General features: G+C 33.1%; 1 pseudogene; it reads right to left on the reverse strand.

The window, feature by feature from the left end:
• Nucleotides 1-6,316: 6,316 nt before the first annotated feature.
• Nucleotides 6,317-119,224, reverse strand: LOC149577747 (putative sarcosine oxidase; annotated as a pseudogene).
• Nucleotides 119,225-135,756: the final 16,532 nt, after the last annotated feature.

Below are 135,756 nucleotides of genomic sequence, written 5' to 3' on the forward strand. Positions count from 1 at the left end.
ATTCCAAGCGAATAGCCTAAATTCCTCTAACAAGGCTCACTTCTAACAAGGTGATTGAAATCCTTTAACTAGGTCACACCTAACAGTGTGTATTGTAACCTTTAACATGATTGGCCTTTTACAGGGCATCGCTTCAGAAGAGTGAAAAAGACTGGCATGTTATTGGTGGTTTTTCCCAAACTAGGTTTCCATGTAAATCATTGTGTCAAGTGTGTGGTAATGAATTTGTTATGTTTCATGCTTTACATTTCTACAAGTTGATTTGATAGTAACCTACAAGTGTTAGGGATTGCATAATCTTAACGGATGCATGCATGGGTATGAATGTTTTATGGGTTCACTAAACTATGAAAAGTTTTATTTGTACATTTGGACCTTGAATAACATATTGACTCCCCCAGTTATTCTAAAGAATTCCAACACTTGGGCTATTGAAATATGCCCACATGTAGCTTTTGAATTGATTATGTGAACAATATTCATTTTATTTTATAGAGATATTAAATTCTTAGATGATTCTATTTTTTTTAGTTCTTGCTATAATTGTGTAAGGAATTTATATAGATGCCTAATTTGTACTATAAAAATTTGATTAAATTATTTTAACTTATTAGAAATTAAAATAATTTATAACTACTTGCATAATTAAAATTAGAAAATATAACTTAGTTTTACACTTTGGTTATAAGAAATATTATTATTATAATATTTATATTTTTCTATAATTAATAAAATCATATTTAATTAACTTAAGATAATGGTTTAAATGAACTTTTAAATAGTAATTGTTACTATTATAATTATAATTATAATTATGGTTGTCATTGTTATTTACATTACAATTTTAATTATCAAAATATTATTACTGATTATAAAAAATTATAATATTAATTATAGAGTTTCCAATCTACTCCATAGATTCTAAACTTATTTTTATTATCTTCAATACTAATATTATAATCTTTATTATATATATTTAGTCATTATACAGCACTTGTTAAAGATAATTTAATATTGAAATTATGATTAATTTTTAAGGAAATAGTTCACTAAATAAAAACTTTGTTAAGAATTTTCACCTTTAGACTTTAAATTTTCTTAGTTAAAGTCATAAGGCTTCATATTTGGATATTTTAAAATTTTGTTTCCTCTGAATTAAAAAATGACCATAATATTTCTTTCTTTATATTATAGTTTCTTTTAAACGATGTTTGAGTGCGAAATTAAAATCTTTTCTACTACTATGTTTTTTTGTGGTCAAAATGATAGAAAAATGGTTCTTTTATATCTTTAAAACCTTTTACTAAAAAGAAACCAAAATACAAAAAATAATTTGGAGATTTTTTTAGTAGAAAGTCAAATTTTGATAATGTTATTAGGAGATATTTTCCATAGAAGTCAAATTTTAGTAATGCTATTAGGATTCATCTGTGTAGTTTTTGAGTGAAGCTCGTTGACCCATGTTTCATGAAGAGCTCTTCACTAGAAGCCATCTCTCATGAGAATGATTTGAACTCTTATTATTCATTGACTATAGGTGATTCGTATGGATTGGAAGTACAAGGACTTTTGAGGAGGTCACCCATCTAGGTACTAGTACTTTAGCTTGAGCATTCATCCAAATACTGGTACTCTATCTTGAGCATGCTTAACTCCTCCATAGTTAATATTGCTCTACTTGCAACTTCATTTGGAAAACCTTTAAGAAGTTTTGTGTCTTATGAAAAAGGTAATGTTGGACTATAGTTGTGACTACAATTATTATTTTAACTTTTATTTTGTATCCATGTTTGTTGGTGTTGATTCTATTGTGATTTTGATTGCTACATGATAACATATATGACCATTTTGATTAAAACTAACTTTGATGCTAAATGTCTAAAAAGGATATGGGAAATGTGTTAAGAATAACACCAAACTTTCTTATTGTGATAATTCTAATTTGTGTTCCACAACCTTACTCTTAAAAGATGGTTGAAACTCAATGGTATTTTTTTAATTATCAATTCCTCCAAACCCATAAGCACCAATAGTATATATATCAGCATATTATTTCCCTTTTTGAAATAAGATTTTAAATACTATGTATTATAATACTACAAAAAAACAAAAAAAATCATATATCATAGTACAAATATAAATTTTATATATCATAAAAAAAATAGTAAATGCATTAATTCATAAAATATATACTTTAGAAATACCAAAATTTTAAATATAAATATAAAGAAAAAACAAAGCAAATTATAGGTCATCTATTTGCTTCATGGTGTGGATAAAAGGTATGCCTAGTCAAAAAGCCTCCACATTTAGAACATAACATCAATAAAATGAACTTCTATCACCCCCTTCTTGCCCAAATGTGGAATGTGATCCCCCCCATGTCTATTGGGGCATTTGGAAGGAAAGAAATAATAGAGTCTTCATACATGAAGAAAGAAGTGAGGAGATTGTTATTGGAATGATTGTCAAGTTGATTGTTGATAACATTGAGACTTGCAAGTGGTAGAGGTCATCATCTCCCCTTTCCCTAGGTGAATAAAGAATCACTAGGAGATAGAAGCTTGAAATTTGATTCTTGGAGATTGATAACTTTAAGCAAATAGCTAGAGCAAGGATGAGATGGAGACCTCCAAAGGATAGTTGGGTTAAACTAAACTTTGATGGTGTAGCAAGAAGAGAAGGGTCGACAGGGGGGGGTGTATTGTAAGGGATAGCAATGGTATAATGTTATTGGCTTATGCGGGTAATTTAGGAAAGGCATCCAATAACATTACAAAGGCTTGAAGCTAGCAATTGGGGTGGGCTCAAATAATGTAATGATTAAAGGAGACTTGAAGGTCATCATAGATATAGTGAAGGGAAATATTAAAGTGGGTTAGTGATCAGAAGGGTGATTGAAGAAGTTTGGCATTTATTAATGATTCTGAAGCAATATGGTCTACAACATATTTACCATGAGGGGAATGTAGTGGCAAACATGATGGTGGCTATGAGTCTGAGAATGCATGGGTTACATTGTTGGAGAGGGATTGGGGTGTTACCAAATTGGGTAGTACCTTTGTTGAATAAAGATAATAAATCATGACCAAGTCTATGTGGAATAGGTTTATTGATAAAGGTGACAACTCGGTGTTGAATCGACTGATGGGGCTAGGTCAAAATAGACAGATGATGAGAAATTATGAAAATGGTACTCCCAATTATAAAGACGTGAGGTTCACGAGGGAAAGAAAATCAAAGTACAATTTGGGTATTTTTTTTTTATTCTTTCTCTTATTATGAGATCGTACTGGATGCTAAATAATAATTCAAATTTCAAATGGCCTTGGTATTATGACGATGATGAGATAGAGTAGAAAAGAGGTAGTGGTAGTTAGCATGTACTAACTAGATTAAGAAAAGATACAGGTATTCATGACATTAAAGGCATTTATGAGTATCTTGTGCAACTTCTTTTTTTGCATAGTGTTTGTAATCTCAAAATTTGACCCTGGTCTAATATTTTGAATAATGTGAAAAATATTGAGAAGATGAGGGGTGATATTCTGCATATTGAACCATCAAAGATTGAGGATAGTGCTGAAAAACCCCTTACCTTTTACATGTTAAAGGAAGGTGGTCTGATTTTATTCATGGAGGTGATCAATGGGTATGACAAGAGTTGTTCACTTTAATTCATTAATTGTTGAGAGGATAGAAGGGTGATTGTCAATGGCATCTTGTTCCAGGTGTCTGAGGAAGTTATTTCTTTGGAAACGATTATTTTGTTGAAGGGAAGAAAATGGCAAAAATTGACAAGGGTTACAGATGAGGATAGTTTGTGTCACTTCTTCCAAGAAGGTGACGAACTCATTTTCCACCATGGTGGGTTTCTAAGGGAAAATCTCTCAGAGCCATGGAATGAGGTTATTTGGTGCTAATGAAATGCTTGAACGGAGGTACGAGGTTTTCAATTACTATCATTTTCCCCTTGTAAATTATTTTAGGCATCATGATAGCTTATTCATTCCTTTCTTTCTATTGCATGAATTGGTTGATATTGTTGTAGATGTGAGGGAAAAGATGAAAAAGGTGCTAATTTCACTATCCTTCACCAGGGGTTAATATTTTTCCTTTACCATTTTCACTTGGCCCTTTTACCTTCTAGAATTATGGAGTTTGATATTCCTACTATCCATAACCCCCATCCCCTTCAAGTCCCTCTGAGGATTATTGGACCTATGGCCCCTAGCCCCCAAACCTCACCTAGTGGGTGCCCTAAGAAGAGCAATAAAGCCTCAACTAGTAAAAAGGTGAATTTGGATAAAGGGAAAAAGAAGGAACTAGTGGAATCAAAGGAGGAATTCAAGGAGGGTAGAAGGAGGTTTAGGAAACTAGCAAAAATGAATGCCAAATGGAAAATGAGAACAACTACCTCTTAGGAGGAGGATCAGTCAAGATCTATTGATATGCCCCCCCTCCCCCAAAGCAGTGGATGAAATAGAAGACACTTAATTCTAGTGGGGTAAAGTATGAGGGTAGAGATAGGGAGGTGGAGGTTTTAGATTCATCTATGTTAGGCTCGAGAGGGGAGTATAAGGAGGATAAGGAGGTGACCCATATTTTTGAGTCCCTCATAATAAATATAGTGGACCTCATGCAGGATCAATTCCCTAAGATGGAGGATAAGGCCCCCTCTACTATGATGGTGTCCTCCCTAAATAGGATGAATCCCATTGATAAAGTTGTTTCTGACTCCCCAATTTTTTAGGTTGATAGCATGGGTAGGGAGATGGATGAGTTGGGAGGAAAACTAGAGGAAATGACTAGAGATCTAAGAGATAAAGTGGAGGTGCTAGAGGATAGATTAAGTCTATTGTCTAAGTTCATTGTCAATGTGACTCATGTGACACCTACTACCCTACATCTATTGAAGGATAGCCAAGAAGATGCCAAGTTGTTATTTGGGTTCCTAGCTGAAGATTGGGTGAGCATCCTCCACAAAGGAAGAAAAGAGGGAAAGCCAAGTTGATGCCATGTTTCCTTATGGTTAGGTGTTCCTGGTTTTGCTAGTATTTGGACTTGGTTAGGTTTAAGGCTATGATGTCTTTGTTTAAAAAACTCTTCACTTTTAGTACTTTGGTTATAGGATATCTTAGATGGAATCCTATTAGTTACTTTACTTCTTTGTATGTTGTTACTTTGCAATTAGTTGTTGCATTTGGAGTATTAACATAGGTTGGGGGGTGTTCCTTTTTGTGGATGGTAATATGCTAGTAGTTTGTCAATTTTTTTGTATGGGCTAGTGCCCTTGTTTTGGCTGCTTAATATTTCAAAAAAAAAAAAAAAAATCCAATAATTTAGAAAGTTACTACCATTCTCAACCCATGTTATTGTTGAGGATAAATTTAGGGTAAATTATAAAGAGAGGACATTGACAATTGTTCCTTCCAAAAGAAAATAAGAAAAGAAGGGGAGAGATAATAAGTTGATTAGGCTTAGTAGGAATAGTAGGAATTTTTCATCAATCTAGATAAATTTACAAAATGGATTATAGTCAGAATCTTCATTAACATGATGGAAACATACGCTTTTTAAAGGTTTGGCTCAAAATAGTGTACATAGGGTAAACATGGATAGTGAGATCTCTAGTGAGCTTGTTGACATGCAACTCTTCACCCTTTTGCCATTTAAGATTTCTTTCTTTTCAAAGAGCTTGGGAATGCTATGATGATGTTCTATAAATATTGTAGCCATCACCATCGCTACCTTATAATGTTGCATTCTCCACCCCAATAGGCCCTAAAATATGCTGAGAACTGAAAATGATGAATCATTTTAGGGTTCAAAGTATTTAAATATTTTAGATCCTTCCTATGTGACCACAAAACTATATTCAAATTTTAGAAGCATAGACAACACATGCTATTTGTTTGACAAAATGCTAAAAATAAATGTAGTGTCATGAAATGACATTACTGTAAGATATTCATGTCATGATTTTTTTATTGTATAGACTTTCACTACAAAGGATTCTCTACCAAGAAAACATCATGGATAATATTGAACAAGATAAAACCAAATTCTAACTTGTAAGGTAAGCAACTAATTTATACAATCCTTATTATTGTGCTACATATCGCTCATGATTGGAATTGAAAGTTTGAAACCATATTTAAAAGAGAGGGATAAACAAGGGATAAAGCTTATTTTTGTAAAACCATTGGGAGCTTCTCAATGATTAGTGCTTCTTATAAGATGGCCAAATTTCTATCCAAGGGTTGAGGACAAATAGTTAACTTTATGTTTGAACTTTATACATGAAGATGCAACTTTATTCTCTTCTTGTTTTAGGTTTTATGAGATAGAAAAAGAGAGAGTTCCATACTTCAAGGGTGATTTCTAAAATTAGTGAAAACAATCCATTTATAATACAGTAATATGTATTATAGGAGAATCCATAAGCGATGAAGATAGGAAATTTTTCTCTTTGCAATGAAGAATTTTCCATTGAAAACAAATCAAGGATGAAATCTTCATCTAGAGGCATTGAATACATGCACCCCTCTGCTAAAATAGGGCTCTTTGATATAACATGCCCTCTAAAACCCTTAGCTAACCTAGGGCTTACCTTATTTTTAAGTAAATCCAAATCAGGGACCAAATCTCTCTTGTATGGGTTATATGGATAAACTCCATGTATTGAAACCTTGAGAAACCTAGAATATTGAAAAGAGAACATCCTATAAAAGTAAGGATCATTATAACAAGTGAATCTGGGGAACCCTTTCCAAACATAAAGTTGTCTAAACCCTACCTAATTTTCCAATATGTAATAGTGGTGTGAGTGGATTGAGAAAGAAGCTCAATGTCATCTATTTCTTTAGAAAATATTTGAGGTCATGCACTTGCAAAAATCAGACATTTCTTTCCAACTACAGAGCTCATATTTGTGCACACTACAACCTGATTTGACCCATGACTCAATTTCCACCCATTTCTAATTTTTATGACTCATGCATTGTCCCTTGGAGTGGATCCATTATTCACGGATAATGATTAAAACACCACAATTACCTTAGAGGCTCTTAGTATCTCTCCCCTTTTTCTAATAATGTTTATCCTATTCTGAGGAAAATTTAACACTTGGAGTCTTGAGAAAGCTTCTTCTACATTGAGAACTTTGTAAGGGGATCCCTATTTTCTATAGAAACCTATGAAAAAATAGAGGGTTTTATTTTCAATTGAACCCATGTCTAGCTACTTAGCTTTGATGAAAAATCTGTAGTTAGTTTCTTGTTGAGCTTCTTACCAGAGGGAAAAAGTCTCCTTCATTATTCTAGTATGTCATTCTTGACTTTTTGTATCTCATGACTGGTTTTTATGATAGTTTATAAGTAATGGTATATATAGAAATATGTTTTTCATCTTCTAAAAGAATTTGATTTAGAAAGAAACATAAATGACTAAAAAAATTATTAACATACACAATATAACTAATCAAAAGAAACTTTATTCTTCTATTAAAAGGATTTGATGAAGTATGCTTTGGAGATAATATAAAAATATTGAAATGCTCTACTCCTCAATATGTTTACTTTTTGAGTGGAAGCCATGATTTACAAAGAAACTATAGATATAATATGTTTTTTTTTTCTCAAACATAATTTTTACTCTAAATTGTGATAAGCTCCCTTTATTTTATAAATATGTAGACTCATTTTCTGGAAGAGGCATAGTTGAGTTGGTTGTCAGTTTATTAAAGCATGGCTACTAGTGACTTTCAAGAGGCAATAAAAGTAATAGAGCTTGGGAGGATATCAATATTGTTGTGTTTGAGAGTTCTAGATTTCATTTTCATTATTTTGTATGCATGTAAAGCATACACTAGGAAATGCTTTCTCCCTTCCTATTTTCTTTTGTTAATCCCTTTAAGCATTCAATGACTTGACTTACTGAGTGGAAAAAGTACATTGCTAGAGGGGTCATGGTACATAAAGCAAGGGAATGAAGATAATGAACTATGGCCAAGTTATCTTGAGCATGGTGATGGCCTACCTGGTACCAAGTATGGATGCTAGAAGTTCCCAAGAATTTTGTATAAATTTGGGTTCTTTGAGTATTAAAATCATTGGCCACATGAATTTTGAATTTTGCTCTCTCAATTTCAATGCTAAAAGCAAAATCTGCAACTGAGGAGTTGTTTGTCTTTGAAATATATGCTCAATATGTCAATATGTACTACCTACTGATGATGTCAATTATGAAGAACAAAAGAACTAATGCATTGCGATCCACTATACAAATTATGATTCTTGCATGTCATCACCTAATGGAAGTTTCTCAAAAATTAAGCATATGAATTTTATAGGTCATAATTGTTAGTTTTGCATCATTTCCACATTTTTGTAATTGCATCAATAGTCTTATTGGTATATTATTTGAAATGATGATAGTAAAACAAAGATAATCATTAAGGGAACTAACAAAGTTATGTATTATTTTGTGTATACCTATCGTTGATCACAATTGAGATCTACTATGCAAAATTATGTCAAGCATATTTAGGAATACATGTTTCTAGCAATCTTTCTTAGAATGATTTCTTGGTGCTATGTGGATTGAACATCTAAAATTCTTGTGTAGATATCACTATAATAATAGGGTTTAGTCCGCATTAAATAATTTTTTCTTTTCTCTTTTTTTAATCAAGGTTAATTTCCTTGACAATGTCATTTTTTGATGCACAATTATCTTTGCATTAATTATATCATGTCCTTAAGACCTACATATTGTTGATTCTTTTCCATTTTTTTCTTCATGATGTAGTAGTTTCTCTTCTCTTATGTCTCTATGAAGGGGTTGTTCAAGGGTTGAGCTAGAGGAAGAGGTGGCTGCAAACTATGTGAAAAGTTGCAGCAGTATGAGGTGCTCCATCATGAAATTTCTCAAAGGAATCATGAAGTTCTTGGTAAGTGAAAACCAAATGTGATATTTGTGGACACATTTTATTTTGAAAACATTGTAATTAATACAAGTTATAACTTTTACATAGGAAATGATATGTGTTTCAAGGTATAATATAGAATCTTAAGTGTTAACTGCATGATTCCTCAGAATATGAACTTGTCAAACACAAACATTAGAATCTATTAAGATCCATACAAACAAGATTGAGGATTATTTTTTTCCAAAACTTTGCAGTGTTTCACTATCCATTGCTCCAGTACTAAGTTATGCCCCTCTTCAATTTTTCCATTCTATGATTCCCCATTTTTTCAAGTCCCCTCTCTTTCTTCTTTCTTTCTCACCATCTAAAAATGAGGAACCTTGAAAAATTTTCTTCTTTTTCAAACTAGTTAAACCAAGAAACTAAATGTAGATATACAATATGGTGGAGTGCCACATATTAGGTCAAGCACTAGTTATTAATGAGATAAAGAAAAAAAATTCCATTTGAAAATGACCAAAATATGTTAAAGTTAAAGTAGGAGGCTCTGTTTGGTAATGGCTCAATAGATAATGTTCAACTCTTTTACATTGATTTTTAAAAAATTGGTATGTATTATGCTTTTAATTGCTTAAGAAAATAGTTATATTCTATTTCTTGCAATTATTTGGTAGGAAATCATTTATAGAACTATTATATTCTAATTTTTTACAGTGATAAACTTCACAAGACCTTACTAAGGACACTATCCAAAAGTTGAGAATCAAAGTATGGTTTTAAGTTCTTCTTTTGTAGTGGCTACATATTTTTGTAGATGTTTTATCAGGCTTGCTATGTGCCTTTAGAAGAAATTGTATGTTGTATATGGATAGGATTAAACTCATCTACTTCCAACATATTTTGGGAACCTCTTATCTATTGGTATTGTATAGATAATAACCAACATGCTCCTCCATGTTGAAAAAGGCTTCTATACTGAATAGGGAAATGTCTAGACACAAAAGTTGACAAAAACCACAACTTTTTTTGAAAAGTATAATTATTTATGTATAGCTATTTTTCTAGATGATTTTATTTTACTTGCATGGATATTTTCTAACAAACGGATTTGAGACTTTTTATAGTTAGTCATTTGTTTTTATTCTAAATACATGAATTGTCAATATTTGAAGCCTACAACTAAAAAGATTGATGCAATCACACCAACAACCCTTTCCTTCTTCAATGAGAAATAATTTAATTTCAAATTTCACTCCACCTGGGCTAGGGGCTTCTAGTAAGCCATAGATGAGATGGACACTAGATCTCCATGAGAAGTTTGTGGAAGAAACTAAAGTGGGTACCCTACAACTTAAACATGTCTTTGGTTTAGTTTTTATGCATGTAGAATAATTTCAAGCATGATGCTAACAAGTAATGTGGAGATAATGGAAAAGTAGATTCATTAATTTTTCATTTTTCTATTCTAGCAAGCTTTATAGGGTGTTTTGATAATGATAGTGTAATGGCCATGTAGGAGCAACTCTGGAAGGTATTTCAAAGTTGAGGAAAGTGAACATGGATCTATAATCTATAATTATTGTTATTAAGGTCACCTTCAATTTCTAAACTCTCAAGGATAAGAAAATTCTTATTATTCAAATAAGGGGCTCATTCTATATATTTTTGTTCATTGATAGTTTCCAATCAAGTTTTTCACCTCATTATCTAAGATTGAGTTATTCACTTTAATATTGACAATAGATTATTGTTTAGTTGAAGACTTTTCTTCTCCATGACTATTATGTATTTCAATAGTGTAGTTTAATGATATCTCCTTATTATCTACTACATTTCCAGTTCATGAAGAGTCTGATGAAGATTTTTCAATTCTTTGCCTTACCTTATTTAATTTTTAAAGCTTATCTTGAACCACTTCTTGTGTATTCTTCCTCATATTATTCAATCTATTTTTTTTTAAAACAACATCAATCTTTTTAGTACTTTTATCCTTGCCAACAATGGGCTCTATTGGTCTCTTCATCTTCAGATACTAAAATCCTTTGCAAATCAGCAACCTCTGTATGGTCAACTATTTTACAATTTATTTTCCAACATTTTTTGGATGTACCTAATGTTGTTTTAGTATGAATAATCTGCTCTAGTTCATAAACAATTATTGTAGGTGCATTGAATTCACTTCTTGTCTCAGAGAGTGATTATGCATCTAGTTATGAATCCATGGTAGAAAGTAGTGCTATAGAAGCTCTTTTATAACTTCTTAGGTGCCATGACTGCGAGGAGTCACCATCAAGACTACTATAAGATCTATTGAACAATATGAGAATAAGAGACTAAAAATTTTCCAAGTAAGAAATGTCTCCATTTTCTTAGTATTTGTGTGCTCCTCAAACTCAAAATCAAGAAATAAGACTATCATCTAATCTTGCATTCGGGTGTAATGTCCCCTCTTTGGAGAAACATCCATTTGGAATAATTACTTTGATTCTTCAAGAATACCCATCTAATTTTGTATTAACTTCTTTTGACAAAAGTATAAGTGAATATATCAAATGATTTATAAATGTTTATATTTTGTATTAGCTTCTTTTGACAAGAGTATAAGGGAATATATCAAATAATTTATGGATTTTTATATTTTGTAACCCCCTTGCTTTATAAATAATATGTCCTCTCATTGTGCTTTCTATCTCTACATTGTTACCTTTTTTAAATTGATAGACCTTATTTCCCTTGTCTTTTCTTAGTTTCTTATTAAGAATCATCTATGAGTTAACTCATGTTAGTGACACAATTATATAATATAATCATTATGTTTCTTCATTCCAAAATGCATACATATAAGTATTTTTTGTCTTCTAGAGGTAAGTACATCCGTGTTATATATTGAATGAAGCTACAAATAAACCAAATTCTCTCAATAAAATAAAAATAAAGAACTTGGAATAGCAGTAAATTGTCATCCAAAAAATTTAGACTTAATTTTCTCCCTTGTTTGCACAAATAAAGGTCTTTCTATTTTCGTTTCGCAAGTTTATTATAATAAGGGGAACAAACCACATGCAATGAGTTTGATATTGAAAACATTCTTGTAATCTTTATATGATGCACTTAATAACATCGCTATTCTTAAAGGGTACTAGCTCAATGGAAGAGCACCTACTTTGCAAGTAGGAGGATGGTGGTCTGATTCTATTGTTCCCTAATATGATTAAATTAGTGATTATATAAACTACCAAATAAACTACTAAGTATGCTACCAAATATACTACCAATCATACTACCAACTATAATACCAAATAAACTACCAAATCAACTATCAAATATACTACCAAATATACCATCAAATATAGCACTAAATATACTACCAAAAAAACTACTAGGAAATAATAATAAATGACCAAATCAATGATCAAATCAATAACCAAATTAATGATTAAAATAGTCTAGTCATAAATTTGGTTGTTAAATTAATGACCAAAAATAAACTACCAATGATCACATGACCAAAATTGGACATATATCTACATTTTATAGTGGTTTATTTAATCATATATTGTTATTTTTGTACTAGTGTTCCTTAATCTTCTACTTTAACTCCTTCATTGATTGAACAATACTAATACTCAGTCAAGATTATCCTTATGACATGTTTGAACTCTAAGCTTCATTCAAGTCTCTTCTTTACTACATGTATTGATTGAACAACACATTATCTAGTCAAGAACTAACTTATCAAGTCCCCATTGTATTCCCATGATACTTAATACATCTCAACTTAACCTTTCACTAGGTCATCTCATGATCCCTTATTTTCAAATCCTCTTTATTAGTCAAATGATATGTCACTCTACACTATTAGTAAATGTCTCTTTAGTAGGTTTGACACTTTTTCTTACCAATAGGTTTGACATCAATGATAATATAATAATTTCTCCAATTATAGTTTCCAACAATAACCATGACACATGGGGATCACAAAAATTCAATAAAAACATGAGGAATAAACTCTAACATTTAGCATTCCTTGCTCAAAGTTACAAGCTAGACATTGATTAAAGAAAAAAATAGACAACACAAGGCTAGATGCAACATATTTGTAGGTGTAATTATCAAACTTCACATATATAAAAATCAAAAACTGCTCAACTGTGAGGCCTTTTGAATTGTGGCCTTATACAAAATAAAAATTCTTCAATCTTAGAGTCTTAGCTTGTATCTTCTATCTTTCATTCTCTAAGAATGTTCTTTTCCTACATCTAACCAAGCTTCTTTTATATCCAACTAAACCACAAGTCATCTAGTCAAACATTTATTTATAATTTAGGTCCACACTTGAAGGATTAAACCAAAACCCATGCAAATGATCATATCAAGTAATGTTCACTAGAAGGTAGGTCCATGTGTGTTAGGAATTGACTCCTAACTACATAACATGTCATGTAATCAACCAAGATTGTGTCAATTAGATTAAAATGTTACACAAGGTGGAAACAATAGGAACACATGACCGCAAAGAATAACCCAAAACTTGAGAAATATAGAACATAAGAATTCACTCACTTAGGATAAGGATCTAGGAAATATCCTTAATATGATGACAATTGAGCATAACATAAAAATAAAAGCAACAATGGCTACTTTGTGAACAATAGACTGGTACAAAAAATTGAAAATGTTTTTGGTTGATGTAAGGTTTCTAAAAGACCCAAGATGCTCCTGCATTAGACACTTGCAGTGAATAAAGAATTGATGTCCACATCAAGCATGACTGATATTCTAACCTGAATCGTAAAGATCCAACTCATCTTTTTTAATCCATGAACTATCTCTAATTGGTTTGTCTTTCCATTGAACTAGGTATTCAATGTAGTCCTTTCCTCTGGTGTTTTTACTTATTTAGCTACTCAATGTTTTCTAAATGCTATTTGTTTTCTTCTTAGGGAAATCCAAGTTACCTTTCAACTTATCATTTGATTCAAAATACTCAAACATATCTATAATGTTGAATATAGGCAAAATATCCACATCTTCTAGTAATTCAACTTCAAAGCCATTTCCACTATCAACATTTCTTAGAATCTTACAAAGATGAAACTTATTCATCTTTAACTTACTTAGGTACCAACAGGAAATTTGGTTTTCTTCAAGTGAATCATTACCTTATCACCAACTTCAAAATATATATGTCTCCTCCTCTCATCTACTCTTTGTTTGTATTCTAAATTATTGTCTTCCAAGTTCCTTTTCATTTCCTCATGTAAAGCTTTCATGAAATTTGTAAATTCTTTAGCTTCAACACTTCTCTTTGTCTCAAGCTTTAGATTTCTTAATCCAAAAGTTCCTTTAGGATTCATTCCAGTAAAAAATATTTCTTCTTAGTGCTCCTATTCACAAAATTATTGTGTGCAAATTCTTCTTGTGCCAAAATCAAGTCCCAATTAGTAAGCTTATCTCCAACCAAGCATCTCAATAGGTTACCCAAACTTTTTTTCACAAATTCAGTTTGTCCAATTATTTGTGGATGCAATGTATAACTAAACTTCAACTTTTTGCTCAACTTCTTCCAAAGTGTCCTCCAAAAATAACCAATGAATTCAGTATCTCTATTTCAAACAATAGTTTTAGGCAATCCATTCAATCTCACCACTTCCTTACAGAATAATTCAACTACATCTACAACAATAGATGTCTTCTTACAAGGTATGAAATGAACCATCTATGAAAATATGTCAACTACCACCAAAATAGAATCATTATCTCTCTAGGTTGTAGCAAAACCAAGAACAAAATCCATACTGATATCTTTCCAAGGCTTATTAGTTATAGGAAATGGTGAATATAATCCCAAATTTTGGCTAGTCCCCTTTATTGTTTGAAAAAATTTAAAACTTCTTACCATTTTCTACACATCCTTATATATTTGTGGCCAAAAGTACCTATTTGAAATCAACTTCACTATTTTATCAATCCCAAAATGTCAAGAAAGTCCACCACTATGTTTTTATTTAATAATGTTTTCTCTCATAGATCCTCTATGTATGCACAACTAAATTCCATTAAACAACATGTCTTCCCGAATGAAATAATTAATCCACTTATCCCTTACCATATGTTCCTTACAATTTTTCTAAGGTTCTACAAAATCAAGATCAGTTTCATACAAATACTTCAAGTAATTAAAACCAAGTACCTCAATTCTCATTTCTATCAACAAATTCCTCCTTCGTCTCAAAGCATCAACAACCATGCTTAATTGTCCACTATTATGTTTCAAAGAAAAGGAAAATTTATGCAAAATTCAACCCACTGCATATGTATTTGATTCAACTTATTTTAACTTCCCAAATGCTACAAGACTTTATGGTTAGTATACAACACAAAATCCCTATGTGTGAAGTAGTGTCTCCATTTTTGTAGATCTTGAACAATAGCATAGAATTATTGATCATAAATTGAATATTTTCTCTTAGAATCATTCAATTTCTCACTAAATAAAGCTATAGGTATTCCTTCTTGACTCAAAATAGCTCCAATAGAACTTCCACTAGCATCACATTCAACTTGAAAAACTTTACTAAAATCAAGCAAAGCAAGTGTGGGCAATTTTCCAATCTTTTGTTTCAATACTTCAAAACTCTTCTATGCTCCATGTGTCCACTTGAAATCCTTTTTATCTCCTCTCATAGTCTTGGTGATAGCATTACAAATGGAACTAAAAATTTTTATGAACTTTCTATAAAAACTTGTCAATCCATGAAATGATCTCACCTCTTCAACATTCTCAAGTGTAGGCCAATCAAAAATAACTTTCACATTATTAGGATCTATCTTCAAGCCATCATCTAAAATTTAATAAAAAAACCAAGATAGACAATATCTTCCTTCATAAATGACTATTTCTTAAGGTTAATCAGCAATTTCTCCTCTTTCAATCTCTGCAATACTTTTCTAACATGCTAAAGATTATCTTCTTTAGTCTTACTGAATATCAAAATGTCATCTACATATACAATCACAAATTTAACCAAGAATATTTTCAAAATATCATTCATCAACCACATAAAATTACTAGGTGCATTAGTTAAACCAAAAGGCATAACCAACCATTCATACAAATCTTCATTAGTCTTAAAAACAATTTTCCATTCATCCCCTTCCCTAATTCCAATATGATGATAGCCACTTTTCAAATCAATCTTGGTAAAATACTTCACTCCACTCAAACTATCCATTATGTCATCCATCCTAGGAAAAGGAGATCTATATTTCATTGTTACCTTGTTTACAGCTCTAGAATCAATGCACATTCTCCATTCCCTATTCTTATTAGGTACTAATACAAGTACTTTGATTTTCTCTAATCAAGCCCTTCTCAAGTAATTCATGCACTTGCCTATTCAATTCACTCTTTTCATCAAGTGTCAATCTATATGGTTCTTGAAAGAATTTTTCTTAGGGCAAAATTAACCCAAGATCTAGGAACTCAAGCACAAGCACAATAGTAGACCAACAAGCTATGATTAGAATAACAATATCCACAATTGATTTATTTCTATTCAATGTTCTATGTGCATATACACGAGGAGTGCTTGTATATAAAAGCCTCTAAGATGCATCTAGAATGGTTCTAGAAAGAGCTAGGAGATAAGATAAGAATCATAACAACTAAGCACATGTCTTATCTTTCATTGTAGATGAGAGGATAAGAATGACAAGGTGTATCTCAAGTGGAGATGTTGTAGACACAATGTTCTTAATTAGAGTGCTAACTTCTATGTTGTAGACACCATGTGCATAAATGAGGTGTGAACTCTTGTATTGTCAACATAAAAACTCACAAGAGTATGCATATTCCTAGGTGACTAAAAAATAAATAATAAAATAATGCATTTACTAAAGTAAATTTGAGCAAGTGTAAATAGTGAATACTTATTTACACCAACACCCCCCTTAAGTGCAACTTAGGGGAATGCACTTAAGCTCACAAAAGCTAGGATGAAATGCATAATGGGTCCTAGCTACTAGGCCATGTTAGGTACCCATGTACATAATGAAATGCAATCTCTCATAAAGTGGAGAAAGAGGGAAAACCTAATGGGAAAAACCCTCCCCCAAAAGAGAGATGAAACATGTATGTATGGATGGAGTAATCAAGACCCCCCCATTACGACATACATCAAGTATATATAAAGGAGAAAAAGGAGAAGGACAAAACCCCATAAGAGAAAAAGGTCGCCCCCCATAAAAGAGAAGAAGAAGAAGACAAGGTAGTCCCCCCCCCCACTAAATTTAGTGTTTCAATTAGTGAGAGATGCTCCAATGTAGAAGTTGATCCATGACCGCTAAATGATGTTCCTCTCCTTTGGAAGAAACAATGGTAGAGGTATAGGTGAGATGCTTTCCCTATGTGTAGAAAGAATCTCAAAGATGAAGGGTATCTCTAAAACCTTCTCAACTATCCATGTGTCGATACTAATGGTGGCTCCTTCCAAAACTACTAAGAAGGAGTGCAGATCTAGCAAGGATTGATGTAGAACCTATTTCAAAGAACATTGTCTCCTCAAATGATAAAGAGACCTCCTACAACTATTGTAGATAAGGATCCACAATCACATCAATCTATGAAGATTAATCATGTAGAGAATGGACATGAGGGTCAGAGTGAGCCCTCGCAACAACTAGAGAAGGATCATCTTTATCAAAGAGAAGATGAAGATCATCAAAGACATCTCCCAAATCTACTATGTGTGACTCCACAAATAAACCTTCAATGTCTACCAAGAATTCATCCACTGATGTTGGAGCTGGGAGACAAGGTATACCCTATTGTGCTAAAGTACATGAATCTATCACTATGGCAATAGATGAAGTACTCACCTCAACAAAGAGAAGATTAATATCATCGATGATGTCTCCCACATCTTCAATGTGAGACTCCACAAAAAAACCTACAATGTCTAGAAGGAAGGAAGTCGCATGAAGGTAAAGTAGGAAGACATGAAGTTCCTACTACATTAAATCTGAAGCATTTGTGGTTGGAACTAGATCAATAGTAGCAACTACAGCATCTAGAGGTGTAATCTCATCTAGAGAGGATGCAGTTGCAATTAGAGGTAAAAGATCTTGTGTGAATGGAGGAATGTACAGATCTCCATACAAAGCCCAAAGATGAATCCAAAAATCATATGGATCAATTGATTTTATGTCTTCAAGTGAATCCATAACCTCCATATCCATATATAGAATGAGATTTTGACAAATGAGGGAAAAAGTGTCACCATCGTATGAAATTCCTCTCACATATGGTAGTGCATTGTGTTGATTGAGATATGTGATAACCAATTGACTCCACTGTTGATAGTTGTCTAGTGTAAGATAATTAAATCTTTCTCTTCCACATTTTACTAATCAATGTACCCCCCAAAATGCAAAAAAAATCAAAGAACCCCCCCAAATGTATGATTTGGTGCTTTTGAGGTGGTTACAACTACCTTTTGAGGCCTAAATCTAGAACTAACCACTATAGCTCAGATTTACAACAATTTTGGAAAGTAATCATAACAATACAATGCAGAAAAGGCCCTAAGTCTAAAATTGATATTTCTTTGCACCTGACCCTATAATCTGAATGCAGTTTTGGAAAGTAGATGAAAAATAATGCACTTTCAAAAAAATGGAACCTATTTTTGAGTCCAAATGAGCCTGTACGGAGCATTTCAAGTTGCAAAATATAGGATTGGACAAGTATAGTCACCAAAAGACAATTTCTTACAAATTTGTGCACCAAAACTAGAAAGGAAAAACACCAATGAAGAGTTCAAAAAAACCTACCCAAAATCAAAAAAATCACACTTGATTTAGAGTCTAGATGACTGAGATATGGCCTCCCAAAGTCATACTATCAAATCAAAACTACATCTAGAGAGGGGTGTGGGTAGAAAATTATGAGCTTAAATTTGATGGTCAAACAACCATCATAGCAATTGAAAAATGCCAAGAAAAGATAGTAAGATGGCTTGCAATTTTAACACCATGGAATGCTGACATCAACAAAAAAGGTCATTTGGGTGATGTGGCAAATGACATTAGTGTATGGCTTGCTAACTGTGTAGGTTGGTACTGTACAGAATGTATGGAATATTTGTGTAGCAAAGTATGATAGCATGGTGATTGGGTGACATGTGTCTAGCTGAAATAGTGTATGGTTGTTAATTAGGCTATGCTAGGTAGTCTAACAGATTGCCACGTGGACTGTGTCTGTTGGGTCTACGAGCTGACTAGGTGTTAGAACATGTGTCTGGGCTTTTTTTTTTGTGCCGCATGGAGGGCTACTTTGGTTAACACATGACAAGACTATGGATTTAATGTGTGTGTCAGAGATGAGTTGTCATGTCGTAGCTAGGTTAGAAAGTCTTCACGACAAGAAGTTCTTAGTCAACAGCACCCAAAAAAGCTACAACCAAGCTAGAATAAAGGGCCACTGGGGGTTGTAGGTGAGAATTATGGGTGCATAATGAATATTCCCTACAAGGGCTAAGGTGTCACTACCTGATTTTGAACTTGTAAATCGAGCTTTTGGGTTCTGGTTTGCAACAAAAATTTGCCTCAATATTGACTTTTTCCTAGGATAGGAGAATTTATAGCCAATTTTCACTGAATTGACATTCTGGACACAATGGTGAGTTTCATTCTGGCTCTAGACACTCCCAATGACTATGATACTCTAGATTTGGGCTGAGGTGTTGAAGCAATAAGATGGTCTCAAAGGGTTATGTGAAGAGAAATTCTCTAGGTATTCTAATACCATGTAAGAATTTGCCTTAGGGCAAAATTCACCCAAGATCTAGGAACTCAAGCACAAGCACAATAGTAGACCAACAAGGTATGATCAAAATAACATTATTCATAATTGATTTATTGCTATTCAATGTTCTATGTACATACACACTAGGAGTGCCTATATATAAAGGCCTCTAAGATGCATCTACAATGGTTCTAGAAAGAGCTAGGAGATAAGATAAGCATCATGACAACTAAGCACATGTCTTATCCTTCATTGTAGATGAGAGGACTAGAATGATAAGGTGTATCTCAAGTGGAGATGTTGTAGACACCATGTACTTAATTAGAATGCCAACTCTTGTGTTGTAGACACAATGTGCATAAATGAGGTGTGAACTCCTATGTTGTCAACATGACAACTCACAAGAGTATGCATACTCCTTGGTGACTAACAAATAAATAATAAAATAATGCATTTACCTAAGTAAACTTAAGTAAGTGTAAATAGTGAATACTTATTTTTACCAACAATTTTTTATTAGGCAAACTAGATTCATGTGTTAAATCCATACAATGACTTATACTTCTCATAGGTGATAAACTATTAGGTACATTATCATAAATTATGTCTTGTAACTATTCTAACAAAGATGCAGTTTTAGGCACATGCTCTAAATCATCTTGTTTCTGAGTCTTTTTAGGAATCAAAGAAAAAATAAATTCTATTCCTTCATATCTTTATAAAATTAATTACCTTCAATTAAACACATTTTGACTATGGTACAGTGATTCTCCTTAGGTTTCTCTACCAAGGGTAACAATATTTATTTCTTTCCATCTACCCAAATAGCATAGTGATTTAATATACCATCATGCAAATATTGTCTATCATACTACCAAGATCTACCCAAAAGAATATGAAAACAATCCATAGGCATAATATTACACAAAACTTCATCATGTTAATTCCCTATTTTGAATTTAACAAGGTATTTCTCACTTAGAAGTAATTTATGCTCCTTCTAGATCCAAGCAACATGATAAGGCTTAGGATGTGTTAGTCTCTACAATTGTAACTTGTTAACTAGCTCCTTAGATGCCAAATTTCTATAACTTCCACTATCAATGATTACCTTGAAACATTTTCCATCCATTTTACATCTAGTTTTGAACATAATTCTTCTTAAAATAGGTTCTCTACCAATTTCATCATTGCACAAGATTCTTCTTAGCATCAGGTTCTCACCATTTTTAGGTTCATTGGGTATTTCAGCAACTTCTCACAAGCCAAAGTGCTTCTATTATTACCTCTAATCTTATTCCTAGAGTTAGTACATTCAAAATCTCTATGTCTTTCTTCTCTATATTTATAAAAAGTACCTTTAAACCAATACCCCTCTTCTATTTTTCTACCATTATTATTCATAGTGTAACCAATATAGCTACCTCTGGTCTAGTTACCTCTTCTACTAGCAGGTTCTTCCTTTCATTGTGATTTTCTTTTATCATGTATTCTACTATCAAAGCTACTACCTTCTCCATATGTCATGCCTCTGCTTCTCTGAAATCTACCACCTTTTCCTCTTTGTCTCTGGTCATGTTTATTCTTATTTTCATATCTTATTTTCATATTTTCTTATTTTCTTATTTTCATATTGTCTCTTTGTCTCTGGTCATATTTTCCAATATTTCTTTATCCTTCAAAGTGCATTGATATTCTTCTTCCACACTATCCATCTTAACATAGTTAATATCATCCTAAATTGATGTCCTTAAGCAATTTAGATATCCAACTAACTTCTCAACTTCATCATCTACATGCTCAGATCTAATATACAGTTTATAGACTTCTTTGGTATATTCCTTCACACTCATGTCCTTTTGTCTCAATTTTTACATCTTTCTCAACAAGTTTACTTGACAATCAAGAGGGAGAAACTTCTTCTTCATCTTTTTGATCATCTTTTCCCTTTTCTTGATCTTTTCTTTTTCCCTTTTGTGTTCCTAGTTTGCAAATGATCCCACCAAAGTGAAGCATGTCCCTTCAATTTTGTGATTGATATCTTAACCTTTTTATTATCAAGGGTACCATCATACTCAAAGTATTTATTCATCTTAGCAATCCAATCTAACATCAAATTAATCTCAAGTCTTCCATCATAGCAATAGTAAGTCTAGCATTTACCTTAGACAAAACTCTCCGAAGATTTTCCTCATCTTTTTCAACCTCAAGTTTAGGATTAGGATTTGGAGCTTCCTTTTCATCATCGCTAACATTTATAAGATGTACACCTCTTGTTTGTATTATCTCTATTACAGGCTAGGATTTTCATTATGTGAGGCCTCGACCCGACCCATCCTAGTACCGAGGATACATTATTATTTTGATACTCATGCTTTGTTATGTCAGAACATTGTTGGATACATTGAACATTGTTAAGCTATTTTACGATGTGTGATGCTTACTTCAGTTATTTAATTTTTTCATTTAATGCTTATAAATATGTATAACGATGAAGAAAATGTATGCAACACTAACACATTGGGTTATGCAAGTCAAAAGGTTAGAAATATGAGTAGAATTAGATAAACAACTATTTTGTTAAGAAATGGATGCTTTAATTTATATAATTCCTCTAATATGTAATTCACATTATGCATGTGGTTTTTGTACCTATTGATGTGTGCAATGAGTGTGTAGGAAAATTAGCCGAGACAACTCAATGATAAAGCGGAACTAAATTACTTGTTAATGTTGTGCTAACCTTATATTGTAATTCTTTAAAGGTTGTAGTTTGATCTTACTATTCTCCTAACTTTTAATTGTTCCTAATAAGTCTTTAAAGGCTTAGAAACATTAAATTTAAGTACCCCTATGGGTAAGGGTATGGGTGGGGGTACTTTCCAACCCTTTAGCCTCCTAGGTTGACTCTTAGGGTCACTCAAAAACCCTATTTTAGGTTGATTTCGAAAATGAGTTGTTTTTTACTTGGGTTAGTGAAACCAAACCCCCATCTTGAGTTACTTTTAGCCTAGTGGAGTTAAGGATAATACTTAGAGGCATTTTGGGAGGAGTTTTGTTTTTTGTCACCCATTCCTCTAGTTTTGGAGGAAGCCTTGACGATTGAAGGAAGAAAGGGAAGCTCTTCTCAAACCACCATTGTCATAACTCTTTTATGAAGGTAGGAGTTCTTCACTCCATGAATGGTTCTTTATGTGTGTTCATGTTTTGAATCTTGCTTGAATCATGTTGGAGACATTGTGTAGTTATGCATTTCTTGCTTGTGTGTTGGGGGTGGATTTGGGAGGGATTTTATCTTGTTTTCTTTTGATGTTATTCATATTCCTTCTTGATGTTTGATTGTTTTTGAGAGGTTTTCATGGGGATTTTTTTGGCAACACTCACCCTTGGATAGGGAAGAAGTGGCCATTCTTGGGGAAAGGGCCTTAGTTGGACCCCAATAGTGTAGAGTCTCCTCTCATGGTGAGAGGAGGGAGAAAGGGTAGGGTGTATGGGCCCCTACTTGTCATCCCATACCTTGTTGTTATTGAGAATTCTTGAATGTGGAAAAGAATGAAAATCCTTGTGGATATAGCCTCGAAAGGGCCTTGTGAAAGAATGGAAGTTCTTGAAGTTTTAGTCTCAAAAGGGCTAAGTGAAGGTATGGTGATAGACTTCTCCTATTGAGAAAATCCACCTTTCCCCTATATTGGTTCATTGTTGGACCTATTGTGCAACCGGGTGGGAATGCATGTCCAATTTGCTTATCTCCTTGTGTTGTTTATCTCAATGTTGGTTCTTGTCTCTTCCATGTTTACCCTTGATGCAATGAAGAAATTTGATAAAAGTCTCTTGTGGAAGCCTTGAAGAAAACCCAATGAATTTTAATATCATGTAAATTGTAATTGAAATTGATGTAGTGGCAAAGACATCGAGTTTTCTTACTGGTTCTTTCCCAATGGAGCCTTGAACTAGGATGAATAATAGAGAAAGAATTTGATCATGAATACCTCCTCATATTGATCTCATGTGATTTCAATTTTTGCATATGTTGTGAGAAAAAAAGATTGATGGATAATGTCATTTAAATTATAAATCTCCAAGTTTCCAATTATGTTATTAACATGCAAATTGATATGTTGAAGTTTTCAAATATATGGTTAAGTATTAGATGAATTAGAAATCCTACTTTCAATCACAAAGTTAACACCTTCATTGCTAAGTTTCATTTTGAATATAATTAATTGAGCTAGAGATCATGTTTTCCTTGAATTCAGAAAGGAAGAAAGACTTACCCTATGGTATAATGAACAAATAAATCATAAATTATAAGATGTAAGACACAAACATATCCCCTTTACATAACCTTGGAGCATGATACTTGTTAAGGAAATCCATGTTGTCATTAGATTAGAATGCACTATTGAGATACAGATAAGTATATGACAAAAAAAAACTATGTCATCACTTAGCCAGTTGGACTCACAATTAAAAATGCGCATCTCCAGATCAAATAAACCCTCTCTGGAAAATGTATGGGAAAGTTTTTATTTTCACATCCTTGTCACAGAGAATATTCTCTTGGATACTCCTTATTAATTATTGTTTTCTTTCAAATGCAATAACTTAATTTTCAAACCTTAATTAAATTGGATATGACATATATCCTATCTCAACTATAAAACTTTAGTAATAACTACCCTAAAAATGTCCTATCTCATTACTCTACTTTTCTCCATCTCTTAACCACGTCCTCCTAGGCGCCAGTTATATTGATTGGGAGTTGGAGTGTGAGTTAACCAAAAAATGGGGCAAGCAATATAACAACAATTAATAAAATCTTAGGGTGAATATCCCATGTCGCCACCTTTATCTCATGTCTCTACAATATCGAATTGAGAGACTCTTGGATTTCTCTTAAATCCCCAACCCTTATTCATAACCCATGTACCATGGATATCATTCTTGGACAGCGTGCTACGTGTGTGGGGAATGAAGAAGGCTTGGTTGGAAATCGATTTAAACCACCTAAACTTTATCCACCAACCCCCTAGCCACTTCCCGTCTCCATGCGTATTACTAAGCCTTGCCCTCACGCACGCAAGGGACAATGGAGACAGATCTATCAGTGCTAACAGACCTTAGTCAGCGTGATATTGATTGGGTAGCATGAAGGTAGGTGGGGTATGGTTTGGGGTTAAGTCTTGGGGGGGTGTGAGTTAGTAGTTTAGTTAGTGGTGGTGTGTTTTATAGTAATTATTAGTTATAGTGAAACATAAGTTTAGTTTTAGATTAGCGGTTTTATGATATAGGGTTAATAAAGTTTTGTTATGAATGGATAATATAGGATTGTGAGTTTAGTATTAGATAGTAGTATTGATGTCTAAGTTAGTTTTAGATATGTTATTAGATAAGTTAGTCTGAATTAGTGAGTTAAATTGTATGAATAGTTAGGATTTGTCAAGTAATGTGGCTTACTAGTTAGGTTTTTTTTAATTGATTAGTAATGTAATTATTTATTTCACGTATTAGTATATGTCACTCTATAATTGTTTTAATTATTTAAATTGATTTTAGTTAGTAATAATAGAGATCAAGTTGGTGTTGTTGATTCTATCATTCGATTAATGCTTTAATTGGTATTAGTTATTTCATGTTATTAGAATGTTTAATTAATGTTGTTAGTAGTCGTTTCTTTATTATTTGTAAGATTATTTCTTAGATTTAAGTAGATATCTTATGTCATTAATTAGTTTTTCCAAAATGGTGAGATAGTTAGTTTATCTCTAATGTTGGCATTATAAATGTGGAGTTGAATTTGTTCTAATTCTAAATAAAGTCTAGATTAGTATTAGTTTACATAGTTAAGATAATGTGTTAGAAATTGTGGATATGTAAGTAGTTAAGTTAAATTATTTTGTTGGATACTTTAATAATAAGAATCACTTAGTAGCTTTAAGATGTACTTTCAACTAGTGTAATTTGAGTCTAGTTAATACTCTAGTTAGCTACTAGATAGATTTAGTTCTAGTTATTATGTTATTAAGTTAGTGTATGGATGTTAGTATCTTTTGCTATTGACTTATAATCTAAGAAAGCTAATTTTCCATTATTAGTAGGATATTAGTGATCATAGTGTCTTTAATAATAGATAGCATTTTTGTATCTTGAATTTGACTTGGGTTAATGTCGGTTATAGGTTGAATTTGACCATTAGGTTCAACTTAAAGTATTGAAGACATATCATGAAAGTTGTTTGGCACTTCATGTTACTTTTCTCTAAGGATGTACGATCTCTTTTGGGTTAAGTCTGTATGAAGTTGTTAAGTATAAACTAGACTTAATTTTTTAAATAAAAAAATTTGTTGTGTGTGTTTTGTCCTAATATTTTGGGCATGACACATTACACCAAAAGATCAACCTATCAATGCCTAATACAACCACTAGACTTATAGAACACAAGAGGTAGTTAATTCATGTCAGAAATCTCAAAGGGAAACATCAAAAGCTATTCCAACAATCCCCCCCCCACCTTAGCACTACCCAAGGAGATTCAAACATGTGAGCAAGCTTTGATACCACTTGTTAGAGTAGGGATTGTTGTTGCACCAAAAGATCAACCTGTCAATGCCTGATACAAGCACTAGACTTATAGAACACATGAGGCAATGAAGCCATGTCAATAATTTCGAAGGATAACATTGGTGGTTAGTCCAACAATCTCTATAGCTTCAAGTCTCACTACAATATACCTCAACATTTCTTCTACCACAAACCATCTTGAGAATAGTTCCTGCAAGATCATAACCTTCTACAAGTTATAGGTCAGATTTTAGATCTACCACCCTACAACCAAATTTAACAAGATTATCCACAATCCAAGCCTCAAGAAATAACTCACTTCGATACCACTTGACATAATAAAATCACTAAAAACTCAATAACAACATAATGAATAAAATCAACTTAAACATTCAACATTAATTACTTAGAGTTACACACAGAAGCTACACATTGATTAAAGAAAACCATAGAAAACTAATGCAGGAGCATCCTACATGTAAGAGCAATCATGCATCACCCAAAAATATTTTATTTTCTATTTTAATAAGGACTATCAGAACTTGCTATTTTTAATAAGTTTTTCATATAAGCTTAGAATGTTCTCATTTTCTATAGGAAGGTTCATTTTAGAATTATTTCAAATATCTAAAACCTTCTCAGGTGGCATAAAATTTCCTATTAAAGAAAGGCTCAAAGATTGTATAGAACAGATCTGGGTGTAGTTCACATCTTAGTCTTGCATATTTCTATAATGAAGGCATTCATGCCAATTAGCATATTGTACTTGTGAATTCTGTAATTGCACATTTGCATTGCAAACAAGAAGTCCATATTTTGTTCTCACATTTGTTGTTGTTTATTTTTTATGTTATGAGTTTATGGTTTTAAGGGGAACACCCTTCATCAAAAATACAAGGCTAGATGCAACATATTTGTAGGTGTAATTATTTAAATTCACATATAGAGAAACCACAACATGCTTAACTGTAAGGCCTTTCGAGCTGCATCATTATACAAAATAAGAATTCTTCGGTCTCAGAGTCTTAGCTCATATCTTCTATCTTTTATTCTCTAAGAATGCTCCTTTCCTACAACTAACCAAGCTTCTTTTATAGCTAGCTAAGCCACAAGTCAACTAGTCAAACATTTATTTACAATTTAGTTCCATAGTTGGAAGAGTAAACCAAAACCCCTACAAATGGTCATATGAAGTGATGCACACTCAAAGGTAGACCCACATGTGTATTAGGAGTCATCTCCTAACTATGCAAGAAGACACATAATTAACCAAAATTGTGCCAATGGGAATAATACACTAGGCACGGTGAAAACAACTAGAAAACAAGACCACAAAGAATGACACAAAACTCAAGGAATATAGAACATAATAATTTGCACGATATGATGAAAACTATGCATAACATGAAAACAAAAATAACAATGGCTACTTCATGAATAATAGATTGGTATAGAAAATTGGAAATATTTTTGGTTGAACTAATATAGCTAAAAGAGCCAAGATGCTCCTACATCAAACTAAAAAGGTGAATAAATAGAACCTAAAGGGACATTTTAGAAGATAAGAGATTAACTATAAATTTGGGCAATATTGGGAATAAATGATAGACCAAACCATACTAAGGAGGGATAAAAGGTCTTATAATGAAGTGCTCCCATTTTAAGATAATATAGAATCTAACCTCACATTAATTTTAAAAAATCAATCAATTCAATAAACCCTGCCCAATTGAAATTAAAAAATAAATAAATAAATTCTTACTTGGTCAATGGTTTGGAATGCTTTCAAATTGATAAAAATGGCAACAAAATACAATAATAATGAGAACGTGCACTCAAGTTTTGATGTTTTCCCTTCCTCCTCTCTCCTTCAAGTGTATTTTTTCATGTGAAAAACTAACAATCAAAATGTGGGTTTGTAAACAAATGTTTATGATAGTGAAAATTTGATTGTGTTTTGTAAAACTTAAGTTTTTTAATTTTTTTTTTTGGCTTGGCCAAACCTAGTTTTTTTTCAAAATTTCAATAGCATGATCACATTATGAAAAAAAAAAAAATTAAGGAGGTGACAACTTGTTTGTACACCATCTTTGTGCACTTAACCATTACATAATTGTGGTCTTTCCCCATATTTGGGCATTGTATGTTTGGGTTGGTTTTGATATTAAATGTGAAGTATGGTCATCGACTTTTTATATGAGTCAATTCAATCAAGTTCCTTTCTTAATATTCTAGGTTGGAGCTTTAGGTTTAGATAGTGCTTACTAGACACTCAAGGTGTTTTGATATTTTAACTTTGTTTATTGTTATGATTAAATGTAATGATTTCACATGCTTTTTATTTCCTATATTTATTGATGCTTTCATGAAGAGTACTATTGTTGTACAATTTGGGCCTAATTGCATAATTGAGGTCGCACAAAGGTCCTAGTTATGTTTCATAGAACCTCATTATTTTGATTCTCATTGAAATTTTATGTTATTTGATCACCATGCCTTATTTTATAATGGTTTGCTAGTATATTTGGTGACCATGTTTTATTGTAAATGGTCTTCTGGAATATTGTTTCTTGTGCATTTGATATATCATGGAGATATTATGTGTCCAATTTTATTGTCACAAATCCAAAAGAGGACTTATACATGTGTTATGTTGTGTTTGGAATTATGACTATGTTTGGGAACCTAGAGAGTGCCTATGTGACAATTTTTATATGATGATGCTTATATGACTTGGGTGTCCTACTCCTCTTTGTTATTTTTGGCATCATGGATCCTATTGATGATTTTGAGTTTATGCTCTAAACTCTTGTTACTTGGAATTTTTAATCATGAGGATTTTATGAGACTACATTTAAGATTATTTTCTTTGTTCACTATTTTCAATTTAGCTTGGAGCATAGGAGGTCTTTCTTGGAGAATAGTGTGGAGGGTGGCTTGCAATGGTGGTTAGGACAACAAAATTCAACAAATTTTCCACAAGTTATAGGTCTACTAATACAAATGATTATTTATTGCAACAAAAAAATCAAACATGCTTATAAACTCTCATTTAAAAACTACAATCAAGAACAACAACTACTACTAATACCCTAATATATAAAATGAATCCACAAAACACAAAACACCAATCATCAAATTGGAATAAAAATAACAAACCCTCACTATGGAGACACGTCAAATATTCAATATTTTGCTACAAACTAAAATATAAAATATTTCATTCATGGAATTTTTTTCAACCTTCAATCGCATAACACAAATTTAGTAAATAATTTACAAAGTGATCGATATCCAAATATAAATCCTAAGTGAAATTGGTGATAATATACCAATGGTTTTTTGTCCACTATCTCTAATCCCAAATGAGTTTTCATCCAAAGAAGGTGATCTAAGATCTTTAGTTTGTATAATAATTTAAAGTGATCAAATGAATAGATGACAACTAAAATGCTTGCAAACCATATATTTATCATTTTCTTGGCAAAATTGAACATCCAAAAACTCAATGCCCCTTATTAGTGAGAAAATGAAAAATAGAAATCTATTTAAATTCTTAATACATATCTCATGTCAAAATGAACTATTATTTAAATACATTAGCTCTATATATGTAACTTCTTATAGGATCCATCAATTATTCCTATTAGTGATGTCATAAAAAACTTTAAAACGCTTCCAAGAATTATAAATCCAAAATCCACACCATCTCTCTCATGTTAATAATAACCATATTTAAATGTAATTATTTTCAATTGAATATCATGTCTAAATTGAAAATAGTAACAATGAAATATCTTTACTTAGAATCAAATATATTAGTTCATTGAAAATATTAATGGATAATATTCTTACTAAATTAATTTTTTTTATATAGAGGACAAGACAAGTGCGTTTCATTTAAACCTTGAAATAAAATTACTCCTACAATAATGATCCTTATGATATATGGATGAGAGTTGACAAAATTTTGAATTTAAATTTAAGATTGGTTTTGATATGGTGTGTTATCAATCTCACACTACAAGTTTGATATGATAGCAAAATCCAATGTCAAGGTGAAGAATGAAAAGCTAGAGACAAGGGACATAATTAATGTCATATGTATGAATATGGGGAAATATATGGAGGTGGTGGATACGTGATGAATGACCCTAACTTCATTCAAGGTTGTGTCTTTTTTAGTTCCTTTCATCATAGAGAACTATTGCCTAAGAAGTAGTCTTTGAATAGTGATTAATCTATCTGCATTCTACCAATTATAGATAATATCTTTAGGTAGTTCTATATTAATACTATGATAGTTTATAAACAATGCAATTTTTTTAATTTAAAAACATTTGAAAAAAAATTATTAGTGATTTCATTGGCTACAAGTTGGTGGAAACAAATTGTTAGAGAAAAATAAAACATATGAAGAATAAGAAGGCATGTTGTACGAGATTTGTTGTAGGAGCTAGTTTAGTGCATGCAATGACTACTGACCAAATTTTAAGAGTAGACATTTTTTTTCTATTTAATAATTGAATTTTCAATTATTTGGCAATGTTTTTTGCTTCTTCAATCAGTAAACAAATCCTAGTAATTGGAAATTTCGTCAACTAGTGTAAAGACTACCACGAGAAAACTAATGTCACATCAACATTCTTTGTAAAAGATAGAAAATTCAAGGAGATCAAGGTCCTTTGAATATTGACCTATCAATATTAATTCTCAATTATTATTAAATTTAAAAGAAATACATATATCAGATGCTAGATACTAGATACCAAATACCAGAATACCCAGATGGTATGAACATGATGATCAGCTTGAAAGGAGCTCCAGAATTTGCTCAAAAAACATAAGGGTGAGAATATTGTAGGATTGTTTTACTATCCTACCACGAAGCTATAATGCTTCCCCATAAGCTTTCCTTGCATGAAAGATACCCATACCAACAAGAAGATAGTCTAAAAAAGAAAAACAATGAATAGCAATAAAATGTGTCGTTAAATGAATCATGTTCTTATACCTTCATACTTAAAAATATTTGGCGAAAGTAAAATAAACAATATTTAACAAGCTTTCACAAAGCAAAAGAAAACATCAAGACAAGAATTCAGATTAACAACAAATACATCATTATGCACTACCACATATAGGCAAACACTCAATCAAAATTGCAATTATAAGAATGTAATACTTGTTAGACAAACTTAATGCTTTAATTTCATTTTACACTAATGAAGCATGCACTAAAGATGTATTACTCAAGAATAATTAAATAACACCCTCTTGTAAAATGAATTCAATAAGATTATATGTGGTACAGAAATAAAAAGTAAAATACCTTTTTAATTTGCACTATCATCATATAGGCTAAACAATAATTCATATAGTTCCTATAATTTATAAACATCTATTAAGTAAAATTTGCATTCACAACATGCTATCGAACGTAATTCATACTCTAATCTAGCGTATCAAGTAAAAACATAATAAGAAATAAGTTATTCAAATTATTCCATTTCAACTTGCATAGATAATACATGCTCAATATTTCCTACTACAATAGGATTCACTTCTAGAATGTGAATGAATTTGTGGATGGCATGCCAAACTTGGTTAGAATAAATGAACTCTAGTTTTTCTTTTTTATTATTATAGAAAGTTAGATGGTTTCACTCACAATCATGTCTTACTCTGTGTGATTCCTTCTTGAATTGTTTATAGTCATCGAGGATGTTTCAAATGTACAAGAAGGTTTCTTCTATCAATTTTAAGAAATTAACACAAAAGCCTTCTCTAACAAAGATTGGTTATTTTCTTTAGCATCCTCGTGAATTTGTGACAATATAAACAAAACCAAGTTGTATGATACTTAGTTGGGGTTGAATTTGAATCTAGGTGTTCTAACAGTTCTAGAGATCAATGTTAGGTCCATATCCATGTGTTTTTAGATAATCAAATTCTAACTTCAATCTAGAAGGTTGAAAGCTTAGACATGTGCAATGTTTGATATATTCCAACTACTAATAAACTATACAATTCATTTAGTCATAAATATGTTGGAAAGATCATTTTTTACCATCTAAAAAAAATTCTAATGTACTCTTCCTTATTAAGACACATCAAAAGTGACATGAAGGAACCGACTTAACCAAGAAATGGCACCAAAGGTTACTCTTCTTCCTAACATTTTATCCAAATCTTATCATTGAAAATTCTGTGGACAAAAAATTGTTTTTAATATTTCATGAATCAGTTAAGAAAGAGAGGTGTGGTTTTCCATGCCTATTCATTTACAAAACTTAATCATTTAGAGCTTGGTTATCCAAGAGCACCCTATAGTTAATCATCATTCCTATTGTCATATGTTATTATTCACATTAGCATTTAACATAAATGTCTCATTCTTCAACCACAATGTATTACTAATCATTACTCAGGGAGAAAAAAATTAAAAGGGAGTGCACCTGGTTTATAGTTTAATTGTCTTGATCTCTAAAGATACGTTATCACATTTTCCAATCTTCATCTTTTTGGTAGTGGTTCACCATTTTTTCTTTCTTTGGTGGCCCAACTGAGTCCTTTTAAAGTGATTCTCATAGAGAGTGCAACCACTCATGGAAGGGGCTCTACACCTCCACCCTTTACATAATTCTAAAAAATGGTTCTTAGAATTGCTAGAAATGTCCTTCCATCTCTGCTCATACGCCCTTAAAATATAAATGAAGATAGTGTGATGTTTCTTTTTTTGAGGCCACCCTAACATTTGAAGGGCATGATATTGTTGAATAAGCAAATTGATGACCCATTTTTAACCAAATAGCAGGCTGATAATATCCCTCAACCTTCATGGGTTGTGGAACATGATGAAGAAATGACAGCTTGTACTTACTAAAATAGATAAACCCATGTATGCCTTATTAAGTGTGAATGCATGCAGATAATTAAAATATTTTTTAAAAAAATTATAATAGTTTGTTTAAAACTCTTGTCATCGGTTGTAATGAACACTTTATTAATTTTATTTGATTCTAATTTAAGAAAATAATTTATTTATTCTAGTTTAGGTGGTAGTCTAATACCAAGTCATTTGGTATGTGATGGAGTGAGTTGTGACATCCTCCCCAACTCAGTGTGACATCCTCCCCCACTTAGAAAATGCATCATCCTATTGTAGATATGTTAATCATATCCATAGAATTTTAAAACTTCCACATTGTAATGATCAATAATATAACTTATATTTTTCATAACAATGATTGCATTTGCATTCAATTCTATCAACAATATTGACTTTCATAGATGCTCAAATAAAGTCAAATTTTTGTTTCCTTAAATGAACCTACATTTCATTAACACATTAGCTATCATGGAAGTATCTTGTCAAAGACAATGTTAACAAATAGTTGAAGTAACAAGTTTAGAGAAAGTAACACACATTTTATATAAGAACATGTATAAGTAATTCTTCAAGAATATTTTCTACATGTGAGTGTGTGAATTCAATTACCATTTTATAGTTTTACAAGGTTAGGATACCTCTCTTCGACAATATTCCCCCTTTCTTAGATGTTTCATTTCCTCTGTTGCATTACAAGAACAACACCAAAACATCATTCCATCATATATCATAAATGAAATCCAATACCAAATGAAATATCTAATCAATACTTCCTTATCTTAGTTATGTTCAACATTAAGTAACATCCTACCTTAAAATCACATGATATCACACACATTCCTATGCTTACTTATCACACCTTTCCATCACATGGATTTGGCCCCATTAGTAGGTACTTCCTTCCATACTCGTACATGTACACTCACAATACATTTAGCTCATTCTTAGTGTCAATAGCTAAAGAAGACAATTCTTTAGTTATAAATATCAAGAGTCAACATTTTCCTTTAACTCATCTTTAATCAAACCTTGATCATGAGTAACAAAAATAATCAACCATACATACCATCTACATGTTGTGCTCACTAAGGGAATACGTGTCTACATCAATAGGTCAGTATCCATAAAACATAATCATGTACTATAATCATATTTCACCATCATTTGATCCATCATGAAATATAATGACATACACATATAACATCATCAATGTACACAATAACATTTAATCATCATTATGCATCTAAATGTTTACAAAAGTTGACATTTTACATCAAAATGCATAATTTAGCTTAAAATTAGTGGCATATATTTAACCAATATAATAAGAAGATGAATGATAAAAAGCCACATAGTCAAATCTATCAAGTAACATTGACCCAAAGTTCTGCATCAATAGATAATAAAGAGAAATTTCAAACTACACATATTGACCAAAGGTCTAAGTCAAGTGCATAATAACTAAGTCTATGTCAAACAATATATCGACTAGGAGTCTCAATAGACAACTCAAAAATGATGAAGTCATTTATCAACGTTCATCGACGAGGTTGATTGAGTAAATTGTGTCAATGACTTTCTATAAAGTAGGAGTCACACAAGGTAGATCATGACATATGCATAGCACCAATGCAACATATTCTAAAAATTAGATGAAAAGGAATTATACAAACCCTTTTGCATTCTCATAGGAAGACTGCATTTCCATACACTTGCCACAAAGGCCAAAATTCAAGTCAAGTCAAAATCAAAAGTTGAATACTCATAGTTGAATCAAAAAGTAAATAAAATATCTTTCAATTAATTATGCAACTTCATTTAAGTTTTTTGACCAACATATCAAAATGATAGATGCAATAATAAGTACATTTCATAAGCCAATTATCGACCAACTGTCAAAAACAACATGTCATCACATGATTATGTCATAAATGAATATACTCAAGAAGTTGACCTACATGTCAAACTTTATTTCATAATATGTTTGTATCAAATATTAATCCAAAGTGTCATACCTCAATAAGCATCATAAAATGTCTACCTCAATGTCAGACATGGATCAATAAGTACATCATTCAAGTACAATATCATTTAAGGAATTATCTAGGAATACCCACCAAAAAACCTATAAGAATTAGTAGATCCACACTTTTCTCATTCCTATTACCTAGGCCCTCTGGTCCATCTCATCACCATAATATTTCAAGGAAATATAAAATGTTGTATCTTAACATTAATGTGCAATCATAGTTTCCTTTATGTAAGTGTGCTTAACCAACATATAAGAAAAAATTGTGATGTATGACCTTCTTGTCTTTCAATCATCACATAAAATATTAATTTAAGAAAATAATTTATTAATTTAAGAAAATAGATTATTAATTTATTTTAATTTTAATTTAAGAAAATAATTTAATTTTTGTAGTCTAGGTGGCATTCGAATACTGAGTTATTTGGTATGCGATGGAGTGGGTTGTGACAGCTAGTTATCCACTGGCATGCAGACATAGCTTGAATTGACAATGCATTTTTTATCCCATGACACATACACTAACAATTTATAATGCAAATACAATTTTTTATTTTTTATTTTAATTTCTTTTCATATCAAGAACACAAATTTCAAGGAACTACATGGGAGGCGACATACTTTAAACATAGGAAAATGATATTTTTTAATTATAATTTTTGGTCATCAGCTCCTACCATGGAACTACATGGGAGGCAACATACTTTATACGTATTAATCCCCATTCGTACAACCAATCTATTAGTATTTTGAATCCTAGCAATGATTATGTTATGGTACTTGGAAGTGAGTGACCCTAGTGTTAGATAATTGAGAGGGGATGAATCAGTTATGTCTAGTTATCACAAAGATACAATCTATATTAGGCCTTTCTACATGATATAATCTATTTCACAAAGATAAGGAATGAGAAGTTTTGATTTACAATGTTTTAATTCCTATAGTGTAATGCTTCAATTGTCTTACATGTTATTCCTATTTTTCCTCATCTCTAACGATGCTAAAATTCAAGGGCAACATGTGGTACATATCATAATTCTTCTTTTATGGCCCATTACCATTATAAAAATGTCACTTTTTAAAATTTCAAAAACAAAAAATAAATGTATTGATTTAGTCAGTATTGTTAGCATGTTAGAAATAGAAAAATTTAGTATTGTACCTCATAGTTCAGTCTCATCATTTTAATAGGAATTTGAACTTTGAAAGAAATTTGACATAGTTTTGTTTGTGCTTTGCAACTATCTATTATATGTTGTAATAATTACTTTACCATTTTGTTAATTTTCTTATTTTGTATTACTTCTTTGTATTAAGAATTATAGATTACTTAGAATGTGATCATTTGTCAATATGGCTGAGTGCTCTCTCTTGCTCACTAATTTGGCCATTTTTTTTGTTGTCCTCATATGATCTCTAGTTATCTCCTTGTTATGGTAAATTTCTTGGTTCCCATTTTTGGGAGTGATTGAAATTGTGTCTTATAATATAGAAAGTTTAGGAAGGATTTTTTCTTTATTTCTCATTCTCATTTTGAAAAATTCATTAAGTTTATACTTGGCAAGGAATGATTGGTAAAGTGTCATATTATTCTTGACACTAAAATTATTTCTCATTTCCTTTCAATGTATCTTGTTTTTTATTGGATTGTGATATGTTCTTGGCAATGTCTATGTCTTTTTTTACCCCTACATGTTTTCTCTCCCATTTCTTCATAGGACTCTAAATTGTACCCTTTTTTCTCTAGAAAATATCATTAGGTGGTTTGATAGATTTAATAGATCTTTTTTTTAATGGTGTTTATGTCAAGATCCTTTTTTAGATCAAAGAAGGGGTAATATTTTATACTTGTGTTGATATCAAGTTGGATTTTTATTGCTTTATAGATATTTTGTACACTAAGATACTTTCTACATGGAATGATTTAATGGTCTTCATCAACTCTTTGGTCATCTAGTACATGATGATGATTTTCCTCTTCAGGTTTCTTCTCTTAATGAATTTCCTTAAGAATCTAACCCAAGTAATTGGGAATTTTAATCCTATTTCCATCCAAACTTTTTACTTTGTCTTTCTTAATCATGAAAAGAAAAATCCTTTAAATTACATTACACTTGATGTTCTTATGCTAGGATCAAGCACTTCTTTCCTCTAGCTTTCTATGTGGACACATGCAACAATAATACATATAAGAACATATGGGTATGTCAAAACTCGAGCTTAGCTAAGCCACATACATGTTCTAAGGCTAAATCCAACATTAAATTTCATGATTATTTTTTCATTTTTAGATCTTCAACTAGCCATCAAATTAAAGAATATTTTGTTGTAAGATCCTTAAATCATATGGTTATTATTTTTCCTATTTGATATGATATTATCTATTGTATCAATTTATAGATCTTTTCTTTTAGCTAGTGGTAGATTGATGTCAATCATTCATTCACTAATTACCATTCTAAACTATTGATTGTTTGCTTCTCTGAGATATGTTGTTGTACCATTAATCAAAATGGTAGGAAATATGAAGAAAGGAAGCCCATTTGAGGCACTTCTTTTTTGATAGTTCAATATCATTTTATTACCAACTACTAAATACATGCATAGACAACATGAAATTAGGTAAGGAATTTTACACACTATCTATCAACATTGATGGTTGGTTTAGCAGTTGGATTTGTTTTGATATGGAGACTAGCTTTTCTGAATAATGTAGTTATATAAGGGATTGAACTTACTAGAGGACAACATGCTTACACACTTACATGATTGACATACAAGAGACATGAAGCATAAGAAAATGAAGACAACATTATAAAGTAGGGGAGTTGTGAGAATTGTAAATTTACCCTAAGGATGGATGCTCTCTAAACAAGAAAGTAGTACACATTTATTGCCTTAATATTTTCTAGTAATTAAGAAGAAATTATTACATGGTCACAATCTTATTCTTTGCAACATTGAAATTAGTCTAAGGTCATAGTTTAGAATCATAATTGTCTACTCTTTGGTGAGAGAGAATAGAAAGTTAAATTAATATTTTGAATCTTTACAAACCCCACAAAAGTTAGGTTACAGAGAAGGGATGACTGGACATAGAATGCATGTATGGAATATCATTTATATCTCAGGCATTACTTTTCTAGTATACAGGCTTAGATATAAGGTGATGGAGATGATCAAAAAATATTTCTCATGGAGAACTTTAATGGAGATCATCAAATAATGTCCCTCATAGAACACTTTTATGATCTACTGAAATTTAGTTATTCTAACAATTTTGTCACCAAATTCACTGTTAGATCAGATTATTATCTAAGAATTGTACTTTCATGGAAGACTAGAAAATTTGATATCATTTTCTTGAAGACAATGAAATAATTGATTATTTGCAAGACAAGATTATCTAGATGGTCTATTAATTCAAAACTTTGACACAACTATAGATTTATATATACTTTTGTCTGATTTTTTACTTTCTTTAACCATTTCAAAATATATTTATTATATTTTTAACATGTTTCAAACCACTTGCCTACAATTAGTAGGAAGTATGTTTCATTGTAACTCTTATTTTATAAGTAGTATGTACATTAAGTCATACTATCAAAATAAGTTAAAAATTAAATGAGTTTACAAAATTCAATATCACAAGAAAAATGAAAGTACTTATGTAGTTAAGAGTTCTTGGGTGATCTATTATGATTATGAATACATATATTTCTCAATATAGAAAAATATTTTTCAAAAATAAAAATACTAATGTCACCCATCCAATTGTATGGAAAAATAAACTTTTCTAAGGCTCAACCTTGGGAAATTCAATCAAATTCATATGATTACTTATATGCGTTAAGTTATATCAATAATTTGTAGGAGCCTAAACTAATATAAATTTTGATTATTTACAATCAATTAAATATTGATCTTAGATTGGTTTTGATAATTGAGTGTCAACACACTTAAGATATTTACTAATTTCATGATGAGCTAGTGATACATGCCAAGTATAATACGTATAGATCCTGATTTGCAATGAGTGTTGAGTCACTCATGTGTCAAGCAACTCAAGTGCTAAGCAAATAGACCATGCCAAGTGATTCAAGTTTCGAGCATATAGTTGATGCTGAGGAAGTTTAGGTGTTGAGCCAAAAATAGAATTATAGTAAGTGTCAAGCATCAGTATTATTAAGTGTCAAGTAACACAAATTGGACCTAGTTGTTTGTGATGGCACAAACAACTATGTAAACCATTTTTATGCCAACTTATGGATATATCTCAAAGCTTTAAAGATAAGGATGAATCTATTTGGATTCCCTATTCAATCATCATGCAACCAATTAGAAAATTGGAAAGATTAAGCAACAAAATGGATGAACCTCAGCTGTAGATTCATACCTAACCCTAAGCCACCAAAGTTTTTATAAGGAAGATGAAGCCCCATAATTCAAATGTAATGTAATGAATGCGAGTGAAGAGCAGAAGAAGGTAAAGGGGTGAATTGATTAGTGATCATTTTTAAGGTGACTTAGCATGGTTAAAGAATTGTAGAATCAGTTAGTAGAACAAAACAGAGGATTGAAGATACAACATTTACATATCACATCAAAAAGGATCAAGTAGGACAAAAATGAGATCTAAAATTAGCAAGACAAAGTTGTAAGTTATCAGATCAAACATTTTCTAACAACTATATCAATAGAGTGAAATCCTTTGGACTAAGGTTGACTGAATAGTCATTTTAAAATCCTTTAACATGGTGGCATTCTAAGTGAATGTTCTAAAATTCCTTTAATCAGGCACACTTCTAACAAGGTGTTAAAATCCTTTAACATGGTGGGACTTAATAGTCTCTTGTAAGCCTTTAATAGGGAAGATCATGTTTCATGGTCAACACTTTGTAACCTTAACAGGTGACACTTTATTGCTGCAATAGTGAAGAATTGTGGGTTTCATCCCCACCCTAGTTTTACCTTCTCATTGGAGCATTTTTGGGTAATCATATCAAGTGTCAAGTGTGTGTATGCTTACATGTTTGATGAATTTTCTTTACATTTCATTTTAGTTTATTACATGCATCTAATGAATGTTATAAAGGTTTCAAGTTCTTAAGTTTGAACTTCTAATTCACAACCCCCCCCCCCCCCCCCCCCCCCCACAAAGTATATGTCTCCCATTTCAAATTCTAACAATTGGTATTAGAGCTGAGTTCTCATCAGGGCAAGCCTTATAGCTTAGAGAAAAGATCTTGAGATGGAGGTCTACAAACTGGGAAAGATTATATAGAACCAAGGAATTGAGATCCAGCTCATTCCACATTCACTAGACGAAGCTAGAGAGGATTTAATGAAGTCCTTAAAAAGAAGGAAAGAGATTTCCATTGTAGAAAATGACACATAGTACAAAGAAATTGACACCACCATGTTCTTTGCTAATGAAGACTCAAATGAGTTTGATGTAGCAATTATAGATCTAATGGAAAATAATAGAGCACAAGTTGAAGAGATTAGAAATCTCAAGATTGAGAAAGAATCACAAGCCATGATGCTATGTGAAGTGACTGAATAAAAGAAAAGAGCCATATAAGACAAGGTCATGATTGAAGAAGACAAGAGAAACCTAGCAAATAGACTAGAATAAAAGTCAACAGAACTTGCTCGAATATCCAACATGCAATTGGATACCCTCAGCCAAATGATGAATGCTCATCATGAGTTGAATCTCAAAGACATTGAGATCACTACATTAAAGTTGCAGAATGAACAATTGCAAAATTATCTGAGAAGAGAAAGAGAGATTTTTGAAAGCTTCAACAAGCCAAATGAAGCCATCAAGTACTTTGAGAAAATACTAAAATCCCCTAGATCCAAAAAGGATACATCAAGACTAGGCTATACAAGTACTGAAGAAGGAAAATCATCCAAGATTGCTAAAGTAAGGAATGACAAAGGTAAGAACTCCAAACCCACTTGTCATTTTTTGTGGTAAGAAAGGACATATTGCTAATGTGTGCAGGAGCAAGAATGCAAAGCAGCATGTCAAACCTAAGAACATGGGTCATTGTCATAAGTGCAATAAGCAAGTTCATTAGGCATATGAATGTAAGACCAAAACCATGCATGCACCAAGATTTGAAGGTTACTACTACAACTATTAGAAATATAGACATAGAGCCTTTGAGTGTAGATCTAAATCTATGTGGTCACCAGACAAGTCAACAAAAGAAAGAAGTCATGGACACTTCTATAACTGGGATTACAATACTAGGAAAAGTTGTCACTACTATCAAGAGTATGGACACATCCTTAAGAATTGCATTAGAACACACTTCAGTGGTAACTACAATGGATGGTTGATTCAAACTACTTGCTTTAGTTGCTTGAATACTAGTCATATCAGCAAGCATTGTCCAACAAGGTCAAAGGCACCTAATTCTAAGTTCAACAAAGGAAAAGTCAAGGTAGATGTTGAACACACTAGAGGAGAGATGAACAAAACATGGAAGAAAAGATATGGATACATTACACCAAATGGAGGGATCACTTCACCTAATAGGTCAAGTGGTCACACCACATCAACCTAAGCAAAAAGAGGTATATGGGATTGATATTCAAAATGTGTTATCATAAATCAGTTCTAAAATAAGTTAGTATTGAAAAGGATATATTAGCATGAATAAAGATGCAAGATAATGAGGAAAGTCCAAGGTCAAATCTTCAAGTTTTCACATTATTGTCGAGTGTGAAAAGTCCTCTTCAGATGTCGAGTAAAATACTAGATTGCGTCAAGTTGTCAGCCAAAGTCAGTTGGAGTCAAGTCAGTAATAGCTATTGAGTAAAAGAAATGTCAATAGCTACTAAGTGATGGTAAAATCAATAGATGTCCAGTGAAACAAAAAATGTATTAGTGTTGAGTTTACAGTTGTACAAGCACCATGCAATAAATGCGATGTTTTGAAGGGTATAAGGTCAATTTTCACCTATTTTATGTCATTACAAATTTAGAGCAAGAGACAACAGAGAAAATAAGTGATTCACAAGCCAATTCTAAGAGTTTACATGGATCATAGCAAAGATCAAGCACTAGTTCATCAATTTTTAAAGGTATTCTTTATCTGCCAAGCTACATAGTTGTATATTTGTAAAATCCTAAGTTTCACGATATGGCATGTAGTTCAAAGAGTGTGAAGGAGAAAGAGACTTTTTAATCTCAACTATTTAGCAATGAGGTTAAACAACCCAATTTCAAGGCTATACCAAATATTACCTACAAGCAAGACCTGATAGGTGCATTATCTATGATTCTCCCTAAGGTTATAATGGTGCAAGATGTAAGAAAGTGTTATAACTACAAAGTATGAGGCAATGAGGACATGGAAATATGATGGACATATGACAAATTTTGTGATAATGGTGTATTGAAGGAGGAATTCAACATCATAGAAAGGAAGGGCTTAACCCATGCCCTAGAATTCCCAATAGTATGCAAAACGGAGTGGATTAAAATAGTTCTTGAGAAAAATTCATGATGGATGTCTATGGTTAGAGGGTGGACCCATTAAATTTTTGAAAAGAATTTTCCATAGGGTTATTGGTTATCCAACCCTAGATCGGCCCAAGACACTGAGAAGTGAATTCAAAGAGGTAATTGAGAAAAATATAAGTGTTAAGTGGAACAAGCATGGAATGACCATTAACACTGTCACAGATCCACTTCTTGAATTTGCAATAAGGGTCATGTCACATAACTTCTATCAGTCAAGTAGGCTAAACAATGTTCCCTACATAGTTGTTGATATAGGTTACAAGATTTTCAAAAAGGATCACACTTATGATCTTGTAGAACACCAAATGCAACAGATAATGGAGAATCTTGGAGCAATTAGAAAATCAAAGAGTGCTCAATGTAAGTTTAGATCAATACTTGTATGTATGTTTTTCTATGTACAAAATGAGTTCCCATCTTTTGGCAAAATAGGATGGAAGAAAAATAGGTCATTTGTTGTTCAAATAAATGATTATATTGAACAAATGGGAGAGAATTTTGAATCAGTAATGAAAAACTATTTTGAAGACATTAAAAAGTCTATGAAGAAGATATTAAGGATTCATGTTTCCCTAGGTGAGCAATACTTCAATGGCATTTGTTTCCTTGTAGACATTGATTATACTTACATCCAGACTACTATGCCTAGAGTTAGATGGCTAAGGCCTCTAGGATATGAAATAATTGTTGATGAAGCCTCAGTTGCCATCATTGCACTCATTGCTAAAGAAGTTTAAAAAAATGCCAAGATATTTGGCAATTATGATGTTGTGAAGTCAAAGGTAGAAATGGAGTTGAAGATAGCCTCTACTTTGAAAAAGAAGGACAAATTGGTGAGGAAACTAAAGGCCAAGTTTGGAGAAGGTGCAGGTGATGATGAAGAAGATGAGGAAGAAGAAGATATGCAAGGTCAAGAACCTTTAGCTTTGACCCAAGGCATGAGTGAGGACTAGGAAGAAGAAGGTGTCAAGGAAGAAGAAGCTAAGGAAGTACTAGTAAAGCCAGAACCTAAAAAGAGGAAGGCTAAGGCACAACTTGCAGCCAAACCAAAAGAAAAAAGGGCTACCAAGCCAAGCACAGTAAATCCAACTACTCCAACAACAAGAGCTAGTATAAGGGCCACTACACAAAAGGCCAAAGAGCAGGCAAAGGAGAAAACAAAAGCAACTGAATAGAAGGGCCCAGTGCAAAAGAAACAAAGGAGAAATTATATTGTACAGCTTGAAATAGATGATGAAAAGATAGAATCTAAAGATACAAGTTAGTTTAGAGTGGTGAATCATGCACCTAAATCTGATCTTGATAATATTTGTGATAATCTTAAAGACAATGCAGATATGACAGGTTTAAAGAACATTGATTTTGGAAAACTTGGTAGAGAAGAGCAAAAAAAGGTAGAAGAGTTAGTGTATGCCATGATCTCTAAGTTCAAGAATACTTCACTTGAATTAGACAATACAAAGCCAAAAGAGCTATACACCATTGTAGAGAATAAGCGGTGTTATTGCTTAAACCTAGAAAAGCAAATAAGGGAATCAACCCTAGCCCAGGTGATGCCTAAACTAACAAAAGGAAAAATTGTCAAGGAAAATAAGAAATATGGTAGAAAATTTTCACCAAAATATAAGGCATTCAGCATACTTCAAAATAAAATTAAAGATGTTATAAAGAAATACACTCAAATGTGGAAATCGATATAAGGATTGACAATTATCAAAGTAGGAGAAGAGGATCCCTTTGAGGGAATAAATGATGGAGATGAAGAGGAAGACAAGGAAGAGGAGATAGAAAAAGAAAAAGAAGAGACCATTGTGGAGAAGACACAAAAGAAGACAGATGAAATGGCCATAGCTAAAAAGTAGCAAGAAGAATAGAGTGTGCAAGACACAAAAATGTCAACCATGAGCCCTCCACATAATACAAGCACACCTACAGAAACCATAATATTAAAGGATGTTCCTGATAGCTCACCTTAGAACATCAATCCATTAACTGTAGAAGACCTAAAAAAGATCCTTGATCAATTCATACTATAAGCCAGATTGTGTGAGAATCCTATATTGGTTAGTGTTGAAGAGCTTCAAAAGGTAGTAGTTGATATAATAAGGGATATGGTGAATACACAAGAACCACCTTGTGCCATCCCTTCAGTTACTAGTACTCAACCTCAAGTGCAAACATTAGATGACACATCTACAAAGGTTGACACTACTATAAAAGTTGTTGTGATTGAACAACAAACTTAGACTACTCAACAAGAGAAGACTATAGAAGCACAAATAGGACAGATAGAGGTATTTGTACCTGATACACAAACTCAAGGAGAAGGTCAAATAATGGTAATTAACCAAAGCAAAACTGATGGCAAGGACATACCAAAGGAGAAGGAGCAAGAAGCCATAAAAACATTGGTAAATCTACCAACATCTACCTCTCCAAAAAAAGTCCTTTAGAGACTGAGCATTGATGCAATACCACTACAGATTTCAGTACCAGGCTCTAGCTCATCCAAGGTTGCCAAGGTATTTAACTATGGAGATACAATTTTATATGAAGAAATAGTGATACCCAAATATTATTATGCAACCATGACACTAGAACAGATAGGTATAATGCAAGAAGCCTTGGAGAGAAAGAAAAATCAAGAAATACTCATAAAGGAGTATAAACAAAGGCAAGCATTATAAGATATTAAAGACATCTTTTTAGATGCTTTTAGCTTGCAAACACCTGATGAAACAAAACCAATATTAGAGAAATTATCAAAAATTATGGAACAAGTGAATAATGAAGACCAAGAAACCAATGTAAAACTTATGGAATGGTCTGAAATGAAATTTCAAGGAAAAGTCAATGAAAAAATATCCAGTGATATAGAACTATCACAAGTTGAATTGGCTACTAAAATTGAGAAAGTAAAGAAGATACTTGAGAACATATTCTCATTGTACACAAAATAGTGTGATCCCACACTCTTCACACAAGAAACTAGCCATAAAATTCTGAGTCTGCACAACTTGAAATTGTCAAGAATGCAATTACCTAAGAACCCAGCTCAAAGTGAGAAGAATTTCCCTTCATTGCTTCAAACACAAAATCAACTAGTTGTGTTAATAGCAGAAGAGGCTAATGTAAGAACAAAGTTGATTAATATACAAGTCTCCCTAACCCCTCATATGGAGATACTCCACAAAGAACTAGGATATGCAGAAACAGTGTTAAAGAAAGATCCCAATCTTTCAAAATTAGATGCACTAGTTCACCTTGCAGAAGAGATAGTCATCCAAATAAAGTCATTAGATGTTGCATTAAACAACTGGGATGCTGCTCTAAAAATTATAATGGAAGTCAACAAGAACTTTTTGGACAAATACACAATTAGTGTATAGACCCTTTGACATAAGTGTCAAAAGGGGGAAGATAAAGAGTAAGGGGAAGACACATATGCAAGGGGGAGATAAAGAGTAAAAGGGAGATAACCCAAAGGGGGAGAGCACACAAACAAAAAAAAGGAGAAAAATAGTTGAAGAGTAGAAATGGAGTATATATTAGATAAAGAGTATCAGTATTTTTGAAGCCAAAGAATATCAGTAAGAGAAAAATCTATCGAGAACAAATTTTGGATACAGAACAGGCATATTAACTCAAGGCGAGTTACAAAAAAATTTGAGGTATATAGTCTATTATAGAATTTTGAAAAAATTTGAAGTTTTGTATATATGTCGAGTTGTGAATGTATTATACTTAAGGAGATTATATTTTTTATGTACAATTAAGTTTTTTTGACACTCATGTCAAAGGGGGAGATTGTTAATCTCATATTGGTTTTGGCAATTGAGTGTCAACACACTTAATATATTTACTAAGTTCATGTCGAGCTAGTGATACATGTCAAGTATAATATGTATAGATGTTGAGTTGCAATGAGTGTTGAGTCACTCATATGCCGAGTCACTCAAGTGCTAAGTAGATAGACCATGCCAAGTGATTCAAGTGTCGAGCATACAGTTGATGCCAAGCAAGTTCGGGTGTCGAGCCAAAAATAGAATTACAGTAAGTGTCGAGCATCAATATTATTAAGTGTCGAGTAATACAGATTGGACCTAGTTGTTTGTGATGGCACAAACAACTATTTAAACCATTTTTATATTGAGTTATGGATAGACCTTGAAGCTTTAAAGATAAGGATGAATCTATTTGGATTCCCTATGCAATCATCATGCAACCAACCAAAAAATTGGAAAGATTAAGTGGCAAAATGGATGAATCTCAGCCATAGATTCATACCTAACCCTAAGCCACAAAAGTCTTTATAAGGAAGCTAAAGCCCCATAATTAAAATGTAATGTAACAAATGCAAGTGAAGATTAGAAGAAGGTAAAGGGGTGAACTGATCAGTGATCATTTTTAAGGTTACTTATCAAAGTGAAATAATTGTAGAATCAGTTAGCAGAATAGAGGATCAAAGTTACAACATTTACATATTAGATTAGAAAGGATCAAGTAGGACAAAAATGAGGTCTAAAATTAGAAAGACAAAGTTGTAAGTTATCAGATCAAAAATTCTACCGTTACTTTCTAACAATTGTATCAGCAAAGTGAAATTCTTTGGACTAACGTTGACTTAACTGTCATTGAAAAATCCTTTAACAAGGTGACATTCCAAGTGAATGTTCTAAAATTCCTTTAACCAGACACACTTCTAATAGGGTGTTAAAATCCTTTAACAAGGTGGGACTTAATAGTCTCTTGTAAGCCTTTAACAAGGCAAGCCTTTCACAGGGCAGATCATGTTTCATGGTCAACACTTTGTAACCTTAATAGGTGACACTTTATTGTTGCAGTAGTGAAGAATTGTGGGTTTCATCCCCACCCCAGTTTTACCTTCTCATTGGAGGGTTTCTAGGTAATCATATCAAGTTTCAAGTGTGTGTATACTTACATGTTTGATGCATTTGATTTACATTTCATTTTAGTTTATTACATGCATCTAATGAATGTTATAAAGGCTTCAAGTGCTTAATTTTGAAATTATGATTCCAAGTATATGTTTCCCATTTGTAATTCCAACATTAAATATGGTAATGTAAATAGAAAGAACAATACTTATCTCTATGACTAACATCAAAGATAAAGGTAGACACTAAATTTGATGTCTTTCCCAATAGTTGAAGGTTGGTGTTCATAAATATATATATATATATATATATAGAATTTATTATCTATGTGAACCAAGGGAAAATTTCCTCCAAAGTTCATCTTATGGAAATACATATGAATAATTCAAAACATTCAACAACAATCAACCAATACAAAAACCACATACCAAAATCAACAACTAGATATCGAATCAAAAAAAAGTACCAATGTCACTGAAGAAAAACCACCAAATGAATACCAACTTCCAAATCAAATATAGATCACTAAAACAATAATAAACAATGAATTAATGACAAACATCAATTGGTATCACCCACAAAAAATAAATAACATGTCCACTAGAGGAAAATAAAAAATCTACAAAGGAGACTTAAGATACATATTAGGGAGTGTCATTAAATGGTCAAACTACTAGATTTACCCTAGATGGGCCTCTCACTAGACCCTAGATCCTTAAGTTTTGAGTTATCAACTTGGACTAGTCACTCTGGACTATGGACCCTCAACATGACCCATGTGGAACAAAAATACCCTCTCATGAAACCAAGAGTCATACCTCTTACTAGGTATCAACCCATTCTCATCCTTAACCTATACAAGCACTCAAGGCATGGTGAAGACAACATCACTATTTATCTTTTTAATGTTTTATATCAAATTTTAATTACTATGTTATTACTTATTAACAAACTTACAATAGGCTACCTTAAGATTAACCACTTTGGTTCCAAGACCCCTATTGTAAGCCACCCATTATGATGTACCAAGATAACCTTCTCGTAGCTCACAAATCACAAATATGTTTCATAAGCCACAAATTAAATGATAAACAAACTCTACTCGATAACCAACAATAGAAACTTATATTGGTCATAAAACCCCAAATATTATTAGTACTCTCAAAGTAAACCTCATAACATGAGCTTAATACTGAAGGATAGGTTAAGTAAGTGATATATAAAAAACCACCATATCATGAATACATGTATATCACCATAATTGTAAAATTTCAAAGCCTTTGATGTCCTATTTTGAAAGCCAACATACTTCTTATTGTGGTTTCACAATACATGCCCCACTTTTTACTTTGATAATGGGGACCTACTTTTTTCTTTTGAATCATGGGAACCTGCTCCTCAGAATAGATTATCTTTTGAGACAGCTCGGCTAGCAAAATTACTATGACTAAGGTCTAAAGATTGAAAAAAGCAAGTGTCATATGAATCTAGAAGCTAAAGGAGCAGTTTTAATGCACTAAGGAAAAGTGTACACCTTGAAAACTTACACACTATGCACATGCCCAAGGTATGCAACTCCCCTCAATATTACCTTCTACCAAGGTGGTACGAAGGTGTGCACCTTATGTAGGTGTGCAACTCCCCATTATATGCAAACATACCCCACCTATATATACAAGTGCCCCCCTCAAATTTCATTCATTGTTATCTAGGAGATCTCTAATTGTACACTTGCACAACTATAGACATTTTTTAAGTTCTAGATCACCTACACACTAAGTTAGACATCCTATGAAAAGTTACACACTTGTGTAGGTACATAAACTCTGTGATGTCTACCCCCATCAAGGCCATGCCAATGTTTTTTTTACATTGACCATGGTGTAGAGTTGTGCACCTTGTGCACTTGCACAACTTTTTATGTCCCCCAACCAAAGACCACTTTTCATAACTGCATACTTGTGTAGGTGTTCAAGTTGTGCAAGTGTGTAGTTTGTAGTTTTATTCTTAGTTTTGTCTAGTGGGTCTATTCTTTTGCTTTTTTTTTGAGTTGTTAATTGTCTTTTTCACTTTTAGGCAACATAGTTTACTAATGATCATCCTTTTATGTATATTACCATGGATTCCTTGTATATGTAGTAGCTAAGATCACACCCAAACTTGTAACTTTTAAGTTCCAAGTAGCACCCAAGAAGTCATGATTCATAGATTTTCAATTAAAAGTCAGAGATATGGAGCTCAGGCACATTGAATAGAATTAGTTTTTGGCACTTTATAACAAGCCCCATGAGAGATTGGAGATGATCTTTGCACTCATTCAAAGTTGATTGGTAAAGGTTGCATTGCACCTCGTATCAGTATAATTCTTAGAGTTGATCATGTATTTGGCACAACATTACATTCTTGATGAACATTATTGAAGAGATTGTCCTAAACATCAAACAGGACAACACTGATAAAGTATTCCAATTGCCAATCTCTAATGAATATTAGGAGATCACATATGAGAGCACAAATAGATGGTATAGAGAGAATGAAAAATCAACAATGGATATAGTACAAGATAAGTACTTAATCAATATGACCTTGCATAACAAGCCAAACACAGTTGATATGATTGAAGGATACATGGTTGTGGATATTGGTTATTGCATAGTTCTCCTAAGTAGAGTAATGGGACTTCCTATAGTAATTCATTTGAAGACATGGATGGCTCACTTTATAGAGACAATCAAAATAAGATTCTACAAGATTGATTAGGGCACAATCATTAGCAACTCTTTGGATGATAAATTGACTTCAATCTAGAGTGACCCATGGTTCTACATGAACTCTTACATGTTGTAGTTTGTGGAAACTAGATTAGAAAGATATCCAAGGTTTTTAATGAGGGGAAGTGTAGAAGACTCCAATTCTTGGCCACACATTGTGTACCCACAATTGGTGGAGAAAAGGCTCCCAGATGAGGGCACTTAATACAGAATAGTGAATGATTCCTTCATCTTCATAATATTTTGTTTCATAAAAGGGGATTATGTTAAAAGGCTATCAACTGAGGCAATGGCTAAGGTTACACAAGTGGGTGGATATTACATCAAATAAAAAACTTTTACTTACATCCAAGTGGTTGGAACCCTCTTTTTCCAAAACATATACCATGCTATCTATTGGAAAGGCTCATACTACTAGAGATTTCTTGATAGCTAGCCTCTACATATGATAGGGTTCAAAAGAAGCATAGAAAAACATGACCTATCATCATCAATCCTTATGAGGTAAAATAGAAGAAACACATTTGCACCTCTGAGGTGGAATGGGAGAAATACCCTTTTTAGGTGTACCCAGTGGCCCACCCCTATTTTGATAACATAGGGATGTTTAAGAATGTTCAAGGAAAATAGTTTATTTGAGATATTTTTGTTGAAAATCATTAGTTGAAATGTGTCGATGACTATATATGAAGTCAAGATAATGGACTATTGCAAGATGGATCTGGAACTAGTAGAGAAAGTTTTAAACCTATGAATACCTCTCAAGGTATGAGATAAGGATAGTCCCAATGTCCTATAATAGAGATAAGATCTTTGAGAACCCTATCATGAATGTAGAGGTAAATCGGGAGGAAAATAATGGCATCCAACATCAACCTCAATATTTTGTCAATTTTAACAAGGCACTAGGTACAAAAGCCCTTTCACTTGGATGCTTTGCCAAATATTCCAACATTGAAGGAACCAACAACACCAAATAAAGGAAAAGGGACCAAATTCACCACCATCACCTACAAGGAGAAGTCCCTAGTTGGACCTAAGATAGTGCACATGGATGGAAGGGATGTGGTTTATATTCTGATGGAAGAGAAATCTAAGGGCAAGAAGAAGTGAAAGGGTATAAGAATAGAATAAATAGAGATCAAGGAGCCTCAATTTCATTTAGAAGCCTCCCCATCATTCCCTAAGAGAAGTATAATGAAGATCATCATGATTGGAAGGAAGAGGAGAAGTTCAAAGAAGAAGAGCACTCCTTCACTTAAAATCCCTAAGACTATTCCAGAGGTGGAGGTGGAAGGATAAAAAGAGGACAAGATTGACTATCTCCCTTTGAATAAAAGGACACATTTAGCCAGGGCCACTGAAGAGGAAAAGAGGATAAGGTTGACACAAACACCCCCATTTATACTAGAATGACCTATCTAGATCAAGGAATCTATAGATCAAGAGCATGAAGGATGGACTAAGTCCATGGTAGGGAATGGGTGAGATGTGTTTAATTTCACTAACTTCAACTTTTTGCTTGTAGAAACTCAAATTGAGGATAGAGAAATAAGGGATATGCCATACCAAGAGCCTCTTGGAGATTATTGGAATATGCTTCCTACACTCCCACACAATCTAGTACGAATACCTCCTCCACCTCATCCTCCACTAGAATAGGCTGCCATGCTAGTACCTCCTCCAATTTTATAGGAATGAAGTGGAGCCACAATTGAGGAAGATTTATATGTAGCACATAAAAGGAATCTCCCTAAGAAGGATATGTCATTGTAACAAAAGAACAAGCTCCTCCTAAAATGCAACTACTTTCCTCCCCTCCTAGAACTATAATGACCACCCATGTGGTGGAACAATCAAGAGTAGAACAGACTCTAGAGAGGAAGGATAAAGGAAAGGGACTACCATCAATGGTAACATTATCACCTAATTAGTACATTATTGGAAATATGAGGTAGGAAAGGTTACTAAGAGGGGAGGGGTGAATCAAGAACCAATAGAACTTTTCTTCTTCCTTCACCAATTAATCATCCATATAATATTCTAATTTGATTGCATGAATGAAAGAATGAAAGCAGTAAAACATTCATAACACTTAACACAAGATATGGTAACCTAGAAACCTTCCAAATAGAAAGTAAAATTAGGGTGGGGATGATACCCACAAGCTTCAATACTATAGTATAAAGTTGGCATGTTAAGGCTTAAAATTGATCACTTTTGATGATCTACCCAGTTAGGAGGAATAACGATTGTGAGGTCCACCTTGTGAAAGGATTTACAAAACATACAATGAAGTATGGAATCTTTAAAGAGATTTTACATAAGACTATTAAGTCTACCTTGTTAAAGGATGTAACTGATACACCTGTTAGGATGAACCAGTGTTTGATCTCTAACTACAACTCTGATTTGTTTTTTGAGATTCCTTGAATTTTAATAATCACCTTGCTATGATAGATAAATTTTTGTTGTCCGTTATGCTTCTTGTAGCCTTCTTAATTCACACTTTTTCTTATTCCATGCTCATGTGATACTTATTTGGATATGATACAATGCTTTACATATATACCAATTCAAATCATAACTTACTAAAGTTGGCTACAACATAGGTTTCATCAAAATCCACAAAGTTGGCCCAACTATTATAACTTAGGTTCTAAAGATAAACTCGATGATGTTTTGAGACTCGACAACCACTGTCAACACTCAGCATCATCTGGCACTTGGTTGACGAAGAGGCCCAGTTCATACTGATTACTTCCAAGTAGCTTGAACTCATTCAGCACTATGTGACTCAATGAAAATTGTGAAACTTATGATATATTGAATCACTCAGCTGACACTCCATGGCTCGGTCAACACTAGATTTGCATTGCTAACACTACAAGCTTGATAGAAACTAGAGAACATGGTTAATACTGTATAACTCAGTTGACACTGTGGAGCTCGGTTAACACTAGACTTTCTATCAATCACTGAACAACTTGGTAGAAATTTCTATACTTGGCATGAATTGTACATAGGTTCTAAAGCTTGGTAGCAACTATATATTGACTAAGTGTGAGTCACTAATAGAAAAATTGATCTTAATGTCAACAATCTCTTCCTTTGGCATTAGTGACAAAAACACTTATCATCACAAAAACTAAATTCTCAAAATTACAAGTCAAAACATTCTTTTATCACCATTCTATGTCTAAAACTCTGTAGCATACTTTTTTTTTCAAATTTTTCAAATTTTCTTTTGTAAAAGATGTTTTCTGCTTATCTGTTCATGTATATGTATAACATTATACTTCTCCCCCATACATAAACCTTATATATCTGGAGTACTACTCCCCCATTCATATATTTTTTACATGTCTTTACATATACTTCTCCCCCTTTTTGACATAAATGTCAAAGGTGTATACTATATGTTAATACCAAAAATTGACAAGAATTTAGAGTGTACCTTCAATATTAATGTCATTGTCTTGTCCCAATTTTCCTGTAACACCTTATTTGCATGCAATGCAATCTAAACTTCTACTAATAACTCCATCATGTGATTAGCTATAGAGAAGCTATTGTCATGGATGAGTGTCTTAACATGTGCAATGTGTGTTTGAAATTCATCCATGTTTGGAAGAATCTTGCTTTGGGTTTTAGCAATTATGGCCCTATTTCTGGATTCTTCCTTTAATAATTTATCTTGCAAATTTGTCATAAATATAATCTTTTAGTAATGAGTAGAATTGTAGCTTGGGTCAAGTGACAACTGGTGTGCACTTGCCTTCATGTCTTTATCTATGTTTGATAGTTTATCTTTAATTCTTTGTGTAAAGATAGATGTATCACACAACTTCACAAATAATGAAGTGACATTATTTACAAATGTCTCCAATGAAACAAGAATAGTAGACAATTCTACTTGGTTTATTGCAATTTTATGTGCCACTTGTTCCAATACCTTGTTCTCAAACTTTATTTCTACTCTTTGTAAAAAATTATCCTATCCATTCAAGTCTTCATTGAATTCCTAGACAACTTTTGCTAACTTGTCCAAAATAGGTTGAGTACTATCAACCTCAATATTTAGTGCATTTACAAATATGTTCTTTATATCTTCAAGCACTTGATTTTTCTTTCTCTTCTCTTCTCTAAGCTTCAGTTGCTTAATTCTCTTTTGCAATAATTCTCCTAGCATATTCATTTGAATCAGGAGTGGGGGTAGAGATATCCCAATTTGGAATAACTATATCCTCATCTAGATCAATTTCTTCTTCTTTACCCTTACCCTTATCTAAAACTTCAAGACTAAGTTAAGACTTGTTCTCAACTATCATTGTACTAGCTATGGATACATGCAGAATAGAAAAAATTGTAGAAATAGAGGGGTTAGAAAAAAATGTAGATATAGCACTAATAGTAGAAATATCTTGTTGGTGCATGATTTAACCTAATGATGGAGGCATGTGTTACTCGGTAGATGAAGTGTTGGTCACTTTAGTCAATGGAATACTCAGCTAAATAGGCCTTGAGCTTGGTTGGGTGCTTGGTGTTGTAGTGGTAGCCACAACCAACTTGATAGAAGCTTTCTCTAAGCCAAATTGCACTAATAATTGTCTTAGAGAATGAGGAAATGAGGCCATTACTACTACTGCAATATTCTCTACATCAACTTTCTTAATGCTTTGAATCTCTAGAAGACTTCCTCTAGTAGCTTCCTATTCTTCCTCCTCATCATCTAGATTTACATCATTTACCTCATCATCTTTTATTTCCACATCCTCTTCCTCATCATCATCATCATCTTTGTCATTAACATGAACAACAAAATCACTACATTGATGCAATTTTTAGATGTTCTTCCATGTGTTTGTAGCTTCCTTCACCACATATTCTATGTCTTTTAACAATATCATGCATGTGTTCATCTTGAGAGTGAACTTTTTCTCATTTTTCTTCAATGATTCTTTCACCTCCTTTTTACTAAGACTCGGCATGAGTTACCTTAGATTATATTCAAAGATGTATTATGTAGTCCTCTTTGCATGCTCCCATCTAGGCTTAATTACTTGCATAAGCTCATTAGCAATTTTTTGAGTAAGCTCATTAGGAGAATACTTACATTTGCCTAGCTTGGTAATAATAGCATCTTCAATCTGTCTTTTCTCATCTGCATTCCTTAATTAATATTTGAGGAATTTGAAACATGCCATGCTAGTTCCTTCTTCCAATTTGTTTAATTTTTCTTGAAGTGTAGGTGTAGGCTTTTTGAAGATAATTTTCTTGGAATCCTCTTCACCTAACTTCAATCTCTTCCTATAATTTGGTGCCCTTCTTGTGAATGTAGTAGTGGATGACTTAGTAGGTCTGATTATGATAACCTTACCTTTCTTCCTTATAGGCTCTTCTTCCTCAAATTTAGTTTCCTCATCTTCACCCTCTACATTATCTTCTTCCACATCATCACCTTTTCCTTTTGTTAGAAGGAGATTAGAACTTTCTTATCTTAGTTTTTCTATCATCTTTCTTCTTTTTCAACTACTTGAGGAAGCTTAGTTTCAAGTTCTATTCTTGCCTTGGCTTCTTCATGAGTCCCAAAATGAGGTTCTTTAGGATCTAAATGCTCATTTAGTAGTGCCTCAATGATATCTTTGGTGTCATCAATGTTAACCTCATATTATAGAGGCTTAACCCATGCCACTCTAAGTCTAACTACCTGAATATACGTTTTGCTATAGTCCACCATGAAACAGATATCATCCCTATAGTCTTCTACAAGCTTCTTAGGTAACCTATATCTATTTTTCATCTTCTCTTTGAATGATTCAAAGTAGTTATCCATGATGCTATCAAATTTTTCACCCATTTTTTCCATATACTCATTTATTTGATATAAAATAGGAACATCTTTTCTCCATACTACTAAATTTTTAGAAGGGAAGGATTTTTTTACAAAGAAGAATAAACAAGTCAATAGTGAACCAAACTTACATGAATTATTCTTGGAACCTCTAATGCTCTCCATATTCTTATTGAATTGATTCAATAACAACTCAGTAAGGTTAAATTCCATGTTATTCTTCACTACTTTGAGAACCAGATTAGCTGCCTCACATGACACATTGTTGAGATGACTAGAGTTGTAGATCTCATAAGTGATCACGTGAATTCCAAATTTTAGTTCCATATCTGTGATGTTGAAGTTGATGAAAGATCAACCCCACAGCTCCCAAGAATCACCTACATGCAAACACTTGTCACAAAAGAGAGAAGCAAAAAGATATAGAGCCTAAAATTGCCAAATCCATAGATGAGACATTCTTGATGAGCAAAAAGAAATATTTCTATTATCAAAAATGAATTAATTTTTCAATTAGATATCATCCTTATAAAGGAGATAGAAACCCTAAAAAGGTCCAACATAGCTTGCATCATAATAATTAATAAGAAAATTAATTATCAGATGCATAAAGTTTAGCTTAAGAAAACTAGAGTTAATTAAGAAATATCTAATTACTCTAGCACCCCCCCTTTTGATAAACTTAGGGAGTAGCTAAAAACCTAGAAACTACTATAGAAAGTAGAAATGGGTCCTAAGAAACAAAGTCTGATGAGGTACCCAAGCACAACCAAACCTCTAAAGAGAGGAGAAATAGAGAAACCACATGCGAAAAACCTTACTTCACAAAAAGATGAAAATAATGTTGAAAAGAAACTAGTGAAGGATTGAAGAAGCCTCCAAACTAGAGAATGTCCCAAAAGATAGGAATAAGCATGTAAAAGCTACAAAGGTTTATAAAAAATAACTATTGATTTGAAGAACCTACAATTAAATAGAACCTAACTAGGTAGAGAAGACTATAATCTGTATTGAATCAAGAGGCATAGAAAGGCAAACAACTAAACTCAAAGATACAGATGACACAAAACACAAAAGGCGGAAGAGTTGATCAATCGCACCAAAGAAGCATGAGAAAAAATAGAAGAAATATTAAGAGGCATAAAAAGGAAAACAAATGAACTCAAAATTATAGATGGCATGAAACACCAAATCCTGAAGAGTTGATCAATCAAACTAAGGAAGCATGAGAAACAACAGAAGAACCCCCTAATGTAAACAAGGGTGAGGTGATAGCCAACTAGAAAAAATGGGCCAAAAGAGCTACATCTCAAGGAACCACAATCAAAATGCACAAAAGAGTACATATGTGTGTATTGAGGTGATCAATCTTAGACATGTCATGAGGCTAATGTCACAAAAGGGACACTCACTAGACAAAGGAAGATGGAAAACAAAGGAAAAATATCAACCCCTCATGGCACTTTGATCATGATTAGTGCATGTACAATAAGGCACAAGATATGGTGAATCCTAAGAATACAATAATCTGCATGAGTGTCCTTAGATGACATTGCTCAAATCAGAAGGCAAAGCAATATGGCACTTTATCTCAGTGTAATTACAAGAATACATACAAATGATGTTTAAATAGACCAAAAGAGAGACATAAGACTAATACAATAGATAGTACAAGACATGATGAATCATCAGAAGTAAAAAATTTGATCTCCAACTATGATACCATGTTGAAGTTGATGAAAGATCAACCCCACAGCTCTCAAGAATCACCTGCATGCAAACACCTATCATAGAAGAGAGAAGCAAAAATCTATGGAGGCTAAAATTTCCAAATCCATAGATGAGACATTCTTGATGAGCAAAAAGAAAGATTTATATTATCAAAAATGACTAGTTTTTACAATGAGACATCATCCTTATAAAGGAGATCAAAACCCTAAAAAGGTCTAACCTAGGTTGCATCATAATAATTAATAAAAGAATTAATTATTAGATGCCTAAAGTTTAGCTTAGAAAACTAGAGTTAATTAGGAAATATCTAATTACTATAATACAGCTTATCTTCATTCCTTTGTCATCCCACTTGGCAAGAGTTTGCTTCACTAGTTCAACCCAACCTAGGGTTTTGGTTGCTTTGGCTTTGTTCAACATTGGAAGACCAGTGATTTTGTGAATCATTCTCTTCAATATCTGAATAGGTTGCTCCAACTATAACTATCCATTATCCACATGGATCATAATATATCTTATCCATTTGACTTGGAAGTCTCTTGGCATATGTGATATATATGTCAAGTCCTTGGCTTCCAAATGTTGATGCTTAGGTTTTATAATGTCATTCACACATAACTCATTCAATGCTTCATTCATCTCAGGAGTGCCTAGCTCTTGAATATAATAGTGATAATATGAATAGATATCGTACACAAGAAATACCTTGGTAGAATTTTTGATTATGCACTAGTTGGGTCAAGAACTTCTAGAATTGTTGGACTTAACTTGAAGTTTGGTGCCTTGCAATTGGCTCTTCAAACTAACATATCAAACCCTTTCTTCCTTTTGCTACTAGAAGATACCATGCTTGGTAGGTTATCTAAAAACTCAAAATTTCTTCAATAGTAAACACTCAAATCATTCTTAAGCTTTGAAATCATTCTTCATAAAATAGCTTTTGAAATTCATGGTGAAGCAATACATTCAATTTCTTCATTTCTAACAAATTTCCTCATTTCAATCACCATTAATTCTTTGTATGTTTACTCACTCGATGATAGACTATCTTCCACTTGGTTTAGCCTTTAATGCTTGACAGACATTCATAGCTCAGAAGAATCATTATCACTTGGTAGAATCTTCAACAACTCAGTGACCATATACAATACTTTAGTATATCCTGACCTTTCTTAGCAAGGTCTTACAACCTAACCTATCTCAGTAAGGTCTTGAATTTTAGAAACCACTTGGTGATCCTTGTGCATCTTGAATGCTAATATGGATCTCTTCTTCTTGTTGTTTGGAACTGATGAGGGATGGTTGCTTCAGAATCTTAGTTCTAGTTATTCCCATAGGGATTCAAGTTGAAATGCTTGAGTCACCCAACTCTTGAGTGACATATACTCCATGACTTGGGCTTTCATTCTCAAGAGATTTTAGTATCCATTGATGATTCATCTATTTTATGATATTGTCAACCTTGGCTTTCTTTTCATCTTCAATTCTTCTTGTGCTCATAAAGTTCTTGGAAAGATGTCTAAGTTTTATACAAATGAAACATTTTTTAGTGGTATCTCTTTTTCTCATGTGATGTTTCACACAGTTTGCTCCAATATGCCCAAATTCACCACAGTAGTGGCATCTACACCTTGTTTTGTAGTCTCATCCAAATATCGCTTTTACAATCTATTCTGTTGGATTCAATTTTTTATTTAGAATATTTGTGTCCTTGTTTATTGCAACTATAGCATTTTCTTTCAAACTTAGATTTATCCTTGCATTCACTTTCTCTATGTCCATGCTTATTGCAGTTGTAGCATTTTCCATTGAATTTTGTTTTACCATTACTCCAAAACTTGTTTGATGTAGGACATATCTTACCACAATGATTGCAAATAGGCCTTTGATTATTTTGAGCTCCTTTCTTGGATTATTCACCTTATTCTATATATCCTATCCCAACTTTGCCTTTTTTTCTATATTGACTTTTTTCATTCAATTGATTCATGTTTTCTTGATATTTCATCATCCTTTCATTGGTTTTCTTTTCAGTGCATAGATCATTCTGTAGTCTTTCATTTTTTGACCTTAGTTTCATAAGTTCTTCATTTGCATTAGTGATTTGATCAATGAAGTCTTCTTGTTGAAGGGATAGATGTTGAATTTCATTGTTCTTTTCTTCTATCTCTTCTTTGGCTTTAGATTTTTCTTCCATGACTTCACATAATCTCACTGATTGGATTTCTTATTCTCTTTTTAGCTTTCTAACTTCTTCTTGAAGATTAGAATTCTTTTCTAATAGGTCTTTGATTTCTTCAATAGCTTCATCTAAATTACTTTTAGGATATATATCTTCAATTCTTCCTTTAGTGTAGAGAATTTCATTCATTTCTACTACAAGATCTTTCATTCTTTTTAATCATGGAGAGAACTGCTCCTTTTCTTTCTTCAATTTCCCAATGGCCAATTCAAGATCCAACTTTTCATTGTCAGTAGTCTTATCTAACCTATATACCTCTATTTCGTCTGATCTTGGCTCAAGTTGTTAAACTTCTTCTTTGAGAACCACAATGCTCTTATACCAATTGTTGGAAATATGAGGTAGGAAAGGTTACTAAGAGGGAAGGGGTGAATCAGAAACCAACAAAACTTTTCTTCTTCCTTCATCAATTAATCATTCATATAATATTTTGATCTAATTGCATGCATGAAAGAATAAAACTAGTAAAACTAGGGTGGGGATGATACCCACAAGCTTTAGTATTGTAGTATAAAGTAGGCCTCATAAGGCTTACAATTTATCACTTCTAATGATCTACCATGTTAGGAGCAATAAGGACTATGTGATCCACCTTGTAAAAATATTTACATAACATATAATGAAGTATGCACTCGGTAAAGAGATTTTACATAATATTGTTAAGTATACCTTATTAAAAGATTTAACTGATACACCTATTAGGATGAACTAGTGGTTGATCTTTCATCTACAACTCTAATTTGTTGGTTGAGATTCCTTGAATTGTAATGATCACCTTGTTGTGATAGATAAATATTTGTTGTCTTTTATACTACTTGTAGCCTTCTTAATTCACACTTTTTCTAATTCCATGCTCATGTGATACTTATTTGGATATGATATAATGATTTACATATATACCAATCCAAATCATAACTTACTAAAGTCGGCTACAATACGAGTTTCATCAAAATCTACAAAGTCAGCCCAACTATTATAACTCAGGTTTTGCAAAAAAACTTGGTGATGTTCTGATGCTCAGAAACCACTGTCAACCCTCGACATCATCTAGCACTTGATTGATGAAGAGGCTTGGTTCATACTAATCACTTCCAAATATCTTGAACTCAGTCAGCACTGTGTGACTCAATAAACACTATGAAACTCAACATATACTGAATCACTCGATTGACACTCCATGGCTTGGTCAACACTTGATTCACATCACTAACACTATGAGCTAGGTAGAAATTAGAGAACATGGTTAACACTAAATAACTTGGTTAACACTATGTGACCTAGTTGATACTCTGAAGCTCAGTTAACACTAGAGTTTCCATCACTTTCACTAAACAACTCAATAGACACTGCTATACTTGGCATGAACTGTACATAGGCTCTAAAGCTCAGTAGCAACTACGAAAATTGGTAGCAACTATATATTGACTAAGTGTGAGTCACTAATAGACAAATTTACCTTAATGTCAACAATCTGCCCCTTTGGCATTAGTGACAAAAACACTTATCATCCCAAAAATTGAATACTCAAAATTACAAGTCAAAACATTCTTTTATCACCATTTTGTGTCTACAACTTGGTAACATACTCTTTTTTTTCAGATTTTTCAAAATTGCTTTTGTAAAATATGTTTTGTGCTTATATGTTCATGTATCTATATAATACTATAGTGCTCCCCCATACATAAACCTTATATATTTAGAGTACTGCTCACCCATACGTATATTCTTTACATGTCTTTCCATATACTTCTCCCTCTTTATACATATATACATTCATCTATACTTCTCCCCATTTTTGACATAAATGCCAAAGGTGTATACTATATGTTAATACCAAAATGTGACAAGAATTCAGAGTATACCTTCAAGATTAATTCCATTGTCCTGTCCCAATTTTTTCGTAAGACCTTATTGCATGCAATGTAATCTAAACTTTTGCTGATAACTCCATCATGTGATCAGCTATGAAGAATTTATTGTTTTTAAACATCAAAAAGTTAAAAAGTTCACCAAACCAGCAAAGGCCTCCTCATTAAGTAGAAACATTTATCTTCAATTGAGTTACCCATTTGGTTGAAAAATAGCCTCCTAGAACCTTGGAGTTGATGTTTTTATTGACTTTTCAAGAGAGATATTCTCATGAATTTATGTCATTTTCATTGTGCAAACATGATGCTCAAAAATTCTCATATGAACATCACCAAACAAAGAATTAAATGTACTCAACAAACAAAACTCAAAAGCTCAATCCAAGATGTATAAACAACACAGATATTTACTAGAGTTCCTTTTGGTTGTAAAATATTCATATAAAAAATCACAAGTGTTTAGCAATAATATATAATTTTTTAAATATATCATTCCTTTTAATTCCTTAATATTCCCAAAAAAAAAAATACAACTTAAAATGTAAAACTATCTTGAATTACATACTCTCTTGTTTTCTAACAATGAATTGTAAATTTAATATTTAATTTTCCTTAATTCATAGTGCAATAATAAATAACTTAACTTATATTATAATTTATTCAATTGATTATAATGTCACACATAATATCAAATAATCATAACGAGATTATTATATAGTGAACTCCACTATAACTTCTCTTAACATATAACTAAATCATAATTATATATAATGATAATTATACTTTCACTAATAAAACTGTATCCAACCAACAATTTAACTATGAGATTGAATGTCAAATGTTCTCCTCCATGGGATTTTTATTTGAAAATTAATTTTTATGGTGCATCTAAGGGGAATCTGGGTAGATTGGGGATTGGAGGTGTCATAAGAAATAGAAAAGGAATTGATCTTAAGGAATTTACGTAAAAGTTGCAAATGGAAAAAGTAATCAAGTTGAATCTAATGCCCTTTTAGAAGGGGTTAAAATGTCTATTGGCTTAGGAGCTTCTCATCTTCATATTGAACAGGATTCATAGTTAATCACATCTACCCTTTCAATGTTGAACCCAAATTCCTAGGATTTATAGTATGTTCTTAAGGAGTTATGGAGACTTATCCCCTATGTTGAAGATTTTATTATTGGTCAGTGCTATGGAAGCTAATGAACTTGCAAATTTTCTAGAAAATTATGGAGAAAATATGGAGGTGGGGATCATATTTTTTATGGTCATGCATTAAATAATCTACCATCCTCAAAGCCACTAGGAGTTAAGTTGCAAATCAAAATTAATGATATAGTGTAAAGTGCTCTTCTTGGTATTATAATCCAAGAGGCTGAGTAGGAATGCAAAAATGTTTGTATTTTGGATATTACTCCACAATTTCTAGTTGGTACCTCTAATATTGGTTGGAATAGCTAGATGCTCCACTTGACATGTTGAGGTGAAATTTTCAAAATATGGTTTCAAATATCTCCCTCTAGAAGTTTATAAACTTGTTTACAATCTAATTGGAGAGAGTGCACTCATCCCTCAAACCCCAACAATATTTTATCATTCCCAAGTGATCTCCATTTTCCTATCCAACCTATATGATGTTCTACCAAATTATAGGGATACTATTTGAATTATTGAGAAGTTCATAAGGGATGAGTTTTGCAATAAGGATGATTTACACTCAGTGATTTCAGCTCATAAAATTTATGGGTTAGATGCTTGGAGCATTAGTTTGTTTCCTCTACCTAAGAGACAAAATGGAGTGTGTATGATTGTATGAAATTCTCAAACTTGGTATTGAAGGGTGGGACTACCATTTCTTTCATAGGGAAGTGGGTCATTTTGCCAGGGTTCTCTCTTCTTCAATAATGACTAATGCATTTTTTGGTTTTCAATGTTGTGGTGACTCTACTTAAGTTTGGGGACTCTATTAGTCCTCCTTCTTAGCCATATATGTCAACTTCCTCCTCTTCTTTCTCAATTAGCTTGACAACAAGGACTCTGAGGGAGGCTAAAGGGAAGGAAAATAATTTGATGTTGTGGGTGGTTAGTGCTCCTATATACAAAGGAAAGTCTAGTGACTTTGGTTTTTTCATATGTCTTTTGTTTGTAGTATGTCTCTTGTATCTACTTGTTTTATGATTATTCTGAGGTTGTATTTGTTATGCAATAGTTATCTTTGGCATATATGTAATGGTTTCTTTATTTTATCTCCCCATTTTGTCTTCTTGGATTGAGATGATGGGAGAGTAGTTTAGATTTGATGTTTTCTTGAATCCCTTTGGTCTGAATGATACATTTTGTATCTAGACATGTAATTATTTTATTATAATACAAGTATAGGTCTCCTGGTCTTATATTAAAAAAAGAAAGAAAAAACAAACTAGATTTACAATTTAACTAGACATACTTGTATAAATAAAAGTATCAATATTAAAACTTATTTATAAAATAAATGAGTAATATTTATTTATTTATTTTAAAAATAAATAACTAATACTTACTTTTTATTTCTAAAATCAATCATTAAATATTTTTATAATTTACACACACACACACACAATGTTGTGTGCATTTCTATATTAATGTATGTATGTATGTATCTATGTTTTTATTAGTTTCTTCCAACACAATTTGACTGGAAAAATAATTATAACAAACATATTTTCAATATTTATTTGTTTTCCAATAAATTTTTGTAACTAAATTTATTTAAAATATACGGAAGAATAAAAGTCTTTATTTTAAAAAATATAATAATGGCATGACACTAATGGTAGAATTTTCTTGTCAAACACTAGCCAACTCTATTTTCCATTTGTTTAATTTTCTTTTATAGATTTTTTAGCAACAACCTGGGGTTTAAACACATTTAATAAAGTAAGGTTTTCTCTAAACCTTAAGCAAGGTTTATCATATTCAATGAGTTCAACAAGTATTCCACATAAGCAATTCATCTAAATTTCTTTTATAGATTTCTAAGATAATACACAACTAAATTTCTCTATCAAATTCTGACTAAATCTATTCATGTGTTCATAATTGTATTCATCCATCCTAGTAGATTTAAGGCAAACGATCTTTCATGGAATAAATTTGTAACAGTTCTCAAATCCTACCTCAAATCCACCAATTAGATTTTTAAACCCAACAGGCAATTCACGCAATCCACAATACTCATAAGATTTCAAAATATTCTTTAGCTTCAATCCACCCAATTCCTCTACAAAGCCTTGTGTTTGCTCAAATGACCCAAAAATCTCTAGGAAAAAAAACCTAGACCTTCTTAGGATTTTCTAAAATTTAAATTTTATAAAAAGAAAATAAACTAAAAATTATATTTTATAAAACTTAATTTATTAATTTCCCTCATGTACACTTAAAGCATTTTTATATAAATTATTGTTTTATTTCTATTCTCCCTATATTAAAGTAATGTACTTTTAAATAACATACTTATTCATTTAATTAATAATTAATATTCATAGCACGCTAGTTATGTAAAATTCTTAATTAATTATTATATTAAATAATTATGCATAAATTATCACTTTATCTTTAATATTTAATTTTTTAATTAATTTTCACATTAAGACTTTTAAATTAAGTTTTTAAATTAGATAGACATCTTTAATTAATTCTCAATTAGTTAAATACCACTATATTTTAATAAATCCTTTTCAAATAAGCTAATATTTATTAATCTGATTCTCATATAGTTATTCAAATGCCATAATTAAATCACTTATGAAATAAAGCACACCACACCATCAACATAATTGCAACATAAGATAAATAAACGAAATCCAAAATTAAACAACATGCACAAGGATAAATGCATGGGATTGGATGGGTAGTCACTCAGATACTTGTCCTCCTCAATATAATAGTTAGGCTTAGGCTAGGATTCAAACCTAAATATTATTAGGGCATTCTCATCCTAGCAATTCAGGGAAGTCAATGCCTAGTACCTGCAAACCTACATAAAAGATGACCATGTATGAATATATATCTAAATAAATAAGCAATGATAGAGAGTAGTAAATCATGCTAATCTTGACTCGCAGGTGACTATAAATCCCTATCTCAACCATATCAAACATGACTAACATATATATAAAATAGACATGCACATCATTCATATGATGTGATAAGTATAACTAAGAACTTACAAATATGAATAACAGAATTTCCTAACATATGAATTCCATCATCATAAAGATAACTATAATCATTAATCGAAAGCACATTATAGAACAAAATCATCATGAAAATAATTCTAATCATTAACCCAAAGCATACAAAATATCATCATTATAAGTAAGTAATCTATATTATCCAATAACATGATAAAATCAATTACTCTATATATCAAAGTGTTACATTAAAAATATCACCAAGAAATGATATGTTCACAAAAGGGCCTAGCAGGGATTAAAAATAAAATCTACAATGATTGAAAATGAGATGGATATTACACATGTGCTTGCATACACTTGTGTGGGCACATAGGGGTCTATGTGGTTGCACATGTGGAAGCACATGTGTGTGTGTATGTGTATTTTCATAGAATGATTTAGAAAAAGTAAGAGGGGGTCAATCAATTATCCAAGGTCAAGATATGCCTATTGAACTTTTTAAACACTTCAAATACTGCAAATCTAAACATTCAATGGCTTAGTCTCTATAGTAAACAATCAATAACATAAATTTGTAGTCCATTATCCTATTAGTAACAAACTTGTAAAATGTAAAACATTAAAGTAAAACATCTCAAATGACATCCAAAAAAATATGACACCAAGATTTAACGTGGAAACCTAATTTGGGAAAAACCATCAGTAACATGTCACCAATTTTTAACTCTTCTAAACTAAGCTTTGTTAGGAGCCAACCCTGTTAAATATTACAAAACACACTATTAAATGTGACCTTTTCAAATAATTTAATCAACCTATTAGGATTAGTCTTGTTAGAGGGCTTAAGAACATTCCATTAGAATTCCACCTTGATTTAAGGATTTACATATGACTATTAGGTCAATCCTGATTAAAGGATTTCAACACTAATATAATGTATAGAACATAACAAGATCTTGATCTAACAAATACAAATCACTTTACAAATTTGGATCACAATTTGGTTCATATATTGATCCACTAGTTGGTCTCCATTGTCATCTATGCCTCTGATATACTTGGCACTCCTTCAATCAACCACTCTTCACCTCTTCTCAACTCTTCTCAACCCTTCTCAGCCTCCTACTCAAGTTTTCCAATCAATAGTATCAACAACTACTCCAACCTTGATTAGGTCTTCACCAATGCTACTAACCTCCTCTAAGATTAGAACTTGTATCTCCTTAAATAGGTAATTCTTATCTTTTTTCTCTTAAACACCACCATAGATCTTAGGGTTTGGTCAAATTCATCAAATCAATTTATCATTTCATCTCCTCTATTATGTTCTAGAAACTTCTCCTTGAATTCTTGCATAGGAGCACTCAAACACAGGTTCCCTTGAATTAGATGGTCTAGCTCATCCACTCTTATCTTCAATGCACTTTACATATTCAAAGAAATGAACTATGTCAACTAGAAATCATGATTTCCTCATATTATGTCAAATGTTATCCCTTGGCCAACATAGTGTTCTGACACTTTTTCATCACTAGATTACTCAATCTCTAATAACCTTATTTTTTGATACATCTATTATCACTCAGTCAATACCAATGCTCGATCGACACTAGCATTACTCGGCATAAACTTCAAGTTCCTTAATTTTTTTCTTTTTTTCTCAGTCAACCCTATGAATTTGGTCATTCTTAGATCAATTCTTCTAAGCTTCAGTACAACTATCTTATTCACTTAGGTTATGATTAAACAACCACTTTATCTTGTTAAAGTCTAACTAATCAAGTTCCCATTATAGTTTCTTTCATAACTTAACATTTCCTCTAGGTTCTTTTGTTATGTCCATCTTCTCAAATCCTCTTCAGCAATCATCTTGATATGGCACTCAAATCATATAGTAACATGTCTTACCAATAAGTTTTGACATCAATAACAACATCAAATTGTCTCATTTGAGGTCAACAATCTTTTTTTTTGACATTGATGGCAACACCACTAGTTACCATGCAATCCAAAACATGTACTTTGAGCATCTCCCTCTATATTTAGCATCAAATATTCATTAATATCCTTAGTTTCACTTTGATTCTCATCTCAATGTCTAACAATATCTCTTTTTCAATTTCATTATGATTCACATCCATCTAGCTCTGATATGCAACATAAAAATTCCCTCTATCATATCAAATCATGAAATCAATTAGCTTCCTCTTGTATCGATGGAAGCATCATATAACTCCATCTTCATATGGTAACTATAAATTATATATCCCTTTGTTATGTATCACTTCTCTTCATCTTCCTCATTACTACATAGGTAATTTTGTCATAGTCTTCCTCTTTGACAACAATGCCAAAGATATTTCATCTTTCACATACATCTTCATCATGTAGATATTATATTGTTAGTGCATCTAAACCTTATTCACCATATGTCATATTTTCTTATGATTGATACAACATTATGTTCTTCCTTCTTTCACTACTTTAGGCAACTCCTAAAGTATGACTTTCTACATCAATTATGACACTCTTCTCTTCAAAATTATCTCCTATAGTAGAAAATGGTCATAATCTTCTTCTTAGATTTTTAATAAACTTCTTGATTACAATGGCTATTTATAATCAATAGGAAAGAAATTACAAATAAGGTTGACTAGCAACTTTAGTTCGTCATTATATAAAATAGAAAATTGGTTATGATTGATGTATATATCTTGCAATTATATAAACCTATTTAACTAACTTGCAGTTAAATTTTTCAACAGTGAACTATGAACTTCATTCTTATCATATCCCTCTCATATATGCAAAACTCTAGCTCTTATTGAAAGTAATTACTTAATTCTTTGAGCTAAATGCAATCAATACGAGATATATAATCTTTCTAAATTGTATTAAACTGAAAGAACATTTCTCATTTCAATCTCAAAATCACAGATATGCAAGGGAGGAGACAAAATTCGGATACATGTATATGCAAAATTTCCCTTTTGTATTAATTTCCTTTGAAAATACATAAAACACTAGATATAGACTCACAATATAACTCAAAACTTGGAAATTTGGTCATTCATATTCATTTTTCTCTCAAGTTCACAAGTTTGAACACATTCATACAATCACAAAAAATTGGACCGACTATAAAAATAACATAGACTAAAAAATATACAAACTTCCAACCTCAACTCCAAATCTTGGAAATCCTTATATAGGATTGCAACAAGCTACAGATGGGAGGAGGACACATGTCATCACATCAATCTAAAAGAAAAAAGAAACACATAAACAAAAAGATATAAAAAAACATTCTCTTGTGCTTGATCCAAAATCAAGAAGGTAGTTGAAAAGTTAGCAGGTGGCACTTTACTGTAGCAACTTTAACTTTACTCCATTTCATCTTCTTCTATTATCCACCACCTCAAAAGTTTCAAAATTTGATAGGAATATTTATAAGAGATTTACCTTTCTGATGAAGGCTCAGTGTATCTGATCTTATGTTGTAATCTCTTATTTCCTTTAATCTTAATTATGTCTCGATTCTTTCCTACTAGTAAGGCCTTTATTTCTCCCACCACTTCCTATACATATATCTCTTTCTTGGTGGGTCTCTCAGTAGTTTTAACTTCTTCTAGGTCCTTCGTGGCTTTAGTCCACCTGGCATCCATGATGGCCTTTGAATCCACCAAAAATTTGTTCAAATCTAACTCTACTTTGAATAAAAAGTCAACTAACTTATTGAAAGGGGCATCACTATTGTCTTAAAAAAATTCCACTATGGCCTTTTGGGTCAAAATGGTACCAAAGGAATCAGACCATTCCTACCAATCCCTCACTATATTAGTAACATCCAAAATTGGTGGTATGCAGGCTTGAATTCCCTAGGATAGAACTTTCAACTTCCCCTGAATGAATTGCAATTTTCTAGTAAAGAAGCCAATTAGTTCTTTAACTACTTCTAAGCTCTCCTTTACTATGATTATGTTACTACGAAAATCTGGCTTTTTATCCATTGATACAATGAGCCTCTCTACGAATTGAATATATTGCCTCCACAAATTAAATGTGGGTGATAGCCATGAAAGTGCCCCATTGCAAAATTTCACAACACTTTGTAAAGCAACATAAAGAGTATGGGCTTGTTGTGATATACTCTTTAGACTCTCAACCCTATGGCTCATCACACTCTTAAGGATAGATGTCCTTACTTTATCTCTTTATTGAGTTGGTGGAGTAACAATACTCAACTTCTCAAGCTCTATTATACCCTCTATATCATGTTCATCTATTTGCATTGGGGCCTTAGTAGTGATCTAAGCTGACTACTCTAGATTGTCCTATTCTTTACTCTATTCTGCATTAACTACTTGCTCTACCTTTGTAAGTTGCTCTCTGAGAGATGCAACTTCAGCCTCTAGTATTTTGACCTTAGCCTCAAGATCCTCAATCCTCTCTTTGTAGACATGGATCTTTCTAAGCTCATCTTCATAGAGATTGCTCACATCAATATAGTCATGTGTAGACTTAGAAAGTTTGGTTTCTATCTCCTCTACCTTGGCCTCATTATTGAAAGAAAAATGTTTAATGGCTTTTGAGATTTCTATGCATGAAGTCCCTTGCAAAGTCCACACCACCATGTTACCTTGTTTTGTGCTCTATAAATCCATTAACTTTGGCTTGTTTGATGAAGGAGCCATGCTCCAAACTATAATATATTTGGTGCCAATGTTGAATCTTGTTCCTCTTTGCAATCCATCATCACCATATGCCTCATATGAGATGGAATTTTCTTGTCTTCTAATTTGATCAAGCATAAATATTTTCTCCAAATCCCATCTAGCTACCAACAACATCCCACTTCTCTATACAAGGTCTCTAGCCTCCTCCAAAGTCATGACTTCACTCTCAGGATCATAGGCTTATAGCTTCTCAACCAATTCTAACTACTTCTCTTCTGATTCTCCTAGTTTCATCTTCAACACCAACTCACTCTATTTTAATTTATAGAAAAAGATCTTGAACTCAGTTGATTTGATGAATTTATCATCTTCTATGAATTGTTGAGCCTGGATGATCCTATCATCCAGCCTTCTTGTTGCTAGTTCTAGGTTTGTGAGTGTTCTCTTAGGTACATTGATCCTATCTTGTAGATAGCCTTGTCTTAGGTTAGCAAAGTACAGACTCTTTCTTGGTATAATTTGTAGTATCCTCTATTTAACCTCTGTAGGAATATGGAAAAAATTTTGCCTCTTGTTTCCTTTGGTGACCCATGATGCCTCAACATGTTCATCTTCCTCTTCTTCATCATCTAGAGTTACATTAGTTTTAGGGTTGTCAAGACATACCCACTCTTCTTCTCCCATGGGTCCCTCTTGCATTTGGGTCATGATTTCAGCATGGTTAGTAACCATCTTCCTAATCCTATGAGGATAGGGACATCCATATAGAATCCCTTGAAATTGGGATATATTCTCTTAATTTCCCTTTCTACCCTCAACACATCATCCATTTTGGCCAACTTATCTATTGCCTCCCCCTTTGCAATAATATTAGGAATAACATCCTCATGGAGTAGCTTCTTGGTGTTAGGCAATACATAATTCCTTATTTATTTAAGTGTTTTCTACATCTACTTATTAGGATCATACATTATGTAGGGACCAGTTGACAAGTTGAAGTGGTGGAGGAAAGAATGAACTTGATCTAGGGCCTCTTTTCCAAATGAAAAATCCCCCACCTTGAAACATCTACATAAAAATGTGCCCCTATCAACCTTAGAGCCTAAGTACTCCCTATTAACCATTATCAATTTCCACATAAATTCAATGATGGCCAATCTGAGAGGGATAATTTTGGCAATATGTGGGGTGGCTAGGGACAATCATATACTCTCATCAAAGAAAATATTGGAAATAGGAAGATATCTCCCCAATTATGATCTAATCTCTTATTCTCTGGGAGTAGGGTTGGTCTCAAAAGACTTTTTAGAATTTCAAGTGCTCTAAAATATCCTAGGTCTGACATTTTCATAATAATAGCACTAAAGTTATTGAAGAAAGAAACATAATAATAATAAATGGTATGAACTATCCCCTACCCGTGTCCATAGATAAACTAGAAGCTCTTCATTTGCATCAGTGGTATGATCAATGAAATCAGGGCTTATGTATCCCAAATTTTTGTATAAGATCAAGTGCATCAGCAGTGAGTAGTGATGGAACTTGGAATATTTCATTTTCTCTACTCTAAGCTAAGGCAATGTTTTCCTTCATCACATCTTGGATATATTCAACATAGGCATATTCCCCTCAATGATATGAATCTTGCACATCTGTGGATATGATAAACTCTGCTCCATACGCCATATATATTCCATCTTTTCCAACCACCTTGTGGACACCATATACTATTTTTACAAATTAATTCTTACACTTGTCCAAAGGCATCATTTTATCCACCTTCTTAGGGTAATCATGCACACTCTTTAGGTCCATGGGAATATGTTGTAGCATAGACGTTCTTGTATAAGTTTTTGTATTTCTCTCAAATTTCTTCTATGAATCCTCCAAGTCTACAAGCTGGCCCATGGCACCATTTAATCCAAAAGCTTCAATGAATGAAGCATGGTGTAGTGTACAAAGAATTGTTCCATCTCTCCTATGGAATGAATTGGTGGCCAAATTGTATTATTTGATTAGGGCTTTATCAAATCAACATCAACAAAAACCTATGGAAAAATCAATTTTGCCATGTTCTTCTTCCATGGATTACACACTAGGATCTTCTTCTCTCTGTTTTGGTAAAAATACCTTAAAAACTCAAAACCTATGACTCCAAGGCACGTAGCATCCCTACATAGGGCATATGGGTTTATGAAAGCATGGTCATCCATAGCATTTGCATTTGAAGATCCTAGAAAAAGCTTTATCCATTCCTTGACAAACTAATTAGGTTTCTTCTATCTTATCTTTCCTCCCTTAGAAGTGGATTTTTTTGCAACTTCCACGTCCACTACGTAAATTTCTTCAACCTCCTTACTAGACATTCTAAAAATAGCTTGAAAACACTAGGCAAAGTATATCTAAGCACTTAAAATAATAATTTTCATGCATTAGAAACTTTGCAACTACTTAGATTTTCTTCTCTTTGTGAATAGTAAACTGTAATTGATAAACAAAATGTCTTTATAACTCATTATACATCATCAATGTCACTTTGCATTGATTTTCACCATGCTCGAGCCTTAAAACTTAGTGTATTCTATCACCTTAGGGGAGCATCATCATTATTATCCAACATTACACTTTTTATATATAGCTTTAATCTCATTGTTCGAGAGCCCTTTGTCATTTCTAGCTCAGAAAATAGAAAATATACCTTCATGTCAACTTATTGTTCTATGATCTCACAATCAACCCAGGAGTCAAAACCCTTGTTGCATTATCGTAAACTCTAAAGAAAGTCTCTACGATCTCATAATACAATAGTTATCATTGCATTGAGTTTTCCCTTTAAGATCCTTATGATCTTACGATAGGTAGCTAACCTTTACTAGCATAGCATCTTATACCATTTTCCATTATCTTATGATCCTATGATCACAATTTAGCTGATTGTTTCATAGCTTTAGTAGCCATCTTTTTCACCCCTATGATGCTACAAGAAACTATTACTTGCCTTCATCATAACATCATCGGCATCAAATTTTACCTCTACAATTTCTTGATGTATTCCCTATCATAGCATCATAACATCATTTCACTACCCTTAAGATCTTACAAGATACTATCTATTGTAGCATCAGAGAATGGTATCCATCAGATTACAAGCTTATGCAAAGACATCTTTGGTCCCACCAATTTGACATGGAATCCACCTTGTATATATTGCATTATTTGACCAATCAAGATAGGACACTCATCACACTTTTGATATTGAACTGCTAGCTTACTTTTTTGTTTATTACTTTATAATGTTACGATTTTCATTTCCCATTGCATTGTGATTCTTAAAATCCTCTTCACCAACCTTACGACTAGGGTATTTAACATACCATCAAAAAACTTTACAAAGACCATTACGATGCTACAATCATCTCATTATCATAGGATCAGCGCCTTCTATCTTCTTTTTTATATCCTCATACTTCTACGATCATATGACAAGCCACTTAGTGTGTGGTCATAATCCATCCATCCCTCTTGCTCCTATGATACCCTGAATGCCTGTTTATCATAACATCGTACCATAACTTAAAACCTTCCATCAAATCTTATAATACTATGACCATAGCTTATCTTAAAATTGGAGAACCTAAAACACCACTCTATGATCCTCCGCTAACCCTTATATCGTAACATCAAAAGAAAGAAAAAGTAAGCTTGCGACCAAACACCAAAGCCATGATCCTAAAATTAGAGCACTATGATTTGGAAGATATAAAATCTCTCACCTAAAAATACTTAGCATAAGGGAAAATGGGTTGCAATTTTGATTGAAATTTTTTAAGGAGAGGTAAAACACAACCCTAGGATACCAAAATAATCCCTTAGAGCAAGATTTTCACTGTTTTAACTGAGGTAAAATTATCTAGTTGAGGTTCTCTTAGACAACTAAAAATAAATGAGACACAAAACCCTAACTACTAAAAACCAACTTCAAATCATTTTCACAATAAGGATCAAAAATTTAGTATATTTAAAGTGAGGGTTATCATCCTCCATACATGGTATGCAATGTATCCTACATTTTCCTAGTAGTAGTGCAATCCTTTATGTCATCAAACTTGGTATAGCTAAGGGCTGATGCAATATTCAATATAACTTGATTGTGTTCTTTCTTATCTTTCATATATTGAGCTATTAGAGGAACTATAATTATCACATATGCATTTTTTGTATAGTATATTGTACCATCTCCAATTCCTATTAAATCCAACTTCATCAAACACTGCCATGTAGGGATGTTCTCTTTGTTCAACTTCAGCACCTCCTCTTTGTACATCTTGATCTTGAGCTCCAAGTACCTTCAAATTTTTCTCTACAAGAACCAATGCTCTGATACAAATTGTTAGAAATATTTAGAATATCTTTGAGTGGGGGTGAATCATTTATCGAAGGTCTAGATGTACCAATTGGACTTTTTAAACACTTAAAATACTTCAGATATAAACATTCAATATCTTGGTCTCTATAGTAAGCAATAAGTAACATAAACTTGCAGTCCACTTTCCTAATAGTAACACACTTAAATTGGGAGCCAACCCTGTTAAAGGTTAAAAAACACATTGTTAAATGTGACCTTATTAAAGGATTTACTCACCCTATTAGGAGTTGTCTTGTTAGAGGGCTTAAGAACATTTTGTTAAAATGACATATTGATTAAAGTATTTACATATAACTATTAGGTTGACCTTGATTAAAGGACTTCAATACTGACACAATGTTAGAAAGTAACAACAAGTTGATCTAACAAATATAGCTCACTTTACAAATTTGGACTACAATTCGGTTCATATGTTGATCCACTGATTGACCTCCATTTTTATCTCTATCTCTGATCTAGTTGTCACTATTGTTGGAAATATAGATGAAGTAATTGAGAGCGGGGGGTGAATCAGTTACCACAAAAATAAATCCAGATCCCTTAGATGTCTTAAATAACTAGTTATTGATGTCACTTGGTAAACACATCACAAAATGTTGTAACTTGGTAGATTAATTGTTACTAATTTTTAGCATTCATAATTATTAGCATGCATGCAAAAGTGAATAACATGATCACAAGAGACACTAGATTTAACGTGGAAACTCAATATGAGAAAAACCACCAAGTAACTAGCTACCAATTTTCACTCTTCTAAAGTCAGCCATGTTAGGAGCCAAACCTATTAAAGGTTACAATACACATTGTTAGGTGTGACCCTGTTAGAGGATTTAATTAGCCTGTCAGGAGTGGCCTTGCTAGAAGTCTTTTGAACAATTCAACAGAACTGTCACCTTTTTAGAGGATTTACAAAATAGTTGTTAAACTAACTCTATTAAGAGATTTGAAATCACTGCTACAATGGTTAGAAAGTAACAATAAATTGACTTGAATAAGATGCAACTAAATTTGCTGATTACATATCTCTATTTTGCACCATTAGATCCTCTTCGATCAAATATAGCTTTGCTGCTCCTTAATGATCTTTGATCATTCTTCAAAATTCACTTTCATAATAATTAGTCCTCCTTCACATTCATATCACATCAAATCCACCACACTCTTAGAATTTTCAACTTGACCTCTTATATATACCATTCAGATTATCAAGTTAGTTCATTCACACTTTACATTTACCAATAAACCATACATCAGTCGACTACAAATATTACATTAAACAAATTAACTTTATTTCTCAAAACAATGAAATCCAACATTGGTCAGCCCTGCTTGGTAAATACTGCTTCCAGAAATAATTTCCTGAGTTAACCATCTCAACTTGGTTACCACTACAAAATCTACAAAATCCTTTGGCTCTCGAGTGAACTTGGTAAGAACTAAATTTTCTTTGCTAACCATGATAGCTCGGTAAGAACTGTTTCCTGCACTATTTCCCTTTGATGACCGAGTGAGCTCGGTAACAACTAAATTTTCTTCACTAACATTAAAAGCTCGGTAACAACTGTATGCACAAGGTAAAGCCTGAGAACACTCAATAGACATTGTAAACCTTCTTTGCCAATCTTCTGAGCTCGGTAGACTCTATTTTTTGCCTTGCTGACCAACTGAGCTCAATAGAATCTGTCTGATGACTGATATGACATTTGTGTAACATCAAAGACAACACTCAATTAAGCAATTGTATACAACACCTATTAGGAGTTTCCTTGTTAGAGGGCTTAAGAACATTTTATTAAAATGACATATTGATTAAAGTATTTACATATAACTATTAGGTTAACCTTGATTAAAGGATTTCAATACTAACACAATGTTAGAAAGTAACAACAAGTTGATCTAACAAATACAACTCACTTTACAAATTTGGACTACAATTCAGTTCATATGTTGATCCACTGATTGGCCTCCATTTTAATCTCTATCTCTGATCTAGTTGTCACTCCTTCAAGAAATCACTCTTCACCTCTTCTCAACTCTTCTCTATTAACATGAATGCTAATGGTATTCTTTTGGGGTGTATCCTAAGAATTGGAGAGAATTATCATGTTGCATTCATGATTGTGTTTGTCATTGATGTCAACATAGAAGTAAGTCTGTAAAGATTAGAAGAGTACTAGACAGAGATCATAGTTGGACCAACAAGATCTTGATTGTATGGTGATGCATGGTCAAGGACATGTTGTACCTTGTGTCCTGATGATGAGGTTAAATGTATAGATTCTGAGTCAAAGATGTACGAAAGCTATAAGTGATTTACAGAGAGCAGTGCAGAGACAGAGTGCATGGAAAATAGTTTATGATAATTCTATTATATCTTCTAGTAGAGATATAATCTAGCGATTTGTGGTTAGCCAATGATAGAGGATAGTCTAATGGTGACGTCAATGAGTACACAAGTCTTGAAGTTGTACGTGTGAAGTTTTGTATAGACTATGAGTCGACAGTGCTATTGTTATTATAAATTAATTAATTATCTTTTTATAATTAATTGGGAAAGCCTCAAGACTAACTCAAGGAATTATTTTGAAGATAGGGTATAAAGGAAAGATGTTTTCTTTGTTTTTAACATGGAGTGTGTATCAAGTATTTAAATGCAAAGTGCAAAAAGGAGTAGAGTGTTTGGTGAATGCAGTAAGTGATCCAAGGGATTATTGGATGTTGAGTTCATGATTTGGTATTAAGATTAGAAGGAGCCAAAGTCCATTTGATAGGATAGAGAAAGAGGAAGGAAGTATAGTTCAAATATATTATTCTATAAAGAATAATATAGAGATCATTTGGACAGTGGGTTCATTGGTCTTTCCCTTGAATTTGTTTAGATAGTGGATCTATCTACCTTCTATAGCTCCTAATAGGGTTGACACAACTCATAACAGGGTTGGGATCTCCTAACAAGGATTCAAAGTCTCCTAATAGGAACTGATATATACTAAATGTTATTATGGACTCCCAACAAGGTCCATCTTCTAACAAGAAATATTTATATTAGTACATCATCTTGTGGGTACCATCCCCACTAGGGTTTTCCCTCTAATCAAGGGTTTCCCTAGCTAACATATCTAGTATTATTATGCATGAGTATCTTGTTGTGATTTCTAATTATATTGTTCACATGGTTAAGTTTGATTAAGGTTGATAATTGTGATAATAGTTGCATAACTGATTTAATCCTCCCCCCCACCCCTTCTTAGTTATGTTTGTGGACTATATATTCTAACAATTGGTATTAGAGCATGAGGTCCTTGAAGAGAAAGCTTGACAACTTTAGGAAATCAATGACAAATCTTTTTAGAAAAGATATTCCTAAGTCAGATACAAGAAATTGTGGCACAGAAGATGGAGATTCTTGGTGAGTTATTAGATATGTGTAAAGATCTAAACATTGAGTTTCCTGATCTAGGATCCTTTCGTTGCATACAAAAAAATAGGAGCACAAGAAAATCCTTATCTAAAGAAAACATGAATATCAAAGAAGGAATTGATCTACTAATGAAAAAAGAGCCAGAAGGTATGAAAATTTTCATTTGTTAGATATGTAAAGAGCTTAGTCATTTTCATCCACATGTCCTATGAGAGAAAAAAATCTAGAAAGAGTTCACATTCTAATGAAGAGAATAAACCTAAATTGATTAAGAAAATGGAAGTAACAAAAGCGATAGCTTTGGTAACTATTTTTTATCTAAAGGCTAACCCTAAAAATGTGGAAGTTATCATTGAGACTAACAATGATTTGTAGAATGTGAATCAGATTGAAGAACATAGATTTGAGCCTAGAGAAAAAGAAAGAGTTGAGTTGACAACTCCTGTCAGAAATATAAATTAGCAAGAAGGAATAGACTATGAGGAGACATATGCCCTTGTATCCAGAATGAAATTATAAGATTATTACTAGCTTATGCATCAAATAAGAAATTCAAAGTGTATCAGATGGATGTAAAATTAGCCTTCCTAAATAGAGAACTTGAAGAACAGGCATACATTGAGTAGCCTGAAGGTTTCCCTCTAATAGAAGAAAAATACATGGTATGCAGATTAAAGAAATATCTAGATGGTCTGAAGCAAGAACCTAGAACCTATTATGCAAGGTTGGACAACTATTTAGCAAAGTTTGGATTTGCTAAAGGCATGACAGATAGTAACCTGTATTTGAAAGAAATAGAGAATGGTTTGTTGATAAGAATAATATTTTTTGATGATATAATATTTGGAGGTAATGATGAAGAAAGTGATACACTTTTTGAAGAGATAAAGAATGAGTTTGAAATGAGTATGATAGGAGAAATGAAATTCTTCTTAGGATTGTGGAGTTTGCAAAAAAATGATGGCATTTTCATTTCACAAGCTAAGTATTTGAAAGACTTGTTGAAGAGATTTAATTTGAAAAATTATAAGCTTTTTGGTACACCAATGATAATTGGTCACAAGTTATCTAGCAAAGATGAGACACCTACATTTGAGCAGAAGAAGTACAGATCTATGATTTGAGGTTTTCAATATCTAACTCATACCAAACCAGATATAGAAAATGTAGTTGGGATTGTAGCTAGATTTCAAGTTGATCCTAAGGAGTATCACTATGCAATAGTAAAAAGGTTATTCATATATTTGAAAGGGACATCTAATTATGGAATATGGTATGACAAATTGAGTGATTTCACTTTATCTGCATATACTAATGGAGATAGCGTATGTAGTATGAATGATAGAAAGAGCACTAGTGGTGGAGAATTCTTTCTTGGAGGAATATTGGTTCTTAGCTAGGCAAAAAATAAGATTGTATCTCGCAGAGTACAGCTAAGGTAGAGTATGTAGTAGTAGAAAAAAAGTATAATCAAGTGATGTGGATGAAGAAGATGTTGAAAGGCATTAGGATAGAAATTTTAGATTCTATTATCATATACTATGATAACACAAGTACAATGAGTATGTCTAAGAATCTTAAATTTCATTCTAGAACTAAGCATATATCTATTAAGTATCATGTTTTGAGAGAGAAAGGAGCAGAAAAGGAGATTAGATTAGAGTATGTGAGTACTAAAGATAAAATTTTAGATATCTTTATCAAGCCCTTACCTAAAGATACATTTGAGTACTTGAAAGGTATTCTTGGGGTTATACCCAAACCTACTTTAAAATAGATGATGTAGAGATTGCATCAATCCATTGGTACATATCACTATTGTTAAACTAGACTGAATGTCATTGCTTCTTGTATGAGGGAGTATCTATGATAAGAAGAGTCATTAAGGACTCTCAGTATTAAACAGTGTCTTTGGACACTTGTGTTGCGTAAATTATTTGATTATCAATTGACATAATGAGGTCTTTGTCATTGATGTCAATGGGGAAGAAGAGTGCATGAAAAACATCTCCTGTGTATTTGGGGGGAAGAGTGCATACAAATCTATACTTTATTAGGGAGATTTAGAAAGATTCATGAATATTTCTATGGGGGAGATATACGACATCAAGATATAAAAAAAAGAAGTGTTCCATAGGATTTTTAGATTTGATTGATGAAGAGGATTTGAAAAGATGATAACTGCAGCAACAACATCAGTAGAGTACTATTTGGAATTCTTGGAACTTGATTTTTTCATCTATGTTTCCATCAACACCAAAGAGGGAGATTGTTAGCATGAATATTGATGGTATTCCTTTGGGGGAGTATCCTAAGCATTGGAGAGTATTGACATATTGCATTCATGACTTTATTTGTCAGTGATGTCAACATAGCAGTAAGTTTGTAAAGATTGGTAGAGTAGAAGACAAAGATCATAGTTGTACAAACAAGGTTTTGATTTTTTGGTGATGTGTGATCAAGGACATGTTGTACCTTGTGTCCTAATGATAAGATTAAATGCACAGAGTCTAAGTTGAAGATGAACAGAAGCTATATGTGATTTATAGAAAACAATGTAGTGACAAAGTGCATGGAAAATAGTTTCTAATGATCCTATTATATATTCTAGTGAAGATATAATTTGGTGATAGGTAGTTACCCAATGGCAGAGGACAGTATGATGGTGATGTTAGTGAGTGCACAAGTCCTGAAGTCACATGTGTGAAGTTTTGCATAGACTATGAGTAGATATTGCTATTGCAATTACGAATTAATTAATTATCTTATTATAATTAATTGGGAAAGCCTCAAGGCTGACACAAGGAATTATTTTGAAGATAGGGTATTAAGGAAAGATTTTTTCTTGGTTTGTAACATTGAGTGTGTATCAAGTATTTGAATACAAATTGTGAAAAGGAGTAGAGTATTTGTTGAATGTGAGTAAGCGATCCAAGGTATTATTGGATAAAGATTTTTTATCTGGTATCAAGATCAGAAGGAGCAGAAATTTTATTGATAGGACAAGAAAGAGGAAGGAAGTACAATTCAAATCTATTATTTTATAAGGAATAATATAAGATAGATCTTAGGGTGATCAAAATACACTCTAGGAAGATGCAAAGGATGTTGGCACAAGCAAAATTGGGAAAATATCAAAATCTATTTTTTGGTATTTTCTATGTTTTAGTAATTTACATTTTTCAGAGTTCTCCAGTGCATTTCTGAGCTTCAGATGGGCCAAAAAGTCATAGCACCTTAAGACTTTGAACAATAAATGTAGTTCTGTAGAATATCTTTCTAGAAATTTTGATAGTTCGTGATTTTGAGCTACGAGTAGAAAGTTATGACTTCTACAAGTAGACATAAATTTTAATATAGTTTTTTGTAGTTTTTGTAGTTCTTAGAGTTTATTTTGTAATCAATTAGTTTGTGGACTTCTCATTTTCATTTCCAAGGGATGATGGTGACCCTTGGGATCCATGAAACTTGTATAAACTCTATTTTTTGAAAGGAATGGATCACTTTTTGGGTTTGCAAAACATCTACTAGTGCATTTTAACTTTCTTCAGTTTTAGTCACAGGTTCTACACTAGGTATTGTAACATGGAATTCATAATTCAGATCAGCAGTATCAAAGCTTGTTCACTCCTGTATGTCCCATCATACATGATTAGCTTATCGAAGGTTGGGATTGGCCACAGGAGATCTCTCAAATTATCTACCTTTGAGATGCACATGATCACAGATGGAAAAACAATCATCAGAAGAGATTGATGAATCCCTCAAAACACTGGTAGAAGAGGCGTTAAATAAATAATATGAACAAATGATGCAGCAATTTTCACAAATGCTTGAAAAATGAGAGTTACATGCTAGTCCAAGCAATTCAAAATTTGGCAGGAAAACCCCATTCAAGGTGCAGGTAAATTTTGATATTCCAACTTTTCAAGGAAAAATTGATGCAAATGTTGTTGATGACTATGTCCAAATTGAAGAGGTATTTTTGTGTTAATAATTTCTTAGATATTGAAAAGATAACCTTCACCCTCCTCAAAGTTGAGAATCATGTGAAGTTGGCATGGGAGGTACACTTAACAACTAAAGCAACCTAGGAATCTCAGGATGAACACAAATTTTCTATATTATTTGATGGAAAATCCACATGGGAAGAATTTGTAGAGCATATAAAACAAGAATATTACCCCGAGGATACCTATGAACAAGAATATATGCAATGGCAATTACACCGACAGAAGAAAGATGAATCAGTTCAAGAGTGCGCCAACAATTTTCATGCTCTCTCTACAAAGCTTGACATCAAAGACTCAGAAAAATATTGAGTTATGAAGTATAAGACTGGTCTTCATAGATACATTCAGATGGAAATGGATTTCTTGAATATAGCAACATTACCCAGTGCTTTCAAATATGCATCAAAAATTGAGAAGTTCAAACAAAGAGGGAGGAGGGAAAATCCGATGAACAACAAATGGAAAGGTGAAGGTAATAAGAAAATGGGAAAACAAATAGCCAAGGAATCATCTCCAAATTCACCAACAAAGAAGGCATGGGGTGTAAAGAAAATAGGGCAAGAATCAGCTATGTGGTGTGAAGTCCTTAAAAGTCCCTCTCATAACACTAAAGATTGTAGAATTATAAAGAATTTAATGATGGAAACCCATGAAGAAGCTATTAAACTTGAGATGAAAAAAGTTGGAAAAAAAGAGGATGAACAAATCATTGAGGCTGACCCATATGCGACTGTGGCCACTACAAAGGTATTTGCTTGTGATGATGAAGAGAGATTATTTCATTCACAAATGTGGGTAGGAGGAAAAGCTTTACACTTTATTGTTGACAGTGGTAGTCAAAAGAATTTGATATCTTCTAAGACTGTAAAAAGATTGAACCTGAAGACAACATTGCACCCACAACCATATTCTATGGGGTGGGTGAGCCAAGGGGGATACATTCAAGTAAACAAGCAATGTCATCTTTCATATTCTATAAAACCATTCAAAGATGATGTGATCTGTGATGTAGCTCCTCTTGATGTGTGTGATATTTTGTTGGGGTAGCCATACATATATCAACATCATGGGGTGTATGATTGAAGGCCACGAAGTGTGAAAATCAAATTAGGTGGACAAAAGTACTGGATTCCAAAGGTAAGTCCTACACACTTTGCATCTTTGATTAGTGCAAAATAGTGTAAAAGGTTAATAGCCCAAACTGGTACATTTTTGTTTTTAATGATCCATCCAAAGGAACAAAAGAAAAATGTGTGTAATTCTCATTCCATGGTGTCCATCACAACAAAGCAACAAAGATCAGTAGATCAAATTTTAGCAAAATATCAGAACGTGTTTGAGTTACCAATAGGGGTACCCTCACACTGCCAAGTTAGACACTCTATTGGTTTGATACCAGAACCCCATTGCCTAATGAACTAGTATATGGGAGTTTAGTCCTAGAGAATGATGAGATAAAAAGGTAGATACAAGAATTAATTCAAAAAGGACATATCTGCCCAAGTGCATCTCCTTGTGGTAGCCCAATTGTTCTTGCAAAGAAAAAAGATGGCACATGGAGGCTTTGTATTGATTACAGATCATTGATTAAGATCACTATAAAAAATAGATATCCAATTCCTTGGATAGATGATCTCTTGGACTAGCTTAGAGGGGGGAAATTCTTCACTAAAATTGACTTGAAATCTGGGTACCATCAAGTACCAATTGATCCAACGAATGTATGGAAGACTACATTTATATCTAAAGAAGGACTATTTGAATGGTTGGTGATGCCTTTTGGTCTCACAAATTCCCCAACCACATCTATGAGCATGATGAATGGTGTTCTTAGACCATTCACTAACTCATTTGAAGTTGTATATCTAGATGATATTCTATTTTTTAGTAAAACTTGGGAAGAACATCTGCAACATGTGGAACAAATACTTTCTACATTACAAAACCATGGACTCTATGTACATAAAGAAAAATGTTATTTTGGTATGCAAACTATTAAGTACTTGGGATATGTTATTGATAGTGAGGGTGTTCATGTTGATCCTAAAAAGATCCAGGTAATTAAAGACTAGCCTACTCCAAGGAATCTCACAGAGTTTCATAGCTTCTTGGGGTTAGCTAAATTTTATCATAGATTTGCGTTTGGATTTTCACATTTGTCTTGGCCTTTGAATCATTCATTATGAGGAGGTATGAAAGTAAAATTCAAGTGGACAGGTGCTCAACAACAAGAAATTGAGGAGTTAAAACAAAGGTTATGTTCTTCACCAGTTTTGTCTCTTCCTGATTTACAACAGCTTTTTGAAATACAAATTGATGCAGCAGAATATGCATTGGGAGTAGTCCTCATGCAACATGGACATCTAGTTGCCTACCATAGTAAGACTTTTTGTGATACAGTGTGTAGATATCCCACCTACGAAAAAGAACCATATGCTATTGTTCAAGCTTGTAAGTAATGGAAACATTATATATTTGGAAAGGAGACTATCATCCACATAGATCACAAACCCCTCCAATTTTTGCAAACACAAGTTAAGTTACAAAATGACAGGCATCAAAGATGGTCAACTTATCTTCAACAATTTCATCTCAACATTCGTCATAAGAAAGGAAGCACCAATAAGGTAGCAAATTGTCTGAGTAGGCCTCTAATTGCAAAAATAAGTATGGTATTAGAATCATGTCATCACCAAATAGAAAATTGGGCCCACTTGTATGGACATGATAATGAATTTTCTAATGTTTATACTCAGCTAGTGGAAGGTAAGCATGTGAATGATTTTTAATTGCAAGATGGAATGCTCTTTCACTTTGGCCAAATATGTGTTCCTAAGAAAGAATGTAAGAAGTTAATATGGGAAGCTCATTACAGTAAGGTTGCTAGCCATTTTGGAATAGGTAAGACTATTGGTATACTACAAAGATATTTTTACTAGCCAAAAATGAAAAATGATGTGATGAAATACATTCAAGCATGTATAGCATGTGCTACTGCAAAGCCTACAAATTGTAAGCTAGGATTATTTTTACCATTTCCTATTCCAAATAAACCTTGGCATTCAATTTCAATGGATTTTATGTCTAGTTTTCCTGCCACAAAACATGGGCATGATTGTATATATGTTGTAGTTGACAAATTTTCAAAAATGGCAATTTTGGTCTTCATTATAGGCAATGATGGACACAAAAGTAGCAAAGTCTACTGCTTTCCACCCTCAATCAGATAGTCAAATAGAGGTGGTTAATCGAATGATTATTCAAATCATGTGTATGTATCACTCCAAACATCCTCATACATGGGATGAGAGCCTTCCATATGTACAACATAGCTAAAATAGGGAAATTCATAGTTCAACTAGCCATAGTCCATTTGAAGTTTGTCTTAGATATCAGCCTTTAGCACCAATAAATTTTTCTATTCCTATTATTCAACCTGACTTATTACCATGCTTGGATAAGGAGAAGGAAAAATCAATGAAGTTCATTGATAGAATTAATCATTTGCAATAGCAAGTTCATGAAATTTTGGAGCAGACCACTAAGAAGTATAAATCGAGACATGATGAGCATCGAACTCCTCATAATTTTTAGGTTGGGGATAAGGTATGGTTGCATTTCCAAAAGGAGCACCTACAAGGCCCTCATAGGAAGCTTCGTCCTCTTTGCTATGGTCCTTATAAGATTATAAAGGAAGTTGGTGAAAATGCATTTGAACTCAACTTGCCTCCATTTTTGGGTATTCACCCAGTCTTCAATGTAGAACTGTTGAAGCCATATTTTCCTCCTTTACTAGATATTGCAGATGTTGCTAAAGAAATCAGTCATATAGAGCTGAATCTAGAAGTTGTCAATCCACTTCAAAATGATCAAATTATGGAAGTTGTCATGAAGAATTTGTGGAACCAGAAAATCTATTTGTATCGTGTGGTTAAAGTAGGACAATTTGTTCAATAAGGAAAATGGCTTACACGTGAACAGATCCAGCTTCATTTTTCACATCTGATGCAAAGTGTGGAGGAAATGGGGCCCATTTTCTCTAAAGGATAAAGGAGTGATCAAAACACACTCCAGGAAGATGTAGAGGATGTTGGCACAAGCAAAAATGGGAAAATGTCAAAATCCATGTTTTTGGTATTTTCTATGTTTTAGTAATTTGCATTTTCGGAGGTCTCTGAGGCATTTCTATACTTTGGCTTGGCAGGAAATTTGTAGTTCTATGCTTAAGGCTTCAAACAATAAATGTAGTTCTCTAGAATATCTTTTCAAAAATGCTAACAATTCGTGATTTCAAGCTACGAGTAGAAAGTTATGACTTCTACAAGTAGACATAAATTTTAATATAGTTTTTTATAGTTGTTAGAGTTTACTTTGTAATCAATTGGTTTGTGGACTTTTCATTTTCATTTCCAAGGGATGATGGTGACCCTTGGGATCCATGAAACTTGTATAAACTCTATTTTCGAAAGGAATGGATCACTTTTTGGCTCTACTATTGCATTTTAACTGTCTTCAATTTTAGTCACAATACCGCAGGTTCTACACCAGGTATTGTAACCTAAATTCATAATTTAGATCATAGGGTTAGGTCAAATTCATCAAATCCTTGTATCATTTTGTCTCCTCTATTCTCTTCCTGAAACTTCTCCAAAATTCTCCTTCAATTCTTGTATAGGAGCACTCAAAAGCGATTTTTCTTACATTAAATAATCCAACTCATCCATCCTTATCTTATGCTTTACATATTCGAAGAAATCAACTATGTTGGATGTAAATCATGATTTCTTCATATTCTATCAAATGTTGTCTCTCGACCAACATTATGTTCTAATACTGGGTCATCATCGGATTACTCAGTTGCTACTAAACATTTTGTTTAGAAAATCTACTATCACTTGATCAGTATTGATGTTTGATTGACACTATATTAGCTCAGCTTATATTGGTACTCAGTCGACCCTAGCATCACTTGGCATAAACTTCAAGTTCCTTAATCCTTTTCTCTTTTGCTCGATCAAGCCTATGCATTTGGTCATTCTTAGATCACTTCTTCTAGGCTTTAGTACAACTATCTTATTCACTTAGCTTATGATTAAACAATCTCTTTATCTTGTCAAATTCTAACTAATCAAGTGTCTGTTGTAGTTCCTTTAATAACTCAACCTTTCCTCTAGGTCCTTTTGTTATGTTCTTCTCAAATCCTCTTCATCAATCATCTTGATATGGCACTCAAATCAGATTGCAACCTTTAGTACAACTATCTTCTTCACTTAGCTTACGATTAAACAATCACTTTATCTTGTCAAATTCTAACTGATCAAGTGTTTGTTGTAGTTCTTATCATAACTCAACCTTTCCTCTAAGTCCTTTTGTTATGTTCATCTTCTCAAATCCTCTTCATCAATCATCTTGATATTGCACTCAAATCAAATTGCAACCTATCTCACAAATAAGGTTTGACATCAATTACAGCATAGCAATTGTCTCAATTGTAGTTCCCAATATATGCATGTGTATTGTGTATGTGTGTGCACATGTCTCTGTGTGTGTGTGCGCGCGCGTCCGCATGTGCATGCATGATGGTGTATGTGTATGTGCACATGTATTTATGTGATAAGGTTAATGAACACATGTGTATATGTAGATGGATACAAAATATAGAATAATAAGCCCAATATTAATGAGCACTAGGGTGTGTGCATGCATAAGTGGGTGGGTGGATGTATATAGGTGTGATATTTGAGCTATAAAGATCTATATATTTTCTTTTGAACACCTTCTATAATATATTTAAATGCAAAAGTAACCTTGTGCAAATCTTAGCATCAATCTTAACTGCATTTATTAGATCTTGTTCCATTATATTCAATAAGAAGATTAAAAAAAGATATAAGGTGTAGATTCATTACCAATAGTTTGGAGTGTATCTCACAGAGAATCTAGGTTACATCTATACTATTGTAGCATTTGTATATAACTATTTTACATTCAATGAAGACCTTGTGTTGTTGAAAGGTCACAAGTCAAAATCTTTGGTATGTAGATACTATATTTGAAATAATTAGGTATATCTATATACTACAAGTATAAGATACTCATATATATTATATCTGCTTATAAACCCAAAAAATATATCATCTAACATCATAAACCAAAAATTTGACCTTATCATACACTTACTCTTGTAGCATTTTTAGAAAATATTAAAATAAACAAAAAAATCATTACATATTTAAAATTTATAATAGCTCATTTCCTTCATAATAATCTAATATTTTTTACATACAAATGCCCTTTACTTGTTTCCCCTAATATGAAAAATAATCATACTTTCAACATCATATTCTATTTGAAATTCTTGAACAATGACATCTTTGCAGTTCTACAATATTTACTCAATTCACCTTTGTCTTAGTTACAAAAGTAGTGCCTCCAACTTTTTCTAAATGTTCTTTGAACCAATGGTTTTGGCTGAACCTAATTAAAACAAACTAAGTTGTCAAACTTTAACATGAAATTATTAATATCAATCCCCGTGAATGTGTTGGAAAAAACTCATACACATATGTTATTGTTGGACACAACTAATGCTAATAAATGAAAGGAAGAGATTGTGTTGATGCAGATGAGGAACAAGTTCATAATAGAGATATAAAGTGTATATAGAAGAGTTAAATCATTTTTATATATTTTCATTGATGTCAACTTGTTGACTATACTAATTCATGTAAGTTGCAATCAACTAAAGGATGTGATGCTGAGAACATAAATTAAAGGAAAAGTATGATGAGATGTTAAAGGGGTAATGATGAGTATGTGATATTAATTAGACAACTAATGAATTTATCTATGACAAGATAATGTTGGTTTTATTGTTTTACATGATATAATTCACTATTAAGATGATGTATAAGAAAGTGAGTTTGGTCGGTAAAAGAAGGAATGATGTTGGCAAGTGAAAAGATGAAGAATTTGTGAGTTACACTAAACTACAGATAGTGACCAATAAATGAAGAGGATGAAAGATTAAGTGAGTGAGTTAGTTTTAACCAAGAAATTATAAAGATAATTTAGCACAATATTAACCAAGTACAAAGAAGGCCAACAAAGAAAGAACATAATTTGGTAAAGGCAAAATAGTTTGTAAAAGATTCTATTAAGGTTGAAATAATGTGAATATCTAGATTATTTGAGAAGTTTCAAAGGATATGGGAAATGTTGTTAGCAAGATCAATGGTTGGAATAATTAAGAAAATATTTGAACCACATTTGGTAATCAAAGGAGAAGTTTAGTTTGAGGTAAAAGTGTATCTAGATTCAATGAAGATAAGGAGTCTAGGGTATTACTTCATTAAGTGACCTAAGAGATAGAGACTGCATTGGCAAGAAAAGAAAGAAGGCTTAAGGGTATGGATGTTTGAAAGGTGAAAAAGCTATCAAAGCTAAAGTCTATGAAAGCCAAGCAGAATGGGGGACTGAAATAAAGATCTATAATCTACAAGTGTGTTGTAAGTTGTTATCAAATCAAGCCTTATTGTTACTTCCTAATCATTGTACAATTCTAAGGTAAATCTTTTGGATTTAGTTTGACCTAATGATCATTTGTAAATCCTTTAACTAGGTGACTTTCCAATGAATCGTCTAAAGTCCTCTAACAAGGCTCACTCCTAACAAGGTGATTGAAATCTTTTAATTAGGTCACATTTAACAGTGTACATTGTAACCTTTAACAAGGTTTGCCTTTTACAGAGCACCACTTTGGAAGAGTGAGAACGTGTAGCATGTTACTGGTGGTTTTTTTCCAAATTGGGTTTCCACATTAAATTATTGTGTCAAATTTTTTATTGAGTCTATTATATTTCATGTTTACATTTATGCAAAGTTGATTTCACAGTAACCTACAATTTTAAGTGATTGCATAATCTAATGGATGCATGCATGATAAAAAAATTTTATGGATATGGATTCACTAAGCTATGAAAAGTTTTAAATGTACATTTGGACCTTGGATAATTGATTCACCCCCCTCTCAGATATTCTAAAGAATTCCAACAGTTGGTATCAGAGCTATCTTCTTAAGAGGACTAGTTTGAAGGTACTAGAAGAAAAAGATCAAGATGTCAAAAAGAGAGGTACCCAAAATTAATGGAGATAACTTCTCTGCATGGCAAAGTCTAATGAAGCTACACCTAAGAGGTCTTGGAGATCATGCACAATCTACCATTACTATTGAGCATGTTGATCCTGCTGGAGTCTTAATTACTGAAGATCTTTAAAAAAAAAAAACATAACCAAACAATATCGGAGATTTCCTCTACCCTAAGCTATGCCAATTTTGATGATATCAAGGGTAGTGACAGTGCAAATAAAATGTGGTATGCTCTACACACTATCTATGGAGGTGACAAGAATGTTCTAAGAGCCAAAACTAAAAGTCTTAGAGGTAAGTTCGATGATATGAGAATGCAAGAAGGTGAGAGTATTGCTCAATATTTCTCTAGGATAAAAGATGTTGTTGAAGCAATAAGAGGAGCTACTAGTAAAATAGATGATAATATTGTACTAAGAAAAGTTTTCAGAGTATTGTTTCCTATTTATGCTATAAGAGTTTCTACAATACAAGTGCTAAGATGTATGCAAAGGAATGCTCTAACTCTTGAAGGTCTGATAGGTAGGCTCACTGCTTTTGAGCTATCTAATTTTGATAATTACAAACTTGAAAATGTTGAATCTTCTTTCAAAGTTAAGTTGTCATTGAAGGAACCTAATGAGAAGAAGAAGAAAAAGACAAAATATGTGTCTAGTGACAGTGATATAGATGAGGAAGATGTGGATCAGCTTGAAGCGCTACTAGCAAGGAGATTTCACAGAGGTAAAGGCAAGTTCAAAGATAAGTTACCTATCATGTGTTTCAATTGTAATGAGGTTGGTCATATTGCTGCTAAATGTCTAGATAAGAAGAATTATAGAGGCAAAGACAAGTACAAAAGTAGAAGAGATGAAGACAACAAAGATTACAAAGATAAAAGCAAGAAGTCTTGCTACATTGTTGAAGAGGAAAAAAAAGATGGATTTGATGATCATGATAATGAAGTGGTGTATGTTGCAATGAAGGATAAATTTGATGAAGATGAGGCAACTGGAATAGTGTCTTATGTGAACAAGAATGACAAATGGATCATTGACAGTGGGTGTTCACATTACAGACTAGAGATAAAAGTAAGTTCATTAACTTGAATTATTATGATGGAAATAGTATAAGGTTTGATAATGATGCACCCTATCTGATAAAAGGAAAAAGTTCTATCAAGCTCACAGAAAAGTTACTATGTGACAATGCTTCCTATGTTGAAGGATTTAACTATAATTTGTTGCGTGTGTCACAACTAAATAATTTAGGTTGTAAGGTTGAGTTTGAAAACAAAATTGCTAAGATATATGTGTTGCAAGATTGTTGGAAGCATGAATTTTGACGATATTCCTATGGGGGAATATTGTAGATATGTTACTATGATGGTATGTTACATTCATGATTGAGTTTTCATTGATGTCGCCACAAAATTTTTTTGTGATATCTGATAGAAGAATAGCAGAAAGATCAAGTTGGTATAGATAGCTAGTTGAGTATTCTAACTATCTGAGGTTATGGGAGATATTTATGAGTATCTAGTATATGTAGTAAATGTTGAAAGTAGAAATGATAATTCTGGAAGAAGTTATGTAATTTTTGGTGATGTATGTTTGAGATAGAGTTTACAAAGGCATGTTCTGGTAAACTTATTATATATCTTAGAAAAGTTGTTATTATAAGAATTGAGGTTGACGATATGAAGAAGACATGTTGGTGATGATGTGGCTGAGATTTCTCATCATAATATTGCATTTACAGAAAGATATTCAAGTTGCAAGGAAAAATAGTAATGTTATCACTAAGTGTAAGATGTTCTTAATGTGGTCCTATAATGTTTAGTTGAGAAGGTCTAATAGCCGACTCAGGGAATTGTTTTGAGAACTTGGTATAAAGGAAGGACATTTTCCTTTATCATGATATGATATGAAAAATGATTGTGTAAGCAGTACAAGTGTGAAATGTGAAGTTGAGCAAAGAAGAGCGAAAGTGAAGGAAACTTTATTGTTGAGGTTTTGTTGAGTGATCCAAGATTTGATATTTGGATTTGAGGCTCGTGACCTAGTCTACAAGTTTTGACAGTGATTGGTTCGATTGACAGAACAAAGGAAACAAGAACATAATAGTAAATTACTTATTTGAGCAATGAGCTCTTCTTGTAGTTGAAATTGCATGTTTGGGCAGTGCGCTCTTCTTGCATACATTGTACTACAACTCCTAACAAGGTTGGAATCTCCTAACAAAGATTTAAAGTCTCCTAATAGGGACTCTATGTACTAAATATTGTAATAGACTCCTAATAGGGTCCATCCTCTAACAAGGAATATTTATATTAGTACATCATATTGTGAGCATCATTCCCACCAGAGTTTTCTTTCTAATCAAGGATTTCCCTAGTCAACATATCTATTGTAATTATCTATGTGCATCTTATTATGGTTGTTGTTTACATTGGTTAAATGGTTAAGTTTGTTTAAAGAAGATAAATATATTAATTGTTGGATAGTTGATTCACAACACCCCCCCCCCCCCCCCTGCCTCTCAATTATCTTGGTGGACTATTGTCTCTAACAATTGGTATCAGAGCATCAAGTCCTTGAAGGTAAAGTTTAACAACTTTGGGAAATCCATGGCAAGCATGTTTAGGAAAGATAGTCCAAAGTTCAATGGAACAAATTATGACAGCTGCAAGGAAAAGATTAAGACACATTTTTTGTGTATGGGTTTGAGATATTGGATCTTGAAAAAATCAACGAAGAAAATTATTACTAAAAGAGATTTGAAAAATTACTAAAAGAGATTTGAAAAATTGTACCAAGGATGAAAGAGAACTTTTTATGTGTGACATGAGAGCTAGAGAAGCAATATTGACTACACTTCCTAAAATTGAATACAATTAGGTAAAGTCACCTACTACTTTACATTTGATTTGGAAAGCTTTGAAACTAGTTTTGAAGGTGATGCACATTCTAAGAAGTTGAGGCTACAAAGTTGGATTTGTGCATTTCAAGATGCCAAAATGATGAAAGATGAATCTATAAGAACATATATAGGTAGGATATAAGAAATTAATACAGGTATTAAATCTCAAGGAGGAACCAAAGAAGATGATGAGGTTATATGAAAGATATTGAAGACTCTAACACCACCATTTAAGTCAGCAATTCAAATGATACAGTTGTTCATATCTTGTACCCAAGATTTTACAAAGGATTCATTCCTTGGAAGACTTGAAGCGGTTGAGAATGAGCTTAGACAATCTGGAGAATTGACTAGAATAGAGACAGCTTTCAGTGCTTGGAATATTCAACCTAATTTATCAAGGAGCACAAGTGTTAGAGGAGATTTTTCTAGTAGTAGCAGATCTTAGGAGGATAGAAAGATTGCAGAAAAGTAGCCATTTTGGTAAGAAGAGAAAAAGGAGGTAATAAAATCTTTAAATGTTGGGCTTGTGATGAATATGGTCACTATGCATCTAAGTATCCTAAAAGAGAGGAAAAGTATAAAGGAAATTGCAAACCTAAAAAAGATAGAAAGCGTTTGTATGCAAATCAAAAAAATGATTGTGATGAACAAGCATTAAGTGCTAGTGATAATGAAATTGGATTTGTGGAAATGAAAGAATAAATTCTAGATAAAGTAGCTTTGGTATCACAAGTTGAAAAGAAATCAAATTGGATAATTGATAGTGGTTGTTCACATCATATGACTAGTGATATGAACAAGTTTGTTGACTTAAAAAGTCAGGATGGAGGCATTTTCAAAGTTGGAAACAATGCAGCATGCCAAGTAAAAGGTATTGGATCTATAAATCTTGATGGTAAAACTAACACTAAAGATGTATATTTTGTTGATGGTTTAAAGCACAACCTTTTGAGTGTTAGACAACTAGTGGATAAAGGTTATCATTTTTAGTTCATAGAGAAAACATGCATGATCAGAGGTAAAGATGGAAAGGTTATTAGAATAAGAACCCAATCTAGAGGTAATGTATTTCAGTTGAATCCTATTGAAATGACATGTTTGGTTGCAAAGGTAGATGACAGTCTGTTATGGCATAAGAGATTTTTTCATATAAACTTTGACAGTATTGTAAAGACTAGTAGCATGTTTGCAGTTAAAGGCTTGCCTAAGATTGTAAAGCATACTAAAATAATTTGCAAGGAATGTGTTTTGGCAAAGCATAACAGAACTTCTTTTTCCTGCAAGAAGTTTACTACTATAGAAAAATTAGAGATTGGGCACACATATCTCATTGGTCCTAAAAAGACTAAATGATTATGTGGTGAAAGGTTCTTTATGATTCCAGTTGATGACTTTTCTAGAATGATGTGGGTTGTATTTCTTAAAAAGAAATCTGAGGCATTTGATAAGCTTAAGATGTTGAAAAATAGAGTTGAGAATAAATCTAGTATGAAGATTAAATATTTAAGATCAAATAGAGAAGGGGAGTTTACTTCAAATGAGTCTAGCATATTTTGTGAAGAAAATAGAATCAAAAGATAGTTATCAGCTCCAAGAACCCCTGAACATAATGGCATTCCATAAAGAAGGAACAGGTCAGTTACAGAAGTTGCAAGAGCTATGTTAGCTGAGAATGAGGTGTCCAAGAAATTTTAGAGAGAAGTTGTAATTACAGCGTTCTACACTATCAACAAAGTGAAAGTTAGGAAAGACAAACAAGACCCTTTATGAACTATGGTTTGATCACTCACCTATTGTTAAGTATTTTAAAAAAATTGGAAGTAGGTGTTATATCAAAAAAGATGATGATATTGGTAAGTTTGATGCTAGAATTGAAGATATGTTTCTTGGTTATTCATTGAAATCCAAATCTTATAGATGTTATAATGAAAGAACTAAGACTATTATGGAAAGTGCAAATGTAAGAATTGATGAGAAATTCAGGATACAAGAGAGAATAGTTGATTACAATTCAGATGATGATGTTGTTACTAAGCCAAGGAATGATGAGGGTATTTCTTTATACTAACAATGATTTGCAAAATGAAGAAGAGCAAATGCAAGGACAAAGCTCAAAACTTTCACTAAAGTCAAGAGTTGAGTTAGAAACTCCTACTTCAAGAAATAATATGATAAAGAATCACCCATTCGAGCAGATCATTGGAAGCAAAGATAAAGGTGTGATGACAAGAAGCAAAGTCAATGAAGAACTATGTTTAATATCTCAAGTTGAACTTAAGAATGCAAATGAAGCATGTAAAGATGATTATTGGAAATAAGCTACAAAGGAAGAATTGGATTAGATAGTAAAGAATGAGACATAGGAATTGGTCCCCAGACTAGCAAACAAGAATGTGATAGGAACTAAATGGATATTCAGGAACAAGATGAATGAATAAGGAGAAGTTGTAAGGAATAAAGAAAGATTGGTATATAAAGGTTACTCACAGCAAGAAGGAATAGATTATGAGGAGACCTATGCTCCAATGCTTAGAATAGAAGCAGTAATATTATTCTTAGCCTATGTAGCACGGAAGAAATTCAAAGTGTATCAGATGGATGTCAATTCAGCATTTCTAAATGGAGTACTTGAAGAAGAAGTGTACATTGAGGAACCTGAAGGTTATCCTTTAACAGATGACAAGGATGTAGTATGCAGATTGAGGAAAGCATTGTATGTCTTGAAGCAAGCACCCAGAACCTAGTATGCAAGATTGGACAAACATTTGACAAAGCTTGGATATAGAATAGGTATGATACATAGTCATCTCTATTGGAAAGAAATTGATGATGGTTTGATGATTTTGGTAATATTTTTTGATGATATCATATTTGGAGGAAATGATGAAAAAAGTGAGAATTTTTTAGAAGAAATGAAGAAATAATTTGCAATGAGTATGATAGGAGAGATGAAATACTTTCTAGAATTACAGATTGTATAGAATAAACAAGGAATATTTATTTCTCAGACTAAGTACTTTAAGGATTTACTAAAAAAGTTTGTTTTGGAAACATGCAAACCTGCTGGAACACTTTAAGAATTTGGTATAGCTCTGATACTATGTAAGAATTTTCCTTACAGCAAAATTCACCCAGGAACTAAAACTCAAACACAACCACAACTATAGACCAAAAATTGATATGATCAATTAATCAGAGTATGTCCTAATACATTGCTCTATTCAGTATGTGATGTTCAAACACACTAGGAGTGCCTGTATATAAAGGCCTCTTAGAAAGCACCTAGAATGTCTCTAGAAAGAACTAAGAGATAAGATAAGCATTGACAACTAAGCACACACTTTATCCAACATTCTAGATGAGTGGATAAGAATGAGAAGGTTGTAGACACCATGTGCTTAATTAGTGTGCTAACTCTTGTGTTGTAGACAGCAAGTGCATAAAAGAGGTGCAGACCCCTGTGTTGTCAATAATACAACTCACAATAGTCCACATACTCCTAGGTGGCTAATAAATAAATAATAAAAAATATGCATTAACCTAAGTAAACTTAATTAAGTGTAAATAGTAAATACTTATTTACACCAAGACCCCCCCCCCCCCCCCCCCCCGCCTTAAGTGTGACTTAAGGGAATGCACTTAAGTTCACAAGAACTGGGATGAAATGCATGATGGGTCCTGGCTACTAGGCCATGTTACCCATGTACATAATGATATGCAAATCTCTCATAAAGCGAGGAAAGAGGGAAAACCTCATGGGAAAACCCTCCCCCAAAAAGAGAGATGAATAGGGCTGCATAGATGGATGGAGTAATCAAGACCCCCCCATTACCACATACATTGAGTATATATAAGAAAAAAAAAAGGCAAAGGAAAAAACCCCCTTAACAGGAAAAAGTCCCCCCCCCCCCCAAAAAAAGGAGAAGAAGGAGATGAGGTAGTCCTTCCCCCTTAAAAGTAGTGTGCCGATCAATGAGAAATGCCCTAATGAAGAAGCTAATCCATGACCTTTGTATGATGTTCCTCCCCTTTGGAAGAAACAAAGGCAAGGGTACCTATGAGATACATCCTCTCGATGGAGAAGGAATCTCTATGATGACCAGTGTCATTGAAACCTATCCAATAGTCCCTGTGTCAATACTAATGATGGCTTCCTCCAAAATTATTGAAAAGAAGTACAGATCAAACAAAGAGTGTGGTAGAACCTCCTTCAGGAAACCAACTATCTTCTCAAATGTGAACAAGAGACCTCTTGCAGATGTTATAGATAAGAATCCACAATCACGCCAACCTAGAAAGATTGATCATGTAGAGGATGGACTTAAGGGTTAGAGTGGGCCTTCGCAACAACTGTAGAAGAATCCTCAACAAAGAGAAGCAAAAAACATCATAAAAGTCTCCCATATTTTTTGTGTGTGACTCCAACAACGAAACTAAAATGTCTAGCAAAAATTCATCAACTGGAAGACCATGTGTACCCTGCAGTGCCAAAGTACATGAATCTATCATTGTGGCAAAAGAAGAAGTATCCGCCTCAAAAAGAAGATGAATTTCATCAAGAATGTCTCTCACATCTTCAATGTGAGACTCCATGAACAGGCCTACAACGGCAGGAAGGAAGTCTTCACATGAAGGTAATGTAGGAAGACATAATTGGTCCTATTGCACTGAATCTAAAGCATCTATGGTTGTAATAGGATCAGTAGGAGCAACAGGAGCTAGAGGTGTGATCTTATTTGGAGTTGAAGAAACCATAGCTGGAGTGACTAGATGTACAATGTCCTCTAGAGATGGAGGAAAACATGGATCTCCATATGCTTCCCAAATAGACATCCAAATATCATAAGGAAAATGTGCCAATCTAAGAGGAGAAAAAGATTACTTACTCATACTTTTAGATAGAAATCAATGAAGGTTGATAACATATGTCCAATTAAAATATGGTGGCATTGAATAGAGATAAGGAAGCAATTATGGATGGTCTCTTAGATGATCAACTATCAAAGTACTCCATTTGTGATAGTTCTTTGTTGTCAACTGTGGTCTAATACTAGACTGACAAATTTGACAAGACTCCATGAGATTAATCAATGAACCTCCAAGAAATCAAGATAAATCAAAGAACTCCCCCTAATGAATGATTTAGGCACTTAGTAGCCACTTGCCAATTTAGGGCCTATTTCTGAAAGTAGTATTTTTGTCTACAGAACCTATAATATGATTATAGATCTGGAAAGTAGACAAAAAAAATGCACTTCCAAAAAAATGGAACCTGATTTGGAGTCCAGATGAGCTCGTACTAAGCATTTTAAGTGGCAAAATTTGAGATTTGTGAGTTGCAGAAAAATTCAGAAATAGAGATATTTAGTGCTCACATGTTGAGAGAGGAAGTTGCAGAAAAAGAAATCAGATTGGAGTATGTGAGCACTAAAGAGCAGATTTCAGATATATTCACTAAGCCTCTTCCCAAAGAGAGTTTTTAGTATTTGCGAGATATGCTTGGGGTTATTCCCATTCCTATATCAGAGGAGAAGATGCAAAAGTGTATCAATCCAATGTAATAGAGCACCATTGTTGTCTGGACTGAATGTTGATGCTTCCTATATGGGGGAGTATCTATGATGGATAGAGTCATCTAAGACTCTTGTTGGATATTGTTTTGAACAATGTCTTTTAACACTTGAGCTAAGTGAGAATCAGTTGTTGCAGAGTTTGACATAGTAAAGTTGGTTTCTGAAACCCTTGACATTGATGGCAATGGGGGAGATGTTCAGCATGAATAACAGTATGGAAAAACAACATGTATAGTGTGACAGTTGGAGAAGTTTGGCATGAGTACAGTAAGTTCAAAAGAAGCATAGCATGGAATGATAATTTGACAGAAAGCACACTAAGGTATATCAGTGGGGGATAATGATTGATGAAGAGGATTTGAAAAGTAAGATGAACAGTTTTCTGTTGGTATTTTTGGAACTAGATATTTTTCATCTATGTTGCCATCAATGCCAAAGGGGGGGATTGTTGCAAGATGGTTGGAAGCATGAATGATGATGATATTCTTATGGGGGAGTATTGTAGATATGTTACTATAATGGTATGTTATATTTATGATTGATTTTGTCATTGATGTCAACATAACAATTTTCTGTGGTATCTGACAGAAGAACAAATAAAAGATCAAGTTAGTACAGATGGCTAGTGGAGTATTCTAACTATTTGAGGTTATGGGAGATACTTCTAAGCATATATCATATGCAATAAATGGCAAAAGTAGAAATGATAAGTCTAGAATAAGATATGTAAGTTTTGGTGATGTCTGTTCTGAGATAGAGGATACAAAAGCATGTTTTGGTAAACTTGTTATATCTCTTAGCAGAGTTATTATTCTAAGAATCAAGGTTGAGGATATGAAGAAGACATGTTGATGATAACATGGCTAAGATCGCTCGTCATTATATTGCATGTACGAAAAGATATTCAAGTTGCAAGGTGGAAGATTAATGGTATCGCTAAGTATAACATGTTTGTAATGTGGTTCTATAATGATTAATCGAGAACGTCTAATAGCTGACTCAGGGAATTGTTTTGAGGACTAAGTATAAAGGAAGGAAATTTTCCTTTATCATGATATGATATGAAAAATTATTGTGTAAGTAGTACAAGTGCAGAATGAGAAGTTGAGCAAAGCATAGCAGAAGTGAAGGAAACTTCATTGCCAAAGTTTTGTTGAGTGATCTGAGGTTTGATATTTAGATCTTAGGTTTATGACCTAGTCTACAAGGTCTGACAGTGACTGGTTTAGTTGACAAAATAAAGAAAAGAAGAACATAACAGTAAATTACTTGTTTGAGCAGTGAGCTCTTCTTATAGTTGAAATTGCATGTTTGGGCAATGGGCTCTTCTTACATACATTGTACTACAACTCCTAACAGGGTTGGAATATCCTAACAGGGACTATATGTACAAAATTTTGTAATAGACTCCTAATAGGGACCATCCTCTAACAAGGAATGTTTATATTAGTACATCATCTTGTCGACATCATTCCCATTAAGATTTTCCCTCTGATCAATGGTTTTCCTAGTCAACATATATGGTGTAATTGTCTATGTGCATCTTATTATGGTTGTTGTTTACTTTGGTTAAATGCTTAAGTTTGTTTAATGAAGATAAATATATTAACTGTTGGATAACTAATTCACCCCCCCCCCCCCCAAAATTATCTTGGTGTACTATTGTTTATAACAATATGATACTAATGGAAAACTAACTAGAAAAGTTGATCAAACTAGAGGTAATCTATTCTACCTTGATATAGAGGATGCTACTTGTTTAATTGTAGAATTTGGTGATGTGTGGTTATAGCACAAGAGGTTATGTCATGTTAATTTTGATAACTTGGTTAGTATTAGTAACATAAAAAGAGTCAAAGATTTTCCTAAGTTGAAGAAGCCCGATAATATAATTTACAAATAATGTCAGTAAGGCAAAATGACAAAGTCAAGTTTTAAGAGTTAGACTTATACCTCTAAAGGAATATTAGAGATTGTTCATACTCACTCGTGTGGATCAATTGAAATGTCAAGCTACAAATGAGATAAGTACATTATTCTACTTATTGATGAGTATTCTAGAATGATGACTATTAGAGTAAATAACTATTATTTACGCTTTACTTAAGTTTACTTAAGTTAAATGTGTTTGTCACCTAGGAGTTAGCATACCTTTATGCGTTGACTTTTTGACAACACAAAAGTTTTTGTACGTGTTGTCAACACTTTTTCATACTTATCCTCTCACCTATTTGGAGGGTAATCCACTTTTCATGGGCGTATGCTTAGTTGTCATACTTATCTACTAGCGCTTTCTAACTTATTCTAAAAAATTTCTAGAGGCCTTTATAAATAGGCTCTCCTATTGTATTTTTGTACAACATTTTACATTTTATCTGAGAATACAATTTTCTTATTTTCAAACCAAACCCTTGCCTCTTCTTGTATTTTTCTTCTCTATGACAAGTTTTTTGATTTAAGGGCTTGTGGATTTGATTTGCATATTTTCTCAAACCCTACATGGTATCAGAGCTAAATCTATTGTAGCTTGTTCAGTATTTGGAGAAAAAGGAGAAAGAGGGTTTGAAATAACATATTTGACATTTTTTTTTAAAAAATCTTTATTTTTGGAGGTGTGATGACGGTGATTTAGAAAAAATAACTATAGAGGTGATTTTAAAATAGCGATATCTCCCTCATATGGAATCTTTTTTCCAAGAATTTTTTTATTTTGGGGTAGGATTTCAGGATCTATATCTTGGTGCACTATGAAGTTGGATTTCATCAACTTCTACATGGTATCAGAGTCTAAATATAAAGGCCTCAAAGAATCTTCTAGAACAAGCTAGAAGATGCTAGGAGATAAGTGTGACAACTAAGCATATGCCCACAAAAGGTGGATTACCCTCCAAGTAGGTGAGAAGATAAGTATGGCTAAGTAGGAACAAACTCCCATATTGTCAACAACTCCTAGATGACAACTAATATCTAAGTGCATTTATCTAAGTAAACTTAAGTAATAGCATAAATAATACCATGAGAATATGAGGAATGGGAGAAACCTCAAGAGTAGAGAAGACACCTTGAGAAGATGTCATATGGTGAGAAGCACATGAATCCATTATCCAAGGGGCCTGTGAAGGGGATGCATTGGATGCCTGTAATGCATGACCCTTTCCAAGATTTGGTGTAGATGTTGAAGAGGTGGAAGAAGACTGAAAAGTAGATCCTTGTGAGGTAGAAGAGGATGGAGAGGAAACAATGCTCTTTTGAAGGAGAGCTTGCAAATCGGCAATCTGTTTCTCATGGCCATCAAATCTCTTCTGAAAACAACGTAACTCATCATGAAGTCCCTTCTGAAAATAGGAACAGGTAGGGGTCTCGGACTTCTTTTCCTCCTTCTTAGAAGAAGAGAATGGACCAATAGATTGCTGAGAGGAGGAATCAAATATCTATTTCAGCTTCTGCTCATGTGTATCCTTGGCAAGCAATGCTTGTGAATGTGAATCTAAAAGTGAATCCATCTGAGTGATCTTGGATTATTTATGAGTTAACCTGCCACAAAATATCTCAAAAGAGGGAATCTGATGTCTATTACCCAAGGCATCCATAATGGAGTAGAAATTGGAAGAAAAGATCTGATATTGTCTTTGCAACTTTGAGTATATCAAAAAGATACACTCATAATCTATTTTGTTTTTCCCACATCCCTGCAAAACTATGCACAGAGATTTAAACTTCATCAAGAAGTCTTCAATAGTGGGGAAGTTGGTTGGTGATAAAGAAGTCAACTCTACATCAAGTTGTAGTGCCTGAAACTCATTCACTATGCCAAACAAATTATGGAACTTGGTCCAAAAAGCCCTCAGAGTGGTCAAACCATCCAAGTGAAACAGGAGACTATCTGAAATGTCTAGTGCAATCAATCCCATGGCTTCATCCATTTTTTTATGTGTTGAAGAACCTCAAAAGGGAACTGTAGAATAGGTTGATTCTCATCCAGACATGACCTTAAGCCTCTTGACATGAGAAGTCTGATCATTTGTGCTTTCCAGGTGTGATAGTTGTATGGCATGAGTTGGGTTATAGAAGGATCCAACATTGAGAGAAGATGGAAGCAAAAGGGTCTAGTCTGAAATAAATTATAGAAAAGAAAATGTTCCCCCCCACAATGTATAATTTGGGCACTCTATACTTTGTGCAATTACAATAGCCAATTTAGGGCCTATTTTTGAAAGTAGTATTTATGTCCATAGAACCTATTATTTGATTGCAGATCTAGAAAGTAGACAAAAAAATGCACTTTCAAAAAAATAGAATTTGATTATCTATCCAGATGAGCCTATAGTAAGCATTTGAAGTGGTAAAAATTGGGATTTGCGAATTGCAGAAAAATTCAACAACAGAGATCTCAAACCACCTCTTGATTTCTCAAATTACACGCAGTGGATCAGGGAAGATAGTTGAGTTCACTGCAAATCCAATCTTCATTTGGAATCATTCCATAGGAGGCCTTATTGCTACAAGGACAATTGATTCTTCCACTCGCCTCTATGCCTTCTTGCACTTTTTCCCACCATCTCCATTATCGAAGCATAACTCTTCTCTTTCGTAGGAGCATCATGTGGTGTAGTCAAGATACTTGAACCTTTGTATTGTTCTTGAGATTCCTATTTTGACTTCCACACCACATCTAGTTGACATCTTTTCTCTTTAGCAGGATTCTTCTTCAGTTCTTCTTGACCCTCCAGCTCCATTCATTGAGCCTCCAAGCACACCTATTGCAAATTCTACAGTGGACAGTCATGACAGTGTCATCACAGCTGCCTTGGGGATTCCCTTTTAGGATCCTCATATTTTCTCCTTCGAGTATTAGCTAGGCCTTCCAGTTTCCCCTTTTAATCAAGGGTTCCCTTATTTTGTTCCCTTGTTTCTTCTGCATTGGAGTTTCATTGGTTTGATCCTTTATTCAGGGGCTCCACTATTTTGGGGGGGCTTTGGTGTATTTTCTATCTCTCATGGGGGGTTGGTTGTACTTATGGTTTTGAGAGAGTCTCTTGAGCCATTTCTGATGGAAGTTGTCCTTGGGGGGTCTTGTTGAGGCCCTACTTCCTTCATGTTTTTTCAGCATATTTGTGCTTACTTATTTTTGGGGGAGGGTTTTCCCCATGTGGTTTTCCTTCTTTCCCCATTTTCAGAGGTTGCATTTCTTTGCATTTGTATATGGGTACCTAACATGACCTCATTGTTGGGACCCATTATGCATTTCATATTAGCTATTGTGACCTTAAGTGCATTCCCCTAAGTTGCACTTAAGGCAAGGTGTTAGAGTAAATTATTATTATTTACGCTTTACTTAAGTTTACTTAAGTTAAATGCATTTGTCACCTAGGAGTTAACATAATTTTATGTTTTGACTTGTTGACAACATAGAAGTTTGTGTACGTGTTGTCAATACCTTGTCATAATTATCCTCTCACCTACTTAGAGGGTAATCCACTTTTCATGGACGTATACTTAGTTGTCATACTTATCTCCTAGCACTTTCTAGCTTATTCTAGAAGCTTCGTAGAGGCCTTTATAAATAGGCTCTCGTATTGTATTTTTGTACAACATTTTACATTTTATCTGAGAATACAATTTTCTTATTTTCAGACCAAACCCTTGCCTCTTCTTGTCTTTTTATTCTCTGTGATAGGTTTTCTACGTGCAAGTGATTCAAGGGCTTGTGGATTTTATTTACATATTTGCTCAAATCCTACAATGATTGTTATGTTTCTAAAATAAAAATCTGATCCTTTTCAAATATTTAAGTGGCACTTAGCAAGAGTTGAGAAATAAATAAGTAAAAGTCTAAAATGTTTGAGATTTGACAGAGAAGGATAATTTACATCAAATGAGTTTTAGATGTTTTGTAATGACAGAGGAATCAAAAGACAGACATCTACTCCTAGAACCCCTCTACAAAATGGAATTGTTGAAAGGAGGATAGATCAGTAGTGGACTATGCTAGGACACTCATGATGAATAAAAATGTTGCATTGAAATACTGGAGAGAAGTTGTAAGTACATTTGTCTATACCTTGAAGCATGTGTAATTCAAACAAGGTACTCATTTAACACCTTTTGAGCTATGGTATAGATACTCACCCAATGTAAAATATTTTAAGTTATTTGGAGGCAACTATTATTCTCAAAGATTTCAGGAATGGTAAACTAGATGAAAAAAGTGAAGAAGGTATATTTTTTGATTATTTCACAAAAAGTAAAGCATATAAGTGTTTAAATACTAACTCTAACAAAGTTGTGGAAAGTGAAATTTTGAAATTTGATGAATATACAGAATTATATGAGGCTGAACATATGAAGGAATTAGAAGAATATAAATCATTTGTATACTTTTATGAAGGTATGCCTATTGATGAAGATGATGTAAACCAAGTTGCAAACTTACAGCAATTTTTAGTGACTGTCAAGTCACATACTATAAATGTTGAGTTGCATTCAAGAACTGAGCTACATTTAGGTGTTGAGTTACATAATGAATTTGAGACACATTCTAATTTTGAGATTTGTGTATATGAAAGAGATGTTGAACTACCTGAAAAAGATGTACATAGTGATTCAGAAGTTGAGCGACTAAATGAAGAAAATAGGGCTAAGCCAAAATTATCTAAGTATGTCAAGAGACACCACCCTGCTATACAAATCATTGGAGATAAATATGATAGACCAATGACAAGGAACAAGTTGATAAATGATACATATTTGTTGAGCATGAAAGAACCCAAAACAGTAAAAGATTCTTTAGAGGATGTGGACTGGAGTAAATCCATGGAAGAAGAGATTGAACAAATTGAGAAAAATAAGACATGGACTGTAGTTCCTAGACCAGAAGACAAAAATGTGATTGGTACCAAGTGGGTATACAGAAACAAGTTAGATGAAAATGGTAAAGTCACAAGGAACAAGGCAATATTAGTTTGTAAAGGATATGCATAAGAAGAAGGGATTCACTATAGAGAGACATTTTCCCTTATTGCAAGACTAGAAGAAGTGAGAAATCTACTTACTTACTCTGCATACAAATGTTTCAAAGTTTATCAAATGGATGTTAAGTCTACATTTATGAATGGTATATTAGAGGAAGAGGTTTAGATACAACAGCCAAAAGGATTTTTTGATGCTAAAAAAAAAAATATGGTATATAGACTACATAAAGCTTTATATGGTTTGAAGAAAGCACCAAGAGCATGGTATAAAAGGCTTTGTAATTACCTTGTAAAGATTGGATTTGAGAGGACTAATAATGACAACAATCTGTACTTGAAGTTAGAAAAATGTACTATATAGAAATTTTGTTAATAATATCATATTTGGAGGTCAAGATACTTTATGTAAGGCTTTTGCAAATGAAATGAAAAAAGAATTTGAGATGTTTATGTTTAGAGAGATCAAGTTATTTGTGGGTTTGTAAGTACACCAGATGAAATATGGTATGTACATCGCTCAGTCAAAATATGGTAAGGAGATATTGAAAACTTTTGGACTAGAGGATTCCAAGCTAGTAAGTACACCTATCGTGACAAGACATAAATTGTCAAAGAATGATGATTCAGTTGATGAACCAAGCATTATACAAGTCTATGATGACAAATTACAATATATAGTACAGAAAAGACCTAATATTGCATCATCTATAGGGATAGTTGCAAGATTCTTTACTAATCCTAGGGAGAATCATTTAATAGTCATTAAGAGAATAATTAGATATGTAAAAGGAACAAAGGACTATGGTCTGTACTATAAGAAAAATGAGAAATTTGAATTGAGAGCCTACATTGATGTTGATTGGGCTAGAAATATTGATGACAAAAAGAGCACTAGTGGAGGATAATTTTTCTTATGAAAAATGTTGGTTACATGGACTAGCAAGAAACAAAACTACATCTTTGAATCTATTGTTGAAGCTAAATATGTTGGCATTATAGTAAAATGTACAAACATTGTATGGATCAAACAGCTACTCAAAGATATGAAGGAGGAGATCATTGAAACTATGATACTTTATTGTGATAATATAAGTGTTATAAATATATCAATGAATCCTGCAATGCATACATAAACTAAGCACATTGCAATCAAGTATCATTATTTGCGAGAATTAGTTAAAGATAAAGAGGTGAAGATGGAATATGTTAAACAAAAGAGTAAATTGTTGATATCTTCACAAAATAATTACCTAAGGATGCTCATGAGTATCTATGAGGTAAACTAGGGGTGATACCCCTATCAAAGGCTATCTAAGAAGCATGAGGAGTTCCCTGCATCAAACAAATTGATGGACATATGCTACACATTGATGTAGTGGATCTTATTTTAAAAGCTGCCTAAAGTAATCAAAGAGCTGAAATTGCAAATTAGTCACAAGCTAGGTGACCGAGGGAAAAACTGAAAATGTTCATATCTATATATGAAGATGACAAGTCTTTGGCATTGTTTTCAAAGAGGGAGAAATCTGAGTTCAAGGAGAAATCATTATGAGAGAAAGACAAGCTAAGGGAGATAGAGTACTGAGGGAGCAAGACATAAAGAGGGAGAAATCCAGATAGAAGATATAGATAAAAGTGACATGGAATATCTACTCAGAGAGAGAAAGTGTACCTGTTGATTACATCTACCTAGTAAGAGGGAGATATAAGAAGTGATCAAGAGGGAGTCATAAGGATGAGTTGATTGATTTTCTATTGATCATAACAGAATTTTTCTAACCTATTCAGAAGATAAAATTTGCTGATACAGGGAGAGATTTCAATACAAGGAATTATTTTCTTTTTGGTATTTTTTTGGTCATACTGATTAAGTCTAGTCAGTTTGGTTTGTCATCAATGCCAAAGAGGGAGATTGTTGAAAACATATTGATACAAGTATGATAAATGTGTTTCAATCATTATTTTGTCACTAATGTCAAACCTGCTGCTTGTTGGTAAGACAATTGCTTATTTGATTTGAGTACTATCATTTTTTTGATTCATGAAGAGGATTTGATCAAATAAGGTAACAATAGAATCTAGAGGAAAGGTTTAGTTATGATATGAAAAAGGAGTACAAGGATCAGTTAAGACAATGATATTATAGTGGATTGATAATCTACTTAAGGTTGAAAAGGATGGTTACACTAATTAAGTCCAAAAGAACAGGTTAAATGAAATTTTCCTATCAAGCTTAACATTCTATACAGTAGGTGTCGAGTAAAGTTAGTGTAAGCCAAGCAGAAAATCAGAGTTGGAGCCAAGTAAAGTCAATTTTAGTGTAAGTCAAGTGAAATAGTGTAAGTTGAGTAAATTTTAGTGGATGTCCAACACCAGTAAACTTTAGTTTATGTCGAGTAATTTGATAGAGGATGTCGAGCAATGAAATATGTGTCAAGCACTAGAAGCTAGTTAATGTCAAGTGTCACCATTATGAGAAAGATCGAGAATTCAATGAATTTGAGCCAACAAGTTTAATTTTTTGAATTGTATGAACCATGTGGAAGATAAGATTGATGAGTTGGTGGTATTGAATTAATGGTGAACCATTTTGAGGTGAATTCAAAGAGGATTGAAGGAGAAGTTTCTAGAAGGTAATGAAATGAGATGATGGGTAGATTCATTGAATCCTACCTAATCTAACCTAACCCTAAAATGGATGATGGAGGATGAATGGAAAAAGATCTTAATTCTCTATTTATAAAGATGATTGGTCAGAAGCAAAGGTTGTCATGTGTGAGAACCTAAGGAAGACAAGGAGTCTAGAGTATTGCTCCACTTAATGACCTAAGAGATAGAGATTGTATTGACAAAAAGCAAGAAGGCTTAAAGGTATGGATGCTTGAAGGGTAAACAAGCTATCAAAGCTTAAGTGTGTGAAAGCCAAGAAAAATGGAAGATTGAAACAGAGATCTATAATCTGCAAGTTTGTTGTAAGTTGTTTTCAGATCAATCATTACTGTTACTTTCTAATCATTATACCAGTCTAGGGTAAATCCTTTGGAGTAAAGATTGACCTAACAGTCATTTGTAAATCTTTTAACGGGGTGATATTCCAAGTGAATGGTCTAAAGTCCTCTAACAAGGCTCGCTCCTAACAAGGTGATTGAAATCCTTTAACAAAGTCACATTTAACAGTGTGCATTGTAACCTTTAACAAGGTTGGTTTTCATAAGGCATCACTTCATAAGAGTGAGAATGAGTAGCATGTTACTGGTGGTTTTTCCCAAATTGGGTTTCCACATTAAATCATTGTGTCAAATGTGTTATTGAATCTGTTATGTTTCATGTTTACATTTGTGCAAAGTTGATTTGACACTAACCTACAAGTTTGATAAAGGGTGTTCCCCTTAATACCATAAACACATAACAAAAATAAAGAAACAACAACAAATGCGAGAACAAAATATGGACTTATTATTTGCATTGCAAATGCAGAATTACAGAATTCATAAGTACAATATGCTAACCCACATGGGCACCTTCATTACAGTAATTCACAAGATTAAGATGCCAACTAACACCCAAAGATGTCTTAGACAATGTTTGGGTCTTTCTTATATAGTCAATTTTATGCCACTTCGAAAGGTTTTAGATATTGAAACTTAATATGTAGGACTGACAGACCCTAACAATACATATAGAGTCGGCCAAATACATCTTTGACAATTATTTTAGATATTTCAGGTAGCCTAACTTTGGAAGGTCATAACTCTCAAATCGTTGCTTCGATTAGCTATTATAACCACTTTTTGGAAACGTTAGCTCCTAATCTATAGGCTCAAAATGGTGTTAGTGCCCTTCCATCAAGTTTTTGGACCTCATCCAAGCATTCTAAGGCCTCCAACGGTGAGCCTGGAGATTTTTCAACAAATTTTTTTATTGAAAAACTGCAATAACTTCTCTAATACTTAAGTTGGAGCAATGAGATTTTATGATATTTTTATAACTCTAAACTGAACCTTCCTATAGAAAATGAGAAAATTTTGAGCTCATATGACAAACTTACTAAAAATATAAAGTTACCATAAATAGTAACCACCATGTCTACTAGTCCTTATTAAAATAGGAAAGACTAAAAATAAAATATTTTTGGGTAATGCAAGATTGCTCTTACACCCAGGATGCTCCTACATCAAAGTTTGTGATTGCATAATCTAATGGATGTATGTTATAGATATGGGTTCACTAAGCTGTGAAAATTTTTAATTGTACATATGGACCTTGGATTACTAATTCACCCTTGCCAACCCCCCCTCGCCTCCCTCTCAGTTATTCTAAAGAATTCCAATAGATATTTGGTAACAATTTCCTAATAGGGTTACACCTAGCAGTGTGCTTGTAACTTTTAACAGGATTAGCTCTTAACTGGGCTCACTTCAGAAGAGTGAAAATTTTGGCTGACTTGTCTTAGGTTTTTTTTTTTAACCATAATTAGGCTTCAATTTTATTATTCTTGTAATTCAATTAATGAACCTAAGACTTGATAGGAACTACAAGTTAGTTTACCATTTTACAATTTGATAAGATAGTGTGTTTACCAAGTTAATTACTAATAAGTTAAAGTTTTTATAAGAGTGGTGAAATTTTTTAAAGGGCCCTGAAGATAACTAATTCACCCCTCGCCAACTCCCCTCTTGGTTATCTAACAATTAGTACCATAGCATTGGTGCTTGGAGGAACAACTTTGGAATACTTAAACTAAAGATTCAAAGATGTATAAGAGAGAGGTACCAAATCTAAACAATGAGGACTTCTCATTGTGACAATGAAATATGAGGTTATACTTATTTGGCATTGGAGACTCTGCATTGTATTACCTAGATGATTGGTAGACATCACCACCTCTTGGTCCTATGATAGTTGTGTAGATGCGAGAAAAAAAATCTCAACTCTCTAATGATAAAGCTTGCTTCTTCCCTGATTGATACTAAATTTGATGGTATCAAATATCATAGTACTACTAAGGAAATATGGGACATGTTGTTATTTTTACATGGAGGAAATCCAAATGTGTTAATAACAAAGGTTGAAAGTTTTCAATGTAAGTTTGATAATAATAAAATGAACGAATGTGAAAACATTGTGCAATATAGTAATCGAATAGGGGAAGTTGTTAATCCTATTAGAGGAGCTAGAGGAACCATAAGTAATGAAATTGTGGTAAGAAAATTTCTTATAACTCTTTTACCTATCTATGTTATTATAGTTTTTTTCTATTTAGAAGTTGAGATCTGTACCTGGAAATAATGTTACTCTTGATGCATTGGTCAGTAGATTGACTGGTTTTGAGCTGAACAACTTTGATAATTATATAGTACCTAAGATTGAATTTGCATTTAACTCACCCCTAACTATTGGAAGTTTAAGGAAATATAGTTGCACTCATCATAGTAAGAATGAGAGAGATTATGAATCAGATGATAGTGATCTAAAAGAGCTTGAAGCACTACTTTCTAAGAGGCTACTAAGAGGAAAAATAAAGGTAAACTACCTTTTATTTTCTTTAACTATTAAAAAGTGGTCACATTTCATCTAGATGTACTGGTAGAAAAGGATATGAAAGGAGTGATAAAAGGGAGAATAGATACCAAGGAAATAGAGACTACAAATACAAAGAAAAGAAGGCTTGTTACCTAGTTAAAGAGGAAGACATTGAGTATGAGTCTATTAATCAAGAAGATGGTGAGGAATTTGTATATATTGCAATGAATGAAGACTCTTAAGGAGAAGAAAGGTATGAAGTATAAATGGATCTCATTTCACAAGAAAGTAAAAATGACACATAGATTATTAATAGTGATTATACACATCATATGACTGTGATATCGGCAAATTTGAGAATCTACAACATTGTGATGGTGGATTTGTTAAACTTGGTAATGATGCTCAATTCCCTATAAAAGAAAAAGGTTATATTATGCTAAATGAGAAGATCAAATGTGATAATGCATATTGGGTACAAGGACTATGTTAGAATATTTAGAATAAATGAGAAGGGAGGGGGGTGAATTAGTTATACTTAGGTCCAGATGTACCAATTCAACTTTCACTAACTTCAAATAGCTTAAACAAATATATTAAACAACTTGGTCCATACAGAAACTCATAAGAAACTTTACATTTTGTTCACTGCATAACTCTATGTTTAGTATATGTTTACAAACAGGAATATAAAATGGTGAATGCCACGCATCACACATATAACATTCACACATATATGACACCAATATTTAATGTGGAAACCCAATTTGCAAAAAACCACCAACATGCTACCACTTTTCACCTTTTGAAGTGAGCTTGGTTAAGGGCCAACCCTGTTAAAGGTTCCAAAACAAATTGTTAAATGTGACCCTATTAAAGGATTTAATCACCTTGGTAGGAATAGCATGGTTAGAGGAATTTGGATCATTCCATTAGAATGTCACCTTGATTTAAGGATTTATAAAATGATTGTTAGGTCAAACTTGATTAAAGGATTTTGACTGCCGTAATGGTTAGAAAGTAACAATAGGTTTGATTCGTAAAATGAAACTCACTTTGAATAATCAAATCTCTATTTGGCTCATTTGGTGATTTATTTACTAGACTTCATTAACATCTTCATCGTTGATCTTCTTGGCAACCCTTCAAGAAATCAAACTTCACTAATCTCTTCACTTCTCCTTTGCTATTCTATTCTTCATAGTTTCTTCTTAAGATTGTCAATCAACAAAAAACCAACCCTCGAAAACATCTCTTATACTTCCATAAATAGGTAATCTTTTGCCTCTTAAATATTACCGTAGATCTTAGGGTTAGGTTAGATTCATTGAATCTATCCATCATTTTGTTCTTCATACTTCTTGAAACTTCTCTTTAAATCCTTATCTTTGATCAATACAAAACTCAATTCATGCATTGAATATGTTAGCTTATCAATCCTTATGATCCATGCATTTTGACTAATCCAAAAATTCAACTATGTCGACCTCCATCTTGATTATTTTACAAACTGTAACTTATTTTGCAACTAGGTCATCATTGTGTATCTCGCTCACTATTGTTCTATCTCACTCGGCTTACACTGGCTTTCTTAGTCATCACTATGCTCAGTTGTTACTATACTTTGTTTCTTAAACTTACTCGACCATAACTATCACTCGGCTAATATTGTTTTCTCAGCTAACTCTTAAGTTCCTTAATATTCTATTTCATATCCTTCATTAACTGACCACATTTTACTATGCTTTTTTGTATTTAACTCAACACTTCCATACTTCATAGGATGATTGAACAATACATCATCTTGACAAAGACTAACTAATCAAGTACCCATTATAATTTCATCATACTTACTCGTCTACACTCAACAACTTCACTAGTTCATCTAGTTGTCTACCTTTTGAAATCATCTTCATAAATCAATAGATATAGCACTCTACACTATTAGTAAGTGTCTCTCCAATATTTTTGACATAAATGACAACATAACAATTATTCCAATTGTAGTTTCCAACAATCTCCCTCTTTTCCATTGATGGAAACACCTCTAGTTACTATGTAAAAGCAATAACAAATCCTTAACATCTCCTATAATTTGATAAAGATCTTCATTAATATCCTTAATTTCATTATGATTCTCATCTTGAACTCACGTATACTTCTCCCTCTTACACTGGGTGACAACACCTCTAGTTATGTTCACCCTCTAATATGTATCCATCAACATATGTCTCCTTTTGACAACAATAACTTAGCAGGGTCTCCCCATTATAATCTCATTGCATGTTCTCTATATGGATATGAATGGTAACTACACAACTTCTCCCTCATGACAATGATAGGATTGGTAACTTGGTAACTGTACATATCTCCCTCTTCGACAACAATGCCAAAGACATCAACCATTCACATTTATCTCCCTCTTTTCTTTTTCATACATATTATCTTTGTCATTCTCTAACTGATATAGAAATATCTCATTATCTTCCATCTTTACCTTGACTCCTAGTCTCACCTACTCCATGCTTCAGTCCAAATTTTCATAATCTTTAGGTAACTACTAAAGTGTGACCTTCTGCATCAATGTGTAAGATATTCTGATCATAGCATTTATGCAATGTAACATCTCTTCTCAGCTTGCTTTAGATAGGTGAATCACCCCTAACTTACCTCTTAGACACTCAAATGGATCCTTAGGTAGTTCCTTAGTTTATATTTTTGTTCACATATTCTAGTACTACTTCTTTGTCTTGTACCGACTCTCTCAAATAATAATATTTGATATCAATGTGTTTAGTCTTTGTGTGCATCACATGATTCTTTGATATGTTTATAGCAATTGTGTCATCACAATATATCACAACAGGTTCAATAATTTATTCAATAATACCTTTCAACTATTGCTTGATCCACAATATTAGAACAATTGAATGTTGGAACAACATACTCCGCCTCTATTATGAATTGAAAATATATAGTTCTCCTTCTTGCTTGTCCATGAAATTAATCTTCTTCCTAGGAAAAAAGTGCCTCCACTTGTACTCTTTTTATCATCAATGTTTCTAATCCAATCAACATCTATATACACTTTTAGCTTAAACTTGTCACTTTTATTGTAACATAATCCATAGGCTTCTATTCCTTTCAGATACCTCAATATTCTTTTCACAACCTTCATGTGATTTTCTCTAGGATTAGTAGAAAATATAGCAACAATACAAACTGCTAATGCAATATCAGTTTTTCAATATATAAAAAATTGCAATTTTTCAATCCTAGACCTATATAATTCACCTCAACTAAATCATCACTCTTTGACAATTTATGACAAGTAACCATAAGTGTTCCAACTAGTCTTGAGTCCTCCATTTCAAAAGTCTTCAATATCTCCTTGATATACTTTGAGTAAGTTATGTAAATACCCTTCTTCATCCAATACACTTGTAAACAAAAAAAAGAACTTTATCTCTCCAAACATTGACATCTCAAATTCTTTTTTTTTAATCTCATTAGAAAATGACTTACACAACATATCATGTCCTCCAAATATGATATCATCAACAAAAAAATTAGCTAGCAATATCGTGTTCCCATATTCACTTTTCATGTACATGTTATTGTCATTAGTTCTTGCAAACCCAATTTTCACCAAATAATTGTATAACCTTTCATACCATGTTCTAAAGGCTTTCTTCAAACCATATAAATCTTTGTGTAATTTACATACCATATTTCTCTTGCTAGGATCAACAAATCCTTCAAGTTGATCAATGTAGACTTCTTCTAAGATTCCTTTAAAAAAATCAATATTTGACATCCATTTGGTATACCTTGAATCCTTTATAAGAAACATATGCAAGAAAAGTTATCACTCCTTCCACCCTTGCAAGTTTAGATGTTACAAATAAAATTTTAACTACTTTTGATAACTCAAATTATTCATTCATCCACTCGATCTCTATATTAGCTTGATAGTGACATAAACTTGTAGTTCAATGTCCCAATAGTAACCTACTTGCAGAATGTAAAGCAATAAGAAATAAAACACATCAAATACCATTCACACAAGCATGATACTAAGATTTAATGTGGAAACCCAATTTGGGAAAAACCATAAGTAACATGTATTGTGATGTGGAGCCTAATCTGGCGCAGTTTCCCCCGAAGATTATTTCTATGTGGGTTTGGGGGCATTGCCTCCAAGATGGGGTCAAGGGGCAGTGCCCCTTGCAAGGTCCTAGTGAAGCACCCCTGAAGCCAAAAATGAATCTACTATTGTGAAAGGCGTCAGTAGTTATTTTTTTATTGGATGACTTATTCTAGCCCTAATTTTGTAAGTTGTAAAAGCTTATATAAAATGGCTTAGGGTTAGGGATTTCATGATGTATCATGATATTGTAGCATCTTGCAATGGTATTGATCTGTAATGGATTGTAGATTGTAATCACTAGATAATAATAAAAATGGACTTGATATTGGTGGACATAGCTCAAGGAAGTAAACTTTGGGGGGTGGGGGTGTGAATTAGCACTTAAAACTTTCAACCTCTAAAACTATTCACCACACATCCATCTCACAACCTATGCATATAAACTGAAATATAAAATTAAACATATACATCCATAGCATCAAAGTAAAATATTCAGCACATGTATGACAAAATATATTTGGTTACCCAGAAACTCTCCAAGGAGAAGGTAAAATTGGGGTGGGGATGACACCCACAAATTTTCACTACTGCAATAATAAAGTGTATCCAATGAAGATTACAATGTTTGATCATGAAACATGGTCTACCATGTTAAAGGCTTACAAGATTGTTAGATCTTACCCTGTTAAAGGATTTAAACACCCTACTAAGAGTGTGCCTGGTAAAAGGACTTTAACTTACAATGAAGTAAGCATCCTGTAAAAAGATTTACAATAGCCTGTTAAGACTACTCTATTAAGAGATTTAGTTGATTAACCTATTAAAATGTCTCAGCAATGATCTTTTGATTAGCACTCTATTGCTTGATGTCAGATCACCTCTATCCTAATGTATACTTGATCCTCTCTGATTAGTTGTATCTCTTTTATCCTTTGATTCCTTTCTTATGTTCTCCTTTAACCAATTCTGTAATGTAACTCAATTCATAACACCTTAATCACCATGAATGGTCTCTCTTCAATTCTCCTTAAGCATTATTAGAAAGTTTAGGGTTTGTCTTCCTTAAGAAGGCCTAGGTGAATTTTGGTTAGGTATGAATCAACGATAGTGATTCACCTATATTGCCACTTAAACCTTCCCTTTCTCTAATTGGATGCATATAATGCATAGGAATTCACAATTAAGATGCATTTTTATCAACAAAGATCGTAAAACAATCCTTAAGTCATCTCAAAAATGGCTTTCATAGTAGTTTGTGCCAATACAAACAACTATGTCAAAATTGTATTACTCGGCATCTCAAGTCCTCGGTGTTCGATGCCAACTGTAACTTCAATGTTGTCACTCGGCATCTGGATGACTCGGCATGCACTGCTTGCTCAGCACTTGAATCACTCAGCACATACCATCTGCACAGCATATATTACTTGTTCGGCATGAACTAAGTAAATGACTAATAATGACTTAAGTGTATAGACACTCACTTGTCAAAACCAATATGAGATCAACAATATCCCCCTTTGACATGAGTGTCAAAAAACACTTAGTCATGCATTAATGATCTTATCCTTACAAGCATAACTTAGATATATATTATCTATTCGGCTTCTATACAAAATTTTAAAATATCATAATTTTGTAACACATAACTTATCAATCATACCTCAAAATTTCATAACTCCCCCTAAGTTGATTGTTCTATTCTATAGTTTGTATCTGAACCAAAATGTTACTATTTGTTTGTCTCTGTCTCTATCTATGTCTCCCCAACACTCTTTCTCATTTCTTATTCTCTTACTCCCCCTTTTTGACACTAATGTCAAAGGATTATACACTAATAGTGTGTTTGGCCAAAAATTATTTGTGGACCTCTAGTATAATCTTTAGAGTTACAACCCAATTATCACAAGCTACTTCCAGTGACTTGATTTGGATGGCCAACTCGGCAACAGGGTGTACTAAGCCTTCATTTTTAGAGATATGAAGGTCTTTCTTCATGAGAGTTTTAGTGTAGGCTAGTTCCTTATGCAGTATCTCCTTGGATGTGTATCAGTTTAGCCCTAATGTTGGTTTCATTTGTATGTAACGTTGCTAGCTGAATTTGGGATTGTAGGAGGGTGCTAAAGTGTTTCTCACTTTGGGCTAATAACTTTGGTAGAGCTATGCCAGATGTTTGCATAATGCTCTCCAAATTTAGGATATGACTCCTAACTTCCCTTGTGAAGAGTGTAGTATTATTCAATTTGGTATACAAAGAGAAAATATTCCCTAGTGCCTTCTTTACACTCTATTTTGGTTTCTAATTCAACCTGTGACAGTGCAATAGCACTTGGTATTTTTTCATTAACTTTATTTTGAAACTTTCTTTCAGACCATTCAAGTTTTTTGACATTTGTATCTAGATCTGTATCATTAACTGTCTCCACTACACTAGTTAATTGTTCAATTATTGGCTTGTTTTCCTTTGGAGCCGGTAGACTGAATGCATCAAGAAAAATATCTTTGATATCAATCAAAGCTTGCTTCTACCTATGCTCTTGTCTGAGTAGTTCTTGATTCTTCTTCTTTGGAAGAGCATCTTACAGTATGCCCATCTTCTCAATAGTGCTAGTTGCATAATCAAACTTGGGCAACTCAATCACTTCATCCAATTTCACATCACCATATGATGTTACCTCATCTGCCTTAGACGTGCTTGGACTTGGCCTTGAGGATTGTAATGGTGTAGCTTCTATGCTTGGCCTATGAAGATATTGACTAGAAGTAGTAGCAGTTTCTGGTAAAGTTACCAATGTTTGTTGTTAATTGCTCCTCAAGTTTAGTAGTCATACCTAGCTCTTCAGTCTTGTCCTTCTCTTTCTCTGTATTACTAGTAACACCTTGATTTTTTGTTGTAGGTGCAGGAGTGACATCCTGACCTATTTGAGTTTGAGCTCCATCTTGCTCTACTACTATAATCTCATCCTTCTGCTCACTAGATGTTTCAACTTTTTCATTTGTCTTTGCAAGTTCATCTTTGATGATTGGAGCACTTTGTACTATTGTACTATCAGTGGAGATTGCTTGATCCTTTCTGTGATACACCACAACTAGTAATGGTGGTTGTACCATGGTAGATTGAGGAAGGGGTGTAGATGTTTCTAGTTTTTGTTTCCTCCCCTACAAATGCCTTAACTGCCTTCTCAATCTCACCAACACCTACCAGGATAGGATTCTTACAAAGTATAGCCTGTGTAGTGGATCTTATCAAAATCTTCTTCAAGTCTTTCTCTAAAAGGGTATTGATGTTTTGAGTGATAGTCTCATAAACATCGTTAATCTTAATAGTGTCAACAATTTCTCTTGCCTCTTGTTGAGGACTAGCACTCAACACTTGTGTATCTGGTACACTCTATTATGTTTTCTACTCATCTACAACTCATGCCTGGGTGTCTATGTTTATGTTCATGTCTCCCTCAACTGTATCATGTTTAGTGTCTTCTTCTTTTTATTCTTCTTTTTCCTCACCTACTTCTATAGGTGTTTGCACAGCTTCCTCAAATGCTGACAGTCCATATGTCAGCTTCCTCAAATTCTAACAATCCATATGTCAGCTTCCAAATTTGTTTCAACTTCAGCACATCTTCAATGTCATTCTACAATATATTGAATGCCCTATACTTCGGAAAAAAATCTTCCAGTATATCTCTTAATGGCTTTTTCCATTGTGGCTTTGCTGAGTTCTGGCATTACCTGTGCAAGTGTTGTCTCTCTTATTTGTCTTTCAGTATCCAGACAATAATGTCACTTCTTCTCAACACTATCATACAAACTTGTGGGTATGGAGTTGGCATGTTCAAGAGGAGCCTTTTTAAATATTGCCATCATGGCATATACTGCCTCTTCAACTTGATTCTTTTCAATATTCTCAAGATTGTCAAACTCAATGTGAGAGAATCTAGATAAATCAGCATTATTTCTAATATTCTCACATAGATTATCTAAATCTAAAAAATAATTGTGACTTACCACTTGAAATTGTTTGTTGTCATCAGATTCAATTTTTTCTTCATCATATTCAACTAGGGCAGCATATTTTCTCCTCAGTCTCTTCTAAGACTCTTCACCCTTGCTAGCTTGACTAGCTCTCTTTTCCTTTGGCTTGGCTACTTCCTAAGCCTTTTGTGTAGTGGCTCTTGTGCTAGCCCTTGTTGTAGGTACTATAGGCTGAGTAGGTTTTGCAGCCTCCTTTGGTTTTCTCATTGTTGATGCTTTAGCTTTTCTTTTCTTCTTTTCAATAGTTGTAGGTGCTTCACTGGCTTCTTCTCCCTCAACACCTTCTATAATTTGTACGTCCTCTTCTTTTCAGTCTTCTCCTTGACCTTGAGTGATGATAAGTGGTGCTTGGACAAGTGCATTCTCTTCTTTTTCTTCTTCTTCTTCTTCTTCTTTTTCTGCCCCTTCACCAAATTTCGCTTTCAGTTTCTTCACCATCTTATTCTTCTTCCTAATGACTAAAGTAATCTTCAATTCCATGGTGATTTTTTACTTAGCCACATCAAATTTCCCAAAATTTGTAGCCTCCTTATCCACTTCTTCTGCAATTATTGTTGTGATTGTTGTAGAGGCTTCATCAAAATTGATTTCATATCCCAATGGTCTTAACCATCTAACTCTAGGAACTGCTGCTTGGACATATGTAAAGTCAATGTCAACTAGGAAGAAAACATCATCAAAATGTTTCTCCACTAGTGAAACTAGTATCCTCCGTCTTTTCTTCATTGACTGCTTGAAGTCTTTGAAGTAGCTTATCGTAACTAACTCAAAATTATCACTGAGTTGCTCAATGAATTCACCTATTTGTACTGCAATAGGTTTATTTATTCCATGCAACTTTACCAAAAGTAGGAAATGTATTATGTACATAAAATAATATACATACAAGAATAGATCCAAATTTGCATTGTGCACTTTTGGTCTTCCTTATAGCTCCCAAATTTTTTGATAATTATTGCATCTGCAACTCGGCAAGATCATAAGTATGATCTTTCTTCACTATCTTGTATCCCATGTCAACTGAAATACATGGTACACTATTGAGTCTGTTGGATTGATAGAACTTGTGTGTTATAATCCTTTCTACAAAAGAAATTAAGGGATTTGTGATTGTATCTATTGTCATCACTCGTTTATTCCATGCAGCCACTATATTCCTTTCAATTACCTCTTTTTCTTCACTTCTCATTGTCTTGGGCCGATCTAGGGTTGGATATCTTATAACTTTATGCACAATCTTCTTGGTGATTTTCACCGGTCCATTCTCGAACCATAAAGAATTGTCATGTATTCTACTCAAAACTATCTTAATCCATTCAGTCTTGAAGATGTTGGGGAAATCAAGGGCACGAGTTAACCCTTTCTTCTCAACAATTTTGTATTCCTCCTTCAATGCTCCATATTCACACAATTTCCTATATGTCTCCCTAATCTCCATAACTCCTATGTTTCCAACCTTACATGTATAGTAGCTTCTAACATCTTGAATCATTAAAACTTGCAATGGTGTCATTGTCAATGCACCGGATGGATCTTGTTTGTAAGATATGTCTGGAATAGCTCTAAAATTTGGTTTTTTAATCTCATTGCTTATCAATTGCACATTCAAAACTTCCTTTCCCTCTACAACCTTGTGTACCAAAGAACTAGATGTCATTTCATAAAACTAGGTTTTGCAAAAACTTAAACTACGTAGCTCAGCACATGATAAATACCTTTTCAATGCTATTGTGATGGTGTCAAACAGCTATTAAATCTATTTGCAAATGCTCGAGACAATTCCTCCAGTTTGTCTTTAGCTCTTCATGCCCTTCTCCAAATTTGAATGATATCAAATTAAAACATTGTATTTAATGCTACGTACTTACATAGTTGTAAGCTTAGCTTCAACAGAATTTCTAGCTAACTCGGCATCTATGTAATTTTCCAAATGCTCAAAAACCACTATGAGCTTAGTCAACATTAACAACTTTGATAGCTCGGCATCAACTAAAATTTCACTCGACAACCATAGTGAAACTTTTCATACTCGATAGTAACATGAAAACTAACAAAACTTAAAGATTTATTCTTGATTCTTAACACTTTGCATCTTTATTCGTGCATATGTAATATTTTCATAACTAAATAATTGGAACTAATGTGTAGTATATCTTTTTAAATATCAGTCCCACTTACGTCTTGATTGCTTAATTTGAGGAAATGTGATCACTTGACCCATTGGGTGAAGTGATCGAATCTACACTTGATGTGATGCAATCTTCCTTTCTCTACCATGTCTTGTTCATTTCATCTCTGAATTCTGAACATCTGTCTTTCCTTTGCCTTTGTTGAACTCACGACTTGGTGCCTTTGACCTTGTTGGACAATTCTTGCTTATATGACCAGTCTTCGAACAACTAAAACATGTGGTTTCACTCAACCATCTGCTATAGTCACTTCTGAAATGTGTTCTTATGCAATTTTCAGCAACATGTCCATACTCTTAATAGTAGTGACAACTATACCTTGTATTGTAATCCCAATTATAAGAGTTTTTGTTGTGCTTTGCCTTTGTCTATTTGTTTGATGACCTTTTAGGCTTGGATCTGCACTTGTATGCTCTATGTCCATACTTCTGATAGTTATAGCAGTATCCTTCAAATCTTTGTGCGCTTGTGGTCTTGCTTCTGCATTCATGCGCTTGATGTCCTTGTTTATTGCATTTGTGGCAGTGACCCATGAACTTCTACTTAGGATTCAGATTTGTAGTCTTGCTCTTGCAAACATTAACAGTATGACCTATCTTACCACAATTATGACAAGTAGGTTTGGAGTTCTTACCTTTGTTACTTCTTTCTTCACCACTTTTGGATTATTCTCTTTCTTCAATACTAGTGTAACCCAATCCAAAAGTATCATTGTTGGATCTAGGGGATCTCATCAATTGTTCAAAGTATTTGATGGCTTCACTAGGTTTGTTGAAACTATTAGCAAACTCCTTTTCTCTTTTTAGATCATTTCTCAATTGTTCATTCTGCAACTTCAGTGTTGTGATCTCAATATCCTTTGCATTCAGTTCATGATTTGTAATCATCATTTGACCCAAAGTTTTCAATTGCATGTTAGCAATCCTAATTACCTCTGATGTTTTCTCTTCCAGTCTATTAGTCAAAATCCTTTTGTCATCTTCAACCATGACTTTGTCCTCTTCAACTTTCTTTTTCTGCTCAGTCACCTCACATAGTAATATTGATTGGACTTCTTGTTCTCTTTTGAGATTTTTGACCTCTTTGGTTAGGGTTCCATTCTTTTCCATTGGATCTACAACTGCTGCATTAAATTCATTTGTGTTTCCATCAATAAACAATTCAGTAGTGTCAATCTCTTGGTATTGTGTGTCATTCTCTTCAATAGCAATTTCCTTCATTCTCTTCATTGATATCTTCAAATCATTTCTTACTTCATTCAGCTGATGTAAGGAAAGTTGTATTTTAATCTTCTGGTTCTCAGTATTCTTTCCTAATATGTAGACTTTCATCTACAAGATCTTTCCTCAAAGTTGCAAAGCTCTACTTTCCAGAGAATTCGGCTCTGATACCAATTGTTGAAAATATAATAGGGAAGTAAACTTTGAGGGGGGGAGGGATTGAATCATCACTTAAAACTTTCAACCTCAAACTATTCACCACACATCAATCTCACAATCTATGCATATAAACTGAAATACCAAATTAAGCATATACATCCATAATATCAAAGTAAAATATTCAACCCATGTATGACACAAAATATTTGGTTACCCAAAAACCCTCCAAGGAGAAGGTAAAATTGGGGTGGGGATGACACGTATAAATCTTCACTACTGTAGCAATAAAGTGTATCCAATGAAGGTTACAATGTTTGATCATGAAACATGATCTACCCTATGAAAAGTCCGCCTTGTTAAAGGCTTACAAGGTTGTTAGATCTTACCCTGATATAGGATTTAAACACCCTGCTAAGAGTGTGTCTAGTAAAAGGACTTTAACTTACAAAGAAGTGAGCACCATGTTAAAGGATTTACAACAACCTGTTAAGACTACTCTATTAAGAGATTTAATTGATTCACCTGTTAAAATGTATCAGCATTGATCCTTAGATTAGCACTCTATTGCTTGATGTCAAATCACCTCTATCCTTATGTATACTTGATCCTCTTTGATCAGATGTATCTCTATTGTCCACTGATTCCTTTACTATGTTCTCCTTTAACCAATTCTGCAATGTAACTCAATTCATAACACCTTAATCACCATGAATGCTATGTTTGTGCATGCAAACTCTCTTCAATACCCCTTAAGCATTCTTAGAAAGTTCAAGGTTTGTCTTCCTTAAGAAGCGCTAGGTGACTTAGGGTTAGGTATCAATCAATGGTAATGATTCACCCATATTTTTGCTTAAACCTTCTCTTTTTCTTATTGGATTCATGTAATGCATAGGGATTCACAATTAAGATTCCTCCTTATCAACAAAGATTGTAAAACAATCCTTAAGTTTGCTCAAAAATGGTTTACATAATAGTTTATCCCAATATAAACAACTATGTCAAAACTGTATTACTTGACATTTGAAGTTCCTGGTGCTCGACACTAACTGTAACTTCAATGTTGTCACTCGGCATCTAAATGACTCAGCATGGACTACTTTCTCAGCACTTGAATCACTCGACACATGCCATTTGCTCGGCATATGAGTGACTCGGCACTTGAACAATTTGGCACTCACTATTTACTCAGCATGCTCTATCTTATATGTTATGCTCGGCATATATTACTTGTTCGGCATTAACTAGGTAAATGACTTATAATGACTTAAGTTTATAGACACTCACTTGTCAAAACCAATCTGAGATCAACAAATCCATGGGAATGCATGAGAGGATAAAAGAAAGGGCAAGATAGATGAGCTTTTTATTATAGATCTGAGAGTTTTGGGTTTTCTATTATGATGGGATGTTGGTAGATTATCAGGCATCTGAAATTGTTGGTCAAATAGATTTTTTGGATGTTTCATTTAAATAAAGTTTTTAGGAGGAAGCTTGCAAAAATGACCTCTTAGAAAAAAAAAAGACTTTGCCATTGGATCTAGGTTGGTTTTTCCATAAATTTTGATATATAACATGCCCTAGTTTGGTCATGTTGATAGAAAATATAAAAGGAAAAAAAGAAAGAGTTCAATGAGACAAGGCTTGACAAGTTAGCCAAAAGAGCATTTGTGAAGGTTGGAAGCATGGCATGGGATGTGTAGGTTCATGTTTGTTCACATGGATTGCTTGGTTGTGGCTATGGCATTAAAGATTTTCATGGTTGTATTGTAATAGTGTTTTTGTTGAATAATACATGGTGATGGATGCTTTTGAAAGTTGGATTTTTCCTTCAATGAGGGTTTCTTATAGAGTATATCTTGTGTCAAATTTTTGTGGGTATGTTGTCTATTATCTTGTATGTGAATTTTAAGTTTCTATTTATTTTAGATCTATTACAGTTTTTCTGGAATTGATTATATTCTTTGTTGCAAGTTTCCTTATAAGTATCTGTTGGATTATCGTCTATATGTATCTTCTCCAACTTTAATTGTTCATCATCCAAAACTTGATTGAATGAAATGGTATTGCAACTGTATGTGTTTTTTCTTTGAATGTAGAGAAAAATTCGTCGCAAGATGAATGCCACATTAGCTAGCTGTGAACAAATAATTATCCCTCTGTTGGTGTCTCAATTTTTCCATGAAGAACTAAAGTCATATTATCTCCTTGGCTGCCTCTATAGTGGATAAAGAATTCACCTTCTGTAATCGAGAAACCCAACTCATTGTTTCCCCACCAAAAATAAATACATAACTTATAGTACTCCGCCTGGTATCAATAGCCCTTACCAAATTTGAGTCAGCATAGTCTTGTAAATCAATAGTAGAGCCCCCAAAATGTAAACATTTACTAGATGTTTTTCTCAAATATCTAATAATCTATTTTACTACATTCCAATGGTTAATACTAGGATGACTCATATACTTGCTAATGACTCCCAATGCATGTGCAATATCTAGCTTGCAAAATTTCTCTAAGGAGAATGTCAAAGTTGTTAGCACACCTTTACCGGGTCATTTAAAATTGACTAAAGAGATGTGTCCAAAGACACAAGAAGAGGAGGATAATATGTCCAATGTGCCTTATGCTTCAATTGTAGGAAGCTTGATGTATTCTTTGGTATGTATGAGGTCGGATATTGCACATGCAATGGGAGTCATTAGCAGGTATATGAGTCATCCTAGTATTGAGCATTGGAATATAGTCAAATGGATTCTCAGATATTTAAGAGGAACATCTAGTAAATTTTTACATTTTTGGGATTCTACTATTGATTTACATGGCTATGTTGACTCAAATTTGGCAGGGGATATTGATACCAAGCAGAGTACTATAGGCTATGTATTTATTGTTGTTGGGGCAATAGTGAGATGGGCTTCTCAGTTACAAAAAGTGAATTCTTTATCCACTACAATGGCAGAATCTGTTACTACTACAGAGGCAACCAAAGAGATGATATCGCTTTAGTTCTTCATGGAAGAATTGAGACACCCACAGAGGGATAATTATTTGTTCACAGATAGCTAGAGTGTCATTCATCTTGCAAGATTTTTTCTCTACATTCAAAGACAAAACACATACAATTGCAGTACCATTTCATTTGATCAGTTTTGGATGATGGATAGTTAAAGCTAGTGAAGATACTTACAAATGATTATCCAACAAATATGTTTATCAAAGCAGTAACAAAGGAGAAGTTGAACTCCTCTTCAGCTTCGGTTGGTCTTTTAGACTAAACAGAATAAAAGAACAACAGAGTCCAAGGTGGTTTGAAATTCCAATGGGAGCTACAAGTTTAGTGGTGCTGTGATCAGTTTCCAAGTTAGAGGTTATTGTTGTGGAGTTTGATCAGTCTCCAAGTGGGAGATTTTTGTGATGTGGAGCTTAATCAAACTCAACTAAGACCACATAAATCAATATGAACCAATTCCAAAATGTCATCAGAATCATGTCTTTCTCTTGAAACTAGACTTTGTCATTTTTTCCATTTGACATTGTTTGCACATCACTTTTTTAGGTTTGCTCAATCTCAAAAACCCAATTACTCTTTTCATCTTACTAATGCTCACCAAATTATCAAATTTCACATGACACTACCTCTTATGTCCTAACCAAATATCTTCAAATTGTGCAAATAGACAAGTATTTTCATATTTGTCTAGATAGAAAAAGTTACCTCTTGTTTGATCACCACTTCCAATTAGTTCACTAGTAGCATCATAGGTATTTGCCTTCCTATTTTGAAATTCAACTTGGTAGCCTCAACTGATCAATTGTGTCATACTCAACAAGTTATATTTTAAACTATCAACCCAATATGCATTATCATATTTGATCTTATCATTCAATATAATGATCATTTTCCTTTCACATAACATGATGTATCATTATCATACTTAATACTCCTTCCACTATAATGTTCTAACTTTTGAAACTTACTTCTATCACCAGTCATATGATGTGAACAACCATTGTTAATTATCCATTTGTCATTCGTGTTCACATGTAAAATCAAAGAATTTTTCTCATCTTCGTCAGATCATCTTTCATTGATATACAAATAACTTATTTATCATCTTCATCAATCACTATCATAACCATCTTCTTTAGCAATGTAACTGGATTTCATTGTCGTGCCCTTGTGATCATTGCATTTCATTATCGTGCCCTTGTGATCTCTACATTTCGTTGTCGTGCCCTTGTGATCCTTCGTGCCCTTCCTCTACGATTTCATTATCGTGTTGTGCCCTTGTGATCTTTGTGCCCTTGCTCTATGATTTTCTTTAAGGGAAAAAGAGGTACCTATGTAAATGTTCTTTTCTTTTCCTTCTAAACATGTATCTCTTTATATTTCCCCCAACAAGTGATTAGATAAGCTTCTTTTTATGTATATGTGTGTGTATATATACATACATACATACACATATGTGTGTGTCTATACATACATACATATATATACACACATGTGTGTGTATGTCTAAATACATATGTATATATGTACATACATACATATATAGAGATCACAAGGGCACGACAACGAGATGTAGAGATCACAAGGGCATGGCAACAAAATGCAATAGTCACAAGGGCATGGCAACAAAATCCTTGATCTCCACTGATCTCCACAATCCACAAGATCTCTCTGTATATATAAATACATACATAGACACACACACGTGTGTATGTATGTATATATATACATATACGTGTATGTGTATACATAAATATACACATACATACATACATAAATACATTTGCATATGCAATTTTATCACCTTGGAAAATTATATTTGATCCTACTAGTTGGGAACAACTGATTGTTCATTTTATTGTACCTAATCTGATGATAATTCTGCAGGAATTTGTAATCAACCCAACTAATTAGTGACTAGACCCATTTAACTGGGTTATGGCTTGTTTCTTTCTAAAAATATCTGCTATGATATGTTTTCATAAAATTTCTTGCAAACTCTACCCATTTTTCCTGGTTTGCATTATTTGTGTGCAAGATTTTGAGGTAAGTCACTTAGCATGGGTTGAGTAAGTTTTATTGTTTTATTATTTGGATTCTGGAATATGTATGTAGTTGGATCAATTTTTCTATTGTGCTAAGATGTAATAAACACCTTTAAAAAGATCTCTTTGTATATATGCATGCATGCATACATACATAAACACACACACACATATGTGTGTGTGTGTGTATGTATATATACACATACATATACATAAAGAGAAGCTTCTCTATATATACATACATACAGACATAGACACGCACATATATGTGTGTATGTATGTCTATATACACATACATATACATAAAGAGAAGCTTCTCTATTCACCTGCTAAGAATAATATAAAGAGATGTTGAAGGTGATTAGATTTCTTACAAATTTGACTATGAATGTCTTTTCTATTTTCAGAACAAAATTATTAGTAATCTCTACTCTTTATATTTGAAGTTACTGAACAACAAAGGGCAAGGCATTTATTGATTTCAATACCTCTCTTGGTTGTTCAGATGTGTATAAGTATTGTTTCAAAAGACACAAAGGCAAAAAGCATGTCACAAGAGGACATGTCTCATGTCTGCTTGATGCAGAGTGCACAACTAGAAAGGTGTAAATGGGCTTTCCCACTCTACCACCAAATCAACAAGTTACCAAATCCCCAACCTTCTCACAAGGTCATAACCAATTCAAATCCTCCAAATGTTGAAGAAAACAAGACTAGCAACTTCTTCAAGCACCCATGGTCTAAGGATCAAATTCATCCAAATTATGGCTTCAGGACCTAATCCCCACAACTAAGCCAACATGAGGAAAACACAAAAACGGTTTAATCGAATGGTTCTGAGGCATGAAATGGACTTAGGGCATCCACATAACATAAAATACATCCCTGGTTTGATCCCCACACTTGTACAATGTATCAAACCCAAATTCACCTAGTAGCCCTATTAGGCCTCCTTAAGAGGTCTATGGTGTCTAACTTTCAAAAGTCCCAAACAAACGTTAAAAAATCAAGGTTCCAAATACCCTTTTCAAACTTATATCCAATCCCAAAGCACTAGGACTCAATTCCACTCTAGCACTCCCTTTCCTTCACTACGCAACGCAATCCTAATTAGTTTAATTAGGATGGTTTAAAAAGCAACTATGGAAAAGTGTGGTCATGGAAACACACCGAACACTCAAGAATGTCTATTCATCTTCCTCCAACTTCCTTCCAATCACTTAGCCCTCCAATAGGTCTCCTCCTGTTGTTATACACCAAACAGCACACTCACAAGGTCAAGTCCTCATAGGCACTTAACCAAGGGTTGGTTAGAAAAATAACAAAACACATTGCCCAGTCTTGAAACCTTGGAATCACTAAGAGAACCCATCTAATTGTCATACCCCAAGAGGCCATTAAAAACCAATTGTGGGAGTCATAGCTATGGGCCCATGTTTGAAGCTTGCACAAAATTGTTGTCCTACAAACCCTCATGTACAAAAAATGGAATAACTTGAGCAAAACTCCACACAAAATGATGAAACCAAAAGAAATGGAAAGGTAAGACAAAACTCTTCTTCAAAAAATCATTTGATCATGCATTCCAATATGTACAGTATGAACAAAGTACAAGAAACCAGTAAAATTGCTTCAAAACTAAAAACTCTCTTATTGCAACTTCTCCCAATCCGTACAATCCTCACAAATGAGGTATATAGCCTTCCTACATCCATCCCAACAATTATAACTATTTTTTTAATAGTTACAACTCCTTTTCAACTAAGTTGCATTTTTTAACAACTTTTGCTATTTTCACAATTTTCAATTATAAGACTTGGAAAAGGTTCCAACTTATTTAAAAACAACTAAAAACACCTAATCCTAGGCTATCTTAACCAAAAACTCAAAAAGACCCAATTTTGCCCAACTAACAACTTTGGCTTATAACTTGCCCAAAGTGACCTAGGCATACATGAAGGTGTCTTTTCATTAAACCATAGATCTTTCATCCAAGACTTATTTATCCTAACTTGATTAGGTGAGAAACCAAAACATTAAACCAAAATCCACAATAGTGTCTTGGTTTTCTCTGCACCACCACTCATGGCATAACTGTTGATATAAACAATTATTAACCTTATACTAATTAGTTTAGTTAATGCTTAACCAACATGATTTATATTAAATCGTTGATTTGTATAAACATAAATGGATCATCTACTCAATCTTATTATGACTTGAAGTGAATGCATCTGATTATTATCTTGATGATATTATGCACAAGATCTTTACTCAATCACCAAGAGATAATATAATATGTAAGTACATATTTCTACATACTTAGCTTGGTATGAATAGTTTTGATTGAATATAAGGATAATTGCTTGTGTAAATTCAAGACATGAATGATTAATTTAATTTAGCACAAGTACTATGCAAGTGTGTATGTATGCATGTAAAGCAGTTCGCATAGTGAACTGATATACATACATACATGCACATATGCATACAATCATCATAATCATTTATCCTTGAATCTGGCCAAAGCTATTATATATCAACATAAGATACATGTTTAGAAGGGAGAAAAAAACAACATTTACATAGGTAATTTTCCCCTTGAGTAAAATCGCAGAGCAAGGGCATGGAGATCACAAGGGCATGGCACGACAATTACAGGGGAATGGCAAAAAAATCCTAGATCTCCATTGATCTCCACCAACTTTCAGAGCTCTCCACTCTCTTTTGTGTGCAAATCTCCACAATCGATCAAAACAAATGGTGAACGTTTTTTTTGTTTGTAGTCCATAAACACAATCCACAAGATCTCTTTATATATATACATACATACATACATACATACATACACAGATATGTGTGTGTGTGTGTGTGTGTGTGTGTGTGTGTGTGTGTGTGTATGTATGTATAAACATACATATACATATGTATATGTATATGTATGTTTATACATACATACATACATACATACATACATACATACATACATACATACATACATATATATATATATATATATATATATATATATATATATATATATATATACATATACACATACATACGTATATACATACATACGTGAAAATAACAATGCACTTTCTAAGAGTTTACAATTGTTCAACAAAATTAATGGTTTACAAGAAAATGCACCTAAAGAACCGTTAGCTTGTAAGCAAGAACATGGTGTTGAAACAGTACAAAAAGTGTTTGACATTAGAGGTTCGCAAATGAGGGTGTTGATCAATCTTGAAAACTTGAATGTTGAAATGAAAGCTATCGATGATCAAACACCTGTGCCAAAGTTACAACACAATGTGAAGTTGATTTTAGATATGGTAGACGCAGATATTCAAAATTTTGATAATCAAAATTTAAGGCACAAGCGAGGAGGAGCGGCTTTAGGAAGAGAAGGAGAAGGAGCAACTTTAGAAAGAGACTGCACAGGAGAAACAATAGCTAGACAACATAAAGGATATTATGGGAGCCACTAGATAGAATCTAGGAAAGTGTTACGGTAGGTACTATGACATTGGAATCACTTGCAAGTGTCTTTGAGAATTTACAGTCCAAATATAGGGAAAACTACAAGTTGTGCAATTTTTTATGTATTGCATAGAAATTTGGTTATAAGAGTGTTTCAAGTATTGGCACAATCTCCCTGTGATGATCCCAAGTATCAAATGCTTATAATAGCATTTCAAGGTTGGGAAACACTTCAATATCCTTTGCATGGTTTAGAGGTAATGTCATTATTGCATAGGCTTCTGCAAGGGAATAAGCCTCATGATTATGGCATTTACACAGAAGTATAACTTGCTTCTTCAACTCCTTACACTCAACTCAAAATCGAACATCTCTAATCTTCATTCTAGTATGGCTCTTGTATTCTTGTCTCCAATTATCTAATTTAAAGAATGATTCTACTTCACATACTAGGGTATTACTGATTCATGTTTTTTGCTTCTTCTTCTTCTACCTCTTACACCTCTTCATTTTTCTCATTGTTTTGCACAACAATATCTCTCTTCCAACTGTATGAATATCATGTACTGACTCTTTCCAGTTTCCTTCTTGTTTATATCATCATGCACTTCATATATGTCTCAAAATTTTCTACCTTTACATTAATATTTTCAATCATTTTATTAGCATTTTTTTTCAAACATTTGTATGATTTGTTCTTAGGTAGAATAACCTAAGAATACTCATCATCACTCTTAGGATCGAAACTTTTTAAGTTAATTCATCTCTCTTTATATAATATTTTCTTCAAGAAACTTTAAAACAATTCACATTAGGAGTGTAACCATACCACAATCCATAAGGTTTCTTACCAATTCCTTTAAAGTGGCATGTACCCAATTCAATGTATAAATTGTAGTACTAATTACTTCTCTTTAAAAAATCTTTGCAACATCTCCTTAAAATAACATGGTTCTTGCGACATCAACAATTATTATGTTTCTCTTTTCTCCTATAGTATTCTATTGAGGAGTCCTCATAGTTAACATTTGTCTTTTAATTCCATTCTCATCACAATAGTCAACAAAGTTTTGGTTCACCTCTTATTTATGGGAGGGGATGAAGGTGGAAGGGGAAGGACTAGTGGTTAGGTAGAAGGGTTGGAGGCCTTTTTAGTGAGACTTGATAAGACTTAGATGTTGTTCAACCACTCTCCAATTTGTGGAGACACTTTAGTTTAGGAGATGTTTGTGGAGAAGGCTTAGGAAGGGAAAAACTCTTCATCACCCTCGTTTGTCATTTACTTTGGATTCAAGGTTGGTTCTCTTTTCCATGGAAGGAAAACTTGTTTTTGTTTCATGTTGTAGCATAGATTTCCTTTGTATGTTGTATGCACTTTCTATTGTGACTCGCATAGTTTTATGTAAAAGATAGACCAATTGCAAGAGGGAAAGAATTCTCAATCAGCCCTAGGAGGAAAAAACCCTCAACCAAATAAAACAAGGAAAACACTAGGAGTTTCCTTTACCTCCCTTCTTCTAAGAAAGAAGATTCATGTTGAAATGAGGAGAGGATTTCTTATGGTGTTTTCCAATAACAAAGATCCACCCTTCCTCAACCAACAAGACTACCACCTACGATTCAAGATAAGCAAATATGTCGCAGAAAAACCAACAAAAGAGACACAGGCAGAGCCAATAGAGGTACCAACAAAAGAACTAAATCCAACAAGGATGTCAACCCCATCCACCTCTGCCATCATAGGGGAATGCACAACACTATCCAAACCAGCCACCACACAACCTGCAAAAACACAAGAAGTTGCAATCTAAAAAGACTCGATAGTGGGGGGAGCATAAGCACATGTCTTACCAACACTATAATGTTTAAAAGAAGTCCCCTTCCACCAAGAAGAAGCCTTATTAGTCATTGGCCTTTGAAGACCACAATAGCTACCAAATGCCCAGTGTTGTGGCATTTTCTACTTCTGAAGGGAATCCCTTCATAATCCAATCATTGAATCCAATAGCTCCCATTAGGAAGCTCAACTTTAAATTTCTCAGGCAAACCCTCAGAAATGTCCATCTCAATAAGAATTATGTGAAATGCAATATATTTGATGAATCTTCATCAACCATCAAGATGTTTCGCATAGCATCATCTACTGCTTCCAACAAGGAATCAACCCAAAGATGAAGAGGAAGGTTAGGGAGCTGAACCCAAATCGAGTACTAAGTAAAAGATTCAAATGCTAGAGAGAAATCGAGATGCCATGGTTTCACCATCCACGGGTGGAGTTGATTCAACCTGATGAAAGAAGGGCCACAAAGGATCTTCTTCCAATCCCCAATTTCATCAAACTTAGCAATGAAGAACCCCTTAGCCACGGGGAAAAGATGGACAATTCTAGATAAAATAGGTTCCCAATCTCTAGAAACCCAAGCGTGCAAGTCTAAAAGACAAGGCCAAAGACCTTGGAAGTGACAAATCACTACATGATCAGAAAGAGAGACAATATCCTCTATAATATCATGTACCACGTCCATCTCCAACCTGAGCGAAAAAGAGGAGCAAACATAAGGAACCTTCTCCTTAGGAGGAGTTGAAGACCCAGTGGTTGCATTTGCAATATTTGACAGAGATCTAGCATCATCCTTGCATGACCTACCTAAACCCGCAAGCGCAATAGAAGCCACTAAGCCCTTCCCAACCACACCAAACTCCACAGCAACAAAGGGACATCCAACTGTGCAACCACTCAAGGTAGGGTCACAGACACCTGCAACTGAAGACTGAAAAGCAAGCCCGGACGAATCAAGTTCACGAGCACACACATTCAATGGAGAAGCCGCAGTTGGCTAATGCTAGCGACGACATGTGCCCTAGCACGTGCAGCAGAAGGCATCACAGTGCTGCAAAAAGTATACAGTAAAAAGCATGTTTAAGGGGACCTTTATCCAAGATAGTCAGTCAGATTGGATTGGATTGGATTGCACAAATTTTGAGTTAGAGGATGTGACTGCACAGCATGAATGTAGACATATGATTATGTCTAATCCGATCATCGCAGAGCTCAAATTCATTGTATGAAGGACATATTCATTTCTGAATATCAGGTTAACAGTGTTCTATGAAAAACAGAGCAGTTCAGTAAGATTTACTGACGTTTGATTGAAGATAAGCTTTGGTAAATGATATATTTGGTTGAGCCGACATCAAAATTGATTACTCTTGGTTGGTGAGCTTTTTTTGGTTCATTTGGTCAAGGATTCTACATGTTTTATTTGGGAGTTGACACACTTTTATTTTTGAGTTATGACTTCATATTGTAATCGAGCTTTGATTGCAAAGAAAAAACATGATGTATGGATAGAAAATATATGTGCAGATGTGAATGAGATTAGAGACTATTTGATGCAGAGACTCGTCATATCTTCATCAAAACTGTATAAGCATTGTTGATGCTACCAGACAGTTTGGTAAAGGACAGTTAGTGCAATTTTGTATATGTAATTTATAA

Source organism: Cupressus sempervirens, chromosome 1 (genome assembly GCF_028749045.1).
Source record: "Cupressus sempervirens isolate cs-2001-9-10 chromosome 1, ASM2874904v1, whole genome shotgun sequence".
Taxonomy (NCBI): domain Eukaryota; kingdom Viridiplantae; phylum Streptophyta; class Pinopsida; order Cupressales; family Cupressaceae; genus Cupressus; species Cupressus sempervirens.